General features: G+C 41.1%; 1 protein-coding gene across 3 annotated transcripts; it reads right to left on the reverse strand.

Annotated features, from left to right (window-relative positions):
• Positions 1 to 48,358: 48,358 nt before the first annotated feature.
• On the reverse strand, positions 48,359 to 121,272 carry FBLN7 (fibulin 7). 3 transcript variants are annotated; one of them, XM_072141211.1, is made up of 8 exons: positions 120,825 to 121,270; positions 69,473 to 69,632; positions 68,272 to 68,442; positions 54,715 to 54,840; positions 54,063 to 54,200; positions 53,047 to 53,184; positions 50,659 to 50,797; positions 48,359 to 48,851 (listed from the first exon to the last, which is right to left on the reverse strand). In XM_072141211.1, exons 1-8 carry the CDS (start codon positions 120,897 to 120,899, stop codon positions 48,479 to 48,481), a joined length of 1,320 nt encoding a protein of 439 aa, XP_071997312.1. In that variant the 5' UTR covers positions 120,900 to 121,270; the 3' UTR covers positions 48,359 to 48,478. The 3 variants fall into 3 exon arrangements, with proteins under 3 accessions (XP_071997312.1, XP_071997313.1, XP_071997315.1); XM_072141212.1 differs by lacking the exon at positions 120,825 to 121,270 and adding an exon at positions 80,173 to 80,251; XM_072141214.1 differs by lacking the exon at positions 54,715 to 54,840 and having other exon boundaries at positions 120,825 to 121,272.
• Positions 121,273 to 137,768: the final 16,496 nt, after the last annotated feature.

Below are 137,768 nucleotides of genomic sequence, written 5' to 3' on the forward strand. Positions count from 1 at the left end.
ACTGTTTAAATCATAACACAAAACCCACATATATATATAGTATCACCGAATCCAAAACAATCCGTAGAATAAAAGTAAATAATTATTGAACCCGCACGATGAACACCGCAAAAAAAATTGTTAAAAACCCACCAAAAATTATGATTTTTACCTATTGAATCCCACAAAAAATATAATAAAAAGTGTACAAAAAAACATATGTACTCCAGAGTAATACTGTTGCAAAGTACAACATGTTCCGCAAAAAACAAGCCATCAACCAGCTCCACAGCCAAAAAAGTAAAATTGTTATGCTACTTGGAAGACGGCGATGCAAAAATGATAGATTTTTCCTCACATTAGTGTTTTATTTGGCAAATTCAGTAAAACGTAAGAAAAAATATTCAAGTCTGGTATCCCTGTAATCGTATCAACCCATAGAATAAAGAAAACATGATTATCAGGCTATATGGTGAACACGAAAAAAAAGTAAAAATTCCAGTACACAATTGATGCTTTTCTATTCCTGCCCTCAAAAAAAGTTCCAAAATTTTCAACAATAGGGGATACCAACCCCAAAATGGTAACACTGGAAAAAGCATCTTATCGCGCAAAAAAAATGCCGTCACATGGCCCCAATACCCAAAAAAGCGAAAATTTTAGAGCCTACAAAAGGGGCCAATGAGGAAACTAATATCCTGGCAGCTGCAGGGCGCTCCTTCCCTCCTGCGCCTCGCTGTGCGCCCATAAAACAATTAACGGCCACATGTGGGGGTGGGGCTCTGTACTCGGGAGAAATTGCATAACAAATTTTATGGTGCGTTTTCTCTTTTTATGTTTTGGAAATGTGTAAATTTTAGGGCTAAATGAACGTATAACCCACAAAATTTGGATTCAATTACTATGAAGATCTCAAGGGGTTAACAATCTTCCTAAATGCTGTTTCTGATAGCTTGAGGGGGGCAGATATGAAAATGGATTGATTATATAGGGTTTTTGATGTTAAATATGTAAAATTTTATTCAAAACAGGATTTATCCCCAAAATAGTCAATTCTGAAAATCTGGAAAACCAATATTCGATTTGTAAGCCGCGTGACGTCAAAATAAATTATGTAATATCGCAAGGTGAATAATATAAAACTTAACATTTATTTCAAAAATACATAAAAACCACTATAATCGCAAATAACAATGCATCAGCACCAACTACAATAGGTCACTGTGCTATATTAGTCAAAAAGCACAGGGCCCACAGAAAAGTGCCATCTTGGCCGCTGATAACAAGGGGATCATATATACACAAGGTAGTACACGCTATGTATCATAACAGGCAGCATCAAAGGCAAGTAGTTGGCAATCAATCCTGCAGATGTGGCAGCCAACTTATATTCGGTGCAATGTAGGAGAGGAATAAAGGTGTATGCTACAACAATGATAGCAGTAATAACAGTATGTGGAAGGTAGAAAATGGAATATTCTTACCAATCCTGGGTATCAGATTCGGACCATCAGGTTCTCGCAGGTAATGAAGGACCTAGGTATCCCTTACATACTACAATAACACCTTAATATCGTCCATAGACTCCCGTCCTGACAAGGACGGTCCACAGCTGTCCCTGACGTGTAGCTTGACCTTGCTATTGACACTCCACGTTATCAGATGGTCTCAGAACCGAAAAGTTGTCCCGTTGTCCCAACGCGTTTCTTCCGCAATCCCGCGGATTCATCAGGGGATACAGATATCACAAATGTCGGTGATTCTTGAATTTCATAGTGGTGGAGACCAGGCAGTGGCTCCAGGCCGTCCAGCTTAGTGAAGCCCAGACAAGGCGACTGGCGTGTGCAGCAATTTACTGCGCTTAACCAGCTGTCTTTTAAAACAGCCGGCTACTGCACGTCGTTGCGCCGCCCACTTCCGGCTGGTGCCGATCACGTGACTGATCATGTGATCAGTCACATGGCACCGGGGAGGCGGCGCGAGATGCCGTGACATCAGATGGGGAGGGAAAAACACATCCCTCGATCTGATACATTGTTGCGCCAGATGGTCACGGCGATATGTAATACTGTACCGCTAAATGGTAATAGCTAAAGGCATGCAGTGGGCCTATCATGTTTGTACTTATGTAATGGCTCAAAAACTGCAAACTCGCTGAACGGTAAGTATAAACACACTGTACAGTTAAATGGTACTTGATATGATATTTCCGGCAGTGTTTAGATAAAAAGTATAAACATACAATATATACATACAGTGGCTTGAAGGAGAAAACAGGAAATTAAGGCCCTACCCAGGAAAAATTTTATACTATTAGGCAGATCATCTCGAGACACTGGTCGACTCTATTGATGGACACTGACATTGTCGATGTCCTGACGCCACTACCATCTATCACTTATCGGAAGGGTAGGTCCCTTGGGGATCGCTTAGTACACAGCCATTTTGCTATCAATCCAAAAAACACATGGCTGGATACTAGGAAACCAAAGGGCTCTTTTAAATGTGATGGATGTATAGCCTGCCCCTATATCTTGGTGACAAAGAAATTTGTGGCGAATGTGACTGGTGAAGAAATTCAGATCAACTCCTTTATTAACTGTAAAACAAAGGGAGTGATCTACAGGGTTGTGTGTATCTGTGGTATTGAATACATTGGAAAAACCTTTAGGCAATTCCGCAGACGAGTGGGCGAACACTTGGCCGACATTAGGAACTCGAGAGATACCCCGGTAGCAAAACATGTTCATGAATATCATGAGATTTCATGGCTTTATCCAGGTACCCCAAAATGTCAGAGGTGGTGACTGGAACCGAAAAATACTACAAATTGAGACCCGTTGGATTTTCAGGCTAGCCACTGTTACTCCTAACGGACTTCATGAAACCTTAAGTTTTGCATCGTTTATTGATGTGTAGTTCTAATCCATGTTACGATTTTTCTGGTAATAGTATCAAATTTTTCCTGGGTAGGGCCTTAATTTCCTGTTTTCTCCTTCAAGCCACTGTATGTATATATTGTATGTTTATACTTTTTATCTAAACACTGCCGGAAATATCATATCAAGTACCATTTAACTGTACAGTGTGTTTATACTTACCGTTCAGCGAATTTGCAGTTTTTGAGCCACTACATAAGTACAAACATGATAGGCCCACTGCATGCCTTTAGCTATTACCATTTAGCGGTACAGTATTACATATCGCCGTGACCATCTGGCGCAACAATGTATCAGATCGAGGGATGTGTTTTTCCCTCCCCATCTGATGTCACGGCATCTCGCGCCGCCTCCCCGGTGCCATGTGACTGATCACATGATCAGTCACGTGATCGGCACCAGCCGGAAGTGGGCGGCGCAACGGCGTGCAGTAGCCGGCTGTTTTAAAAGACAGCTGGTTAAGCGCAGTAAATTGCTGCACACGCCAGTCGCCTTGTCTGGGCTTCACTAAGCTGGACGGCCTGGAGACTAAAGGAGCCACTGCCTGGTCTCCACCACTATGAAATTCAAGAATCACCGACATTTGTGATATCTGTATCCCCTGATGAATCCGCGGGATTGCGGAAGAAACGCGTTGGGGCAACGGGACAACTTTTCGGTTCTGAGACCATCTGATAACGTGGAGTGTCAATAGCAAGGTCAAGCTACACGTCAGGGACAGCTGTGGACCGTCCTTGTCAGGACGGGAGTCTATGGACGATATTAAGGTGTTATTGTAGTATGTAAGGGATACCTAGGTCCTTCAGTACCTGCGAGAACCTGATGGTCCGAATCCGATACCCAGGATTGGTAAGAATATTCCATTTTCTACCTTCCGCATACTGTTATTACTGCTATCATTGTTGTAGCATACACCTTTATTCCTCTCCTACATTGCACCGAATATAAGTTGGCTGCCACATCTGCAGGATTGATTGCCAACTACTTGCCTTTGATGCTGCCTGTTATGATACATAGCGTGTACTACCTTGTGTATATATGATCCCCTTGTTATCAGCGGCCAAGATGGCACTTTTCTGTGGGCCCTGTGCTTTTTGACTAATATAGCACAGTGACCTATTGTAGTTGGTGCTGATGCATTGTTATTTGCGATTATAGTGGTTTTTATGTATTTTTGAAATAAATGTTAAGTTTTATATTATTCACCTTGCGATATTACATTTAACTAAGTAGGTGATTGGTACAGTCCCTCCTCTGTTGTGGATCTGTGAAGTAAGTATAGGGCCAGTCTAATAGCCGTCAAAATAAATTATCCAGACATTTCAAAAAATGATAAAAATGAATTTTCAAAAAAATTCTAAATTTTTTCTTTTTTTTAAAGAAACGCAAAACTTAGAAGCCAAAATTTACCAGTAAAATTAAGTACAACATGTGGGGAAAAAACATTGTCAGATTCGTTTTGATAAGTAACAGTGTTCAAAAGTTATAACCATATAAAGCGACGCAGGTCAGAATCCAAAAATGGGTCTGAGCTTCCTGGGAATTTTACCAGGGGCATTTTATGAGTTCACACACGTAATCCGTGCTAGCACTTCTAATGAAGTTCGGTATAAGGTCTGGGGAACTCAGACTAAATTAAACTAAATCATGAAGGAAGCTAATTTTACTTTTAACATGTTAGCTATAAGGGCACACTTCCCATCCACTGGTAAGAAAATTAGATTCACTACTATTTTCATCATGTAGGTTCTTTGCTGGTATTGGACAACATAGATCTAATAAGTCATTATTTTGCAAACATATTAAAAATTATGTGTCTGTCTTGAAATAAATGTTACTATTTGCTGGTCTCCAAAATATTTTGGAACATTTCATAACATTATTGTCCCTATGTAAATATTATTGTGCAACAGTTTCAGGATACAATTATGGTTTAGAAGAATGTAGTGACATAGTGGGACCTGTAATGATTTGAATATGTATAATGAGTCACTTTGGCTGAAATGGTCATTTTTTTTCTAACATTTTATCCCTGGGCCTAATTTATGATATATGTCATTGTTCAACAACCTTGCCTACAGATAGTTTATGGGTAATTGAAAGCATTATCATTAGGGCATCAATTCAGGAATAAGGATATAACCAGCAGAGGATGTGAAATGACAAAATCTTACTGTCACTTAAACACTTAAAATCAGTAAACAGAAATGATCTTAAAAGAAACAAAGCAGGTCAAGAAGTCTATAATCACTTAGAAACTCTGCACAAATAGAATCTCTGCCCCAAATTATAGGAACAGAGCTCTGGTGCACCTCCATTTATGCACCATTTTATCCAAACAATTATCCATATTACATGGATATACTGGTCTTCTGATACTTGTTGTACTACTTACTCTATTGACACTTGCCACATTCTTCATTATTCTTAGCTGCACAATTATGTACCTCTCTGCCATCTTGGAAATTTGAAAAAACACGATCCAGCTTGGATTTGCAATTTCATAAAATCTTCATGATTTATTTATACAGCATTAAAAAGGAGTAAATCCCACATTGGAAACATATATGGAAGACAAAAAAGGTCTGCAGGAAAATCATGAAGATTTTATGGAATTGCAAATCCATAAAAACAATTTATGGAATTGTTTTTTTCAAATTTCTAAGTGTTCCTTTGGGCAAAGGTCTGATCCGTGCTTTTGCAGCCGTTCATCTTCAACCCCGGTGTCCAGGTGAGCTGACTTTTCCTTTGTCTATATTCTCTGCCATCTTGGTTTTGACCTGGTTATCCTGACTATGCTTGTGTCTGTTTTTTCTATCTTTGTTTATCATCTGTTCTGAGCACATACTCAAAGTAGGGGATATAGTCTAGTTTTCATAAGCAGGCAAGGAGGTTATGGTCCTGCGTCTGCCTGCATCTCTTCCTTGTCTTCACAAAAGAGTTAATGCATTTTTATCATTATGTTATTTGTTAGAGATGAGCGAGCACTAAAATGCTCGGGTACTCGTTATTCGAGACAAACTTTTCCCGATGCTCGAGTGCTCGTCTCGAATAACGAGCCCCATTGAAGTCAATGGGAGACTCGAGCATTTTTCAAGGGGACCAAGGCTCTGCACAGGGAAGCTTGGCCAAACACCTGGGAACCTCAGAAAAGGATGGAAACACCGCGGAAATGGACAGGAAACAGCAGGGGCAGCATGCATGGATGCCTCTAAAGCTGCTTAAATGCACCATTATGCCAAAATTATGGGCAACAACATGGCCATGACAGAGTGACAGAATGAAGCTAGATAGCATCTAAAACATCCAATAATTGACCCTGACACTATAGGGGACGGCATGCAGAGGCAGCGGCAGCAGCGGCAGGCTAGAGAGTGGCATGGCGACATACCCTAAATGGACCCAGGCTTCAAACCAATGGGTGGCAGAGAGGAACCAAAGGAGGTGAGCAAGAAGCGCTCAAATAATATCGGTACATGATAAAAGTTTGCCAGTATATTTTGTGGATTACACAGCAGGGTGGCGACAAAGTTAACATGGAAGCCATGAAAACAACCCAAAATTCTGCCTGACACAGCTCGTTTGATAAGGGGACCATGTATGGAGGCAGTGAACTAGTAGTAGATTAAAGGTGCTGCAGTTAAAACTATGTTAGTTGGATCTTGGGATGGAGCTGGCGCTCCGCTTCCAGGCGAGCTTTCGCCAATCCAAGCCCCTGTCTCTAGGCTACTCCCCAAACAGCACTTCTAAGAACCTTTTGTATAAGATCAAGTGTAGTAGCGTTCTTATAAGTTTGGGATATGGCGGGTGAGGGGAATGTAAACAGATGCGCAAGAAGCGCTGAAATAATATCAGTAAATGATAAAAGTTTGCCAGTATATTTTGTGGATTACACAGCAGGGTGGCGACAAAGTTAACAAGTTTGATGTGGAATGCCCTGTAATAGCTCTTGGGCGGTGTGCCTTTTATCGCCTAGGCTCAGCAGTTTGAGCACCGCCTGCTGTCGCTTAGCGACGGCACTGCTGCTGTGCCTAGAGCTACCGACTGATGGCGCCATGGCCACGGATGGTAATTCGGAGGAGGAGGAGGTGGAGGAGGGGTGGGAGGAGGAGGAGGTATAGTAGGCCTTTGAGACCTGGACCGAGGTAGGCCTTGCAATCCTCTGCGTCGGCAGTATATGACCAGCCCCAGGGTCAGACTCGGTCCCAGCCTGCACCAAGTTAAGTGTAGTAGCGTTCTTATAAGTTTGGGATATGGCGGGTGAGGGGAATGTAAACAGATGCGCAAGAAGCGCTGAAATAATATCCGTAAATGGTAAAAGTTTGCCAGTATATTTTGTGGATAACACAGCAGGGTGGCGACAAAGTTAACAACTTTGATGTGGAATCCATGAAAACAACCCAAATTTCTGCCTGACACACCTCGTTTGATAAGGGGACGATGTATGGAGGCAGCTATATGGACGACTTTTGGAGGTAGCAATGGAGACAACGTGTGGAGGCTGCTATGGAGACAATTTAATTTGGATAGTGCCTGTATGTGGCAGTCCAAAAAAGTTTTCAAACCAGAGGAGCAGGTAGGTGGCCCTCCAGAAAAATGAAATAGATTGAGTGCCTGTATGTGGCAGTCCAAAAAAGTTTTCAAACCAGAGGAGCAGGTAGGTGGCCCTCCAGAAAAATGAAATAGATTGAGTGCCTGTATGTGGCAGTCCAAAAAAGTTTTCAAACCAGAGGAGCAGGTAGGTGGCCCTCCAGAAAAATGAAATAGATTGAGTGCCTGTATGTGGCAGTCCAAAAAAGTTTTCAAACCAGAGGAGCAGGTAGGTGGCCCTCCAGAAAAATTGAATAGATTGAGTGCCTGTATGTGGCAGTCCAAAAAAGTTTTCAAACCAGAGGAGCAGGTAGGTGGCCCTCCAGAAAAATTGAATAGATTGAGTGCCTGTATGTGGCACTCCCAAAAAAGTTTTCAAACCAGAGGAGCAGGTAGGTGGCCCTCCAGAAAAATTGAATAGATTGAGTGCCTGTATGTGGCACTCCCAAAAATTGTTTAAAACAGAGGACCGGGTAGGTGGCCCTCCAGAAAAATTAAATGCATAAAGTACTATAGCTAGAGCCAGTGGGCCCTGTCAAAAAATAGCCAGTTTCCTCTGCTTTAGTGTACAAAGAGGAGGAGAAGGAGGAAAATGAGGAGGAGGAGTGCATAAATTATTCAGGTTGAGCTTCCTTCACCTGGTGGAGATTGGAAATTATGAGAAATCCAGGCTTTATTCATCTTAATAAGCGTCAGCCTGTCAGCGCTGTCAGTCGACAGGCGTGTACGCTTATCGGTGATGATGCCACCAGCTGCACTGAAAACCCGCTCGGACAACACGCTAGCGGCAGGGCAGGCAAGAACCTCCAAGGCGTACAGCGCCATTTGGTGCCACATGTCCAGCTTTGAAACCCAGTAGTTGTAGGGAGCTGTGTGATCATTTAGGACGATGGTATGGTCAGCTACGTACTCCCTCACCATCTTTCTGTAAAGATCAGCCCTACTCTGCCGAGACTGGGGACAGGTGACAGTGTCTTGCTGGGGTGACATAAAGCTGGCAAAAGCCTTGTAAAGCGTACCCTTGCCAGTGCTGGACAAGCTGCCTGCTCGCCTACTCTCCCTCGCTACTTGTCCCGCAGAACTACGCACTCTGCCGCTAGCGCTGTCAGAAGGGAAATACTGTTTCAGCTTGTGCACCAGGGCCTGCTGGTATTCATGCATTCTCACACTCCTTTCCTCTCCAGGGATGAGAGTGGAAAGATTTTGCTTGTACCATGGGTCCAGGAGAGTGAACACCCAGTAATCGGTGCTGGAATAAATTCTTTGAACGCGAGGGTCACGGGATAGGCAGCCTAGCATGAAATCTGTCATATGCGCCAGAGTACCAACGCGTAAGAATTCACTCCCCTCACTGGCCTGACTGTCCATTTCCTCCTCCTCCAACTCCTCCAACTCCTCTTCTTCTGCCCATACACGCTGAACAGTGAAGGACTGAACAATGGTCCCCTCTTGTGTCTCGCCAACATTCTCCTCCTCTTCCTCCTCATCCTCCTCCACCTCCACCTCCTCCGATATGCGCTGAGAAACAGACCTAAGGGTGCTTTGGCTATCAACAAGGGAATCTTCTTCCCCCGTCTCTTGTGACGAGCGCAAAGCTTCCGACTGTATGCTGATCAGAGAGTTTTTCAACAGGCCAAGCAGCGGGATGGTGAGGCTGATGATGGCGGCATCGCCACTGACCATCTGTGTTGACTCCTCGAAGTTACTCAGCACCTGACAGATATCAGACATCCACGTCCACTCCTCATTGTAGACTTGAGGAAGCTGACTGACCTGACTACCAGTTCTGGTGGAAGTTGACATCTGGCAGTCTACAATCGCTCTGCGCTGCTTGTAAACTCTGGATAACATGGTTAATGTTGAATTCCACCTCGTGGGCACGTCACACAACAGTCGGTGAGTTGGCAGTTGGAGGCGGCGCTGCGCTGCCCTGAGAGTGGCAGCATCTGTGCTGGACTTCCTGAAATGCGCACAGATGCGGCGCACCTTCGTGAGCAAATCAGACAGATTGGGGTATGTCTTGAGGAAACGCTGAACTATGAGATTTAACACATGGGCCAGGCATGGCACATGTGTCAGTCTGCCGAGTTGCAGAGCCGCCACCAGGTTACGGCCGTTGTCACACACAACCATGCCTGGCTTCAGGTTCAGCAATGCCAGCCACAGATCAGTCTGCGCCGTGATGCCCTGTAATAGTTCTTGGGCGGTGTGCCTTTTATTGCCTAGGGTCAGCAGTTTGAGCACCGCCTGCTGTCGCTTAGCGACGGCACTGCTGCTGTGCCTAGAGCTAGCGACTGATGGCGCCATGCCCACGGATGGTAGTTCGGAGGAGGAGGTGGAGGAGGGGTGGGAGGAGGAGGAGGCATAGTAGGCCTGAAAGACCTGGACCGAGGTAGGCCCCGCAATCCTCGACGTCGGCAGTATATGACCAGCCGCAGGGTCAGACTCGGTCCCAGCCTCCACCAAGTTAACCCAATGTGCCGTCAGCGATATATAGTGGCCCTGCCCGGCAGCACTCGTCCACGTGTCCGTGGTCAGGTGGACCTTGTCAGAAACGGCGTTGGTCAGGGCACGGATGATGTTGTCTGACACGTGCTGGTGCAGGGCTGGGACGGCACATCGGGAAAAGTAGTGGCGGCTGGGGACCGAATACCGAGGGGCGGCCGCCGCCATGAGGTTGCGAAAGGCCTCGGTCTCTACTAGCCTATAGGGCAGCATCTCCAGGCTAAGCAATCTGGAGATGTGGACATTAAGGGCTTGGGCGTGCGGGTGGGTTGCACTATATTTGCGTTTCCGCTCCAGCGTCTGGGGTATGGAGAGCTGAACGCTGGTGGATGCTGTGGAGGATCGTGGAGGCGACGATGGGGTTTTTGTGCCAGGGTCCTGGGCAGGGGGCTGACTATCAGCTGACACAGGGGAAGGAGCAGTGGTGTGCACGGCCGGAGGTGAACGGGCTTGGTGCCACTGAGTGGGGTGTTTAGCATTCATATGCCTGCGCATACTGGTGGTAGTTAAGCTAGTAGTGGTGGAACCCCTGCTGATCCTGGTTTGGCAAAGGTTGCACACCACAGTCCGTCGGTCATCCGGTGTTTCTTTAAAGAACCTCCAGACTTCTGAAAATCTAGCCCTCGCCACGGGAGCTTGACTACGGGCAACATTTGGCGCTGATGCACCTGCTCTGGCCCTGCCTCTCCGTCTAGCCCCACCACTGCCTCTTCCAACCTGTTCTGGTCGAGGACTCTCCTCCGTCTCAGAAGCACTGTGTTCACCCGGCCTCTCAACCCAGCTTGGGTCTGTCACCTCATCATCCTCCGATCCCTCAGTCTGCTCCCCCCTCGGACTTCCTGCCCTGACAACAACTTCACCACTGTCTGACAACCGTGTCTCCTCATCGTCGGACACCTCTTTACACACTTCTTCCACTACGTCAAGAAGGTCATCATCACCCACAGACTGCGACTGGTGGAAAACCTGGGCATCGGAAAATTGCTCAGCAGCAACCGGACAAGTGGTTTGTGACTGTGGGAAGGGTCCAGAAAACAGTTCCTCAGAGTATGCCGGTTCAAATGCCAAATTTTCCTGGGAGGGGGCAGACTGGGGGGGAGGAGGCTGAGGTGCAGGAGCTGGAGGAGTGCCGATTTCGGTGACATGGGCGGACTGCGTGGAAGACTGACTGGTGGACAAATTGCTCGAAGCATTGTCGGCAATCCACGACATCACCTGTTCGCACTGTTCTGGCCTCAACAGGGCTCTACCACGAGTCCCAGTAACTTCAGACATGAACCTTGGGAGTGTAGCTCTGCGGCGTTCCCCTGCTCCCTCATCAGCAGGTGGTGTCTCACCACGCCCAGGACCACGGCCTCTGACCCCTGCAGTAGTTGGACGCCCACGTCCCCGCCCTCGTCCTCTACCCCTAGCCCTCGGGTTAAACATTTTGAAAATGAAAGTTATAACTTTCATTTTTTTTTAACTTTTTTTTGTGTTTTTTTGTGTTTTTTTTTTGTGTTTTTTAGTTTTTAAAACCAAACAATGCTATCCTATTGCTATGGCTATTTTCTAGCCAAGTATGAAAGCACACTGCTATGCCAGATGAGATGACGCTGAGTTATGAAAAAATAAACGTAAAATAAAAAGGAAATGGCAGACTGTGCCTAATTGAAATCAAACCCCTAATAAATTTTCCCACTTCGGTCTTTGCGATGGATATGTGCGTCACTAAGCGCTAAACACAAAGGTCGCAAGTCTCACTACAAATTCCTCACAATTTGGTAGTAGATGCACTGCAGCAAGGACAGCCACCAGCAGATCAACCAGAAATAAAATATATATAACGCTATTGTAGGCGTAAGTAAGCCGTTTGGATTCTCCTATGGCTATTTTCTAGCCAAGTATGAAAGCACACTGCTATGCCAGATGAGATGACGCTGAGTTATGAAAAAATAAACGTAAAATAAAAAGGAAATGGCAGACTGTGCCTAATTGAAATCAAACCCCTAATAAATTTTCCCACTTCGGTCTTTGCGATGGATATGTGCGTCACTAAGCGCTAAACACAAAGGTCGCAAGTCTCACTACAAATTCCTCACAATTTGGTAGTAGATGCACTGCAGCAAGGACAGCCACCAGCAGATCAACCAGAAATAAAATATATATAACGCTATTGTAGGCGTAAGTAAGCCGTTTGGATTCTCCTGTGGCTATTTTCTAGCCAAGTATGAAAGCACACTGCTATGCCAGATGAGATGACGCTGAGTTATGAAAAAATAAACGTAAAATAAAAAGGAAATGGCAGACTGTGCCTAATTGAAATCAAACCCCTAATAAATTTTCCCACTTCGGTCTTTGCGATGGATATGTGCGTCACTAAGCGCTAAACACAAAGGTCGCAAGTCTCACTACAAATTCCTCACAATTTGGTAGTAGATGCACTGCAGCAAGGACAGCCACCAGCAGATCAACCAGAAACAAAATATATATAACGCTATTGTAGGTGTAAGTAAGCCGTTTGGATTCTCCTATGGCTATTTTCTAGCCAAGTATGAAAGCACACTGCTATGCCAGATGAGATGACGCTGAGTTATTAAAAAAATAAACGTAAAATAAAAAGAAACTGGCAGACTGTGCCTAATTTCAATCAAACCCCTAATAAATTTTCCCACTTCGGTCTTTGCGATGGATATGTGCGTCACTAAGCGCTAAACACAAAGGTCGCAAGTCTCACTACAAATTCCACAATTTGGTAGTAGATGCACTGCAGCAAGGACAGCCACCAGCAGATCAACCAGAAATAAAATATATATAACGCTATTGTAGGCGTAAGTAAGCCGTTTGGATTCTCCTATGGCTATTTTCTAGCCAAGTATGAAAGCACACTGCTATGCCAGATGAGATGACGCTGAGTTATTAAAAAAATAAACGTAAAATAAAAAGAAACTGGCAGACTGTGCCTAATTGAAATCAAAACCCTAATAAATTTTCCCACTTCGGTCTTTGCGATGGATATGTGCGTCACTAAGCGCTAAACACAAAGGTCGCAAGTCTCACTACAAATTCCACAATTTGGTAGTAGATGCACTGCAGCAAGGACAGCCACCAGCAGATCAACCAGAAATAAAATATATATAACGCTATTGTAGGCGTAAGTAAGCCGTTTGGATTCTCCTATGGCTATTTTCTAGCCAAGTATGAAAGCACACTGCTATGCCAGATGAGATGACGCTGAGTTATTAAAAAAATAAACGTAAAATAAAAAGTAAATGGCAGACTGTGCCTAATTGAAATCAAACCCCTAATAAATTGTCCCACTTTGGTGTTTGAGGTGGATATGTGTGTCACTAAGAGCTAAACACAACGGTAGCAAGTCCCCCTGCAAATTCCTCACAATATGGTACTAGCTGCAAATAAAAATAAAAAAAAGTATAACGTTATTGTAGCCCTAAGAAGGGCTGTTGGGTTCTTGTTGAATCACTCCTGCCTAACACTATTCTAATAGAACACCCTAACGCTTTCCCTGACCAGCAGCAGCTCTCTCCCTAGCGGCATCCAGACACAGAATGATCCGAGCAACGCAGGCAGGGGCTAGTCTATTCCAGGGTCACCTGATCTGGCCAGCCAACCACTGCTATCGACGTGTAAGGGTACCACGTCATGCTGGGTGGAGTGCAGAGTCTCCTGGCTTGTGATTGGCTCTGTTTCTGGCCGCCAAAAAGCAAAAACGGCGGGAGCTGCCATTTTCTCGAGCTGGCGAAGTATTCGTCCGAGCAACGAGCAGTTTCGAGTACGCTAATGCTCGAACGAGCATCAAGCTCGGACGAGTATGTTCGCTCATCTCTATTATTTGTCCCTAAAAGTAAGCCATTGGGGAAAAAAAGCCCTCGATGCCTGTGTAAGGTGAAAAATAAAAAGTTATATCTTGATGAAGTTGAGGATGAAAAAACAAAAAAAGGCCCTGTCTGCATTAAACTTTCAAAATATTGCTGAATCTATGTAAGAAAAAAGTCACTTTCAGACTTTTGTGGGGAAGAGTATTAACACAGAAAATTCCCTATATTTTTTACTTGTGAAGAATCCCATTTTCATTTTCTACAAATACTTGTACCAAAAAAAAGCTTACTAAATATCAGTGAGACCTTATTAAGATTCCCTGTGTCTTGGATTCCACTTGCTGGGAATGTAATGACGTCAAGCAGGATTAAAGTAATATTCCCACAGTTCTGTTCAGGGGATTATTACTGTATTTGCACTTTTTTTTCTCAGATTATAATGAAGAAGTGAACAGAGATCACAGTTTAGTTGCATAATTGGTGCTTTGATCTATTGATTAGGGACAAGTAGAAAGCCTGGAACCTTTATTATAGACGTCATTAATTAAAAATAGTCAAAATGTTGTGTAACTACCATAATCAGAAAACCAGGGGCTTTTATAAAGCTACACTGTGAATTTCCTTATTGAAAGTGAATGAATTACCTTGCTAATAAAACACACATACTGTACATATTTGATTATTTCTTCTTTTGATATACATATTGATATTTGATATTTAGCGTGTTTTAGTGTAGGAGGAGCTGTGCAGGAAAAGAAGTCAAGTATAACTTTTACTTTATTGATCTATTTCTTCGCTCATTCTAGACTTTAGAGTCCAGTGCTTCCCTGTCATAGTTTATTTATTAACAAAACTGTCCTAAGACAGAATGGAGCCTTATTCGTCAGGCCTAAAACATAACTTTTATTTTTCTTATAAAAGATTAAATCATAGATTTGTGACACACTTTGTTAAAAGCCGCAAGTGTGAGGCTGTGAACTGTACTACTCTAATCAGTAATGCTGGGTGTGAACTCAGCCTATAAATATCTATCTCTGGGTCCCTGCAGCGACCCTTTGATTAGGCAGCCTCAGACTTAAGCCTCATAGTCCATCTTTCCTGTATCTATCCAATACAAAAAAAATGACTGTCCAACATATTTGCCCTTTAAGTGCTCACTATAATTTCTGTTGAAGTAGAACGTCCATAGATTAGACAAAGAGGAGCAGAGTTGCTGCATAATGATAATCAGTTGTATGATGACTTCTTAACACATCATGTGACGTTGCAGAGGATGTGTCCCCTTAATCAGACATGCCGATAGTAAGCCACCACTGGTGAATACACATTGCACCAAAACTAGATCATCTATAGTTACAGTTATATCAAAACACTTTTGTGCTTTGCTAAGAGAAAGAAGGGACATATCCAGAACAAGCATTAAATAGGTCAAGCAACCTATTAAATAATTATACTTAACTAAGTGTAACCTCTAAATAAAGTCACAAACACCTTCACAGGAACACATTATAATTGAAATTTTCATTTAAGTCTTTTGGGATCAATGACTGATCTGGCAAAACTCTGTGTAGCACTGCATAATACAGGCAGTCCCTGGGTTACATACAAGATAGGGTCTGTAGGTTTTTTTCTTAAGTTGAATTTGTATGTAAGTCGGAACTGTATATTTTATCATTGTAATCCCAGCCAGAACTTTTTTGGTGTCTGTGACAATTGGATTTTAAAAATGTTGGGTTGTCATAAGAATCAGGATTAACAATAAATCTTCATTGCAGACACCATTGATAACTGTTACAGTTGTTTATTGCAGCCTAGGACTAAAGTAGAATAAATTATCAAAATCCAGGGGTCCGATTGTAACTAGGGGTCGTATGTAAGTCGAGTGTTCTTAAGTAGGGGACCGCCTGTATGTGTGCTATATAAATAAAGGAATTATTATTATTAATGCTTCTAAAAGAAAAATCCAATAAGGCTGTCTTTGGAGGAGTCCCACAGAGGTTTACTCATTATCATTCCCTTCTACCTACCAAGCACAATTCTACAACTTGATGTTTTTGCTGAAAACGTGTCAAGCAACAGGTTTTTTTTCCAAATTTCTTTTACATTTGTTTGTCAAGCTGATCGAGTCATATATTAACCTTTGACGGACATAAACTTTGCCACAAAGGAACCTAAACAAGAGCCTATAAACAACAAGTAACAATCTTGAAAGCTCACATGTTCTTTGTAATAGACATATAAACAAGCATGTATTGTCTTAGATACTTCTCACTTCTTTTATATAAATAGCTATCTCACTCTTGAAGGTAAACCAACCCCTAATCAGAATCAATGGGTCAGGTTTTCTATTAGTGTAGCGGTCGACACATTCATGAAGATCGGATCTCGGTCTTCATGAAGGTGATACACGCTGTGCATGCCCAAAGTCCATGAACTGTGTGCAGACATTTCATAAAAGCATGTGCAACCCGTTTGTGCAGTATACGCCAGAATTCTGGCACAGATTGCATAGTAATCTGGGCCACTCTGTCCTGAATTGCATAGGTATGCTTGATCAGCGTTCCACTGAGTTTTATGGAACTTCTGGAACAGCTATGTTTCACAGTCCCTTAAAAGTGAAAAGTGCTTCATTACCATCAAGCTAATCTACACAAATGATTAAAGAGATCCTAATAAATGCACACTCCTACAGTATATACTAATAGTTCTAGACTTGTATTTAGCACTCTGCAGTTCCAGGTGATTGGTAGAAAAAATTGTTCACAACAAATAGCTGGTGGAGATCCTATGTGACTGACTGCTCAATGCATATAGTAAATTGACTCACTCAGAGAGTGAAGGGCTGTAACTATTCCTGACATGTAGTAATCTGTCCAGCTGTTTGCCAGGAAGCAGAGCCAGGTGTGAGCTGAATGTCTTGAGCGTACACTGGCCATAGATACACAGGGAAACTAATCTTGCCAAATAAAATACCTACTGCATCCAAAAGCGGAAAGAAGTGAAGGGAGAATAAATCACCAAGCACAAAACCATATTAATAAAGGAATGGCAAGGAATTGCTTCTATGTTTAGAAAGATTAATATTTATTTCAAAAACATCAATAAAGTCATTGGAAGTTGGAATAGGAGGGGTGGTAGCCTGTCTGAACAAGACATGGAAAGTGTAAATTATCTTTAGTCATTGTCTACCGTGTTCCTTGTAGACATTTGATGAATCTGCTTTGCAACATGCTGGTGTGTGGGTTTGTCTACTATGAAGAATATTCTGCCACTACAAAAATCCACTACAAGATTCTGATCATCTTAAAATCTGCCAAAATGGGGAACAAACTTCTAATGACATAAAGACCTTTGTGAGCTAAAATTGTCGATGCAAGCCAAATGGAGAGGTTTTCACTTCTTTGCCTTGGTAGAAATATTGTACTGGTTTAATTCTGTCTTGTATTTTCTTGAAATTAGATTGATCTTTAATAAGAGTTTTAACATGTTATACATAAACCCAAAAAGTATGAGCAGTGACCAGAGCATAGGAGCTATATCCACAGGGGAAACCCCACACCCCATCTGGTCAGGCCCCAATATAGTTACGAAATTTAGAAAGTATAATAGACTCTATGTAAAATATAAGTGACATATTCCGGATCGCCTCTAGCAAATTATTCCACTGCTCAACATTAATGGAACATATATTCTCTTTTCCACCTTTGCCGGGTCCTAAGAGACGATACAGCAAAGATATGTGGTAGCAATACATCGAAAAACCGCAGCAGTCTTGGTATCCAAAGTAGTCAGTCTTTTTTTGTGCCTCAAAATGCAGGTTTAAATTGCAAATATCTGTAGAAACAGCTATCCTCCTGCAGCTTCTGGAACGGTTTTATATTCTTCCAATTGTGAAGTTCGTACAGACCTATGCAGTTCCAGTACATGCTTCCTTCAAACTGCAGAATTCAGGTGAAGCTGTATCGTATGCCATAGGAGAGTAGACTCAGAAAACTCTGAGATATATCTAGCTGCTTATCTTTGATCTATAGCGTGTAAATTATATTTCATATTCGAAAGCCAACCAGTATCTTGTCTCCCCATCCAAGTCAGATAGCAGGCAGTTGCTATCACTGCTGACATACCTTCCACCGTGTTTGCGCCCTATCCGGGAAAATGCTGAGCCGGCATATCCAAATAGTATAGCCAAGGGTTGGAAAGGTCTAATCCCCCTTCCATCATGGTGTGTTGTGAGGAGTGTCCCCTTCCACAAATCAATACTTTATAAAGAGCAGTCATCCAGTGAAATCTATTGAGAGACAGCCACACCAAGGAATTGTGCATAGCATATAGTAAGAGGGGCATAAGTACCATATTTTAAAGATTCAGTCCAATCAAAGTAAGCTTACATCACACAGCTATCTTGGTTCTTATCCTGGCTAACAGTGGCATCAGATTAAGCTTTTCAAAGTCCAGCAAGTGAGAAGAGACCGCGATACCTAAATTAGCTACAACTGGTATGGAGCAGAGGTACTGTCTGTCTGATCCACAGCCATAAGGGCTGATTTATACCAGTTGATAGTTATTTCGGACAAGGCGTCAAACTGCTCCAGTAATTGCATTACAGTTTCCAAGGAGGGACCAGTAAGGTGTCATCTACACGTAATGCTATTTTATTGTGTACTTGGCCATATTGAAAGCCCTCAATATTAGGGGGTCTTCTAACCACAGCCGCAAGAGGTTCACAGGCAATGGAGAACAGCAAGGGTGAGAGCGGACACCCCTGCCTGGTAACCCTTTAAAGAGAAAACCTCCCTGACAGTTCTCCATTTACCTGGATCCTTAAAAAAGAAGCAGAGTATAGAACTTTGACCCATGAGATAAACTCCAGGCCAAAGCACATGATTAGCATGACCCTCCAGAGATAAGAACATTCAATACTATTGAACACCTGGACTGCATCAAGCGCCAAGACTGCTCATCTGCCTTATATATTTTAATGTTTGTTATTCATTAAATCTGGATCGTTATGCCAATTATTGTCACAATTCTTTTTCTAAAAATGTACTCTAAATCACTTAATGATTAGATCATTTAATTGGGATGGCATAAATGTTCTTTTGTGTATGGTCATGTAATAAAAATTATGGTTCCATACATAGAAATAACAAATGCTTGTAAAATGTAAGAATTGCAAAAGATGGTACTAAATTACTCCCCAAATTACTCTTCAAGTATTAAAACCTTATTTGAAACATCTAGCTGTACACAAATGGTTAAAAATTAAAATTTATTCTAGAGACAGAGTTTAAGGTGGCATCCATATATATTTAGGTGATGAAATGATCCAAGTAATTTCCTTAGAATGTTAAAATTTGGCTCCAGTTCCACCAACTTGAGATTTGAAAATGCTATAAACCAGCAGCTGTGAAAATAACTATTCTGTATATATCCGTCCACTGTTTAGAGTTGCAGGACTGGAAAGGATGTGAGGTTATATACAGTTTCACAATACATACCTTGTAGTGGCAATATAAACATATTAATAGTCTGTGAACTAGTACTTATGGGACTGTCACTAAGTTAAAGTGATTTTCTGTAGTAGTCAATTTATTAGCATTTAAAAAAAACCTCTAATATCTGTATTAGAAAAAAATGTTATATGATGTAAGTTCATCAAGGGAAACCTCATAAGATTCATGTAAAGTAGACCATACTTGGGAAAACAATTTCTAACAAATATGGCAGTCACAATGAATCTTTGGAACAGTTTCTCATCAGATCTAATTCCAATAACATGTGATATTTGTACTTGTATGAAAGGCATCTAGGTTCATTTTGAACAGTATCTAAACCTGTATCTCACCATCCTGTTGTAGCAATTCCAAAGTCTCAGTACACTTAGAGTAACGAATTCTTGCCCATGATGGTGTGGAAATCCTTGCCATGGTTATCTGGGTGCTCTTCATTCAAGTATTTGTAAATTGTAATTAGATTCCCCTGTATCTCTTTTTTCCTAACTGCATTGGTTAAAAATGTTCTAAATATGCCATGTGTGAAAAAAGTATATCCTTATCATGAACATCTAAGCCAATAGTGGATTATAATATGGGCGATTTGGGCAGTAGCCCAAGGCCCAAACCTTCTAAGGGGCCCAAGGCCACCCAAACCACCCACCAATTTTAATAATCACAAGGTTCTTTACTCTTGAAATCCTTGCACTTCTGTTCATGCTATCAATACACATGTACAAAAGAACAGCACATTCTCCATTCCCCAAGAAGTTTGATTCTAGGCCCATATGTAGAAAGTGAATTAATATTCACACAGCCCAAGGCCCATGGCAGTCTTAATCTGCCCCTGATCTAAGCCTTTCTTAATAAATTCCTCCCAAATAGATCTTAAACCCCCTCAGGCATGGTACTCCATCCACTTGTTCCAGATATCTGTAGGTTTTGTATTTTGTTCTTGCATTTGTTCACATATTAATGTGAACCCCTTACTGAATGTACTGCACCATGTAATTGATGGGTATCTAAAAAGAAGTAACAATAATTTCTTGACACATAATTGTACTTTTTGTTTCCTTGTTCAAAGAAACTAACGCTACATTAAATGAAACCTGTCACCAGCAAACCCCCAAAAACCACACACTATACCTTAAAGATGTATTCATGCATGTTTCATAAAGACATGAAACATGGGATTAGAGCCCCCATTGTTCTAAATAAAAGACTTTATAGGGTGTCCATGGCTACTTGAGATCCAACCATAGAGTCGGGGAGCTGCAGCATACAGTCAAGCTAACCCACCCTCCTCACTGACCCTGACACTTCTATCGTGGCCCCCTTTAGGAATGAGAGAGAAATGTGACCCGCTCAATAGAATTTCTACACATTCCACCATACAGTATGTCTTTCAAGTGATGTTGCAGAATGGAGTCAGCCATTGTATCTCTCAAACTCTTCACCCCCTCCCTTTGGAATTCTCTTGTGCTGGTTTAGCGGTGTCAGTGTCAGAGAGTAGGTGGGGTCTCTACATACCCGCCTCCTTGACTGGAACAGATGGAATCAATAAAAGTCTTTTTCAGAAGAATGGTGCCTCTAATCCCATATATAGGTTACAGGTTCTCTTTAAACCTCATTTGCTATTTCACATGTGATGATTTCACTCACATGACTAGCACAGAGAGCTACAATGAAAAGTGTGACTACAACAACATTTTTAGAGCTTTCTGTAAATCTCTTTTTTCTTTTTTTGAAGTCTGTAATCTGTCCTTATAAGACTTGCATTAACAATAAAATTGTATATATTTTGAGATACACTTTGGGTAGTGGTACATTTTGTTGCAACTCTCATTTTTGTTGGTTTTGGTTTGGTTGCCCTTGGCTATATGGGAAGCTCTATATAGAAATTATTGCATATTTTTGAGGTTATTTAGGATATAAAGGATCCGAGGAGCCATAAGATTCCTAAAATACGTCAAATTATACGTTTAAATTAAACAGTATAAATGCAAATGACCCTGATAACCTGGTAAGTGGTTACTTTCCTACTAGCATACACTGGGAGGTAGAGTTTTCTGTCTTAGAACATAGCAGATAAGTCTTTTAACCTAAGTGCATTTTGAAATTGAAAGTTGAGCTCTTGGTTATAATTTCTTACAAGAGCATCATCTCTTTACATTTCTTCTTAGATCACCATATTTATGTTACTGCTACTTAAAGCAAAGAATCAAGTAAAAGGCACATGCTGGTCATAAATTATTTCAGTAATAGTTTACCCAGGAGACACTTCTTTCCCACCTGGTGGTTGGAGATAATAAGCCCACTGTCACATCTGTTTGCACTCATTATAGTTTATGGAATTCATTTCAATCTTCTATGAACTGCAGTATGTGAGTTTCAGACTGTATTAATGTTATGACTTGAGACCAAAGTAATAGTTTAGATAAAGCTTTGTTGATTTATGGTCTTTAGTGATTATTGGTTCAGTGAACAGGCATGTTCCTTGACAAGATCATAGACAGAATCAAAGTAACAGTTCTGTAGAGTGAATGCTTTCTGAGCTCCTGTGTACAAAACATTTTACCATGAATTATCACAAAAGACTCAAAAAGACATTTTGTTTAATCACCCAGCAGGGCTGTATTTAGTGTTGACGCTGCCCTAGGCACTCTCAGTGTTTATGCCCCGTAATGGTACCATTAAGCTAACGCCTCTGCCCATAGCCCCCAGCTCGACCCAGGAGGTGCCTCTCCAATGATCCACTGCTAGCAATACATTCAAAGACTGCTTCAGGCTGCGTTCACACCAGACATTTGCCTTGTGTTTTGAAATGCATTGGGGAAAATGTTTCATCACATGTAACTACATTTTATTAGTAGCAGTGTGTAGTGTGTGACACTGATACTTTTAATGTTTTTATGTTGCTACTTACATAACACATATGCATTTTCGCAATACATTTGAATTACAAACACATCATCAGAAAGCGGCTTCCAGCTGTCTGTGCTTGAATTATATTTATTAACTCCTTCCCGCAATTGGACACAATAGTACTTTCAAGCGGGAAGATACTTCCCGCATGGGACATTCTATTACGTCCAGCTTCTGGCACCACCACTAGAAGCAGCTATATTACAGCTGACCCCGCGCTTTAGCACCCACGATCGGAGAAGACAAGAACCCCGTGGGCCCTGGAGCAAACTTAGAAACGTGGCCCCAATACACCTAAACCCTCGCTGCTGGCCCTATACCGCATGTTATTCATCAGAATAAACATATGTCATATATACTTTGCACAGACATAAGCACACTTACACTACATATGCATAACACACAGGGGCGTATCCAGCAGAGGCTGGGCCCCATAGCAGACCTTTGAATGGAGTCCTCTTCCCCTTACACATTAATACAATCACAATAATTTTTACACTCATAAATGTGTCTACACATTCATACATTTATATACACATACAGTACGTACACATCAAATTTACAACATATATAACATACACACACATATACAGCATATATACACACACATCCAGTATATAGAACATACACACATATACAGCATATATACACACACATCCAGTATATACAACAAACACACCGATATACAGCATACATACACATACATCCAGTATATACAACATACACACCGATATACAACATATATATACACATGTCCAGCATATACAACATATACACACATATACAGCATATATATATACACACATCCAGTATATAGAAAATACACAACAATATACAGCATATATACACCCACATCCAGTATATACAACATACAGACAGATATACAGCATATATACACATGCATCCAGTATATACAACATACACACTTATATACAACATATATACACATGCATCCAGTATATACAACATACACACTTATATACAACATATATACACACACATCCAGTATATACAACAAACACACCGATATACAGCATATATACACACCCATCCAGCTTATACAACATACACACATGCAGTATATACAGCATACACACATATACAGAATAAATAGGTAGAAGGAGCTGCACTTTGGATGACCGGATTAAATCCAATGTGGGTGCAGGCTTCAAGGAACTGACTCAGGATCCCATATGCACACAAACTCCAAGGAAGGAAGCAGCACTCCAAGATAAATAGTGAATGTTTATTCCACCAGTGGTAAGAGCTACGTTTCAGCTGACTCTATGCAGCTATACTCAAGCATACTCAAGAGGATTCCTGGGCTTATTGACAGGTGCAGCAAAACATGCTCCAGCAAAGGAAGGAGAGGTCCGGCCAGCAGCAAGCCATGTTTCAGCAACAGGAAGAGAGGTTCTGCCAGCAGCAAACCGTGCTTCAGCAACAGCAGGAAGATTTCCGAGCCATGTTCCAGCTGTTGATGGAAAAGTTTTCTGGCATTATGGCAGCACTGCAACTGATGACTACTGAGGGGCCCATACTGGCTTGCATGGGTACCCGATGGTCCAGCATTCCGCACGGGCTGCAGTGCAGAAGGCCTTACAAAAAATGAAGGCGACCGACGACGTGGATGAGCGAGAAGAGTTACCAGCTGACCAATGGGTTGCCGTTGTGGCACAGTTCCTGACAGGCGAATCGCAGAAGGCCTCCTATGACCGGAGGCCTTGAGTACCACCGGCTAAAGGAGGAGATTCTGGCTTGTCTTGGGGTCACCATACAAGCTCGTGCAAGCTGGGTCCACCATTGGGCATACTCACAAAAACTACCTCCATGCTCCCAAATGCATGACCTGATCCACCTTGTCTGGAAGTGGCTACAACCAGAGGAATGCACCCCAGCACAGATGGTCGAGGAAGTAGTTCACCCGCCCCCTACCCTTGTGGCTCCAGCAATGGGTTGGACAGGCCGGTCCCGCTGATGCTAAGGAACTTGTGTCCCTGGTGGAGAGAAATTGAACTACAGACTATCTTCTACTTACCTCTCCCACATGAAACAGTGCCAGTGACAGGGCCACCAAACCATCTGGTAAGACTGCTTCTGCAGAAAAGGGGAAACAGGTCAGGTTGGGAGGGGGTTCCGTGGGGGGGCTTGGATGCACAGACACCCAACAAGGCTCTTGACAAAGGTCACAGCCATACCTAGTGATGGCGATGCCATGAAATGGGCCATATCGCTGCCAACTGTCCACTGTCAGTGGAGCCAATGGACTGCAACCGTCCGGATCTGGCAGCCGAGTCGGTCACAGATTCAGACCTCCAAGTGTGTATGGTCACAATTGGTAGTCACACAGTGAAAGCCTTTCTAACTTTGTTTGATCCTGGACTATACAGTGGGCATAAAGTGGGAGTGTTATGTATACATGGGGACACTTGTGAATATCCCACTGCCGTCATCAACCTACATACACTTTGTGGTACTATCACCCATGAAATGGGTTTCATGAGGCTATTATCGGCCGAGACTTACCGGTGTTCTGGGACCTCTGCACACGAAAGGTCTAGCTCTGGTGCTATTACAGTTAATGGACATGGTATATGTCCGGCCTTGGCCCCCCCAAACTTATTGAGAACAAAGTACCCACGCCAGCAGTAGGGGTGACCCCAGGTGATGAATTCTCTCCGACGAGGTTCTAGCTGGAGAGGCCGAGGTGAGGCCAAGGGTCAAGAGGAGGAGGCCGACGTGCTAGACCTTGAGATTTACCTTGAAAATTTTGGGGCTGCGCAGCTCCAGGACCCTACCTTGTTTAAGGAAAAGGAGAATGTTAAAGTGATAAATGGGATACTCCAAATACCAGGGGCTGACAAAATATACCCCCGAATGTTGATTGTTGGGGATCTGTTGTACAGGGATGACCAGATACGGTGTAAGGAGCAACTTGTAGTACCCCAATCTCACTGTAGGGTGCTACTAGATTTGCCACATAAACATGTTCTAGGAGATCACTTAGGTGCTGAGAAGCCCCGGGAGAAGATCCTGCAGGGTGTGGGAGGAGGTAAACCGGTATTGTAGCTCCGGCACCGAGTGTCAACTAACTGCCCCGGTGTCCCACTTCAAGAGTCCTCTGGTCCTGTTACTAATCATAGAGGTACCGTTTGAACTGATTGCAATAGATTTGGTTGGTTCCATGGTAAAATCCACAAGGGGGCACCAGTACATCCTGGTTATTCTAGAAGACGCCACAAGGTAGCCAGAGGCGATTCTGTTAAAAAACACCTTCTCCAAAAACATTGCTAGGGAGCTGTTCCAGATATTCTTCCGCCCGGGCCACCCCAAGGAAATCATTACTGATCAGGGGACCCCATTCATGTCTAATATAATGAAGGAGATGTGTAAATTACTGCAGGTGTATTATCCCCAGACAGACGGCCTCATCGCGAGGTTCAATAAGACCTTGAAGGGGTTGTTAAAGAGGGTGGTCAGCAAAGATGGGAAGGACTGGGACTGTTTGTTGACCTATCTGATGTTTGCCATACTGAGGTACCCCAGTTTTCCACAGGTTTCTCACCCTTTGAGCTATTATATATCTATTCCTCACATGAGCTCCTGGACGTAGCTAAGGAGACCTGGGAACAAGAAAGGACCTCCCCACCGTAGTATGATCGATCACATCTCCCTAATGCTGGACCGCATAGCGACGGTGATGCCCCTTTTAAAGTAGCAAATGACAAGGGCAAAAGAGGCCCTCAGAGTGGCAGGGTTTATGGCGAACCCCCAGAATTGTGATCTTGATCTGGAAGATTTTTTATACAGTGGGTTTAGTGGCACTTATTGGTCTCTGTTCAACCGGTTTTGGGTGCAACCACAATGGGTCTTAACACCAAAAAGGCCCAATGAAAAAATTTGGCAAATGTTTTTTGTGTATGTGGGCACGCTCAAAAGTCGGTTTCGGAAGTGAATCGCAATTTTAATAACACTTTCTAGCAAACATAGATAAAATAGATAAAACAATAACAATAATCCTTAATATGATAGCAGGTGTACAATCTTAGTGGGTAAAAACACTGTAGATTTCTTACAGATGGGTATCTATCACACCATGTATACAAGGGCGATTTGATTTCTAGATGTGTACTGAAGGTGGAGTGTGTCTACACTTATATAGTGGGAGTATGTATCCGATTGTGTATTTTGACCTGTTTCTATTAGGCATAAAACAAAGTTACATACAGATGACCGAATAGAAAATGCATGTCCATTTTAAGCATGCATTTTCTATTCGGTCATCTGTATGTAACTTTGTTTTATGCCTAATAGAAACAGGTCAAAATACACAATCGGATACATACTCCCACTATATAAGTGTAGACACACTCCACCTTCAGTACACATCTAGAAATCAAATCGCCCTTGTATACAAGGTGTGATAGATACCCATCTGTAAGAAATCTACAGTGTTTTTACCCACTAAGATTGTACACCTGCTATCATATTAAGGATTATTGTTATTGTTTTATCTATTTTATCTATGTTTGCTAGAAAGTGTTATTAAAATTGCGATTCACTTCCGAAACCGACTTTTGAGCGTGCCCACATACACAAAAAACATTTGATCTGGAAGATGCCCGTTACCTGGGGTACCGTATTAGGCGAGGTGTCATCAAATCCCAATTAAATACCTGTGAGCAAGAAGCAGGTGAGGGCTTTCCTAGGCATAATGGGCTAGAGAAGGAGTGCTTAGTGATCAAATGGGCCCTGTAATCACTCTCTCCTCACCTGGATGAGTCAGGCTAAATAGAGAAACCAGAGGGTCATAAGGTGGTTCCTAATGTTGCAAAATTTCAAGTTCACAGTAGAACACAGAGCAGGGAAACTACATGGGAATGCTGATGCCCTGTCTCGTACCCACTGTCTGATGGCCAAAGGTGTTCTCCCCCACAGGGTCAAACAGAGGAAGAGGGTATGTGAGACACTGAAGGGGTTAACTGTGGATGGGCGATATATTTAATGCAGAGGTTGTGTTGTCCAGCACCTTGATCACAGGTGGTGGGAGCAGCCTAATCAGGTTGCAAAAAGCTGCTGAAAAGACCTGAGAGTGTTGGCTCTGAAAGGAGGCTGGAGAGCGCACAGCCCTGACCCCAGTGCCTGGAGCAGCGACATCCTTTATGTTTTAGTGGTGAGTTAGGGGAACTCTGTTTAGCTAGCACCCAGACGGGTAGGATTTTGTTTATGTTCTGATCACCTGTTTGGACTGAACTTTGGTGTCACTGTCTTGAACTGCATATATATATATATATACACTCACCGGCCACTTTATTAGGTACACCATGCTAGTAACGGGTTGGACCCCCTTTTGCCTTTAGAACTGCCTCAATTCTTCGTGGCATAGATTCAACAAGGTGCTGGAAGCATTCCTCAGAGATTTGGGTCCATATTGACATGATGGCATTACACAGTTGCCGCAGATTTGTCGGCTGCACATCCATGATGCGAATCTCCCGTTCCACCACATCCCAAAGATGCTCTATTGGATTGAGATCTGGTGACTGTGGAGGCCATTTGAGTACAGTGAACTCATTGTCATGTTCAAGAAACCAGTCTGAGATGATTCCAGCTTTATGACATGGCGCATTATCCTGCTGAAAGTAGCCATCAGATGTTGGGTATATTATGGTCATAAAGGTATGGACATGGTCAGCAACAATACTCAGGTAGGCTGTGGCGTTGCAACGATACTCAATTGGTACCAAGGGGCCCAAAGAGTGCCAAGAAAATATTCCCCACACCATGACACCACCACCACCAGCCTGAACCGTTGATACAAGGCAGGATGGATCAATGCTTTCATGTTGTTGATGCCAAATTCTGATCCTACCATCCGAATGTCGCAGCAGAAATCGAGACTCATCAGACCAGGCAACGTTTTTCCAATCTTCTACTGTCCAATTTCGATGAGCTTGTGCAAATTGTAGCCTCAGTTTCCTGTTCTTAGCTGAAAGGAGTGGCACCCGGTGTAGTCTTCTGCTGCTGTAGCCCATCTGCCTCAAAGTTCGACGTACTGTGCGTTCAGAGATGCTCTTCTGCCTACCTTGGTTGTAACGGGTGGCGATTTGAGTCACTGTTGCCTTTCTATCAGCTCGAACCAGTCTGCCCATTCTCCTCTGACCTCTGGTATCAACAAGGTATTTCCGCCCACAGAACTGCTACTCACTGGATGTTTTTTCTTTTTCGGACCATTCTCTGTAAACCCTAGAGATGGTTGTGCGTGAAAATCCCAGTAGATCAGCAGTTTCTGAAATACTCAGACCAGCCCTTCTGGCACCAACAACCATGCCACGTTCAAAGGCACTCAAATCACCTTTCTTCCCCATACTGATGCACGGTTTGAACTGCAGGAGATTGTCTTGACCATGTCTACATGCCTAAATGCACTGAGTTGGCGCCATGTGATAGGCTGATTAGAAATGAAGTGTTAACGAGCAGTTGGACAGGTGTACCTAAAAAAGTGGCCGGTGAGTGTATATGTGTATGTATATATACAGAAATGTATAAGTACATGGAAACCAAAATCAAGCTCAGTGTTGTGTATTGCCTGCAGAATCGTGAGATAATGGGTAATCCAGCAACTCACACATTACATATTTGGTTGAAGGAATTCCTTACTATGTTAAAAATTAGCTCTCTCCTTTAAATTTTACAAACCACTGGAGCCGTTGCTGAAGTGTGGACGGGTGCATAAGCCTGCAGCCAACATGGTGGTACACAGGTGCACCCGCGACCTGAGGCATGGGTAGCAGGAGCACCTGTGACAAGGCCAGGACATGTCATGTGACATATGACCAGCCCAGTGAACAACCATCTTTTATCCTTCTATCCTTCTACTGTAGGAGAAAGGAATAGAGCAAATTAAAGGATTATCATCATCATAATATATGTCCAGATAATTTTTCTGCCAAGGGGAGCAGAATTAAAAATTAATTGCATATTACATTATATTTTAATGTATAATATACTAATAATGCTTATTCCTGGAATAAACCTTTAGAGAAGGTGTTGTTTCATTCTACAGAAACAAAAGAAGCCTACCAAGCAGAAAAAGATGAACAAATTCTTATTCCTAGCCTCATGTTTGCGGCCACTGATTCGACAGTAGGGATTCGGAGCTGATAGAAGAGAAATTTAACTGGCATGTTGGCTTGCAAATTTTGAAACTAGGTGCTGCTGATACAATTCAGCCATGTTTTCAGGCACATTTTGCCACTATAAAGCAACTTGTTAAATACTGACTTGTTACCTGCTACAATGTGATAAATTAGCTCTGTCTTTGTCAGAATTGTCAGTTTACTGTAAATACAACAAAACTGTTTCAAAATTTATCAACAGCCGTACACCGTTTTGATAAATAAAAAAAGCAGACTACCCAAAACAAACACTCTAGAAAAGTTGCACAAAAAGGTCTCCAGATGAATAAATCACTGGATCAACATTCCATCCCAAGAATCCTACCATTACATGTGGTATTTTTAATTTCAAGGCATCCAGGACCCCTTCAACTTATCCAGTTGGTTGGGTGCTGCCGCCTAACCTGATAAGTAGCTGGCTTCTTCCTGTGACACCTGCCGGATCTTTCGGCCTCATATCCTTAGAGAAAGCGTTCCTGTTGCAATTCTTGAGTATTATCTGTTGTAACCTTCTGCTACGTTTGACCTTAATTCCTTGCCGCCTGTCTGGACCTTCTGCTACGTCCCCGACTCTGATCCTGTGCTGCCTGTCCACAACTCTGATTTTGCCTGGCGATTCTATACAATGCCTTGGCTACCACGGTGCCTGTGGAGCCAAGGCATTGTATAGTCCAACCAGCTTTGCGGCGGGCTCTGGTAAATACCGGGTGCCACTTAGACTCCACTCCCAGGTGTTAGCTTACGTCATCGCTTGCAGTGGTTCAGTGAGTACACCACCTCTGACCCTGAAAGCCATCTTCTCGTTGCTACTGGCCAAAGTGTGAAAAGATCATTTTAAAAATTATATACATGCTTATAAATGAGCACTTAATATTAATTAAGGTTCTCTGTTGGACACTTTCATACTCTTCAAATTAAAATGGAAGCATTTAAAACCTAAACAGAAGCCTTGTCATGTGTGTACATAAATTTCATGGAAATATTTTTAGCATTAAAACCACAAGTCACATGAATAAAAAAGGAACATACTTATTCTTATAGATTTATTCCAAAAATATTAAACAAAGAGTTCTAAATGTTTCATGTTTCAGAGGATTTTGAACCATATAAAGACATCATAAATTGATACACATGCCTATGGCTTGGCAATAAACTGTGGCATTCTGGTTCACACCACATGGTTTGTAGTACTATCCTTTCATATGTCCTTGGAAATACAGCTTTGAAGGAGGATAAATCCCCCTTTGCTTGGATTTTAAAGGGAAGCTTACACCTACATTTAACCCTCTAAACTAGCAGCACCCCATGATATGAAATATCTTTACTCTTTAGTCAAGCAAAAATTGCATCTTTTGCAGGAAAATATAGCAATTACAGAAAATGAGAGGCAGACCTGACAATATTTATTAGGATGGTCGGGACCTATGTTTAGAGGAATTTATTCATATTTCTTGCATCTCTGCAAGAAAAAAGGAGGTCCTTTGACCTAAATTTAAAACTTAACTTTTAATAATCTTAAGATTAGAACTGAATAGTATTTTTAATTTTTCAATTCAGGAATTGTGTGCTAGTAACGTGTGCAGGTAGAATTAAAAACTTAATGTGGTGGGAGTAGGTACTGTCTTCAGTAGGGTTCGGAATGGGGGAGTGGGTTTATGGTATTGACTGGAGTGGGTGGAGTGGGCAACTCACTAGGAGGGAGACTCTAGGGAATTTTGGCTGGCTGGGTGGCTAACTGAAGAGCGGCTACCTTACAACCGCACGACAACAGAGTAGTGAAAAATATACCCACTCCAGTCAATACCATAAACCCACTCCCCCATTCCGAACCCTACTGAAGACAGTACCTACTCCCACCACATTAAGTTTTTAATTCTACCTGCACACGTTACTAGCACACAATTCCTGAATTGAAAAATTAAAAATACTATTCAGTTCTAATCTTAAGATTATTAAAAGTTAAGTTTTAAATTTAGGTCAAAGGACCTCCTTTTTTCTTGCAGAGATGCAAGAAATATGAATAAATTCCTTTTGCAGGAAAATAGTCAGCCACAGAGGCTGGAAGGGGAGTGTCACTTTAGATGCCTATATCCATGTTTCTATAGCAGATAGCAACATGGTATCAGATTAAAGAAGATAATTTTCAAACCCATCAGGCTTTTAGTTCTAAAGGCTACAGAATCAGAGATAGAGGCAGGTAAGGCAAGCTGCAGATCAAGATCAAATTCCCTTCCCTTTTCTTTAGTTTCCAAAATATTTAATTAAAGAATGTGAACATGAAAGCTGTACAGGACACTACAGCCATAGGTTCCCCACGCAGGGGGCTACTTACAGAGTATTTTATGAGCATATTCCATCACAATTAGTAACAAAGTTATAGTAAAACAATAAATAAACACAGAAAAACCAACAATACAAATACAACAAGCAATGACAAAAGGACAAAGACCTGTGAGACAACAGGGAAGAGACAATGGGAAGAGGAGTACTACATACATTTAGCCCACAGATGGGCAGTCTCATACTACGTATACCAGTGTGTTTACTTTCTATTTGTTAGACAATGGTTTACAGTATTCCATGGAGATAGTTGCAGCACCCTGGTCAAAGTAGGGAAGGCTGAGAACTATATACATTGCTGCACTATATTGTGGAAATGCTCCAGTCTGTCTTTTCTAGTGGCCTCAATTTTCTCATTAATAAACAGAGTCAGGTAATAACTGCCTCTAGTGAAAGAGATTGCTATCTCAACCAGGCCCCAATACGAATTTTTGTGGCCATTGCCAAAAACTGGATAAAACAATATGTTTTGTTATTTACCCCAGGAGGTTTGCTGCCCAATAATAGGACATTAGGGCCAGTATTCAGGTCGGTGGAGAGAATGAAGGACAGCAGATTACGAACATCAGATCATAAATTAGCCACAACTGGGCATGTCCACCAAAAATGATGATGGTTGCTGACTTATGGGCAGCCCCTAAAGCATAAGTCAGAGACATGGGGATAACATTTATGTAATCAAGATGGTACTAGATATTCTGTATGTAGTAATTTTAAAGAGGTTTCAGTTAGAAAGTCCTGATGACTACCTAGATAGAGCATTGCAGCAATGATACTATCTTTGAAGGGAAAGAGTGCAACCCAAGTCTTCCCATTTCTCCATTATTGTGAATTTAACCTTGATGGAGGGGCATTTAATGTTGCGCATACATACATAGATAGTAGGACTGGGTAAAGAATTAGAATTTGGCAAGGTATTTAAGAAGTGTAATAGTTGGTTAATGCATAGACATTCAGAGGTAGGGGGATTATTCAACGCTTGGAGTAAGTAATCGGACCACTGGATAGGGTCTAACTTGCTGATCGTGGGGGGCTCACTGATGAGACCCCCACAGAGCATGAGAACGGGGTTGAATGCAGTCTAAGGTACCTCCAAGCACTGCACTCTGCAATCTCCATCAGCTCCTTAGAAATTAATGAGCAGAACAGACATGCACAGCCATCTACTCCATTCCCCTCGGGAAGCGACGAGGGTCGACGAGGTCGGACCCCCGTGTTCTTGGGATCTGTGGGGGTCTCATCAATAAGACACCGATCAGAAAGCTAGGTCCTATCTTATGGATAGGGCCTAACTTGTTAGTCCCGAGACACTAGCAAATTTCAAGAGTACAGTCATGGCCATAAGTTTTGAGAATGACACAAATATTATATTTTCACATGATCTGTTGCCCTCTGGTTTGTCTCCCTGGCATGCTCTCAATTAATTTCTGGACCAACTTCTGGATCAGTTGAAGAACGGGCCACGCCCCAAAACGTCACATGATGTTCTGGATGCCATCCTCCTTAATGGAGTAATTACATGATGTGCTCAGCCCGTCTCCCTGAAGTTCACACTTGATTATATGGACTTTCACACTTGGGTGATTATGTTTTTCCTAAAATGCTTGTAACAATTGATATATTTTTGATAAATAAAAACTGCTAAACAGCAAATAACAGCATGGTGAGCATTTAAGGATTACTCAGGGCGTGGAGACCCAAAGAAACGCTCAGGGACTATTCCGATAAGATATTTTTTATGCGACTAAGGGTTATTCTAATGTTATCAGGGGCTTTCCTTGTAGGGATAAATCCCACTTGCTCCTTGTGGTTCAGTGAAGGGAGGAACTGGTTTATCTTATGGGCCATTACAGAGGTATGAAATTTAAGATCAAAATTAAGTAGGGATATGGGGCAATAGTTTTTAGGGGTCTTTTTTAGATTTTAGGATAACTACCACATGCACCAGGTAAAACTGACGAGGGATTTGTACTCCCTTCAGGATAGCATTGCAATAGGAAAGAATATGTGGTAAAAGAATAGGGGAGAATTTTTCAAAATACAGTGCGGACATACCATCTGACCCCGGGGCCTTCACTATTTTAATATTTTTAATAGTCTGAGATAGCTGGTTCTGTAGGAAGTAGGGAGATGAACGGAGGAGAGAAAGCTGGATTTGACTAGCAGGCTGGATTTGAGTGTAGAGAGAACTATAAAAGTTATAAAATTCTTAATTTATTCCATTAGGATGGGAGGTGATGTTGCCTCGTGAATCTTGGATAGAGAAAACTGTATTAATGGATTCCCTCTGGCGTAATTTACATGCCAACATCATGTCCATTTTATTAGCAAAATGACAAAACGTGGCCTGAGACTGTTTGTAATTGCAGTTTAGTCTCATAGATTTGTCTATAAAATTACAATGAGATGGAGATTTGGTTAGCCTGTTCTAATCTCAGAAATCTCCTTTCTAGCTTGGACTGTAATTCTGTCTGTTCTTTTTTACAATGAGCCGCTAAGCTCACTAATATACCCTAAATATACTTTTTATGAATAACCCATATGTTACCAATGGGTGCATCATGATGATGGTTAGTCATCAAGGGGCATTCAAGGGGTCATGGCCTCATTCAAAAACCAATGGTATAATAAGGGTAGGAATATGAAGTTTAAATACTGGTAATACCACATCATGATCCAACCATGCACAATATAACAGAGACAGTAGCAATGGGGTATTAGTTAAAATCAAATCCACAGCTCATCCTATCGCCATGTTCAGCTGAGTCCCATTGATTCGGCGCCCAGGCACAGGCTGCCTGGACTGCAGCCATAAAACTAAATAGGAAAAATGGGTCCAGCTCCGCAGGTAAAAATGATAACTTCCTATTCAAACATCTTAAAATGCAAAGACATGACTATCTGTACCTAACAGCTGACACGTTTTGGGCAAAAGAAGTATTACATGCTCTTAATCATAGCTATGCTTGACCAAATTGTGCCTTATTGTTGTTGCTTCTCTCTCGTTTCCCTGTTTCTTTCTTAGCACCTGGACAAGCTAATAATATTGAGACTATTGTCAGGTGGAAAATAAAGGGGGGGGGGGTTATCCATATTTCTATCAACTGTACAAGTGCAAGTTTTTAATTATATCTGTATTTATGTAACAAAACTGTATGATTATAAGTATGATCAAAATATGATGTATGCATTAATATAATGCATGTGAAAATAATAAAGTTATCATACAAGAGCCAAGAGTTGGGACCAGAGTAATAAATTTGGCTAATTCCACAGCCCTGATCACAAGAGTAAGATCAAGATGAAGGGTTTTAAAAAGAGTATATGTACTAGTGAAGAACACTGTAATAAAAGCAAGAGTCTAAAACTTTACATATGAAATGTATGATATCTTCATAATACAGCGCCAATTATCATCTGGAGCCACCCGAGTTTTTGTTTGTTAGATTCCATGTGAATAACATGCTATAGACTCTGGACACCATTTCACGGAGCTATACTCCCATACAGAGCCAGATCATAGGGGCCCCCACCAAATTGGGGCGATTCGGGCCGTGGGCCAAATCCCGGCGTTGTGTCTGCCTTTGGTCTATGGCAGAGCGAGAGAAAAATAAGTTCCCTGCTCTGCCATAGACGATCGAAAGTAAATAAAGAGGGCACCACCATCTTTGTTTACATTCACCCTGACACCGCGAGGGAGGATGAGGACGGCGCACATCGGGGGAACGATGGAGGGTGAGTACAATTTTAGTATTTTATCTAGGTCTGCATATAGTTATTATTGGGGGATTATATAGGAATAATAGGAATCTGCATATAGTTATTATAGAGGGGGTGTATATAGTTGTTATAGGGGGACTGTATAAAGTTGTTATAGGGGAACTGTATATGGTTGTTATAGGGGGACTGTATATAGTTGTTATAGGGGGACTGTATATAGTTGTTATAGGGGGACTGTATATAGTTGTTATAGGGGGACTGTATATAGTTGTTATAGGGAGACTGTATATAGTTATTATAGCTGGACTGTATATAGTTGTTATAGGGGTAGAATAAACCCATAATATAGCACAAATAGAGCTAGTTTTAACATATTACTACAGTTACTGTTTGTGATTAAAATCCTGGCAGTGTGAGAATAGGCCATCCTAGGGATGACATACACAGTCTTCTCATTAAAATATTTAGAAACCACAAGTTGTGACACAAGTTTGTGTATAATATATGTGTTTTGTGTTGTCATCTGGATTCCCATAACGTAGGAAACTTTCCAATGTGGGAGGATATTGTGGTCTGTTGTCTAAATGTGGAATAAGTAAGGCAAATCTATGGTTTGAGTTGCATTTCTTCCTTACCCAATTCAGGAAACTCAATAACACTGGATATAAAAAATAATAAAAGAATGTTTTCAAATAAATGGACTTGTACTACTTATATTTGTGGATGGAGCAATGACATAAGTATATCACAGTAAAAGTGCAGCATCATCAAATACCATGTCTTTGTCACAATATAAAATGATTTGGTACTGCATGGCCATATCTGTAAGTGAACCGGAACTCTAGACACAATGTAGGCTGGATTCATGGATTTGTGATGTTTAAGCCAAATTTCAATCATAAAATCAACAGGATGTGCTGGCAACCAAACTGATTGTTCCCCTCCATATAAACATCATATGCTTAAATAATTATGATTGTCTGTCAATGTCTGTGACCTAATGGTGTCCATATACAGTGTCCTTCAGTGAAAAAAAATTATAGACTTTTCCCTCTATTTAACCCATTGCTGCTGCTTTTTCAAGTTTGTATTTGAGGCTTTTGCTTTTAAAAGCCATAACATTTTTATTTTTCCGTTTACAGGAATGAAGGATTTTGGGGGCCCACCTACTACTACAATATTCTGGGATAAGGGAATTTCTAAGCACTAGCGGGGGCAGTAAAATAGAGGATATGCTCATCCCTTTCTCCCTCCCTATCTGCTAGTGCTCGGCTCTTGGTTTGTGTAGAGGGGCTGCAGTGGTGAAGTTATCTCAGGGTATTAATGTTAGGGATAGCATAAGAGTTACCACTTGCTTTCCGGGCTTTCTGCTGGTGGCTGGGCTGTGGTTAGGGATGTAAGTGTTCGCACTGTGACCAACCTTCCAATAACGAAATGCTGAAAACCTTTATAAGAACTGATGACATTAACCCTACTATGGTGTCCATGCATCACATAAACAAGTCACACCTGGCTCTCTGACCCTATAGATCAGTGATGGCAAACCTTTTAGTGACCGAATGCCCAAACTGCAACCCCAAACCCTCATTTATCGCGAGGTGCCAACCAAAAATTAATTAGGCCCTGTCTTCACGTTCTTCCTCTTCCTACATTCCCAAGTAGCCAAGTAAGTCACTTTAAAATATCACTGAAAGCAGCATCTTTGCTTCCAAGTTGCTTGGAACTGCAGTAAAATTCTTTGAGTCCTGTCTGGTGTGCTGGGGCAATGGCCTGGGTGCTCACAGAAAGTGCTCGGAGTGCTGCTTCTGACACCTGTGCCATAGGTTCGCCACCACTGCTATAGATAAACCAGTACATTAGCTGGATCTCTTACCTCACAGGTGACATGTCTTCTCCTTCACATCCAGAATCATTGTAAAATCTGGTTGCAGAATTTTCTGGCAGATGTGTTCAGCTCTGAGAAGATCCCCCTCACTGCGCCCCTAAAAAAATACCACAGTTACTTACAGTATAATGTCACCTGGATAAAACAATGTCATACACACTGCCCCCCCATACACACTGCCACCCCCTCCATATTTTATTTAGGCTGCTTGCTCATTTTGCTTGTGCTTCTAAGTTGCTTGTGAGCATAAGTGGAGTTGAAAAAAGCTGATTTTTGTGTGTGCTAAAAGTGAATCTGTGGTTTGGGTGATTGTGGACTGAGTATATAAGTAATAGCAAGGCACTTTTTCTTAGTGTCACAATTTAAATAGCTTTTTTTTCCTTTCTTTGCCTGGTCTGCTAATTGGGAGGATGGAGGTGCTCTCACCTGATAAATTAAGTGGAAGTAACTCAGTTTTGAGCTTGCTCATTTTGCTTGTGCTTCTAAGTGGCTTGTGAGCATAAGTGGATTTTTGTGTGTGCTGCCACCCCCCTCCATATTTTATTGAAAAAAGTGGAGTTCGAAAAAGAGGAGGCCACAGAACTGTAAGTAATCTACATTTTATATTTCTTCATTATACACTCCTTACAGTTTTGTAACTAGGATATGGCTAGCAAGATTGGTGGTATGCTCCAGTGCACACTCTGCTGTATGTATACACTGCTGGAGCAGGAGTTCCAGGGTGTATACCACTGGATGTGTTCATATTTTTCTACTGGAAGCTGGTGTTAGAAATCTGGAGGAAGATATTGCACCTCTGCGAGCAATCGACAATCTTGATAGGAGTATGCTGCTCACTGAGCAAGCAATAAGCGGGGTAGAAGTTGAGGGTGGAGAGGCCAGATGAGTAGCTGGGTTATTGTAAATAGAGGGGGTAGAAAGGGGTCAAAGAAAAGGAAGGCCAATTCCGAGCAAAATTGTGCAATGATGTAATGACGTCAGTGTCAGAAATGGCAGCTCTAGCGGATCCTGCTCTCCCTAACAGCCGGGGGAGCAGACCAGCTAGTAGTAGGGTGGATGGGAGTGCAGGTAAGCCAAGGCAGCTAGTGGTTGTAGGGGACTCTATAATCAGGAAGACGGATAGAATAATTTGTCTCCAAGACCGCCTCAGCCGAATGGTTTGCTGTCTCTCTGGTGCCAGGGTTTGGCATGTGGTAGAAATGGTGGATAAATTACTGGGAGGGGCTGGGGATGACCCAGCTGTCGTGGTCCATGTCGGTACCAATGACAGAATAGATGGAAGGTGGAGGAGCCTGAAGAATAGTTTTAAGTAATTTGGTTCAAATCTTAAGGGAAGGACCTCCAAGGTAGTATTCTCCAGGATTCTACCTGTGCTATGCACTACACAGAGCAGACAGTGGGAGCTCAGGGAGTTAAATGCATGGCTCAGATCCTGATGTAGAGCAGAGGGATTTGGGTTCCTATAGAGCACTGGGCTGACTTTTCACTGCGGTACAAGCTGTTTTTTACCGCAGATAACTTGCACCGAAATGGAAGGGGGGCTGCTGTGCTGGGAGAGAAGATCCTAGCAGGGGTGGTGGAGTATTTAAACTAGGATCTGGGGGGGGGACACAAAAGGGGTAGACAGGTCACAGAGGGGGCAGGTTATGTTGGTGGGTGGTGAGGTGGGTGGTGTATGGGGGACTAAGGCAGTGGATAAGGAGGTCCACAAGTTACAAAACAATAGTGAGGATCTATTTGCCGGTAAAATTACTTTAAATCAGATAAATAACTGTGGAAAATTAACCCCTTATCACCGGCACTAGTTGTCAGCTCAATGACCAACTCGATTTTTCGAATCTGACATGTATCATGATAATTGGTTAGAACTTCGGAACTCTTTAACATATCCAGGTGATTTTGAGATTGTTTTCCCGTGACACATTGTACTTCATGTTAGTTGTAAAATTTAAATGATAAGTTTTGTGTTTCGTTCTGAAAAAAAATAAAAATTTGGCAAAAGTGTGTAAAATGTCTTCATTTTCAAAGTTTAAAATGTTCCGCTTTCCAGAGAGAAAATAAAACTACCCCAAAAGCTTGATAATTAACATAGAATTAATGTTTTCTTTATGTTGAAATGATATTTTATGCATCCTCTCCTTTTTCCAGAATGTTATGAGGCGCAGAACTTGGTGCGATTTTTCTAATTTTCATGAAAATTGCCAAAACTCATATTTTGAGGGACAACTCAGCTTCCAAGTGACTTTGAAAGGCCTAAATAATAATAAAACCCATAAATTACCCCACTATAGAAACTTCACCCCTTAATGTATGTATAACAACTTCTATTAAGTCCATTAACCCTTTAAGTGTTTCACATGGGTTTAAACAATATGAACCTGCGATTTAGAAACTTTAGAATTTTGGGGGAAAATAAATTAATTTAGACCAAAACTGACAGTTTCTTAATGAATAATGATGAAACGCTCTGCAAAGTTTAATGCCCAATTTCTCTCGAGTGTAGGGATACCCCATATGTGGTGGTAAACTCCTGTACTGGTGCAAGGCCGGGCATAGAATGGAAGCAGCGCCATTCACAGCAGATTTGTATTTGTCACAATGTACAGGCTATAAAATTTACATTTGTTTGGTAATGTGAACATATGAGGCTTATTATTTGCGGGGTGAGAAACATTTGTAAATATAATTCATTTTTGGGGTCTATAGCTTATTCATGAGATTTTATTAACTATTTAAAGGGGGACACAAACAAAATCATACATTTTTATTTGGGATTTTAGCACCCCCTGATGATCATAATGTAAAACTAATATTTTATATTTATTCTCTGGTGCACTATGATTATGGTGATACCTCATTTATATAGGTTTTCTTATCTTTGCTCAATTTTACTGAGCAAAACTAATATGCTGGAATATGCTGTCCAGTTTGGGGCACCGGTCTCAGTTATGAGGAAAGATTAAAACAACTAGATTTATTTGGTCTGGAAAAGAGACGACTACGTGGGGACATGATTAATTTATATAAATATATGAATGGTCCATACAAAAAATATGGTGGAAAGTTGTTCCAGATTAAATCAAATCAAAAGACAAGGGGGCACCGTCTCTGTCTGGAGAAATAAAGGTTTAATCAGAGGCGACAGGGCTTTTTTACTATGAGAACTGTCAATCTATGGAATAGCCTGCCTCAGGGACAGCAGAGAGCTTCAAGAAGGGCCTGGGTGCCTTTTTACACCTAAATAACATTGATGGTTATGTTATATAGCAGTGGTGGCGAACCTATGGCACGCGTGCCAGAGAGGACACACCAAGCCCTCTCTGTGGGCACGCGGACCATCTCCCCTGCTGTCTATATATAAATCATTACAACTCCCGGCAGGCAGGAAAAGCTGCCGATTGCCGAGAGCTCCAGTGATCTCTTTCACTGAAGGCTGCGTCTGACCTGCTCTGTGCTCATTAGTGCTGCCTAGAGACACAGCAGCAGGTCAGTGCCCGCCCCTCCACTCCCTCCCCCTTCAGCCCGGGAACAGGAGGAGAGTGAGACAGCAGCCAGTGCCCAGTGAGTACAGAGGAGTGCAGCAGGAGGGCAGCAGCTGCTCTGTGTGTATTAAACTGGCAGCAGGCAGGCAGGCAGCTTTGGGACACTGAACAACTGTAGGTGCTTATTGTTTAGTGTCCCAAACTGCCCTGTATGACATATGTCTGTGGCCACATGTATACTGCCCCTGGTCCAGTTCTCCTGTCACTGTGCCATGCTGCCAGTGACCCTGGGGTGCGCTATACTGCCCTCACTGACAGAATGGCACAGGTGCCCAGAGCTCCAGACCAAGGGCAGTATATATATGTATATACGTATGTGTGTGTGGCCACAGACATCTGTCATATGTGGTGATTTGATGGTAAATTCACCTGCCTGATTGCATGTAGATTTGCTGTTCAGTGCACCCACCCTCCACCCTACAACATACACATTACCCTACACACCCCCTGCCGAATTCAAAAATCCTTCATATTGCCACTGGATGGGGGTAGTGATCCTCACTGGATGGGGGTAGTGATCCTCACTGGATGGGGGTAGTGTTCCTCACTGGATGGGGGTAGTGTTCCTCACTGGATGGGGGTAGTGATCCTCACTGGATGGGGGTAGTGATCCTCACTGGATGGGGGTAGTGTCCCTCACTGGGTGGGGGTAGTGATCCTCACTGGATGGGGATAGTGTTCCTCACTGGATGGGGGTAGTGTTCCTCAGTGGATGGGGGTAGTGATCCTCACTAGATGGGGGTAGTGTTCCTCACTGGATGGGGGTAGTGATCCTCACTGGATGGGGGTAGTGTTCCTCACTGGATGGGGGTAGTGTTCCTCACTGGATGGGGGTAGTGTTCTCCGCTGTACATGTTGGACTTTCTTTAGTGGTCTGTTTATTATCAGTATGGTGGTATTTATCTTGTTGTACTGGTAATGGTCATCATGTAGCAGTGTTATATGTCCCTTATAGAGTGGTATGGTGTGATTTTAGGCTAAATAGACATGTTGGCACTTTGCGATGATTACATGGACTTTGGTTTGGAGTTTGGGCACTCGGTCTCTAAAAGGTTCGCCATCACTGTTATATAGAATTGTTTCCCCTAAATCCCTTCCTCATCCAATCCCTTCCTTTGCTTGGTTGAACTTGATTTACAAGTGTCTTTTTTCAACAGTATAAACTATGATACAATGATACACACTGCCACCCCTCCTGCATATTTTATTAAGGCCCCCCATGCACACTGCAATTCCCCCCTCCTTATTTTATTCAGGCCCCCCATGTCCACTGCCATGCCCCCCACCATATTTTATTAAGGTCCCCTATGCACACTGCCACCCCCCACCCCTCCATATTTTATTAAGGCCCCTGCCCCATACACATTGCCACCTCCCCCCCTCCATATTTTATTAAGGCCCCCCCTCCCTCCCCTCCATATTTTTTTAAAGCCCCCCTTCCTCCCCTCCATATTTTATAAAACCCCCTCCCTCCCCTCCATATTTTATTGAGGCCCCCCTCCCCTCCATATTTTATTAAGGTCCCCTTCCCTCCATATTTTATTAAGGCCCCCCCTCCCTCCCCTCCATATTTTATAAAACCCCCTCCCTCCCCTCCATATTTTATTGAGGCCCCCCTCCCCTCCATATTTTATTGAGGCCCCCCTCCCCTCCATATTTTATTAAGGTCCCCTTCCCTCCATATTTTATTAAGGTCCCTGCCCCTCCCTTTTGCCAACAGCAAAAAAAAAAAAACTTTACTCACCTCATCCTGTGTCCGACTCCTGACGCTGGTGTCGCTGGGAGAGATACACAGGCGCGCAATGACGCCTTGAAGCGGCCACGCATCTAGGGTCTGGGTGCGTCATGTGCCGGAAAGCACTGGACGGCATTGCACTCAGTATTTCAGCTGTGTTCAGTGATAGTACTCGAGCAGCTGTTTTTGGCCGCATCCAGTACTATTGCAGCCACTGGCAGGGGCCTCCCATGGAGGGGGCCCTGCCACAGATGGGGTATTCATCAGCCCCCTGAAGGGCCAGACTGACCCTGAACCAATTGTACTTCCGAGTGGCACCATTCAATATCCCATGCAATATGCCTCTGTTTTTATGGCGTTCATTGTGAGCTCCAAATGACTCCTTGACTTTACTTACTTTGGAGTGGTACAATCTCAGGGATACAAAATTGACATAGGTTTTTATTGTACATTAAAATGCTAAATTTTTTGGTTAATTCTTTTCACATATTCGCATATATACGACATATTTTGATGCTAATAACCTTGTCATACTTCAGTGGTATGAACCAGTGTGTAAACCTGTCATTTTTTTGCATGACAAGATGGCGTTTCCATTGTTAACTATTTGAGGACTGTACAATCTTTTATAACTTTTTATTAAAATTTTTATTTGTTGCAAAATGGCAAAATAGTGAGCAGTTTTATATTTATTTGTTTCTTTATTTTTTTATCAGTTCTAGGGAAAGGGGGTGATTTGAACTTTTAGGTTTTTATTAAATTGTTTTATGGTCCACCAAGGTACTTGAACCCTGCGGTCTGATTCCTTATATACTTCAATACAACTGTATTGTGGTATATGCTGATTTTTCCACTGATTTATGTAACAGTCTTCTGGAGACTCCAGGCTGTAATAGGAATGGATTGTCATCCCCCAATGACCTCATCTACATTTAAATGGCTAACTCCTGTGATCCACACCAGCAGCGTATGTATAAGGGTATGTATGAAGAGAGGACACCCCTCTGCATACAGTTGTAATGTACGATTGTAGTAATGTACTATTCTGTGATGTGTCGTTAAGGAGATAAAGAATAGCAAATACAGGTGTTGCCATGCAATTACAGGTAGCCCTGTTGTGGCAAGGGATGTCTAGAATGTTGCCTTCTTGACCACACTCACACCAACAGATGTTGATTATTAAAAAGAGGAATGTAGAAGAATACCTGCCTACAGTTCTACACTCATCAATACTGTGTGTCAACTAGTCTTGGCTGCCATGACACCTTTGGCGCAGTGGAAGATGCTACGGTTGCTAGTTCCGCACATGTGGATAGAACTTTGGACGAGTAGAGAGATTCTGACTCTTCAATACTATAAGTATTAAGTTTCAAATTCTGAATGCTCTGGTACTGGAGGAGGTTTATGTATTGTTGCCAAGGGTCATTTCCTTGTGTTAACCCCAGGGGCTAAAGTTTCTTCTTCTATCCTATTGTTGTTTTAGTCCTTTGTGGCTACAGTTACATTTTTTGCTTTTCTATTTCTACAGGAATTTATTCTTTAAATATCCCAAAAGAATAACAGATTCTATTCAAGGTTTATTTGCAAGTGATTTATACCGTGTCTTCATGTATACTACAGTTATATAAAGAGTCATTTATAACAACAACTGTTCAAACAGAGTCTTTATATTTTGTGGAATTATGCTTTTGGGGATTTGATACTTTTGGCAACTTTCAATGACAATTTTTTATCCAAGAATTATTTTGATCATATATTGGCTGGAGACACATTCTCATTTTACAGCCTTGACAAATAATAAAGATTTCTCAATCACAAGCGAAGAACAATAGTTGAGTGTCTCTCGGCTGCTCTATTTGTATGATACTGTATAGGATATATGCAGTATTATATATCATGTATGCATTGCACACCTTTCACATTCATTGCTAGACATTTTACCTGTTATGATGGATCTCCAGCCATAAGCCTAATTGTACCAATCAAGATGTATCTTTCTTTGTCTGAAAATATACACCCCCTTTGCACTGACTACACCCATTTGTCATACCAATTTTAAAAGTGTGAAAAATACTGTCTAAAGCCATTGATAAAAGTGGTTCTGGGAGTTTTATGATTAAAATTATGATTTATTTTGTACACAAATTAATAAACCTGAGCTAAATTGTGTGTTGTTTTAAATGAGTTTAACCCTTTCACAACCCGTGACGTAATAGCATGTGATGGGTCGGCTGCGGGTGCATGGACAGGGCTCACGGGCTGCATATAACAGCAAAGACTTACCGGTAACACCCGCGATCGATCACCATCTTACCGAGGATCGTCGCTCCCCGTGACGTCACCAGGGAGCGGCGATCCATCGTATCCATTCCATTGTAATGAATGAGGAGAAACATCCCATATACTGCCATACAGTAGTATATGGTAGGATCAGGTTAAAGTATCCTAGGGAGTCTGAAAATACTAAAAATAAAAAGTTTTAAAAAAAATTATAATAAAAAAACCTAAAAATTCAAATCACCCCCCCTTTCCTTAGAACTGATATAAATATAAATAAACAGTAAAAATCATAAACACATTAGGTATTGCCGCATCCGAAAATGGTCCTTCTGTCAAAATATAATAACAGTTTTTCAATTCATTTAACCCTGTTATGGAAAATAGCGCCCAAAGTCGAAAATGGCACTTTTTTCCTATTTTGAAAAATATTAAAAACTCAATGAAAAGTGATCAAAAGGTTGTACAGTCCTAAAAATGGTAGCATTGAAAACTTCATCAGAAGTCACCAAAAAAAATACCACCCACAGCTCTGTACACCGAAGGATTAAAAAAGTTATTAGCGCCAGAATATGGCAAAATAAAAAAAAAATTCTACAAGTATTTAATTTTTGTAAATGTATGAAAACATTATAAAACCTATACAAATTTGGTATCTCCATGATCGCACCGACCCAAAAAATAAGGCAGACATGTCATTTGTGGCCCACATTGAAAGACGTAAAATCCAAGCCCACGAGAAAATTCTGCAAATGCATTTTTTCACCAATCCCACTACATTTTGAATGCTTTTCCAGCTTCCCGGTACATGGCATGGAAGAATAAATACCAGCACTATGAAGTGCAATTTGTTATGCAGAAAACAAGCCACCACAGAGCTCTTTACGTGTAAAAAAAAAAAAAATTAAAGATTTTTGATTGTGGGGAGTGAAAAATAAAAATGAGAAAACAAAAAAGGGCCAGGTCCTTAAAGGGTTATACAGTTTGAATTAAAGTATTTATTGAAAGAAAGTAGGAAAACAGGAGTAATTTTATATTGTTATTTCTTAATATTTACATTACAAATACTAAAATATGTCAAGTATTATTTATTCATACTTGCAAAACATGTCGGATATCTTCAGGTTTGCAGCCATGCATTTGGCTGCACTTGTAACTTTATTGGCATGCTGTTAATAAAGGCATTTGTGTGAATACAAATGACAAGCTTATATTATAACATTTTATCATACAAATGATTGCTGATAATGTACTATATGTGTCTTATAAGTCTTTCCCCCATCGTGATAACCTAAGTCATAGGTAGAGGGAGGAATTGCCAATAAACTAGGTGATCTACTCTTATTGGCACACGATTTGGATTTGTGTGAATTTTATTTGAATTCACAAAATATAATGTTTTCATTTATCATTAAAAATAAATGCTTCAATATAAAGATTTTAACAGTAGGAGGGGCCCGGGTCATAGTGGGAGAGGGAGTCAAGAGTCTGAGTTATCAGAACTGTCTGAGAGCAGGACTGTTCTAGTTGCCTATGGCAACCAATCAGAGCTCAGCTTTCATTTTCCTGCAGCGATTTTATAAAATTCAAGCTGAGCTCTGATTGGTTTCCATGGGCAACTAGATCAGTCTTACCTCAGACACTTGTGATAAATCTCCCTTCTAGTGTTTGTTCTCCCCTCCATCCTAGGTCAATTACTAACCCACTTTCCTTTAACAATATAGTCCATCTGGAGAGAGGAATCCTGCACCCTCACATAGTATGTCTTTATTATATGTATGTCCTTGGGTGCAGAGCCCCCAAACCCCAAGAGAGTACAGTATACCACAAATATATTGATGTAATTTTATCACATCAGGGGGGATCCAGCCCTCTAAGCACATTACTAATCCCTTTTAGAGAATAAAATCTCCATATATAGCAGAATCAAAACATCATCACTAAGAAAAGCCTCTAGGAGATATTGCCTCCAAATAACAAAGCTAGACCTTTAATTCTTAATTTAAAATCTAGCAGAGAAGAATGGCTTTTAAAACTCATTATGAAAAATAATATCATGTGTCATGCTGTTATTTGCACTTACAAAGCAGTGCGTCTACAAAACTAAGATTGAAGAAACCTAGTCGTCTGGTGTTAGCACAAGAGCCCAATATCCCACTGTCTTCTGTGCTACTTTTACTATATTCCCACATTTCATATAAATTCATTGAAAGTCAAAGCACCAGTTTGTTATGAGTTAAAAAGTGCATAGCTCTGCCTGTATAAACTGTGTTCCTAATCCATTAATATTGCAAAGAAAATACATTTAGAAAGTTTTTTGTGGATGCCTTATAGGTAATCTTAAAAGACTTACATCTTTACACCATATTTAAAGAATTATTTCTAGATTATAGCTATTTCTATAGATGACCACTTAAAAATAATCCCTATGTGCTTCCCTCCTTGAACTCATATGTCTGTTGTGCGTAAAAATCTTCAGTTTAAAAACCTTTGGTGTGTAAAAACCTCCAGTTTATTCACTGCAGCGCCATACCTGCAGTTTATGAGATGTAGCTTCTCCCACCCTCCTGCAGTTAATTGACAGCTTTCTCCCTATCACAGCAATAGAGGGGGGGGGGGGCTATCAATCAGAGCTGGGTGGGCAGTACAACATCTCATGAATATGTTGGACTGCTGCTTTACAATGCTGGAATTACTCTGCATAGAAAACTTTGCAAGTCTAACTAATTGATGACATGAAGTCACAAAACTGAATAAATTCACTACATTATATTGCTCTCAGAGAGGTTAGCATGAACGGATTCACAGGTTCCCTTTAAAAATAATTGTTGTTATAAAGCTTTCATTTGCTTTGTCTGTCCTTTTAACAACAATCTCCATGTGATCTTATATCTCAAGGAAAACTGCTTCGCCATGGCACATTTTCAAGAGAATTGTAGAGGGAAAAATGGCTGCCCTGTTCCAGAAATATCACTATACCTGACAAACGCTTATGTAGTTATATTAAAAAGAACATCAACCTAATTCAATCGCACTGAGCTGCAAGACGGGTCAGGGAGTAAGACTTCTCCTTACAGAGAACTTGCCAATAAAGGCCACCTTGCACTGGCCATTGATTCTACACTAGGGAATTCTGGGAAATATGCAAATAAAGTCATACTTGAAGGTAAGGGGACTGCCTTAAAAGGTAGCAAATGGTTTTTCCTTGTCCTAACCTGGAAAACTTATATCCCAGAGTTAAAATTCCACGCACAACCTGCAGGCAGATGTGGCGCTATTTTTAGGAGTAGGCAGAGTAAGCAATAATGACTTTTTAATTTTGTGCAGGTTTTTTTTTTTTTTTTACAAACTGTGCGCTAGAAACAAATTTTAATTTTGATATAGAATTGGTGGAACTGCAATAAAACACAGTTGCAAACAGACATGGCAAACATTTTGGAAGAAAAACTTTTTGGAAATAAATCTATAACTTGACATATTGCTAATTCAGTTCCAATGTCCAATCTGGAAACAGTACCTCCTTTCACAAATGTTGTTGTGTCTCTCACCAATCCTAAAAGCTGTAAGGTGAAACAAAGACAGTGATTTTTGAGACATGCTTTGCTTGGAATGTGCGGTCTAAGTACTCAGACATGTCCACATCCACTTCTATTGTCTGCGGTCCTTGAAGGCTTTGGACAAGTATAAGTTCTCCTGTCTGTCGATCTGATCTTTGCATGACGAAATTCCCTCTGCTATTTCCTCCCACTATTCCAAATCTCAGGCTGTCTGGGCCAGGCCTCCCTGGGGCTGAAGCTGTTGCCATACGAAAAAGTGAAACCGGCGTAGGAATATTAGAGGGCAATGAGAGGTAATGGAAAGAGATAGTCTTTGGTGCATGATGACAGGACCGGCTGTCCATTGGACAAGGATTACGTTCACATTGACTACGGAGAAAAATAAACACCACTAAAATTACAGTAAAGGCAGAAAAAGCAAAAGTATAGAGCCAACACCAGCAATTTATCTTTTTAATTAAAATCATTTACTCAAAAGTGGAGTTCACCCATCACTTTGGTGAATATCCAGGTGACCAAACTGGAAATATGTCTTATATTTAAGGTTCTGCAAAGTTTCCTTTGATTACTGCTTTGCACACTCCTGGCATTCTCTTGATGAGCTTTAAGAGGTAGTCACCAGAAAAGGTTTTCACATCACAGGTGTGCCCTGTTAGGTTTTATAAGTGGGATTTCTTGCCTTATGAATGGGGTTGGGACCATCAGTTGTGTTGTGCAGAAGTCAGATGGAATTTGTATTATGGTAGAAAAAAAGCAGCTAAGTAAAGAAAAACAAGTGGCCATCATTATTTTAAGAAATGAAGGTCAATCAGTCCAAAAAATTGGGAAAACTTTAAAAGTGCAGTTGCAAAAACCATCAAGCACTACCAAGAAACTGGCTCACACGAGGACTGCCGCATGAAAGGAAAACCAAGAGTCACCTCTGCTGCAGAGGATAGGTTTATCTGAGTCACCAGCCTCAGAAATCGTAGGTTAGCAACTGAGATTAGAGACCAGGTCAATACCACACAGATGTCTAGCAGCAGACACATCTCTATAACAACTGGAAAGAGGAGACTGTGTGCAGCAGCCTTCATGGTATATTAGCTGCTAGGAAACCACTGCTAAGGACAGGCAACAAGTAGAAGTGACTTTTTTGGGCTAAAGAACACAAAGAATGGACATTAGAACAATGGAAATCTGTGCTTTAGTCTGATGAGTCCAAATTTGAGATCTTAGGTTTCAACCACCGTTTGCATTTAGTTGGACCATCATTTATTTTTTCACAGCACAATGACTCCAAACACACATCCAAGGGCTATTTGACCAAGAAGGAGAGAGATGGGGTGCTACGCAAGATGACCTGGCCTCCATAGTCATCAGGCCTAAACCCAATCAAGATGGTTTGGGGTGACCTTGACTGCAGAGTGAAGGCAAAAGGGCTAACAAGTACATCTCTGGAAACTCCTTGAAGACTGTTGGATGACCATTTCATGTGACTACCTCTTGAAGCTCATTAAGAGAATGCCAAGAGTGTGCAAAGCAGTAATTAAAGCAAAAGATGGTTACTTTGAAGAACCTAGAATATAAGACATATTTTCAGTTGTTTCACATTTTTTTTTAAGTATATAATTCTACATGTGTTAATTCATAGTTGTGATGCCTTCTGTGTGAATCTACAATTTTTATAGTCATGAAAATACAGAAAACTCTTTGAACAAGAAGGTGCATCCAAACTCTGTACTGTATATCCAAAGTGTGCGGGGAGACGCAATTTACATCATATGCATCAGCATGAGACACATGCCTAAAAATTCTAATTGTTCCACTTAAAAAATTATTATAAGGGAATTTATAAATAGATGTGCATCAAAGTTGTGCAGTGACTTTTTTAGGTATTTAAACTTTTTGATCTTTGACTTAGGATTTTAAATTCTGTGCGCTGATCATTCTAGTATGATGTTTCATATGTAGCAAAACAAAAGTTGCAAATGAACTATATCTCCACCCTGCTTTTGCAAACCAACAATTTCTCATCACCAGCTCATGCAACATTTTGTGAAACATTTTATGTAAATTATAGTATAAATTACATTGCTAGCAATATATAAAATAATATCTCATCTTTTTGGGGCAATTTATACGTTATATGAGTATATTATCTTTTACTTAAGTAAATGAAGGATTCTATACTTACATGGGTGATGTTTTCACATAGCTGATATTTCCAAATGGTTTTGGACACTCTGGGAAGACACATTGAAAACCACCTGCTGTGTTTATGCACATGGAGTGCTTTGTGCAATTGTGTAGTCTTAACGTGCACTCATCTAGATCTGAAAATGTAACAAAAAATTTCAAAGTTAAAGTGACCATCCATTCAGAAGCTAACAAAAACAATAAATAAGAAAGCCATACATTTCTTATAGGGTATGATTACAAAATGTATTTTCCTCAAATCTTTGTTCTGGGCATCTTATAAGGTCAGCGCTACTCAGGTGTGCTGTGATCTTTTGTAAAACACAATGGAGCTGATATAGTAATACAGATGCATCCAGTGCACGACAAGCCAGAATTACTAAGAGGTTCTGCGTAATTTTTTGTGCAGGTTGTATATACATTTGTGTGTTCAGGGCTTTCACTGGCAGCAGACCTTTATGGAGAGAGCTCAGTCATAAGAAATAATGATTTATGAATGCATAACAAGAAAAGCTCATTGCACAATACATGTACATCTTATATCGTATGTATGTTTATTGATGTTTTTGTACAAAGCTATCCATAGATTTTAAATCTCAGTAGAGGGGAGTCTAAGAGTAACATTAGATGAAAGGCGAACAGCATGCGGCTAATGGAGCATATGTGTTCTGCACCCTCTTTGTTGGTGCCATCATAATTAGAAACCAATGAGAACCTCCATCCGTGTTTAAAACATGGTCATTGGTGCAGGAGCCTTGGTATTATTTTTATTTTTATGGTGATATAATGGAAGATTGATACGTTAGTCACATCCAGAGCTGCAGTCATCTAATATTATATAATGGTAGATAGATTATTGCAGCTCTGGATGTGACTGGAGTGTCAGAGCCAATGTAGTGGTAAATATAAAACTGCTGTTCTGGATGTGACTGGAGTATCAGAGATGATCTAATGACTCTACAGCAATGTTGTCTAAGTGTGGCAATCAAAAATCATTTTATCTTGCACATAAGCTGTCCACTACTAATAATGTCCTTCATTGCATAAAATTTCAGACATACAAACACAGTTACACTCAGATTTATATATGAGACTAGCAAGTAAGGCCCAGAAAAATCAAACTAAACACAACTACATGTGAATAAAGTCTAATTATAAAGTACTAATAAAGAACAGATAGTGCCAACTTGCCAAGAGCAGTGATGAAATAATGAAAATAATGGCAATTTACACTAATCCTTTATGCCAGGGGCTCATTTGATTAACCCTCATAATTAAATAGAGGGTTAAGGTATTACTTTGCTTGGTTAATGAAGTAATCCACTGCAAGTAATCTGAAAACCTCTTATTTTAGTTTAATTATACAATTAAGATAATTGTTTACAGGACCGACAAGTTAAAACTAGAGAATGTAACATAATGAGTTTTGTTGACTTGTTCCAGATTTTACATTTCAGACAATTCTCAACATTGACTTTACGTTTAGGTTTGCCTAATATAGTCTTACTCTTGGAACAAATACTGAAGCCATGGCAGTAACCCAATAAAAGAAATTTCTAAGACTTCCCCAAAAGGCCACAGACACACATGCTGTGGATTTTCTGCAGCATATTATTTTTTTATCATTTTATAAAATAATAAAAAAACATGTTCAAAAAACATACATAAATATGATTGCTCTCCCAACACATTTATTCATTGTCAAATAAACAACTATATCATAAAGGAGAAACACATAATAGGTATTGCTGTGTATATAAGGACCTAGCATTGTATAGAAATATTTACATGACTTTACCTATATAATGATAGCAGTAAAAAAAAAAATTTTAAACTATGCCAAAATTACTGTTTTTATTTATCTCACCATCATAAAAAACACACAAAAAGTTGTATGTACTCAAAATGATATCAATGACATAACTCACAAATCGTAACATAAAGGCTAAAAAAAACAATCTGTAGTACAGCTATTATTGCGGAAAAATGTTTAAAAAATGTATGTGGCACGGCTGTTAAATTTAGCCTTTTAAACTTTAACTTTATACAGATTTATAATCATTTTTTTAATAGAATTAAAATTATTAAAAACGTGAAAAAATATTTCCCATTTTAAAACCCATAAATAAGCACAATTACTAGTGAACCACAAGTAATTGTGATTATTTTTCCCTTCCCATCATCCCAAGCCAAGAGGCCATTGGACAATTGCAGGTTTTTGTGAAAATCTACACCTTGCAGGGTTTAAGTTTCATGATATATATGTCATGGCAGTGGTAGTGGGACTTTCAACATACATCACTGCATAGAGGGCTGATGTATGAGAAATCCCCCCTTGTCTATGTCTCTTTATGCACAATTCACAAATTATTTAGAAATCTCTTACCTTCACAATTTTTGCCATCACCAAGAAGCTTATATCCCGCAGGGCAGGCACACCGGAAAGATCCAGGAGTGTTAATACAAGCATGTACACAAAGACGTGTTGTTCCTTCCGCCTTGTACACCTCACATTCATTAACATCTAAGTGAAAACAAACATTTTGAAATGATGCACATGTTGACAAATATTTACTGTCAGAATACCTTTTTTTTAGCTTGTAGTGCTGCAAATAATGATATTTCTTGTGTTTGAATGTCATATGTACGTTCATGAGTAGAGAAACAATTGCTTCTTCACCTTTCACCACCACCAACTCTTTGGCACTCTAAATACTCAGACACAATAGGAATATTTTTTTATAGTTTCCAGGGATACTTGGAAGCTGGAAAAATATTAAAAGTGTGTGATAATTGACAAAGAACAAAGGTCTATTTTCTTATGAGCTTTGTTTTAAAAGAAAGCACCCACCTAAAAAACCTATTAACAGTCACCTCCCCTCCTCTTTAACTTGATCTTTGATGAGCTGTCTAATGCTAGTCTTAACACATCAGGATCACCAGAAAAGAAAGTTCTAATTAGCAGCACAGAGTGAGAGGACAAGATGGCCGGCATTCTGCACTGCTAATTATGCACGCCCCAGCACCTCTCATGCTGGAAGAGGTAAGTGAGGTCACTTTGCTCACCCATGCTCCCATCATGGAAGAGGGAGATGGTGAGGGTGTGCATAATTAGCAGCCCGGAGCGCCGGACATCTTGTCCCCACACTCTGTGCTGCTAATTATAACTTTCTTTTCATATTAAGAGGACAGGCCCGACATGAAGTGGTGATTTGGACATTTGGAAGCTGTTTTCCGTTCCGTTCCGGTCATGACAACTGATTGGTGCTGTCCAATTAAGTCAATATGAGGGTGGCAATGAGCTGTTCCTTTATTGGAGCCACATTCAGTTTTGACTGTAGGACCACAAAGATTAAATTATATTTTCATCTATGGATAAGCTAACATTTTGACCGACCGTACCTTGACATATGCTAGCTTCTGGACTACCACTCATTTGGAAGCCAGGATCACAGCTACAATGCTGAGTGTGGTCTATCCTTGTACAACTGGCTTTGCGGCTTAATGCAGCATCATTCACTACTGGCCAGTCAGATGGAGCTGAAACGACAGATAGAAAGAAAATCAATGAAAAGCAATTGTTTGTTATTAGAAAGGTATGTCTGCTGTCTTCTTCAAGCAGCTCCATTCTTCTCTATGTATGATATTGGAGCTTATCCACAAAAATTATACTTCGTCAACTAGTGTTGGTACTGATGAACAGATATCATATATTGAGCATCTCAATTGTCTTAATAAAGACCATTGTGTTGCTTTATTAGCGGAAATCTGTCCAGAACAGAAACTTTGCAACCATCGCATTCCCACAAGTATTCCCAGACATCAGGTACTGCTTAACATTACTTTATTTTCAAATCGTTGCTCTGTTTGTCTCATTCAAGTGAATGGTACTTAGCTGCAATTCTTGTCTAAAAACAAAAGTAATGTTGTTTCTCAAAGAACGCAGCAATGTTTTTTTTATCATGTACACCACCGTAGCACAACAGCTGTATCACACTGTAAAATGCTTCATAGCGACAAAATCCCTTTTTATATATCTATAAATATTCTCTACCTGTTGGGGTTTTAATTTGACAATTGGTTCCCTTCCATTCTGGAGGACAGTTACATTTGTATTGATTGCTTCCGTCCACGCATGTCCCTCCATTAAGACATGGCTGGCTACTGCAAGGCCTGATATCTAAAAAATATATGAATCAGTGTCATGTTAGAGAATATATCATCATCACTGGGTAATGAAGAATATAAAAAGCATCAAGATAATTATGTTAACTTCTCAAAGTTTTGATAGTTTTGTGGTGTATGACAAAAATGTAAATATATATTGACCTGTTTCTGAACATTTATGCTTTAGAAACAGTGTTTAGAATGGCCTTCTAGACAACCCTAAGATTCTCAGTTGGAACTGGGATTTAACCCAAGAGGTCTAGCAGAACACAACCCAACTTGGAGGATGCTATTTCATTATTGATTCTTGTACCTCCCTGAAAATGCTATTTGCAAGTTGACGGCTGATAAAGACAACTATCTCTAGAGACGTAGCCTGGAGATTTCCTTTACAAACCCCCTACCCTCACTCTTGTCATATGAAGAGTACTGTAAAGTCTAAAGTGGATAATTCTTTAGACTTACGCCTTGTTTAGCCTCAAGCAAAATGTAGTATTCATGGTGCCACTTCATTTTTAATGCTTTCCAATAGCTAAAGTCTTCTTCATTGCTATTTTTTTTTGGTTTTATTTTGTTGTGAGGAAAATTCTATATAATTAAAATAAAAAACTGTTATGCAAATTACAGTGACATCTAAACAATTCAAAGAAGGAATTGTAGTCTATTAATTGACAATGTATTGATGACCAGTATTGATTAAAATTCAGCACTTGAGTAGTTTTTTCACCACTCAGTTCCTCCTACCCTTATACATGAAACTCTATGAAAGGTTAGTTAACATTTAAAAATTAATAGAATAGTGTAAAAGACTGGCAAGTATGGCAGCTACTATGGGGCCCATATTTACATAGATAGCAAGTGGACTTGCTAACCCAAAATATTTGGAAACCAAAATAATCATAAGGAATTAATGTGCTCAGTAGGTGACTGCTGAGAGAAAATATATAAGAGTGCACCATGTCAAAAAAATGCTCCAGGGCCCCTTTGGTTAATTACAAGGAAGTAATTAATACAAAGTTTTGATTGGATGTTTTATCCAGTGCTGTGGATATCAACTGTCCATGAAATATCCTAGCAGTGTTCCTGCCAATCTGATGAAATATCTAAAAATGTAATAGTATTTAGGGCTGTTGAAAGAAAACCAAAAAATAAAGAAAAGAATCATACATTTTACATTCTGAATTACAGTCACAGCTAAATTTGAATATCTCAATTACAACACAGGATTTTGGCTTTAATGAAAGTAAGGTCTAGTTAACTTGAAAGTGACTTTCAGGGATCATAATCACTGTGAGAGCCCAGACATTAGACAAAGCTTATAAATTCACTTTAAAACTAGAAAATAAAAAAAGCTTAAACTGAACAGCAACATAGTACAATAGAGAGTACAGACCACTTTAATAAAATGATATAGATATTTTTTAAAAATCTACTATCAAAATCAAGCATGGAAAAATAAGGGCCACTAACTCATGTTCCAAGCAAAATGATTGTGGTAATCTTTTTATATTTGATGCCCATGAATTCCTTCTAAAATCAAGCATACATTGGGAGGGGAAAGCACTAGTTGCTCACTGTTATACCCTGTAATTCATGTTTAACATAGCAGAGCAGCATTAAATGTACATATTCATGCTTTTCATAGAATTTTATGTGATTGTAAAAAAATGAAAGTACAAACTGCGAGCAACAGACTTCAAATAAAATTCAGCCAAGTTAATAAACTTTGTGATATGTAGAATTCTGCACATTCCTAATTTTCAGTGACATATCAAGTTATCTAAGAGAAAAGCAGCTTAGGGGTAAAAGAAATTGTATCTATCTTTATTGGGGGTTACAGTTTTATTATGCTTTATTTTCTGTTTTTTCTTATATAGTATGAATGCCATAATCCCAGTTTGTCTCATGAGCAAATTTCCCAGTCTCAGGCAAAAACATACAAACACACTCAGTCCATTAATACCTATTTGTGTGGTGAACAGATTTTATAGACTGAACACTGTGCCAGGGATAGGCATCCAAAAATCATAGTTATATATGAGTCGCTGCTTATCCGCTATCATCTCAGTTACGTTTAGGTTGGTTAGTAACCAAAGGAAACTTTAAATGTGCAAGGAAAATAAGAGGTCAACATTTGTATGCGTTTCCATTGCGGTAAAGTGGGTTTTCGTTGTTGTGGATGGTCCCTACTCTGGGTTTGTGCACAAACAAACAAGTGAGGCAACAGACTAACAGCAAGGTGAGGTAAACTGAGTCACAAGTGCAATGGTACAAAATTGTATAGCAGTAGAATAGTCAATAGGAATTAGCAAAGGTCAGAATCTCATCAAAATCACAATTTTGATAGACTATCACTAATAAGAAGGCTTGTTTTACACCAGTATGTGGGTGAATGAGGAATATATGCAGTAACTGGACACTTCCCCAGAAGCTGATCGAGGAAACAACCAGCCCGATGATAGGAGCATGTACACATCCATTCCAAACTTATAGCAGCTGACAGAACATTCAATCAAAGCTTACACCGGGGCATGGAACTACAAGCATGAAAATTCTCGATCCTGACAAATAGAGCTAGACAAGTAGGTTATCCTCTTTTGTGCAGTTTATATGAGAGACATGATAGAAGTTACGCTCCATCTTCTACCTCTGAGAAACCTGAAATCAAAGGTAGATCTTTCAAAGGGACGGAATTCTAAAGAATGCAGAATAAAAGTCATCTAAAACCCATACATGCCTTATTCTTCAAAATTGTGGAAAGGTTTGGTTCACTTCATGGGTAGCTTTGCATGTTTTAGATTTTGTATACTTTTATAAAAGTCAAATCCAGAAAATAATTAAGAAAAAGGTTCTTTATATATTTGCTCCATTTATTAATCACTATCTGTTTTCTTTCTGGATTACTGAATTTGGAAATACAACCTAAAGCTCACAACTTACTTCTTTTCATAGTTAAGTAATGAGATTTCTCTTTATAAACCTACTGTCTGTGGCTTAAATAAAGATCAGTTGGCAACAACCTGCATCCAATCATCTAAAGAGTATCAAATAAACATCTGTTAAACGTATTATTAGAATTATTATATCTATGTTTCTAATGCTTCAAATACTACATTTTACATTTAACAGAATATTATATTCCATTATTGTTACTTCTGAGGAATGACTATACAGAAAAAAATCAATAAATGCCACATGGCAACACATTCCCCAGGTCTTGCCAAGAAACTGATTCATCCTGCATCAATTGCATAGTCTAAATATCTAAGGAGAAATAGACCATGAAGTTACTCAAAAAGTCAGAAGCATTAACCTATGTGTCCTTCAAATTGCTTCTCCACAGACACAGATCTTTGTTTCTTTGTAGATGGAGCTGCATGCAGGTGGCCAGGCATCCGTTTCACTTGCCAAAGATGAAATTGGATAAAACTCACAAAATGAAACCATCTAGTAAAATATGTACAGGTGGAAAAACTGTACAATGCAAGCTTCTTAAGCAACAGTAGAACTTTGTGCTTTGACATTTTTTTATAGAAACAACTGACCAGGTTTTACTAATACTTGCTTTAGAAGACTTAAAGGAAACCTACCACTTGTAGTGGCAGGTTTCCGATGGCAATACCGGGCACCAGCTCAGGGTGAGCTCGTGCCGTAGCTTATTTTAGTTAGTGTTTTAAACCGCGGTATCGCGGTTTAAAACACTTTTTAAACTTTATAGCCGGCGCAGGCAGGTACGCGCTTGGCGCTTACCATGCGCGCGGCTCTCATTCACTTCCTATGTAGCCGCACGCACGGTAAGCGCCGAGCGCGTACCTGCCTGCGCCGGCTATAAAGTTTAAAAAGTGTTTTAAACCGCGATACCGCGGTTTAAAACACTAACTAAAATAAGCTCCGGCACCAGCTCACCCTGAGCTGGTGCTCGGTATTGCCATCGGAAACCTGCCACTACAAGTGGTAGGTTTCCTTTAAAAAGATTTGTATTCAATTTCGGAAAGAAGCCTTTGATAAAATTACCAAAGAGTGTACTATAGCCTTAAACCTTTCAAGGTCAAACTTTTGGGTACTGTACTACTTTAGCTTGCTGGCCACTAGTGTTGAGCAGACTCAACCTTTGAAGGTCGGACTGGGTTTGGATCAATCCCCCCTGCCACGCTGGCAGAAATTGTGGGCGTTAACTTTTTACATGCAGCTGCCAAAGTTGGTGGTAACATTTTAATTTCCTGCAGTTGCTCACACTAACATCAACCTGCCAATGAGGATCGTCACTCCCTGAGATCATGATCATGGCGTTTGGCAGGGTGCTGGTAGTTTAAATGTTGTTGGCGACTTTGCCAGCGACATTAAAATAGTTAACATCCACAATTGGTGCCAGTACTGATCGCATGTGTTACTGGTTTAACACACCTTTTTAAAATACTGGTTCAACAGAACCCACATTTCAAGGAGTCTGCTTAGCTCTACTGGCCACTTATTTGCTATGAATCATTTTAACCCCTTCCTGCTCCGACAGTTACTTAGCGCTCAGCGGCGCTCGGGATACATGGGGTGCCGGTTGTAACTAACAGCCGACACCCCAGTGTAACACCCACGATCGGAGTAAGCTCCCATCACGGGTGTTTAACCCATTAAATGCCGTTGTCAGCACGATCAGCCCCCTCCCACTGTTTTCAGGGGTGCCGATCATTGCTATGGCAGCCTAGGGGTCCAATTAGTGCCTGAAAGATGGCGTCGATGACATTATTTTAAAACCACATTTCAGCCTATGCACTTGCATCAGTATTGCAGGATATTATCATGAACAAGCAATCAGATGATTGCTTGTTAATGTCCCATGGTGGAAACAGTGAAAAAGTTTAAAAAAAAATCTTATTCAATAAAAAATAAAGCAATACATTAATAAAAATGCCCGTAAGCCCCATAACATATAAAGAGATCTATAACACAAAAAAAGTCTAAATCATAACACAAAACCCACATATATAGTATTACCGCATCCATAACAACCCTTAGAATAAAAGTAAATCATTATTGAACCTGTACAACGAACACCATTAAAAAAACTGCAAAAAAATAGCCCAAAATGATGATTTTTACCTATTGAATCCCACAAAAAATGCAATAAAAAGTGATTAAAAAAACATATGTACTCCAGAATGATACTGGTGCAAAGTATGTCCCGCAAAAAAAAAAAAAAAAAAAAAAACCCTCAACCGCTCCGTAGCTTAAAAAGTCAAATGTTATGCCACTTGGAATAAGGCAATGCAAAAATTATAGATTTGTCCCCACACTAGGGTTTTATTTGGCAAATTTAGTAAAACATAAGAAAAATATTCATGTATGGTATCCCTGTAATCGTATCAACCCATAGAATAAAGATAACATGATTATTAGGCTATACGGTGAACAAAAAAAGTAAAAAATCCAGTACAGAATTGATACTTTTCTACTCCTGCCCTCAAAAAAAAGTTCCTAAATTTTCAACAATAGGGGATACCAACCCCAAAATGGTAACACTGGAAAAAGCATCTCATCCCGCAAAAAAAAATGCCATCACATGGCCCCAATCACGAAAAAGCGAAAATTTTATAGCCTGCAAAAGGGGCCAATGAGAAAACTAAAATCCTGGCAGCTGCAAGTCCCTTCTTCTCTTCTGCGCCTCGCCCTGCGCCCATAAATAAGTATGGCCACATGTGGGGGGTCTCTGTACTCAGGAGAAATTGCATAACAAATTGTAAAGTGAGTTTTCTCTTTTTATCTTTTAAAAATGTGTAAATTTTAGAGCTAACTGAACGTATAACCGACAAAATTTGACCATTCTGAAGATCTCAACGGGTTAACTTCCTAAAAGCTGTTTCTGATAGTTTGAGGGGGGAAGATTTGAAATTGGGTTGATTATATAGGGGGGTTTGATGTTAAATATGTAAAATTTCATTCAAAACAGTATTTATCTCCAAAATAGTTCTGAGTTCAAATAATTCTGAAAATACGGAAAATCGATATTCGATTTGTACGCCGTGTGACATCAAAATAAATTATCCAGACATATCAAAATAATGAAAATGTAAAGTAGACATATGGGAAATGTTATTAAGCAACTTATTTAGGTGGTAAAACGCAATGATTTTGAATTTCTAAAATGGCAAACCTTCGTAAAATAATTCATCATTTTTTCTTTTTTTTGGTAAATAAACGCAAAATTTATCAGCCAGTATTTACCACTAAAATGGAGTACAACATGTGGGGAAAACACAATCTCAGAATCGTTTAGATAAGTAACAGTGTTCAAAAGTTATAACCATATAAAGCGATGCATGTCACAATCCAAAAAATGGGACTGAGCCTTAAGGGGATTAGGGATTAAGAGATCAGTTTACATGTCACAGCTTACAAGTAACTATAAGGTCAACTATGCAATTATATCCATCTTGAAGTGAAATATCTTGCACATAAATTATATTAATTTCTACTAATGATTTATACTGCTGTGCTAAATATCCAAAACACAAATTTTGACAAAAAAAAACTATAAAAAATACATTTGTACATGAACATGAAATGACAAACACAAAGCCTATGGGATCCCTTTAATTCTAATCAATAATCTAATATATAAATCTTAATGTATGTGTACGTGTGTATGTATATATGTGCGCTAAAGGAATCTGTACCGTTGCTTTTACAATCACCAAAATTAGCACATTCGATACCAGCGACTCAGGAAATTTCATAGACTAGGTTTTGAGCCAAAATTTTCACCCCACGCTTTCCAAAATACACTAATTATCCACCATATACAGAAGCCATTGTCTGCTGCTGCTGTGGTAGTTGGAAGCTGAGCCGTGATTGGTTGATATTCTGCCACAGGTCATTATTATGAGCTCTAAGCTTTGATTGGTTACTATAGGGAATGAGCGTAAGACACTTATGTGTCAGGTTATATGGATAGGGATACAGAGAAAGGGGGAGATTTGTCAGAAATGTCTGAGTAAAACTCTTCCAGTTGCTCATGGAAACCAATCAGAGATCAGCTGTAATTTTATAAACATCTGTAGGAAAATGAAACTTGAGCTTTGATTGGTTGCCATGGGCAACTAGAGCAGTTCTCTCAGACACTTCTGATAAATCTCCCCATCGACAAAGTGACAGTCGGAGACAGAGACAGTCACTGGAATGAGAGTGTCAGAGACAGACAGTCACTGGATTGAGAGTGTCAGGGATAGACTGTCGCTGGACAGAGCGTGTCATAGACAGACGGTCACTGGAATGAGACTGTCAGAGGCAGACAGTTGCTGGAATGAGAGTGTCAGAAATAGACAGTCACTGGAATAAGAGTGTCAGAGACAGCTGCTGGAATGAGTGTCAGAGACAGACAGGCACTGAAATTAGAGTGTCAGAGATTTACAGGCACTGGAATGAGAGTGTCAGAGACAGACAGGCACTGGAATGAGAGTGTCAGAGACAGACAGGTACTGGAATGAGAGTGTCAGAGACAGACAGGCACTGGAATTAGTGTTTCACAGATAGACAGGCACTGGAATTAGAGTGTCAGACAGACAGTAACTGGAATGAGAGTGTCTGAGACAGATACAGGGTACAAGTTTAAATACACTTTGATTTAGCTTCTGAACATTCTACTAGTATCTGACACATAGAAAGAGAGATGAGACAGATAAGAGATGAGAGATGATGAGATGTGTATTACACATGACATTCTCGCCTCTTCTATCAGACCCATTACATACTGTCTACTCTACTATATGCCTCCCTTCCACTCCCCTGGATAAAGATCTTATCTGCCTGTAGCTTTAATTTCCTCACAATTCTGCTGTTGTTTGCTGGCAGGAAGTCAGTGTGCGTGTGTGTGAGCTCATCCTGGAATGCAAGGGTGGAGGTCACTGCAGAGAGGAGCTCATCTCAGTGAAGCGTCAGACAGAAGAACAATGGGGCACATTTGCTTACCCAGTCCTGTCGCGATCCCCGATCCGGACGGTCCGACGAATATGAAGTCCGGCGCGATTCACCAACATTGTGATCCTGCATCTGTCGCTTCCCCCACTGAGGTCCGCCGGAGTTCACCTTCTTCCCGGTGCTTGTAAGTGCTTGTCTTGCGACACAATTTACGATGTTAAATCCTGTGCGTTGTCCGATCATCCGACAGCCCGCCCTGCGATTTGTATTGCGTGAAAGCCGGCGCTGATGTGCCAAAATCCGATCGCATGCGCCAAAAAATGTTAAATGCGGCACTAATCGGAAATCATCGGGAAACCTGACAAAAATGCGCTTTGCAGACCCTTAGTAAATGAGCCCCAATATGTCAAGTCCGGGGCAACCAAAATTGTGTACACCAGAACTGATAGAAACAGGTCTGAATTATATCTGTAAAATGTTGTATTTTTGTTAATAACAGTGAATTAGAGAATGTGTTATTTTGTTATCCTGAGTACATTTAAGAATCTTGCCTTTGTGGGAATACCCCTTTAAGCATAATACTGGATAATATTAGGGTATTTATTATATTTCTTGTATTGTTTCCCTAATTACATATTGCACTCTTTACTATACATTGTCAGAGATGAAATGGTTCCCTGACATGGAAATATGTGCTCTCTGTTTCCTGAGAAGCAAACCACTTGTTTATAATTATCAAGAGTTACCAGTATTTCATTGTTCGATGCTATGTTTGTTGCAACCGGAGGATATTAGACATTAGGCACAGTGGTTGAGTGAAAGCGATCCAACATTTGCTTCCAATTTAATCCATCATTTATTTCTTATTAAATGTTGTGCTGTTCCTAGTCTGTCACTATGATGTCAGCCTACTGCTCTTGTTTAAATTAATGTATGTTTCTCTTTTAGAATACTAAGATCAATAAATTGGTGACCAAGTGATAATAAGGAAACTTGAGAATGAGTAGATGGCAATTATTATACAAGGGAGTAACCAGAGAAAGTTGTTGTATGTAATTATTTACTGCATGTTTATGTTCGGTGCGTGTTCTGAGGATTTGCAATCTGGGAATTCTCTCATGTACACATTAAATTGCAACATACATGATCTAACATTGGGGTATTTACATGATAAATATTTAAGTTTGAAAACTGAATGTGACCAAATTCCCAATGTTAATCTAGAGCCTTGTTATAATTCTACATGTATTTCCTGTAAAGTGACATTGCTACGCACAATATATTTCTATTTATTATGTCACATTATATAACATAAATTTAAAAAATTCACATTCACATAAAATTCACATAGAATTATATAAAGTATATAACTAACATTAAAAGAAATTTTGCCAGACAAGATTTTTTAGGCAAAAACAGCCACCATCAAATAAATATATAAAGTGGAGATATGAAACATTAGATATACACTGGAGATGAAAATTAGAGAATAACACACAATTTCCTGTATACAAAGGTCATTGGGTAGTCCTATGTGACTATATCCTAATATGTGTAAAATAGCAGGATTTTAAGCTTATATAAGTGTACTGTATATATTTTACAGCAAAGAATAAAAATGTAAATGAGAGCATTGTAAAAGAACACTGATCAAAATTAGAGAGCCCTTTCAGATATCTGCAAGTTATTAGTGTTATACTCGTGTATAAGCCAAATTTTTCAGCACAAAAAATGTGCTGAAAAACTTCGTCTCGACTTATACATGAGTCAATAAAAAAAAAAAACAACTTACATACTCACCATCCGGCGCCCCGCTGCTATGTTATCTCTCCCCAAGGTCTACGCATGGACTCCAGCAAGATCTAAACAATTATTAACTGGCCTATTCCCAATAATATGAAAGAAGTTTAATGTTTTTTAGGATTTGCTCATTTCTAGAGTCGTTTTTTAAAGACTTTTCTGCCATAACTGCACTAATCACCCCACTAACAAAGAAAAAGATACCTTTTGTTTGGTCTGCTCAAGCACAGGATGCTTTTCCCAATCTAAAGAGTTCACCACCACTGCTCCTATCCTGATTCATCCTGATCCTTCACATACCTTTATTGTTAAAGTGGATGATTCTCAATGTGCGATAGCGGCATCCTGTCACAAATGAAAGGAGAAAAAGATTTGCTACATCCCTGTGCTTATTTCTCTTGTGGGCAGACCTCCTTAAAAAAGAACTATGTTGTTGCAAACAAAGAGCTCTTAGCCTTCAATTGCTGCGTTTCAAGAATGGCAACACTATTTAGAAGGGGCAGCAAAGTACCATCATAATTTAGAGTTCATCAGATCTGCCAAATGTTTGTCCCCCCAACAGGCTCGGTGGAGTTTGTTGATTAACCAATTCAATTTTGTGAACTCTTACAGGCCTGGGTCCAGAAATGTTAAGACCGATGCCTTGTTTAGACTTTATTCTTGAGACTCTTCTTCAGTTGCAGCACCTACAAACATTTTAACAGATTTGATGTTCTTAAAGGGCCTACTTTAAACAATTAGGGACGCCTACAAGGCTGATGCTGTTCTTCTAGATCCACCAGCTGATCTGTCCCATGCATTCCAAAATAAAGTATGACCGATGCATTTATGTACCTGAAAATGTGAAATTAAAAGTATTAAGGTTAACTCATGATTCCAAAATAGCAGGTCCCAAGGAAATACGGAAGACAAGTGAACTTTTGTAACATTTCCTTAGGTGGTCTAATTATCAAGAAGCAATATGTTTCTTCATGTCATACGTGTGCTATGAATAAAACTCCTCGCACTTCACCTGTGGGACTTTTGCAGCCTTTACCAATTCCATCTAGTCCTTTGGAGTCCGTCTCTATGGACTCTATTGTTGATATGCCAACTTCTCATCGGAAAAAACTGTATCCTTGTTGAGGTTGATTGGCTCACAAAAACAGCACATTTCATCCTACATTCTGGTCTTCTATTTGCTAAAGAGACTGCTGATCTTGTTATTCATAATGTTTTTCGCCTCCATGGAGTTCCAGATGAAGTTGTTTCTGATCGTGGTGTACAATTTGCTTCTAAATTCTGGAAAAACTTCTAATAAATCCCAACATGCCTCCACTAAACAGAGTCAGAGACTAATCAACTGGGTTGATTTTCTTTTTGCAAATTTTGTTCATCATCAAAAAAGTATCTTTCTTAATTTTGGTCATCATAAAAAAAAAAAAAGTTTCTTTCCTAACATCCATGCAGTCACTGATAGAATACAATCTCTTGAACAGAACTTGGAACTGCTGAAAGATACCTTGAAGGTTGCTCAAGAGAGATACAAGTAAGCAGCTAAGAAATCTAGCAGACCTTCTCCATCCTTCAAAGAATCAACAACTTCATTTACCTTCAACAAAATTGGGTCAAATATTTATTGGTCTTTTCAGGATTATTGAACAAGTGAACTGTGTAGCCCTCCATCTTAAACTCCCAAAAAAACTATGCTGCAATAGTATTGTGTATGCCGGCAGCCAGCACACACTCTGATGTCAGCAGCGGCCAGACATATCAAACAGAAGACCTGTGGGGGGCGCGGGAAAGGGGAGTTTTCCATTTGTTGTTTTTAATGAATTGGGCAAACTGGGCCAGCTAATATATACTGGGGGGGGGGTCTGGCTGTAAAATGGGGCAGGGGGCTGTTGGCTGCTATATACTGTGGAGCTGTCACTGGCTGTTATATACTGGGGGGGGCAGACACTGGCTGCTATAAACTGGGAGGCAGGCACTGGCTTCTATATACTGGGGGGCAGGCACTGGATGCTATATACTGGGAGGGCAGGCAATGGCTGCTATATACTGGGGGGGGCAGGCAATGGCTGCCAGATCCTGGGGGGCAGGCACTTTCTGCTATATACTGGTGGGTAGGCACTGGCTGCTATATACTGGGGAGGCAGGCACTGGCTGCTATATACTGGGGGGGCAGGCACTGGCTACTATATACTGGGCAGGCTGTGACCAATACATTTTCAACCCTAGGCTTAAACTCAAATCAGTTTTTCCAGTTTTTTTGTGGTAAAATTATCGGCCTCGGTTTATATTCGGGTCGGCTCATACTTGAATATATACGGCATGTCAGAATCTGATGTACTTTTATTATGGACCACTAGTGGCTGTTTCTCTGTCTTCTTGTGCTGATGTTTTGGTTGTAAAAACATTTATTACAAAAAAATAACAGTAAAAACAAGGCAAAGCAACAAAAAACTAAATCAAAATACCAGAAACATAAAACCGAAAACTCCCAGGGCAGACTGGCAAGATAGCTGTTGCTCCAGGAAAATATAAGAAAACCATGAGGCAATCCTAACATTGCTTGAATATTGTGACTATACTACCATCTTTCAGGCCGTCTTATGAATTCTCCCTCTGATGAAACTTGATGTGGAAACACGTCAGAGAGGTGTGATGATGTTTATTTAGGACAAGGGACAGTACTTTTGGGACTGCCCTTGTAAGGGCGGGAGTTTTTCGGGGACATAGGGTGAGCTTATGCAGGGTCTCACACCTTCCCCTATTAGCCTACTACAAAAAGAAGATAGGACTCCCTCCCGTCCCTGGCTTTTATGTCTATTGGCATCTACAATGTGTGGGTAACCAGGATCCCTAGGTGTCTTATACCGACACGACTTCCAGCGTAGGTAATCCATAGAAATATCCAGCTTACCTGTTGCCAATTCTTTTGCAACTGACTATCTCATATACTTATACTGTTAATGTCGGTTGTATGTGGTTTTTTGTACGTCTACACTAGGGTGCTGTATTGGGTGTCACTTTTAGCACTTTTTGTGAGCATTGATTATTGGTACATGTACTACTTTTTAGAGGATCAAAATAAAATAAAAATTTTATCTCTTAACTGTCTACCTTTCTGCTCCTACCTATTGATATATTTGGTGACAGAGTAACTTTCCTAAGATTATTTTCTTGCGTGTTGATTAAAAATAGAGTAATTCTAATTCAGGTGGTCAGTAAGGGAATCCACCATTTGTTTTCATGCATTATGAACTAAACATACATTAAGAATGCTGTGGCTACACTGATGCAGAATCATATCTTGTTTAATCCATGAAGTGAGCAGTTGTGCTATAAAATTATGACATTGAGGCCTAATTATGCACTGCCCCAACTTTGTCCTGTTGAGAAAATGTCATCACTGTGTTGTTCCTGACAAGCAGAAGCAACGATTTAGGAAGCTCTGTGTAATGTGTTTATGTATGGCAGCCAGCAGCACACAGCTTTCCCAAGGTCCTGAATTTTATCATTATTTTTTGAGCAAAACCACTCAGTTCATGGATTAAACAAGATATGTTTCTGCATCCGTGTAGCTACAGCATTTACAAGGTATGTTTGGTTTACAAGACATAAAAACAAATGGAAGACTTCCTTTTAAAGAGAATATCTTGAATTTCTGCTGCATTTTTTGCAAACCTTTGCCAAAAACATCTTCATTTTCCTGGCCCAGATTGAAGCATCTATAAAATCCCATGATAATGACCTTTGCAATGTGGAGCACTCTCTGTCCAGCTTCCGTTCTGCAAGCACAGTCTGCTGCTTGTACCAATGAGTTGGTATCCAAGATCACATGTATAATGGACCTCATGATCTGCAAGATATTTGGAACCAAATTTTCTGCCATTTTCAGGAGCTTCAAGTGGAGGGCAAGAGACTAAACGAAAACAAACAAAAACAGTGAGATGTCTGAAGTGTATATCAGTGATGCTGTTTTAGTGTTTATTCTGATTTTTTTTTAACTCTGCAGAATCTAGTGGTTGTAATTGGCTGCCATTTTCTATTAAGGATGTCATTAAGTCATTATGTGGTACTCAATGATGAGCACTTATCTAAGGCATTTATTCTCTACAAATAGGGTGTAATGAAGTTTTTAAGACCCCTGAATCCCTTTCTGTGTAATCAAAGTTGGAAATTTATTCCACAGGCATTCTACTGAACAGAAAACATAAAATGAGCGAAAAATACATTATTAGATTAATACAGCTTCAAGATTGTTCAAGCCTAAAATAGTATCTGTCCATTATTCCTAAAGTCCTGCACTCTGAGTATCATACCTTTCACAAAGGAAAAGGATAGTCTAAATACAAGAAAAGGGTCAAGATACCAGAATACAAATTAACAGGATACACAGCAAACCTACTACAAACTAATACTATAGCAGTCATCATATGTGAGTCCCAGTCCAGGAGATGAGTGGACCAGAACTCTGAAATTCAGACTAGACAGAACAGCAAGGAAGTAATGTAAGTGGAAGGAGACTCTGTCAGTAACAATGGGTTAACTATTGATGAACCACAGCAGAGCTCCATGAAACTGATGGGTGTGTAGTTGAATCAAGACTGTAAGGGTGCGTTTTTACCTGCGTTTTCATTGCATTTGAAACGCATTACAACAGCTGAGGAGAGGTGATTTGCCTAATTACATCACTGTTAACATTTCAGTTTACAAAACTCATCGTAAACGCGATGTTAATGAGTTAACATTGCGTCTACAAATGTAAACGGTAATGTAATTAGGCAAATTACCTTTCCTCAGCAGTTGTATATGCGTTTCAAACGCAATGAAAACGCAACCAAAACACAACGTGTGAATGCGCCCTCAGGAAAAGCAAAACACCAATGTTCACACAAACCAAAAAAAATTTAATAAAAATGGCACATAGGTGCATCCTCCGCTGCACTAACCTGGCTGTGGGTCAGGGCCACCTTTGATGACAGTGTTTTGCAAATTGTTAAGTCTGCTTTTCATAATACGGATTCCTTCTGCAAATCTTGTTTCTTGACCCTTTAAGAATTGTTGCATCTGCTTGATGACAGTCAGCATCTGTTGTTTGCCTGGACAGTTCTAGGATAAAATATAAAATATTAAGCAAGAAGCTATGTCACACACTTTAAGTGTATAATGTTGAATCTAGAAAAGATTATTGTATGAAATGAAAAAAATATTTTAAAGAGGACCTGTCACCCCACTTATCGGCACTAGGAGCTGCTTACAAAAGTAAGCAGCTCCTAGTGCTTGAACAAACGCTGCAGTGTTATAGTGATAGCGTTACCAGAAACCTCCGGTAACGCTATGTAACACTGCAGCAGGGTATAGTGTAATTGTCGGACAGCTCGCAAAGCTTTCCGACTTATTCATGAGGGGGCGGGGTTGGGGCGTAACTAGGGGCGGTGACTGCCGCCTAGCACGCGGCAGTCAATGCCGGCCTATGGAGCGAGCGGGGCGGTCCGGGGTAGAGGCAGCGCCTCGGACCGCCCCCTCATGAATACATCGGACAGCTTTGCAAGCTGTCCGATGATTACATTGTACTCCGCCGCAGTGTTTGATAGCGTTCGGTACTGTGCCCTAATAACACCAAATATGTCATGACTAGTGATAAGCAGAAATTTGGATCAGTAAAGTCCGGTCAAATCCCAATTTAAAAATTTGTTTGCGTCCTGTTCCAGGTACAGAACCCAAACCCCATTCCCCATTGGCAACCCCGTGTGATCAGGGCTGGCACTGGGAGTTAACTCTTTTGGGAAGTATCATCGCTCCTGATGACATCAAAATGGAAGTTACCTGCACCCCCAGCATGTCAGTGCCAACATGCTCACGTTGCATAGATTTAAATGCAGCTGGTGCCTTTGTAAGCACTCCCCGTCAGCAATTAAAGAGATTACTCCCTAACATGTAGCGATGGGGAGATAAACCATATAATTTTCAGTAATATTTACAAGTTTTTTAATGTACTTCTTTAACCCCTTAACGCTCTGCGCCGTAGCTCTACGGCGCAGAGGTATAAGGGATGTATGAAGAGGGCTCACGGGCTGAGTCCTCTTCATACAGAGGTGGGGGTTTTTGCATTTTGCACAAAACCCCCACCGCTAATAACCGCGGTCGGTGCTTGCACTGATCGCGGCTATTAACCCTCTAAACGCCGCCCGCAAAGTCGCGGGCGGCGTTTAAAAGACGGCGGCGCGCGGGCGCCGCCATCTTTTTTTCGATCGCCACGCCCCCGAACGTCATCGGGGGGCGGCGATCGGTTACCATGGTAGCCTCGGGTCTTCTCTTGACACGAGGCTACATGGTTTATGCAGGTTCGTTACAATGAGCCAGTGGCTCATTGTAATGTAAGACCTGCAAAAACGCCATATATTGCAATACTGTAGTATTGCAGTATATGGTAGGAGCGATCTGATCATCTAGGGTTAATGTACCCTAGATGGTCTAAAAAATAGTGAAAAAAAAAAGAAAAAAAAAGTTTAAAAAATAAAAAAAATTAATAAAATATTAAAAGTTCAAATCACCCCCCTTTCCCTAGAACGGATATAAAACATAACAAACAGTAAAAATCACAGACATATTAGGTATCGCCGCGTCCCAAAATGCCCGATCTATCAAAATATAAAAACGGTTACGGCCGGCGGTGACCTCCGAGGCGGGAAATGGCGCCCAAATGTCCGAAATGCGACTTTTACACCTTTTTACATAACATAAAAAATGAAATAAAAAATGATCAAAATGTCGCACAGACCTCAAAATGGTAGCAATGAAAACGTCTCCTCATTCTGCAAAAAATGACCCCTCACACATTTCCGTGCGCCAAAGTATGAAAAAGTTATTAGCGTCAGAAGATGGCAAAAAAATTTTTTTCTTTTTTGTACACATTCGTTTAATTTTTGAAAATGTATTAAAACACAATAAAACCTATATAAATTTGGTATCACCGCGATCGCACCGAACCAAAGAATAAAGTAGGCGTGTTATTTGGAGCGAAGAGTGAAAGTCGTAAAAACTGAGCCCACAAGAACGTGACGCACGTGCAGTTTTTTTACAATTTTTCCACATTTGGAATTTTTTTTCAGCTTCGCAGTACACGGCATGTTAAAATAAATAACATTACGGGAAAGTAAAATTTGTTACGCACAAAATAAGCCCTCACACAGGTCTGTACACGTAAAAATGAAAAAGTTATGGATTTTTGAAGTTGGAGAGCGAGAAATTAGCCGAAAAACCCTCCGTCCTTAAGGGGTTAATTGTGATTTTATTCTAAATATATTTACAGTGTGACCTAATAGCAACTTATTTGAAAGTAGCTCATGAGCAAATGAAGGTTTTTTTGTGCCTCAATACCTTATACTTTAGGATGAAAATAACCTTTGGTCTTTTTGACACACTAAATTATACTGAAGGAAGGTCTAGTACACACTATTTTTAAGAAGGAATTGTTTCTTTAGAACTGAAAACAGTACACACACAAGAGCATAATTTAATGTGTGGTTTACAGATCTGTGAAGTACCAATAGTGGTTCAATCTTTTTAAGAAAAGTTTCCATTTCCCAAGATCCTTATTTAACTTAAGTCTTAACTAAGGTCATAGACAAAGGATCGAATGTGTCCATTATAAAACTAAAAATAAAAAAATGTGTTAACAAATATTGGCAAGAAGTATGTATCTGTTTGTTAGGTATCACAAGGAAATGAAAGTAGACATCTTACAGTTATAACCGGAGCTCCTGATTCCCTTGCTTTCGTGTTTCTTTCTCTTCCAATATGTCACTCACAAAATAGAGCAGTTCACACTCCTCCAGCACAACTTCCTGAATCCTCCGATAATATACCGCTATTTAGACCAACACTCCATTCAGACCAACCATTGAAGAACGCCCCAGAAGAAGACAAAGCGGGAGAAACCCAGGGTCGGGCGAGAACGTGCAGCTGGTGTCCCATATTGGAGTTTTACAGTCACCGGCCACTTTATTAGGTACACCATGCTAGTAACGGGTTGGACACCCTTTTGAGATTTTGGTCCATATTGACATGATGGCATCACACAGTTGCCGCAAATTTGTCGGCTGCACATCCATGATACGAATCTCCCATTCCACCACATCCCAAAGATGCTCTATTGGATTGAGATCTGGTGACTGTGGAGGCCATTTGAGTACAGTGAACTCATTGTCATGTTCAATAAACCAGTCTGAGATGATTCCAGCTTTATGACATGGTGCATTATCCTGCTGAAAGTAGTATCAGATGTTGGGTACATTGTGGTCATAAAGGGATGGACATGGTCAGCAACAATACTCAGGTAGGCTGTGGCGTTGCAACGATGCTCAATTGGTACCAAGGGGCCCAAAGAGTGCCAAGAAAATATTCCCCACACCATGACACCACCACCACCACCAGCCTGAACTGTTGATACAAGGCAGGATGGATCCATGCTTTCATGTTGTTGACGCCAAATTCTGACCCTACCATCCGAATGTTGCAGCAGAAATCGAGACTCATCAGACCAGGCAACGTTTTTCCAATCTTCTACTGTCCAATTTCGATGAGCTTGTGCAAGTTGTAGCCTCAGTTTCCTGTTCTTAGCTGAAAGGAGTGGCACCCGGTGTGGTCTTCTGCTGCTGTAGCCCATCTGCCTCAAAGTTCGACGTACTGTGCGTTCAGAGATGCTCTTCTGCCTACCTTGGTTGTAACGGGTGGCAATTTGAGTCACTGTTGCTTTTCTATCAGCTCGAACCAGTCTGCCCATTCTCCTCTGACCTCTGGAATCAACAAGGCATTTCCGCCCACAGAACTGCCGCTCACTGGATGTTTTTTCTTTTTTGGACCATTCTCTGTAAACCCTAGAGATGGTTGTGCGTGAAAATCCCAGTAGATCAGCAGTTTCTGAAATACTCAGACCAGCCCTTCTGGCACCAACAACCATGCCACGTTCAAAGGCACTCAAATCACCTTTCTTCCCCATACTGATGCTCGGTTTGAACTGCAGGAGATTGTCTTGACCATGTCTACATGCCTAAATGCACTGAGTGGCCGCTATGTGATTGGCTGATTAGAAATTAAGTGTTAACGAGCAGTTGGACAGGTGTACCTAATAAAGTGGCCGGTGAGTGTATATGCGCATTTTTATCACTCTTTTGTGAGTATGTTTTTAACCTAAATAAATCATGAGTGTTAATCTGTACTACGCTATCTGCGGGTGAATTTCTTCCAGTGATCTACCGCAACATATGTTGCATACGGAGGAGGTCACAAGAAAAACGCAGGAGTGTTGGTCTGAATAGCGGTACATTCTTATCGGAGGATTCAGGAAGTTGTGCTGGAGGAGTGTGAACTGCTCTATTTTGTGAGTGACATATTGGAAGAGAAAGACACACGGAAGCAAGGGAATCGGGAGCTCCGGTCAGAACTTATTTTCTATGTTTTACAATTTGGGTTTACTGGATCAACCCTTGACTGTCTGTAGCTCCATGAGAGAGGTGTGCAGCACATAGCTGTTTTTGCTGTATTTTTTTCATCTTACAGTTATGGCTGGCACACATGAGAATTTTTCTTACAAATGTAAATAACCATCTCCATCTCACTGGCCCGCCTAACACTATATATTTCATTCTCTCTATCAAAGTTCTTAAAGGGAATCTGTCAGCAATCACACACCAATGCACCATAGTGCTCCACTAATAATCATGGAATAGAAATGCATTTTCACATGCTACTAACAACCCAAACATCTCGAGGGCTTGTACCTAACCCTGTCTGCAGCTTTGTATGTTCAAAACTGCTTACAGATCCCCAGAACACAATCAGAGTAATTACATTCTTACATTAGGAGCGCAGCTTAAAATTGTATACTTTCAACAATCTTAAGAGAGTCCTGTAGCTGCTACTGCTATTGAGGTGCTTTGGCAGGTATTGTTTTTAACCCCCTCAGGATGTAGCCTGTTTTTACGTTAAGGCTCAGTTCTTTTTTAAATTGAACCAGTGTCTCTTCCGGTGGTAATAACTTTTCAACACTATCATATCCCTGTGATTTTGAGACTGTTTTTTCTTGAGACAGTGCAGTTTATGTTGGCAGTATAATTTCACTCAGTTACTTTTGGGGGGAAGGGGGATTCAATAATTTAGGAGAAATTTGAAAACATTACAATTTTCGAAGTTCCAAATGTTTTACTCTTTAGACAAAAAGTCATATTTTTTTTGTAGAAACCTTTTGCCATTCGTCTTCTTTATATTTTGAATAGTAGAAACCCCTAAGAACTGACCCTAATTTGGAAACTACACCCCTTCAATTAATCTAGGGCATAAATAGCATTTTAACCCCACAGGTGGACCCCAAATAAAATGCCTAATGGATAGTGTATAGTAAAAAATATACATTATGTCATATTGTGCTCCTGCCAGGGCAGACAAACACCCCAAAATCATGATGTGTGTTCTCCCATGTACGGCAATACCCCAATTAGGGCTTCAGGCTGAGCACATAGCAGCGCTTAGAAGGGAAGGTGCCGCATGCGGCATGATGTGTACCCTAACTGTTCACAGTACATCAGGGTAAAATCTACATGTAAAGGACCAGGGATGTGTAATTAATACGGAAGCACTCTTCTTACATAGTCCTGGTTTTTCTTGGCATATTTCACTATGGTAAATGGTGTCCTTCCGAATGCCTTTTTTGGAGCACAACCTGCAACTTTTTTGTGTCCTTCTCTTCTTGGCAGTTTGGGGAACTTCTACTGGAAAGTGCTGCCCTGGTACAATAAGTGTTGTGGCCTCGCCTCCAGAAGTGCTGGCACTCCCCCCTCCTGGTTTCCAGAAGGAAAATACTTAAAAACCACCTTTTGCAATTCAAGGAAAGTTCCCGGCTGGCCTGCACATCGATATAACACATAAGAATTATATAGTGCTATCTGAATGGTGTGCACGACCAGCTTCTTGTACCAAACTCTCGATTTCCGCATGGCGTTATATGGCTGAAGCACCTCGACCAACAAGTCAACCCCTCCCATGTACTTGTTATAATCCAGTATGCAGTTAGGTTTGGGGGTTTCTGTACTGGAACCTTGCATCTGCCTTGCATCGGCAGGGGTGTTGCATACCCCCGGGGCAGTTGAAAGAGCCACCCTCGGCTCGACTACGGACTGGTTGTGGCGCAGAGGACCAACCGCTGGCCAGCAGCAGGGAACCTCCGGGGGTCCATGCAAGTGATGGCCGGTAGAGGTAGATACTTTAAGGGCACTTCTGTGAAGTGCAGGCTACATGATCTGTAGGGACAAACCGCCCATGGTCCTGGGGACGGGCACCTGGGTTGGTGTCGGACTAAGACAAGACATGTGTATGCGAAGTGTGACAGTTGGTCGCTGACGCCATTAAACCAAACTGTACAGTAGGAAAGGTGTGGTGTCATGTACTGTAATCCACTCCTTGCACCAATGTCTGTATATTTGTTATATAAACACTTCTTCCCTGGTGACAAATATATAGTGTAGATATGCATTACATTGGCATATGTGACACAATAAGACATTATACAATGTACAAGTACCTGCCGACTGACATTCTTACCCTTGTGTGAGTGGTATCCAGGTGCTACATCTTTAACCCCCCCGGTCCCCTAAGGACCTGCAGTTTACGAACTACCCCCACTTACTAAGCTTTGGTTTGAGGCATAAGATAGCGGTCAGGGTTTACATAGAGATGGTCTGACACAGCCACACTACAATCTGAAAAGCCTATAAAAAGGTTAGTGCAAACTACTGACATAAATTGACAGTTTGCAAACATTTTGGTAAACTCTCATTGGCTTAGGAGCCCAATGGGTACACATCTTAAACATAACGTTGCAAACATTACAGAAGTAAGCTACTCATGGTAGCAGGATAAAATGTCTCTTTACCTAAAAAGGAAAAGGCATAATAGTGCATGCAGAATGTCCATACCAAAAAGGAAGGCATTAAGTGCAATATAATAAGTCAATGAAGTAGCAACTTTTCCTTGTAGTATCTGGCAAAGTCTCTCAGAAGGTCTTTAATAGCAAAGTCCATCTTCTGGGTACAGCCCTTGATGTGGGGAAAAGTGCAATAAAGAAGAAAGGGTCTCCTCTATGTGTAGAGGGACAGAGTCCTTTGTAGGAATCTCTGCTGTGGCAGAGGAAGGAGTGCTATCATAGCACATGACAGTTGGCAGTTCAAGGTTTGTCTCTTGACTGAGATAAGTAAATAGGGGTAAGAGTCCCAGGACAGTTTTTGGCTCTATATGGGATAGGGGCGCTCAGCCCAACTGGGAGCAGCAGAAAATAAGCATATGTACAATATATTTACATATTACCTGTTAAGGCTTTCAGCCTATCAGGGGGTCATTCCTGCTGCTCAAGAACAATGGCTGCAGGCATGGGAGCAGGAACTGCAGCAGGGACATCATCAGCCTGGGTGAAGAAAGCAGTGTTGAGATCTGTCACCTGAAGACATCTGGTGGTAGAAACTGGAACTGCTGGCATGGAACACCCAGAAGCTGGAGCTGGAACAGCAGGGAGGTCATCTGCGGCGGCAGGCATCTCAGCAAAGGAAGGAGACAGGCACTTCTCTGGCTGACCTTCTGGAGCTGGGGGTGCTGTGGAGCGCATGATGATGACCGCAGGAGCTGTAACTTCTTCATTGCTGACAGCTGAAGGATTGTTGTTCCTGGACTGACCTGTATCTCTTGGGGGCGCTGTTGCGCTGACGGTGGTAACCTCTGTAGCTGGCAGGACGTTCTCACCGGACAGCCTGGGCCTCTTAGCAGGTGGTCCTGGATACTCCGCAGGACGGTCAGCAATGGCTAGAGGAGTGTTGGGCTCTTCTAGGATAGCTTCCAGGGCAAAGGGAGCCTAGGGGAATAGCAGCGGTTTTCCTGCCATTTGGGCTGGCTGCGGCAGATTCCCCAAACAAAAACGAAAACCCTCCGGTGCATACGGAACCCGGACACCGATAGTGGAGAGGGTCCTCTGCAGGGGTTGAACCGGAGTCCCAGCCGGGGAAGATGGCTGCTGAGGATGGTCTGCCATTGTGGACCTATTGCAGAGAAGTCCGGCAGCTAGCAAACTCGTTGCGTGTAGAGGGGCACTCTCCGTCCCAGACCGGAGGTAAGTGTCCGCAAAGGAGGCCCGAGTCGTACCGCGATGCAGCCGGTGCACAGCAAAGGGTCTCCGGACGGGATGCGCTGCCACAATAATTAGAGTCTCAAAGGCCTCAAGGAACTCCGGTTCCTCACTGGGAGGTGAAGGCCTCGGTCTTGCTAGGATGGTGGCTGCGTCTTCACTCCACGAGGCGGTCAGCGGCTCACTCCCTGCGCTAAGGTAGAGCGGGAAACTCTCGCGGGGCTTAAGTCCTTCCCACCCGGAGCTGTGGCGGGCTGAATTTTCTCCTGCGCCACACCGTTCTGAGGCAGGATTCGCGCCATAGACGCAGGGGGCAGAGCTTAGCGATGCCTCTGGGTTTCCCGCCAGTGAAGGTTTTGGCGGGCTGGAATTACTTGCTGCGCCACAGTTTCCTAAGGTAAACTCTTCAGGTGCTGCTGCACCAGATGTAGCAGAGCTGACAGAGTACGTTGCAGGAATTAACCTCTTGAGTGCTGGACCGGAGCTCGACAGCATGGGACAGCAGTAACACAGTTCAATGTAGAAATGCACACAATCACTTGGGCCGCAGCAGGGCAGCAGGGTTAGGAAACACAGTCTTTGTAATAAAAGACAGTCTATAGTGCCAGAATAAGGCATAGAAGTATAAATCCTGTTCGTGACAACACTTGCAACATCCCCCACCAGGGCCTAGCCTTTTCTTGGGGCCTGGAAACAGCCGGGGCCCGCAGTATCTGAGTGGCTGACGGTTGCGGCCTAGGCACGCTAGTGTCACGGTGCTAGAAATGGGGAACCGGAGGGCTGTCCTACAGCCTGGCAGGTCTCCAGCAGGGTGGTGTTGGCAAGAAATGATGAGGGAGAGGCTGCTATAGCGATTCTCCCTGGGGCAACCCTTTCTCTCACTGACTAACTCACTACACTCTTCAGGCAGGGAGCTGAGCTCTCCTGCTCTGGTCTGTTGTGCTGGCTGCACTGACTTCACTCTACTTTGATCTGAGAGAGTACTGACTTCTAGAAGTTTCCTGACCAGGGGTTTTGTTACTCCCACCGGTCAGGTGGTGGCTACTCCTCCAATTACATCTCAGCTCACAGAAACAAGATTTGAACACATGTGATTGGATGACACATATTACATCACATAAAGCAATTTAACTCCTGCCTTACCAGGCAGACTCTACCGCTGCAGTGCTCATCTGTGTTATGTAGTGACATGCTGTGGGGCTGATCAGACCCTACACAGGCTGCAAGCTACATGGTGGGACGTATTCGCAACAACCCCTCTGCCTTGCATCGGCAGGGGTGTTGCATTAATATATTATATTTAGAATGGAAAGAAATTCACATGAAATCTCTGTTTTATACATCACTGTGTAGTAGCACATTCTGACAATAGGAGTTTTATAAAAATACTTTTGCTGTACATACCCTGCTGAAAGGTAATATAAGGTCAATAGCTATGTATATTATACTGTTCACTGCTATTACAAAACGATGACCATTTAGTGATCAAACTGAGCATTTTAGATTGCTACATCCTCTTACTGTACCTTCAGTATATTTATCTATCCGTAACATTAGAAGGACATAGATTTGCTTTAAAGAAGCTAATAAAATAATTATAAATATAACCAATTTAATAATAGTGGATTACAAAGTAGATCTCTAAAAATATGATTTCATTTAGTTGCTTAGAGCATGAGTCATTAAATAAGTAGAAGATGTTATATTATAAAATCACTGTGATTCTTTTCTTTTCTCATTTCACAAACCAAATCTAAACAGCCAAAAAGATGTTTTAATCAGTTGCTGGACGAGTTACACTAAAAGTTGACAAAATCCACAGAACTTTAGCCAAAATAAGTTTATTAACTGCATATTGACTTTTTTTTTCTAGAAAGAAAACAAATCCATATTATCACAAAAATATTGGGGCTTTTTTACTAAGGGTCTGCGGACACACTTTCGTCGGATTTTCCAATGTTTTCGGGATTTGTGCCACTGTGACAGGTATTTAACAGGGGATTGTGTCACACACCATCGGATTGTGGCGCAGCTGCGCTGGCTTTCATGCGACAGAGATCGGGGGAGGGCTGTCGGACAATCCAACGGATTCCAACTGAGTGCGTGATTTAACTTTCAAATTGTGTTGCAAGATCAAGCACTTACATACACCGGGAAGAAGAAGGTGAACTCTGATGACCTGAGTGGGGAAGCGACACATCCACGATATCGCATAATCTTAGTAAATCGCGGCACAGTGCATTTCGGTCGCAATGCACTTTAGGGGAACGCATCTAGACAGGTAAGTAAATGTGCCCCATTGTCTACTTAATGTAGATGTTACAGCTCAATTTTATCACAATTTACTACCATATATTAAATGTATGACATTGACTGCCACATATAAAGGCACCATCACAGCATGCGCCTGTTCATGTCAAGTGACAGCTGCAGTGATCACCTCAAACCACACCAGTAACAAACTTGAGGTCACTGACTAACCTCAGCAGGAACTGTTTATGCTGAGGTCAACTATGAAGCCTGTGGTTGTCACTGAATGGGGTATCACTGCATGGTCCTGTGGACAGAAGAGAAGACAGCACCTAGTGATATTTACAAAAAGATTAATTAATTTTAAGATATTAAAATAATAAAATATAATGTAATAATATTGGAAAAATATTTCAATATTTAGTCATTGGTTACCAAGAAAACCCCATTACCCTTTTGTAGACTTTAAAAGATCCTATAAATGAGTCAAAAGTTCTGTATTGGCGCTAAACCCCTTACCGATGTGTGACATATTTGTATGTTATATGTCGGCTGCAGGTGTATGGAGAGGGGTCATGGGCTGAGCCCTCTCCATACAAGGTGTGTACCAGTAACCACCCTCCTATGCTAGCACCGATCTCAGGTGTTTACCCTGCCTACTATAACAGCCTCGAGTCTTTGTAAGACCCGAGGCTGTATAGTCTATTCATTTGATGATGAAATCCTGATATACTGACATACTGTGGTATGGCAGTATGTGAAAGGATCAATCAGAAAAACCTAGGGTTGAAGTAGTAAAAAATAAAATTATAAGTAATATATAAATAATAAGTTACAAATATATAAATTTAAAAAAAACCTACAAATTCTCTGGAACTGATATAAAAATAAATAAACAGTAAAAATAAAAAACATGTTAGGTATTGCCCAGTCCCAAAATTTCTGAGCTAACAAAATATTTAACAATTATTCCCCGGCTTTAACCCTGTAATGCAAAATAGCAGCCAAAAGGGCACTTTTTTCCATTTTGCAGCATATAAAAAATGTTATTAAAGGTGATCAAAAGGCTGTACAGTCCTCAAAATAGTAGCAATAAAAAACGTCATCTCATCTTACAAAAAATGACATGTCACATGGCTCCATACACTATGAAAAAGTTATTAGCACCAGAAAATGGCAAAATGAAGGGTTTTTTTTATGTACAGAAGGTTTTAATTTTTTTTAATGTATTAAAACACTTTAAAATGTGGTTTAGTATATTCTATCCTTTCATTTATTTAGTTTTTTTCCTGGTACCAGCACTCCACCCCATTCGACCCAGGTGTTTTTAAATTAGCAGGAGACTGCATATAGGGGCTGCCTACTTCCTCTCAGCTAGTGTCTGAGACCACATGGAACAGTGAGTATTTAACACCTGTTCACACATGGTGAGCCTTTTTTCCTGTTCACATGGTGCGGTATTGCATGGCGTCCGCCGCTTCTGTGGCGCGGTGCTGGTAGGAGCCCGGGGCCCGGAGCCATGGGGGCTATGCCTGCCAGTATGGGTGCTGGGGGGCAACCGGGTCTCGGTCCCTGCCGGCGCTGTGCTGCAGCGGTGGTGGAAGCCATGTAATGCCGCACATAATAGCGTAGGGACCCACCATAAAGAGGTCACCGTGAAGTGGTTGGTGGGCTTATATTTGATCAAAATGTAACTAAGAACCTCGAGTTTGTTATATAATGTAGCCTAGCGGCAGTAGATCATTGTGTGATGTGTGGATGTGCGGTCCAGTTCTTTTTCTCTCCCCATGTTGGACATGTCATTTAGTGCACACAGTGAAAGCCATAAAAACCCAAGCCTATAAGAAAATGGCACAAATGCGTTTTTCACCAATTTCACTGCATTTGGAAATTTTTTCCTGCCTCCCAGTGCACAGCATGGAATATTTAATACAGTCACTATGAAGTGCAATTTCTTACACAGAAACTAGCTCTCCCACAACTCTTTACATGGAAAAATAAAACAGTTATACATTTTTGAAGGTGGAGAGTGAAAAATGGAAACACAATAACAAAAAAGGGCATGGGATTAAATTGAATTCAATCTGGCCAATTCAAAACTGAAATTGGGTGGTCATTACCATATGGTCGATCATAAAGCTGCTAAAAAAGAAAACAGACCAGGATCATACATTTGTTCAGTATCAATTAGTTCATCTCTTTCAGGCTTATTACAGTAATTCCTTCGCCATATGCACATCTTTATCCTACAAAAATCCAAATGTTGGTCACACATGTTTCAATACCAGTATGGTGTAAGTGATTTAGTATTGAAATGTGTGTGGTCAAAAAACAACCCCCATTAAATATGTTTTCATTTCATATGTGAACTGGTTAAGTTTTTATGTAAATTATTATGAAAGGAAAATGATGTTAGTTGCTTCGTTAATATTGATAATTATGTGCAAAGTAATTTGTTCAGAGTGAAATATACTACAGGCAGTCCCCTACTTAAGAACACCTGACTTACAAACGGACATCTGGTAATTGGTAATTTACTGTACTTTAGTCCTAGGCTACAATAATCACCTTTAACGGTTATTAAACGTGTCTGCAATTAAGCTTTATTATTAATACTGATGACAATCCAACATTGTGACAATTGGATTTTAACAGAGACTAAAAAAAAATTTGGCTGGTGGTACAATTATAAAATATACAGTTCCAACTTACAAATTCCACTTAAAGGGGACCTACCACCACGATTCTACCTATAAAGGTAGAACGGGTGGTAGGTGGATAAATGGGACGTAAGGATAGCCCTTTTTGGGCTAATCCTTACGTCCCGGCTATCCTTTTGTAAACTTTAATCAGTTGATATGCTAATTTATTTAAGCGGCTACTGGGGCGTGGAGTAGCCGGACATGAGGCTACTAGTCGCGGCTACTCCACGCCCCAGTAGCCTTGTTCCTCCGCCTACCGGTTAATCTTCGCCGTGCAGCTCCTCGTAGCTGCGCGCCCTCGTGCGAAGATCCTGCGTTCTGCACATGCGCAGGACGCAGGCCTACGGGTGCGCGGCCGTAGCTCCGAGGCCGGCGCTACTGCGCATGCGCAGACGCCGGGTGCTCGGACGAGGGCGCGCAGCTACAAGGTGCTGTGCGCCGAAGATTACATGGTAGGCGGAGGAATAAGGCTACTGGGGCGGGGAGTAGCCGCGACTACTAGCCTCATGTCCGGCTACTCCACGCCCCAGTAGCCGCTTAATTAAATTAGCATATCAACTGATTAAAGTTTACAAAAGGATAGCCGGGACGTAAGGATTAGCCCAAAAAGGGCTATCCTTACGTCCCATTTATCCACCTACCACCCATTCTACCTTTAGAGGTAGAATCGTGGTGGTAGGTCCCCTTTAAGAACAAACCTACAGAACCTATCCTGTATGTAACCCAGGGACTGCCTGTGTATATATATATATATATATATATATATATATATATATATATTTAAATGGTTAGAATAAAATGTATTAACCCCTAATGGTCCAGGCTCCTAACCATTTTTGGGCTTCTGTTTCACTTCCTGCCTTCGAAAAGGTTTTTTTATTATACATTTTTTTTTAAAGCAGACTGCAATAAAAGATGTCAAATTATTGTCCTGGGAGCCTTTACGCTCATGCCCATTCCCTGAGGCTGTATAGATGCTGTGCCATTAGATAACACATGTGTTTTACAGCAGACACCTGACCTGTATGGATAGAATTGTCATACATCCTGTACGACAATGTAATATACAGTTATGGCAATGTTTGTTTTTATGATTATATAGTTTGTGTATCCACTAATTCACCATGTATCCAGTTTATTTTAACTTCTACTGGTTAAATGTCATATTGTGAGCTATTTAAATGATAAGTCATCAATATCCCTAGGCTGGACAAGGCCATTGAGCATTCACACAATTACCGTATTTTTTGGACTATAAGACGCACATTTTTTTCCCCAGAAGATGGGGAAAAAACAATGGTGCGTCTTATAGTCTGGGTCTCAGCCCTCCACTGCAGGAGGGAATGGAGGACGGCACATAGCAGTAAGCGCAGGGGCAGTGCTGTGCTCGGCTCCACACACAGCTGCCGCCTGCTAGTTTCTGTGAGCAGAGGAGCTCAGTGATCTCGTGCAGGGCACACAGAGTGTGACATCCACTTTCAGGTTAGCTGATGAAGGGAAGCACAAGCCACGCCCCCTCAGCACAGAGTACTCACTGTGACTGATGTCGGACAGGTCACTGTCTTCTCTCATTGTCCCAGCTGCAGGGGCATCAGATAACACTATAGAGGGGACAGGACAGGTGACCAGTACTGGAGTCTCTGCTCCTGTGCCTGCTGTGCTGTGCTCACAGGTGTGTGAAACTGAACAATTCCCAAACAGTGCTTGTACAAGGGCACAGGAGCTTACAGTCTATGTTGCCTCCTGTGTCCCCCTCCTCCTCATAGATTGTAAATTCCTGTGCCCATTGTACAATCACTGTCACCTCCTTTGTCTTCCTCCTCATAGACTGTAAGCTCTTGTGGCCATTGTACAAGTAGTGTCACCTCATGTGTCCTCCTCCTCATAGACTGTAAGCTCTTGTGGCCATTGTACAAGCACTGTCATCTCCTGTGTCCCCCTCCTCATAGACTGTAAGCTCTTGTGACCATTGTACAAGTTGTGTCACCTCATGTGTCCTCCTCCTCATAGACTGTAAGCTCTTGTGACCATTGTACAAGTTGTGTCACCTCATGTGTCCTCCTCCTCATAGACTGTAAGCTCTTGTGGCCATTGTACAAGCATTGTCACCTCTTGTGTCCCCTCCTCCTCATAGATTGTAAGCTCTTGTGACCATTATATAAGCACTGTCATCCTGTGTCTCCCCCTCCTTCTCATAAATTGTAAGCTCTCGTGACCATTGTACAAGTAATGTCACCTCATGTGTCCTCCTCCTCATAGATTGTAAGCTCTTGTGACCATTGTACAAGCACTGTCATCCTGTGTCTCCCCCTCCTTCTCATAGATTGTAAGCTCTTGTGACCATTGGACGAGCACTGTCACCTCCTGTGTCCCCTTCTACTCCTCATAGATTGTAAGCTCTTGTGGCAATTGTACAAACATTGTCACCCCCTGTCCTCCCCTCCTCATAGATTGTAAGCTCTTGTAACCATTGTCACATATACTCCCCCCGACCACCAAGTGTTATGTATAGAGCTGAATCTGACAGAACACTTGTAGTGTCGGCACGGGAGCCATTTTTCAGCATCAGGTAACAGTGTCCCATAAAATGTCCCCTAATAAAGTCTCCCTATTAATTCTCCCCAAACACAGTGCACTTCACCAAATGACACTTCACCAAATGTCACGCAATGACCCCTAATTAAAGTACCCCCTACACAGTCTCCTTAGGCTACATTCACATGAACGTGTGCCTGCCATACGTATCACGGCAGGCACACGTTGATGCCTGGGAGAGGAGGAGGGTGTGAGGGCTGCTCGCCCCTACCCTTCTCCAAAGAGAAACATGGCTGCACCGCCCCGTAAGGTGCCACTACTTTACTGTTACTTTATTAAATGTTTTAGCACACTATTTGGGGAAAAAAACATTTTTTCTTATTTTTCCACCTCTAAAACCAAGGTGCGTCTTATAGTCCGAAAAATACGGTAGACTTTTTTTCATTTTTCAAATGAACCTACTTGTAAAGCTGAATTTCTAGTACCAAAGGAATAGATTTCTCTGACAAAAAAATCTACTCCACCCACATGCAATATTACTGTCCACTGTTTACGTAACTTCATTGTAAATGGAAATGGTCTTATTTAGACAAACATACATCAGCTCTACATGGCAAACATCAATACAAAATAGAGCTGTAGGGACCTGATGAAGGGACCTTTGTACTCTAAAAGCTTTCAAAATATTTATTTTTTGTCTAACATTGTACTACCATATTTTCCCAGCACACTCAATATATTGAGAAATAATGGCTATACATTGCGGCCCCTCACAAAAAATGCAGGAGACTCTCTGCTGAGATTTGTCCGCAGTATCTGCTATGGATTATAGTAGGTTTAAATCTCTGTGATGTGAAAGCTAAAGCTACCATGCATGCTCTGGGGAGATATATCACAATCATAATCTATCCAAAGCAGAATCCAGATGAAAATATGTGGACCTGCATCTATTACAAGAGTGGTGCAGCAGATTTTACATGCAGGGGATTTACATTTCCAGCACACAGGTCACTTTCTGTTACAAAAATTTTCACAAGCTATAGATGAAATGTATAGAAGCATTACACTATATGTACATTTACTTTTACACATACACATTGCCTAATGCATTTACACTATGCACACACATTATATTATAATACTACTTTGCCTGTAATCGGCATGAGTTTCTTTCATTATCTACTTTTATCTGGCAACAAAGAATAGGCCTATTATAAATATGGAACACTGGCAGATGCAGGATGATATATTTAATGTATACTTAGGTGGTATGAGCTTAGTGTATACCATTTATGTGTAGGATTTTTGTGCATGTTGAAACTTCTAAATCTATACCTTTCCTTATTGGACAAAGCATAAAAGTATAGCATTTTGCCTATTTTTCCCAATTCGTTAGCATTAAGGGAAGACCATGCAAAACAGTATTATTTGATGAATAAAGGAGCCCTGAACCTGGAGCACCACCTATTAGAATGTAACTCCCGATAAATCCACTTTAAAAAGACCATTTGCCAACTCATACAATTTCTGTCCTCTGTAACACCTTCAATTGCGGTCTTCCAAAGAAATAGTACCCATGATGGCCAAAATGTTGGGGCATTTAAATGAGCCCTCTTGTTGCAAAGAAAGCAATATTTAATTTCTCCCATCAATTAAATGATTAAACCAAGGTGAATTTTGATACTATAAAGTATTATACAGTGTGGTACAATAAACCACTGTTATGTAAAAAAGGAAACAGAAGCTTCCTCTTTCCATGAATGATAAAGGCACAGGAAGAAGCAAAGAAGGTAATGGAATGACACCTGGTTAAACAAAAAATTGCAAGAAAAAAAAAACAGTCCTTTGTCAAATGCAGCTCACCCTTTAGTTCCATTCTTTGCTGTGGCAATAATCCCATGGAAGTCGGAGTGCTATGCGCGAAATCTGCCTGGTCTGCAGAGGCTTGAGTAATCCAGAAATAAATAGGTAATCGCGGCACATCCGTAAAAAGTAAATTCTTCTTTATTTCAACTTTGGCTAAAACATGAGAAATGGTAGGGGTATTACCTACGCGTTTCAGGCACTTACGTGCCCTTAGTCATGGCATATACTCCTACAAACAAATACAGCTTTTAAAATAAGTGACTACCAATACCAATCCTTAGAGTGCGTGATCCCTCGCGCCACGGTGACGTCACGTGAGAAACGGAAGTCCGGTACTCCATCAATCAGTAAGACATAGACTTAAAGTTATATAAATGGTGGAACATATATCGGATACATCAATGAATAAAACGGTCACATATATACGATGTTGGTTAGTAAAAAGGGACTATTGATGTTACGAGTCTGAACGATGTTCAAGAAAAGAAAGGGGAAAAAAGGGGGGGGGAGAAGGATGGGGAAGGGAAATGAATAGATCGGGAACAGACAAATTAAAATCAATAAAAGAGCCAGATCCGTTCTAAAATTTAGCCCTAATGGTGCTCTGGTCCCCAATTTAAAAATCCAAAAGGCTTCACGTTTCAGAAGAGCCCTGCGTCTGTCACCTCCTCTTTTTCCTTTCTTAACCAAAAAAAACGGAAGGAGGACACATCTCCTGTATGTATTGTTGCAAAATGTCTAGATGCCCCTGACATGTTTTTGTCGGCACCTTTTGTACAGTCTCGAAGGTGTTCCGCAATTCTGGTTTTAAGTTTCCTAGTGGTGCATCCTACATAGGAAATATCACATATTTCGCATTTAATCACATAAACTATGAAGGTTGAATCACAGTTTATGAATGTGTTAAAAGCATGTGGTTTGGTGTTTTTGTTGGTTTCAAAAGACACCATTTGTGTGGTATAGCAACATACATTACAGCGTGTAGACCCACATCGAAAAAATCCCTTTGTATTCAACCAGGTATTGGTGGTCGATTTACCCATATTATTTTTAAAGAAACTGGGGAAAAGTTTGGAACCCAAGGTCCGTCCTCTCTTAGAGACAAAATTACAACCATTTTTTAGAACGTAAATTTTACGTTCAATGTGGATAACAGTATCATCTCGTTTTTGGATCTTACCCTGAAAGGCTGTCCCATTGAAAAGAAAGTTAAAACCACCTTATTTAGGAAATACTATCTTAAATGCGAACAGTAGCCATCCTAACCACACATTGAAGACTATACCTGTGGGGGAATTCATCAGACTTGGAAGAGCTTGTTCGGATCTAGAGGAATTCCTACTACAAGCAGAAGCTCTCAGTTGTCGATTAGCACAGAGAGATTACCCTAAATGGTCCATTGAAAGAGCTTTCAAAATTGTGAGACATAAAGACAGGGAACTCCTACTTAGACCAAGAAATAGGGTAAAAATACAATGGTATCGAACAATACTAGAATTACCTTCTCAACACAGTATAGTTCTGATTACCATCATATTGTTGGAATTCTGAAAAAAAAATCTCCCCATACTCCACCAGGATGACAAACTAAATTCTATCCTAAAAAATGGTTGTAATTTTGTCTCCAAGAGAGGAAGAACTTTGGGTTCCAAACTTCCCCCAGTTTCTTTAAAAATAATATGGGTAAATCGACCACCAATACCTGGTTGAATACAAAGGGATTTTTTTGATGTGGGTCTACACGCTGTAATGTATGTTGCTATACCACACAAATGGTGTCTTTTGAAACCAACAAAAACACCAAACCACACACTTTTAACACATTTATAAACTGTGATTCAACCTTCATAGTTTATGTGATTAAATGCAAAATATGTGCTATTTCCTATGTAGGATGCACCACTAGGAAACTTAAAACCAGAATTGCGGAACACCTTCGAGACTGTACAAAAGGTGCCGACAAAAACATGTCAGGGGCATCTAGACATTTTGCAACAATACATACAGGAGATGTGTCCTCCTTACGTTTTTTTGGTATATAAAGGGTTAAGAAAGGAAAAAGAGGAGGTGACAGACGCAGGGCTCTTCTGAAAACTTTTGGATTTTTAAATTGGGGACCAGAGCACCATTAGGGCTAAATTTTAGAACGGATCTGGCTCTCTTTTATTGATTTAATTTGTCTGTTCCCGATCTATTCATTTCCCCTCTCCCCCCCCCCCTTTTTTTCCCCTTTCTTTTCTTGAACATCGTTCAGACTCGTAACATCAATAGTCCCTTTTTACTAACCAACATCGTATATATGTGACCGTTTTATTCATTGATGTATCCGATATATGTTCCACCACTTATATAACTTTAAGTCTATGTCTTACTGATTGATGTATTTTTCTATTTTTGTTCAACTTAAAGTCCTAATTAGGCTTACCTGGAGGATGCGTGCCCCGTTGCCATGGTGTACCGGACTTCTGTTTCTCACGTGACGTCACCGTGGCGCGAGGGATCATGCACTCCAAGGTTTGGGATTGGTAGTCACTTATTTTAAAAGCTGTATTTGTTTGTAGGAGTATATGCCATGACTAAGGGCACGTAACTGCCTGAAATGCGTAGGTAATACCCCTACCATTTCTCATGTTTTAATCAAGTTTAAATAAAGAAGAATTTACTTTTTACGGATGTGCACGATTACCTATTTATTAATGGAATGACACCTACCTATTTACCACATGTCTGTGGGATATGGAGATTGATGGCTGAAGGAGAAGGGGTTAAAGGTTAATTTCTTCTCTATTAATTTCTGTTTCTAAATTGTAAAACATGTTATCTGTGTGTGTGTGCGTGTGTGTAATATATATATATATATATATCTATGAAACAACCACCACCATCACTATTATGTGATTCCACCGCCATAATCAGCACATTTTTTAAATACTTCCCCCATAAAACGTTACACAAAGCAACTATTTTCCCAAGCAAGTTCTGCTATGAGACGAGTCATTGAATGATGTAAAGAAAACACGAATGGTATGGTGCGTACACTAGTCTTTGGCTTTGCCTCATTAGCATGTTTGTGACATGCTAGCTTAGCAGTAACTTAAAGGCTTACCACAGATTTGACCTGCAACCTCCAAATTCACAACTCCAGAAAACCTCACACACAGTCTTATTGAATGGCAAACACATAAACAGGCTTGGAGCGGCTGATTGTACATATCTTGTTACAAATAACTGCAATAACATGTTTTGCCCTGTGATATTTTGGGATTCCATGGAAATGATCAAACATGCATTATAGTGATTATTGTTTAGCTATGTGACTGGTCTAAACAAGTTTCTATATCCCAAACTATTTCATTATGTTAGAAGTTTTCTATGTCTGCCTTCCTAAAAAAAAACATACCACAACTAACAAAATAAATAAATTAGTTAATAGGATAAGGATCTAACGTAACAAAGAGAAGATTTGTTGCTATACATAGTCACTTCTAGACCTAGTCTCTTATGATTGCATATTAGAAAGGTCAGAACTCCCTGGAATATTGGCCAAACATGTTATAAAGGAGTTGTTCTACGAGTGATGTAAAACATACCTAAAAAGAAGTAAACGTGTGTTTCCAATGTACAAGTCTCCCATACCCAGGGTTGGCTCTATGAGTAGGCAAAGTGGCAATTGCCCAGTTAGAAGCTTTATGTTGGTCGTTTTCTTGATTATGTGTGTGTATGTAGGACAGAAGTAAACTAAGTTGTGCCAGATGCTTCTCGTGGTGGGGTATTTCCCCATGAACAACATGATGAGGCCTGAAAAAATCCAAAAGTTTCATTCTCATCTTCCTGGACATCTGCCATGCTGGATAGATTCATATACATGCCATAATCTTATAACACAAAATCATACTATTCAATCAACAGTAATCTTATGTGTATGACTAGCTGTTGTCAGTCTTCTGCCAAGAGAGATCTCACATGTAGATTATTATGTTGTCTTTGACTTGTAATTAAACATTTTAACAATGAGCTTCATGGTACCCAGGGGGTTCTTGATGCCTATGGTAAAAAGGTAGGTAGGCATAGATGCAGCATATACCTATTGCACACGTATATAATATATATACTCACATAGATGAAGCATATACCTATTACACACATATATAATATATACTCACATAGATGCAGAATATACCTCACACATACTCGCATACATACATTACATACAGCATATACCTATTACACACACATACCATATATATACTCGAGTATAAGCCAACTCGAGTAAAAGCCGAGACCCCTAATTTTAACACAAAAAAAATAGAAAAACCTATTGACGCGAGTATAAGCCGAGGGTGGGAAATGCATTGGTAACAGCCCCAGTATATAGCCTGCCAGCCCCCTGTAGTGTAGTAGCCTGCCCCCTGCAGCCGCTGCCAGCGCACTTTGTGATGTCAGCAGCGGCTGAAATCACAGTTGTGCACCGGGCCGCGTGCACGGAGCCGTCGTGGACCTGGCGCCGGCTTGAAAAAAGAAGAGGCGCTGCAGAGGTGCTGCCGCCAGGGGCGGACTGGCCATTGAACTCACCGGGAATTCTCCCGGTGGGCCGGTCGGTTTCTGGCTGGACAGGGCCGATCTCCTCTGTCTGGGGCCGGTCTCCTCTCCCCCTCCTCGGACTTCCTACAACTTTAATCAATAGTACCCACATCCTCCGGGAAAGGGGCGTGGCTGTATACACAGTCTCCTCACAGTGCAGGAAGTGGAGCTGTAATGGCTGCCTGCAAGAAGAACTGGTAGGGGGACTGTGTGCAAACATGTGTATGGAGGTGAGGGGGCTTCACAGGAGGGGATAGGATGGCTGTAGTAAGGTCAGGGAACACCTGTATCTTACATGGGACTGCATGGTGCTGAGGTGGCATGAGGTGTGTGTTACGTGGGGCTGCATGTCTGGCGGGTGCTGAGGTGGCATGAGGTGTGTGTTACGTGGGGCTGCATGTCTGGCGGGTGCTCAGGTGGCATGAGGTGTGTGTTATGTGGGGCTGCATGTCTGGCGGGTCCTGAGGTGGCATGAGGTGTGTGTTACGTGGGGCTGCATGTCTGGCGGGTGCTGAGGTGGCATGAGGTGTGTGTTACAGGGGGCTGCATGTCTGGCGGGTGCTGAGGTGGCATGAGGTGTGTGTTACGTGGGGCTGCATGTCTGGCGGGTGCTCAGGTGGCATGAGGTGTGTGTTACATGGGGCTGCATGTCTGGCGGGTGCTGAGGTGGCATGAGGTGTGTGTTACGTGGGGCTGCATGTCTGGTGGGTGCTGAGGTGTGTGTTACGTGGGGCTGCATGTCTGGCGGGTGCTGAGGTGGCATGAGGTGTGTGTTACGTGGGGCTGCATGTCTGGCGGGTGCTCAGGTGGCATGAGGTGTGTGTTACGTGGGGCTGCATGTCTGGCGGGTGCTGAGGTGGCATGAGGTGTGTGTTACGTGGGGCTGCATGTCTGGCGGGTGCTCAGGTGGCATGAGGTGTGTGTTACGTGGGGCTGCATGTCTGGCGGGTGCTCAGGTGGCATGAGGTGTGTGTTACGTGGGGCTGCATGTCTGGCGGGTGCTCAGGTGGCATGAGTTGTGTGTTAGGTGGGGCTGCATGTCTGGCGGGTGCTCAGGTGGCATGAGGTGTGTGTTACGTGGGGCTGCATGTCTGGCGGGTGCTCAGGTGGCATGAGGTGTGTGTTACGTGGGGCTGCATGTCTGGCGGGTGCTCAGGTGGCATGAGGTGTGTGTTACGTGGGGCTGCATGTCTGGCGGGTGCTCAGGTGGCATGAGGTGTGTGTTACGTGGGGCTGCATGTCTGGCGGGTGCTCAGGTGGCATGAGGTGTGTGTTACGTGGGGCTGCATGTCTGGCGGGTGCTCAGGTGGCATGAGGTGTGTGTTACGTGGGGCTGCATGTCTGGCGGGTGCTCAGGTGGCATGAGGTGTGTGTTACGAGGGGCTGCATGTCTGGCGGGTGCTGAGGTGGCATGAGGTGTGTGTTACGTGGGGCTGCATGTCTGGTGGGTGCTGAGGTGTGTGTTACGTGGGGCTGCATGTCTGGCGGGTGCTCAGGTGGCATGAGGTGTGTGTTACGTGGGGCTGCATGTCTGGCGGGTGCTCAGGTGGCATGAGGTGTGTGTTACGTGGGGCTGCATGTCTGGCGGGTGCTCAGGTGGCATGAGGTGTGTGTTACGTGGGGCTGCATGTCTGGCGGGTGCTCAGGTGGCATGAGGTGTGTGTTACGTGGGGCTGCATGTCTGGCGGGTGCTCAGGTGGCATGAGGTGTGTGTTACGTGGGGCTGCATGTCTGGCGGGTGCTCAGGTGGCATGAGGTGTGTGTTATGTGGGGCTGCATGTCTGGCGGGTGCTGAGGTGGCATGAGGTGTGTGTTACGTGGGGCTGCATGTCTGGCGGGTGCTCAGGTGGCATGAGGTGTGTGTTACGTGGGGCTGCATGTCTGGCGGGTGCTCAGGTGGCAAAAAATTACAAAGATGCAAATTCAATTAATAAAATAATGAAAAAACGCCCCCCCCCCCCACACACACACACACAAAAAAAAATGAAATAAAATTTCTTTAAAAAAAAAAAAAAAGAAGCTTTTTACAAAGCAACCATCATGGATGTGCAGTATCAGCTGCAGTCTGGCCACTGGGGTTCGGCGGCGTCGGCTGCAGTCTTGGTGTTTGGTGTCAGTGGCGTTTTCATACTCCTCCCCGGCCAAATATACTCCTCAAAAGTAGTAAGAGGAGTAATATTACCCTTCTAGAAATATCTTAGTGCGACCTCTGGGTGTACAGGACTGTGTAAAGATGTGAATTTTTGCGGGATGAGCTGATGTTTTCCTTGCTACCTTTTTGCTACCTGTGCGGCCTTTGATCACTTGCATTACTGGGTTCAACACCGAGAATAACAGTGTGTACAGTTGTGTGAGGGGTATATATGATATATGTGGGAGCACAGTGTGGTCAGTTGTGTTGTGAGGGGTATATATGATATTTGTGGGGCACAGTGTGTACAGTTGTGTGAGGGGTATATATGATATATGTGGGGGTACAGTGTGATCAGTTGTGGTGTGAGGGGTATATATGATATATGTGGGGGCACAGTGTGGTCAGTGTAGTGTGAGGGGTATATATGATATATGTGGGGTACAGTGTGGTCAGTTGTGGTGTGAGGGGTATATATGATACATGTGGGGGGCACAGTGTGATCAGTTGTGTGAGGGGTATATATGATATATGTGGGGGTACAGTGTGGTCAGTTGTGGTGTGAGGGGTATATATGATATTTGTGGGGCACAGTGTGTACAGTTGTGTGAGGGGTATATATGATATATGTGGGGGTACAGTGTGATCAGTTGTGGTGTGAGGGGTATATATGATATATGTGGGGGCACAGTGTGTACAGTTGTGGTGTGAGGGGTATATATGATACATGTGGGGTACAGTGTGGTCAGTTGTGGTGTGAGGGGTATATATTATATTACTTAGGAGCACAGTGTTATTCAGGTGACACTATGGTGTAAGTGACTGTAGTGTCTTTAGGCTCACAGAGGAGCTGCAAGGAAGCGGCTAAACGTGAGCGTGAATTCTTTATCGACAAGTGAAGGCCTGGAGAATCAGTGCACTTTTATACCTGATGGAGATGATCATCACCTGTGAGTAGCTAAATGTCACTTCTGACAATCCTGTACAAAGTGACACTTTCTGCTTTACACGAGGTAGAAACAGAAGTCCTGTGGAAGGAAAGATAGGGAGGCCTGGCGCAGCATTCCTGCATATAATATGCTGCCATGGGGTGCAGCAGCCATGTGGATAAATTACACAGGTCTGCTGCACCCCATAGGTCCATACTTTACGATGGCCTGCTGCAGCCTGACCACCTTTGTTTTCTTACACAGGACTGCTGCCATCCCCTCTATGTAACGTGCTCATGTACATAGGAGGCAGTTTTTTTGCAATTATATTCCTGTACATAGGGGGCAGTATTATAGTAGTTCTATTCTTGTACATAGGGGGCAGTATTATAGTAGTTATATTCTTGTACATAGGGGGCAGTATTATAGTAGTTATATTCTTGTACAGAGGGGGCAGTATTATAGTAGTTATATTCCTGTACATAGGGGGCAGTATTATAGTAGTTATATTCTTGTACATAGGGGGCAGTATTATAGTAGTTATATTCCTGTACATAGGGGGCAGTATTATAGTAGTTATATTCTTGTACATAGGAGCAGTATTATAGTAGTTGTATTCTTGTACATAGGGAGCAGTATTATAGTAGTTATATTCTTGTACATAGAGGGCAGTATTATAGTATTTATATTCTTGTACATAGGGGGGCAGTATTATAGTAGTTCTATTCTTGTACATAGGGGGGCAGTATTATAGTAGTTCTATTCTTGTACATAGGGGGGCAGTATTATAGTAGTTCTATTATTGTACATGGGGGTCAGTATTATAGTAGTTCTATTCCTGTACATAGGGGGCAGTATTATAGTAGCTATATTCCTGTACATAGGGGGCAGTATTATAGTAGTTATATTCCTGTACATAGGGAGCAGTATTATAGTAGTTATATTCTTGTACATAGGGGAAGTATTAAAGTAATTATATTCTTGTACATAGGGGGCAGTATTATAGTAGTTATATTCTTGTGCATAGGGGGCAGTATTATAGTAGTTATATTCTTGTACATAGGGGGCAGTATTATAGTAGTTCTATTCTTGTACATAGGGGGCAGAATTATAGTAGTTCTATTCTTTTACATAGGGTCAGTATTATAGTAGTTCTATTCCTGTACATAGTGGGCAGTATTATAGTACGGTAGTTCTATTTATGTACATAGGGGGCAGTATTATAGTAGTTATATTCCTGTACATAGGGGCAGTATTATAGTAGTTATATTCCTGTACATAGGGGGCAGTATTATAGTAGTTCTATTCTTGTACATAGGGGGCAGTATTATAGTAGTTATATTCTTGTACATAGGGGGCAGTATTATAGTAGTTATATTCCTGTACATAGGGGGCAGTATTATAGTAGTTATATTCTTGTACATAGGGGGCAGTATTATAGTAGTTATATTCCTGTACATAGGGGGCAGTATTATAGTAGTTATATTCTTGTACATAGGAGCAGTATTATAGTAGTTGTATTCTTGTACATAGGGAGCAGTATTATAGTAGTTATATTCTTGTACATAGAGGGCAGTATTATAGTATTTATATTCTTGTACATAGGGGGGCAGTATTATAGTAGTTCTATTCTTGTACATAGGGGGGCAGTATTATAGTAGTTCTATTCTTGTACATGGGGGTCAGTATTATAGTAGTTCTATTCCTGTACATAGGGGACAGTATTATAGTAGCTATATTCCTGTACATAGGGGGCAGTATTATAGTAGTTATATTCCTGTACATAGGGAGCAGTATTATAGTAGTTATATTCTTGTACATAGGGGAAGTATTAAAGTAATTATATTCTTGTACATAGGGGGCAGTATTATAGTAGTTATATTCTTGTGCATAGGGGGCAGTATTATAGTAGTTATATTCTTGTACATAGGGGGCAGTATTATAGTAGTTCTATTCTTGTACATAGGGGGCAGAATTATAGTAGTTCTATTCTTTTACATAGGGTCAGTATTATAGTAGTTCTATTCCTGTACATAGTGGGCAGTATTATAGTACGGTAGTTCTATTTATGTACATAGGGGGCAGTATTATAGTAGTTATATTCCTGTACATAGGGGCAGTATTATAGTAGTTATATTCCTGTACATAGGGGGCAGTATTATAGTAGTTCTATTCTTGTACATAGGGGGCAGTATTATAGTAGTTATATTCTTGTACATAGGGGGCAGTATTATAGTAGTTATATTCCTGTACATAGGGGGCAGTATTATAGTAGTTATATTCCTGTACATAGGGGGCAGTATTATAGTAGTTATATTCTTGTACATAGGGGGCAGTATTATAGTAGTTATATTCTTGTACAGAGGGGGCAGTATTATAGTAGTTATATTCCTGTACATAGGGGGCAGTATTATAGTAGTTATATTCTTGTACATAGGGGGCAGTATTATAGTAGTTATATTCCTGTACATAGGGGGCAGTATTATAGTAGTTATATTCTTGTACATAGGAGCAGTATTATAGTAGTTGTATTCTTGTACATAGGGAGCAGTATTATAGTAGTTATATTCTTGTACATAGAGGGCAGTATTATAGTATTTATATTCTTGTACATAGGGGGGCAGTATTATAGTAGTTCTATTCTTGTACATAGGGGGGCAGTATTATAGTAGTTCTATTCTTGTACATAGGGGGGCAGTATTATAGTAGTTCTATTCTTGTACATAGGGGGGCAGTATTATAGTAGTTCTATTCCTGTACATAGGGGGCAGTATTATAGTAGCTATATTCCTGTACATAGGGGGCAGTATTATAGTAGTTATATTCTTGTACATAGGGAGCAGTATTATAGTAGTTATATTCTTGTACATAGGGGAAGTATTATAGTAATTATATTCTTGTACATAGGGGGCAGTATTATAGTAGTTATATTCTTGTGCATAGGGGGCAGTATTATAGTAGTTATATTCTTGTACATAGGGGGCAGTATTATAGTAGTTCTATTCTTGTACATAGGGGGCAGAATTATAGTAGTTCTATTCTTTTACATAGGGTCAGTATTATAGTAGTTCTATTCCTGTACATAGTGGGCAGTATTATAGTACGGTAGTTCTATTTATGTACATAGGGGGCAGTATTATAGTAGTTATATTCCTGTACATAGGGGCAGTATTATAGTAGTTATATTCCTGTACATAGGGGGCAGTATTATAGTAGTTATATTCTTGTACATAGGGGTCAGTATTATAGTAGTTATATTCTTGTACATAGGGGGCAGTATTATAGTAGTTCTATTCTTGTACATAGGGGGCAGAATTATAGTAGTTCTATTCTTTTACATAGGGTCAGTATTATAGTAGTTCTATTCCTGTACATAGTGGGCAGTATTATAGTACGGTAGTTCTATTTATGTACATAGGGGGCAGTATTATAGTAGTTATATTCCTGTACATAGGGGGCAGTATTATAGTAGTTATATTCTTGTACATAGGGGTCAGTATTATAGTAGTTATATTCTTGTACATAGGGGGCAGTATTATAGTAGTTCTATTCTTGTACATAGGGGGCAGAATTATAGTAGTTCTATTCTTTTACATAGGGTCAGTATTATAGTAGTTCTATTCCTGTACATAGTGGGCAGTATTATAGTACGGTAGTTCTATTTATGTACATAGGGGGCAGTATTATAGTAGTTATATTCTTGTACATAGGGGGGCAGTATTATAGTAGTTATATTCCTGTACATAGGGGGCAGTATTATAGTAGTTATATTCCTGTACATAGGGGCAGTATTATAGTAGTTATATTCCTGTACATAGGGGGCAGTATTATAGTAGTTATATTCTTGTACATAGGGGTCAGTATTATAGTAGTTATATTCTTGTACATAGGGGCAGTATTATAGTAGTTATATTCCTGTACATAGTGGGCAGTATTATAGTACGGTAGTTCTATATTTGTACATAGGGGGCAGGATTATAGATAGTTAGCTTGTATATGGGAAAACGTATTTTAGTAGGCAGGATTAAATGTGTTATTCTATGTATACCAACAATTTGTCGGTTATGACCCCACCCATATTATCTGACCACACCCACTTGTCTTGACTCCGCCCATAAAATGGGGCCGCTTTTACAGTTTTTTCCAGGGCCATTTTAAATTCCCAGTCCGCCCCTGGCTGCCGCAGACCTGCCGCTGCCCAGGCCATCAGAATGGTGAGTACCGGTTTTTGGTTTTTTTTAAATATATACCCGAGTAAAAGCCGAGTGGGTAATTTTCAGCACAAAAGTTGTGCTCAAAAACTCGGCTTATACTCGGGTATATATTTAAAAAAAAAACAAAAGCCGGTACTCACCATTCTGATGGCCTGGGCAGCGGCAGGCCTCAGCATACAGATATAATGTACACAGTCACACATATGTACATTTGCTCACATCACACACATGTAAACATACATACAAGTACAGTCACATACTTACCTTTCCTGTTGATAAGCTGTAGGTGGACCTGTGTCTTCCCAGGAGGAAAGAAGAGCAGATACACAGCTACTAGTGCTGTACATGTCACAGGGGGGCACAGCTCCAGACCCTGAGTCACTGCACTGCTGCTTCCTCACCTCCAGACAGCCGGCTCCTGCTGTCACATTGCAGACACAGGGCCTGTAACATGTGCTCCAGGCTTGTGCTGCCAGGCGGAGCAGAGTACAGGCCACTTTCTGGCAGCTGCACAGATGGCCTGCGCTGGTGGGTGGGCGGGCCTCCATCATGAATGGAGGAAGCAGCTAAAAGAAGGTAATACCAGCATGTGGAACATTCCAACGCTGGAGCACAGGCACTGCTCTCTGCAGAATGATTACATTTAACTCCCCTGCCTCGATTGGGCCCTCCCAGGAGCTGTGGGCGCTGGCACGGTATGTGATCGGGGGACAGAAGCTGCTACCTGTCAGTGTCCCATACCAACAGCTGCTTCAGGGGAAGGAGTATTTTATGTGTCCCTACTATTTATTTCCGTGGCCTCCTTAACACACAGCTCCCCACTGCCTCCCTATGACCCCATAGCACCTTTCTACCAGTGCCTCACCTACAGCCCACTAAGTTCCTCCCAGAGCTTCAGTTACCCCATGTAACTTCAAGACTGGTAGCAGTTAGTACACTAGTCTTAGGACTGACTGGCAGTAATTACACTAGACACAGGACTGTCTTGTGGTAGTTAAACTGCAGTGAGGACTGACAGTAAAAAGCGATTATACTAGACTGTAGACAAACCTTGAATTTAAACTGGACTGGATTCCAAAATAGTTGAAGCACTTGGCAGATCTGGGAGCTATGTTCCTTTTGCTCCATCATTGTCTGATGTGTAAGCCACCAGCTGCTTTAGAGCTTTTATCTCAAAGGGAATCTTTCATCACATTTTTCACAAATAAAGCTAGTGGCAGATTTCTATAGAGCCCTAGTATCTGACACCATTATTTTAGCTAAATATTGTTTCCTTCACATCCACATAAAATCAGAGTTATAATCTTTGCACACTTGGCATTCTCTTGATGAGCTTCAAGAGGTAGTCACCAGAAAAGGTTTTCACATGACAGGTGTGCCCTGTCAGGTTTAATATGTGGGATTTCTTGCCTTTTAAATGGGGATGGGTCCAGCAGTTGTGTTGGGGTTGGGACAAGTCGTTTGGATACACAGGCTGTGTAATTTGACCAAGAAGGATATTGGTGGGGTGCTGCGCCAGATGACCTGGCCTTCACAGTCACCAGACCAATCGAGATGGTTTGGGGTGAGCTGGACCACAGAGTGAAGGCAAAAGGGCCAACAAATGCTTCGCTTCTATGAGAACTCCTTCAAGACTATTGGAAGACCATTTCATGTGACTACCTCTTGAAGCTCATCAAGAGAATTCCAAGAGTGTGCAAAGCGGTTATTAAAGCAAAAGATGACTACTTTTTAGAACCTGGAACATAAGACATATTTTCAGTTGTTTCAAATGTTTTTGTTAAGTATATAATTCCACATGTGTTTAATGTCTGAAATACTTGGTTAATCTAATCATTCTGCTTGCAAACAGTGTATCAGAAACTGTGATGGTCGTGCACACAGGTGTAAGTCTACAAGTTAGGCCCATCAGAGACTTCCATTATTCTATTCCACTTTAATAGAGCATAACAGAAGCTAAATACTTAATGTGAATCAAAGGTGTTTCTTTTACCTTCCAGGGCCATAAGGTTACATGCACTGAAGTATAGCTTCTTATAGCTATAGCTAATTAATGCAAAGGGCATGACATAAAAACCCCTCAATGTAGATGTGAACTTACTTTATGATAACTCTAGAGTTGTTAAAACTAGAAAATCCTGGTAAATACAGAGATATCACAGATATAAATGGAGGAATTTAAATTACAGGCAGTCCCCTACTAAAAGACACCCGACTTACAGACAATGCCCAGTTAAAGAAGGACCTCTCAGCCCACTGTGACCTCTGGTGAAGCTCTGAATACTTTACTATACTCCCTGACTGCAATGATCAGCTGTAAAGTGCCTGTAATGAATCTTTGTTGATAATCTTTATTGATAATCCCCCATTCCTGCTAAAATTTTAGAAACTCCAATTGTCAGTGGGGCAAAAAATAATTTTGTCTGGAGCTACAATTATAAAATTTACAGTTTTCATTTACAAATTCAACTTAAGAACAAATCTATGGAACCTATCTTGTACATAACTAGGGGATTGCCTGTACATGTGTCCTTTCCCATCTTTCCTCTTGGGCTAACTTTTTTTTTCTGAATATGATTTAGCAATATACAATGGGGCAGATTTACTTACCCGGCCCTGTCGTGATTCCCGCTGTGTGTTGTCTGACAAGGATTCAGGTCCGCCGTGATTCACTGAGGTCATGCGTCCAATTTCCTTCATGTGTCGCTTCCCCGCTGCGGTCCGCCGGAGTTCACCTTCTTCTTCCTGGTGCATGTAAGTGCTTGATCCTGCGACACATTTTCGTTTTTAAATTCCGCGGTTTGTCCGACGGCCCCCATGCAAGCCCGGCACTGAAGCGCCACAATCCGATCGCATGTGCCAAAATCTCTGGGCAATTCGGCGCAAAAAGGAAATATTTGGGAAACCCGACAGAATCACGGTCTGCGGACCCTTAGTAATTGTGCCCCAATATGTCTTGCGATGTCTATCCAGTATCTGTGATTGAATGTGTGTTAACATGTCACAATATTGCATTAAACAGATTTTATGAAAAATTGTAACCCTTAACCAAATTCAAGATAAGTATGGCTTAATTTTGTATACTAAAGTTTTCCTTGCTAAATTTCTTTCTTTGCTCAGAATAATAGCCAGATTTTTAAAGTATATTAAATTATTGGATTACAAGATACTTCCACTTATAAATCAGCAACAACACTTTTCTTTAATGGATGTTACATGAGATGACACTGACAGTAAATGTCAGGAAGTATTTTCAACATTTCAGCAAATAACCATTTTCAAGTAGCAAAAAGTCCAAGTTTCTGTCAGCGTTTCTGAAGAGGAAGAAAAAGCTATTGAATGTAACAATTCTATTGTACCATACTCAGGTAGGATTACATAATTATTAACTATGTAAAGGAAACAAGTAGAAACGAAGAATAAAGTTTAATGCACAGTATTATACAAGGAGCCTGTCATCAGTGGTGTAACTAGAAGCTGATGGGTCCCAGTGCAAAGACTGTGCCAGGCCCCCCGACTATAATATATGGTATATAGTAATAGTCTTCTCTTATGGTAAAGTGACACCATAAGGGCCCCCTAAACCTCTTGGGCCCGGGAGAGACAGCAAACTTTGCACCCCCTCAAGTTACGCCCCTGCCTGTCATTAGAATTTAAGCCTACAAGCTGCCACCGACCTGTAACATTAGTAAATGATCATACCAGCTGCCAGCCAGCCAGGAGGAGACATATCCCTGGTAACTCCTAACAGTTCATTTGAAACAGAAAAAGATCTTTTAATTCAAAGAAAACTCTTTTTCTGTGTAAAGAGATCTATCAGAATTTGCAGCTAAGTTCTCCTGAGCATCACACTCGGGTATAACGTTCTCAGGATCGACAGTATAGCAGCCTTCTGGAGGACTTCTCACTCTATATATACTTGCTGCATCGTATAATTTTTTTCCTACTATTGACTTGGTCTTTCTAGAATAGCTGTATTTTTGCTGTGATTCTAACCATTTGCCCAGGGGCTGAACGATTGGAGGTGTGACCACGACCAGGCCCGTTGTAAAACAGATCTGACCCAGATCTGACCAGTGTGCTGCACTGATAATTTGGCGCAGCACAGCGGGCAGATATTCTACATTTTGAATAGTCTCCTGATTCAGCGCATGGACTGTTCTGCATCTGGTCTGTGCGCTGGATCACGGGGACCCTCTGCTGTCACTATTCAGAAGACAAACTCTTGTCTATCCGAGCCCCCACTCCACCCAACCTCAGTCCCCTATTAGATTATTGGTGGGACGCCTGTCTTCACCACGCAGGGGTGTGGAACTTGCAGTCCACCTATGACGCGGCAGAGACGTCCTCAGATGTCGCCTGCGCCGGATCACCAGAGAAAAGAGAGCGTGAAGAGGAGGTAATATGGTAAGTTTATTATTTTTTAAAATTCATGAGTGCCCTGTTACAATTGGGGAGCGATGTAACATAAATAGCAGGGAGAAACCATAGGAGGCTGACTTTATACATGAGGAGGCTTTCTTGGGTCTTTACTATTGAGGAAGTGATGAATTTCAGGTGTGTTCATGCACTGGAACTGAAGTTACATTATGTAGTGGCCTAAAGCACAATACTCCACACTGTATAGAGGCCATTTCTTATTGCTACAACTTATACCATATCGGAGTCTACCACCACATCTGAGCTTATGAAACTAATGCCATATTATTGTTAACTACATAGGTGGCATCAGACATACCTCTGTATTATTTACTGACTTTGCTGACCCTTCAAAAAACATTTTTTATGTAAATGAGCACCGTTGTGCACACAGGGCATTGTTCTAGCCTCCATAGCACAAATCTGCTTCCCTCCCTTCAACTTATAGCACTCTCCATGCCATGTAAGTTCCCTAAGCATACTCTTCCTCCATATAAGATGCAATTGCAACTGGCCCAGAGGAAATAAATAGGATAAAACTTGTTTTTCTGAGAATTAGCAAAAGTAGAAATGAAAAGAGTGACGTTTCATTTTGAGTCTTTTCATTTTGCTAATACAGGCGGTCCCCTACTTAAGGACACCCGACTTACAGACAACCCATAGCTACAGACGGACCCCTCTGCCCACTGTGACCTCTGGTGAAGCTCTCTGGATGCTTTACTATAGTCCCAGACTGCAATGATCAGCTGTAAGGTGTCTGTAATGAAGCTTTATTGATAATCCTTGGTCCAATTACACCAAAAATTTCGAAACTCCAATTGTCACTGGGGCAAAAGAAAAAAAATTGTCTAGAACTTCCATTATAAAATATACAGTTTCGACTTACATACAAATTCAACTTAAGAACAAACCTCCAGACCCTATCTTGTATGTAACCCGGGGACTGCCTGTATATGATTGTAGATTTCCGTTAAGGAAATGAAAGGTACACAATATATTGGGCAGATTGGGCGGATGATTTGAATTTTTGTGTGTTTTTTACTCATTTATTTTACAAATATTTTAAAACCCTTAAAGTGAGATAATCCGGGATAAGATTGCGGTGCTCATGTACAAACGCCATTTAAAGGAAATCTACCATCAAAACCAAGCATGATAAACCAGAGAAATTTGCTCATAGATCCAGGCTCAGTACCTGTGGTAATCGTCTTGTATTTGTGATCCATGGCCTTCTTTTTTTCCAAATGAACTTAAAAAATTATGTTTATGAATCTGATTGGCTACCCTAACCTCCTCCCTCTGGAGATCTGACTTTATTGGCTGTTACACTTTCCCTGTCCCCTGCTTGTGCAGTCACAGTGCCTGCATCTATGAGTCTATGAATAAGTGTCCCAGGTTTAGCATGCTAGATTTTTTTGGCTATTTCCCATAAGTGCAGTGGTTAACACCCATAAGCTCAAGTCAATATAAAACAGCAGAGACCCACCCTTTATGGAAAGTATGTCAACCCTGTATGTCTATATCATTATGGGAGCCCTCTGTTGACAGGGTTAACTTTGTTAAATGGTCAATTTACATTACAGGCAGTCCCCTACTTAAGAACATTCGACTTACAGACGACCCCTAGTTACAAACGGACCTCTGGATGTTGGTAATTTACTGTACTTTAGCCCTAGGTTACAATAATCAGCTGTAGGAGTTATAACAGGTGTCTGCAATGAAGCTTTATTGTTATTCCTGGCTCTTATGACAAACGAACATTTTCAAAATCCAATTGACCAAAACAAATTCAAACTTGGGCTACAATTATAAAATATACAGTTCTGACTTACATACAAATTCAACTGAAGAACAAACCTACAGAACCTATCTTGTACATAATCCAGGGACTGCCTGTACTTGTTGTTTTTCTGATAATTTTCTTATTAATTTGGTAGCTAACTGTGTACTTCAATGGGAACTCTGGACCAGAGGCATGCTTTTAGCAAATTATATACACAATGTTAAAATAGCAATCTAGTAACCTCATAAATTTCAATGCCTTATTTTGCCAAAATATTTATGTTGCGCAAAAAGGTAATTGTAGTACACAGCAAGGTTTTTTTCTCGTAAAGGATAGTGCTGCGTCGTTCAGTACAAAAAAATTCATATTTGGTCAAGGTTGACTGTTTTATTGATTAGTACACAACGTGTTTCGGCTCTGGACAGGAGCCTTTGTCAGGTGATAGATATTCACTCGTTGTGTACTAATCAATAAATCAGTCAACCATGACCAAATCTGAATTTGTTGTACTGAATGATGCAGCACCATCTTATGCGAGACAAAAACCTTGCCATGTGCTTCAATCACTTGCAATTCCGCCATTCTGGGTGAATGGACCCGTGTCTCTTGGCAGGCAGCATCCTAATCCATTATCTGCTAAAGGACCTCAAACAGGACCTCTACACGATCCAATACGATCAAAATCCAATTCAACCAGGTGAGTCAATTCTTTATCTCTTACACCAGTAGTTGAAAAAATACACTTTAGTCTTTTTGCACTTTTTCTTTTGTCTCCTCTTTGATCTTCCTGCCATCAAACCGAACTCAACTCCAGGTTTTAGAGATACTAAAAAGGTAATTGTGAAATGTTTCCTTGCAACTATATGACTAATATAAGGTGACCGTCCCAACAAATAATTTGGCATAAGGTACTACTACAGGATATCATTTCATATTAGAGGATGTGGCAAATACTTGTGAGAACACTGAGAAAATTGGACAGTGTATGAGGCAGGAAAAAAGTAGCTAGTCGTGAAGTTTAATCTCTGATCCAGCGATATGATAAATTTTAGTTTTGGGCTTCAGTTAGGTCAGTAATAATCAAATTCAGCCAAAATGTGTAGAGTTCTGGCAGCTGATGTTAAAGCTGAGAACAGTCTCATTCAGAAAGCAGAGGGCTTCAAGTAATCCCATTAGGGGCTGTATGTTAAAATAATTTTTTTTAGTCTGGTCTTATATCTTGCACTTCAACTTGAGATGTATTGCATGGAAGGCAAGCAATAATAGCAGTGTGCCATCAATGCAGTAGTATAACGCTTCCTTACAAAAAGCATAATGGACTTGTATATAGTTATGTTCTAAAGAGATAGATCTATACATGCCAGTTTGTTGTATTAAAAGTTTATATATTTTTGTTAATTCTACTAAAATGTAACAATGCTAAAGTGGTGTGACTAGCTACTTTGCCCACATGCCTTCACATTTGTTAACTGTACTTATTGATATGAGCTTTTCAGGAGTAGTTACTTATTTATTTTGGAAATTACAGTAGGGATTAATATAGCCATGCTTTTTATTGCTAGTTTAAAGCGATCCTCCTTTGGCATGTATTCTAGGAAACATAAAAAGTGAGTTTCTGAAATTGTTGTATTTTGTTTTATAAAAAATAAGACCTCTTCCCAGTACTGGAAAATCACCACCTCAAGTGTGGTAACTTTGAGCCTTGCTTATGCAACAGCCACGCCAATGCATAGGATAGGTAGATGCAGGGCCGGCGCTATGGGTAGGCAAAGTGGGCAATTGCCCAGGGGAGAATCTCTTCTTTCAAATGAATATTGAATTTTGTTTCTAGGTGCCATGGATCCAGAGATATTCAGGTTTAAAGGGAACCTGCCACCAGGAGACCCATTTTTAGCACTCCCTCAGTCCCCACAGAGCATAGTACATACACTGCCAAAGTGTTTTTGTATAAAAAAAATAGGTTTTACAGAAAAAAAGATATGTTATATTGTACCTTTCATTAGCATCTGCTGTGTGACTAGGCAGTTGCCAAAAGGGAGGGTCTGGAAAGGAGCAGACAGTTTGTTTTACCATACTAAAGGGAGCCTCTTACTGACTGTGACTAGTCATAAAATAGTTTTATTTTTGGGCCCCACTTTTAGTTTTGCCCAGGGCCCCACTTTGTCTAGAATCGGCCCTGTCAATAGCTGTCAGGTGAGATTGACCTGTTTAATGTAGTCTTTTATGTAAACCAGTTGTGACAATAAATGCTCATTTATTATACAAATTTACTTGTATCACTGTTAAGCAATCAGACCTACCTCTGCCATTAGCAGCGCAACCGATTACTGGTTACTCCTTCCAGAAAATTATCTGTTACTTTCAGGGTTTCCTCCCTGTTAACCAGAGGACACAGCAGCTCTTGTCAAACTACACCTCTGAGATTCTCATCCACACAATCCAGAAAGGCCCTCATTCAAAAACATCACCTTACCACACCCATGGAGCGCGATGTTACCCGCTAAAAACTAGGTGAGACTGATGACCTCACTAGTAGGTCTCTAACATGAGAAACTTGGTAATTGCGGCTGTAAGATTCTGCCTGGGAGATCATGAAATAAAATAAAATTAAATATACACTCACCGGCCACTTTATTAGGTACACCTGTCCAACTGCTCGTTAACACTTAATTTCTAATCAGCCAATCACATGGTGGCAACTCAGTGCATTTAGGCATGTAGACATGGTCAAGACAATCTCCTGCAGTTCAAACCGAGCATCAGTATGTGGAAGAAAGGTGATTTGAGGCCTTTGAACGTGGCATGGTTGTTGGTGCCAGAAGGGCTGGTCTGAGTATTTCAGAAACTGCTGATCTACTGGGATTTTCACGCACAACCATCTCTAGGGTTTACAGAGAATGGTCCGAAAAAGAAAAAACATCCAGTGAGCGGCAGTTCTGTGGGCGGAAATGCCTTGTTGATGCCAGAGGAGAATGGGCAGACTGGTTCGAGCTGATAGAGAGGCAACAGTGACTCAAATCGCCACCCGTTACAACCAAGATAGGCAGAAGAGCAACTCTGAACGCACAGTACGTCGAACTTTGAGGCAGATGGGCTACAGCAGCAGAAGACCACACCGGGTGCCACTCCTTTCAGCTAAGAACAGAAAACTGAGGCTACAATTTGCAAAAGCTCATCGAAATTGGACAGTAGAAGATTGGAAAAACGTTGCCTGGTCTGATGAGTCTCAATTTCTGCTGCGACATTCGGATGGTAGGGTCAGAATTTGGCGTCAACAACATGAAAGCATGGATCCATCCTGCCTTGTATCAACGGTTCAGGCTGGTGGTGGTGGTGTCATTTCTTGGCACTCTTTGGGCCCCTTGGTACCAATTGAGCATTGTTGCAACGCCACAGCCTACCTGAGTATTGTTGCTGACCATGTCCATCCCTTTATGACCACAATGTACCCAACATCTGATGGCTACTTTCAGCAGGATAATGCGCCATGTCATGAAGCTGAAATCATCTCAGACTGGTTTCTTGAACATGACAATGAGTTCACTGTACTCAAATGGCCTCCACAGTCACCAGATCTCAATCCAATAGAGCATCTTTGGGATGTGGTGGAACGGGAGATTCGCATCATGGATGTGCAGCCGACAAATCTGCGGCAACTGTGTGATGCCATCATGTCAATATGGACCAAAATCTCTGAGGAATGCTTCTAGCACCTTGTTGAATCTATGCCATGAAGAATTGAGGCAGTTCTGAAGGCAAAAGGGGGTCCAACCCGTTACTAGCATAGTGTACCTAATAAAGTGGCCGGTGAGTGTAATATCCAATGATATGCTTTGTACTTGCTGTAAGGAGGGAAAAAGCTGACTGGACAAGTGAAAAATTGATATGCCTATTTGACTCTATAGCCATATAGGATAAAACCTGGATAGGAGCAGATACGGTTTCTACCTAAACAGTTTGTTGTACTTGTAGAAATATATAAGTGATTGCAATGTATAACACATTCTGAATGGTGTTGGAAAAACCTTTAAATCCTGGACTTTAATAATTATGTTGGTTGTCCAATTCATAGTTCCTGTTGCCAGGATGGATGCCAAATGTGTTCATAATGAGTAAGAGCCTTCAAATTTCAACATTCTAGAAGCAAAACCTCCAGACACCAAGTTCCAATTTTACAAAAGCTACACTTCTGGGTCTATACATCTTCTCCCCTCTAGCCATAAGCCAATGCTAATCTAACATGTATCATTTACTTTATGTAATGCATAGAAGACCTCTTTAAGAAACATTTTCAATCGATTTAGAAAAACACAAGTTCCTGAGCCAAGCTTTTATATGGTTTAAACTGTTAGAAAATATCAGCTATGTGCAGATTGGCCCAAAAATAACATAATATGGAATGCAAAAATAGTGCCATATATAACAAAAAGTGTTATGTGCAATGTAATTTTTTTACACATGTTATCTGATTCTCTCCACTGGCAGGTCAGAACTATCCCAAGACAACTTGGAAGTGGATAAATTGGCTATGATCTTTTTTTCTTTCCAATAATTTGTACACTGCTTTATAAAATTAATTTTATTCTGTTTAATGATAGTAGGCGGATATTATTTATTATTCTTACCCTCACTTTGTTATTAAGCATTCAATGCGTCAAAAAGTGGTTTAGCTTAGGGCCTGCCAAGTAAGCAGGGACAGAGGTTCCGAGTAAGCTCAGAGCCGTAACTTTTTTTTCTCTGTCTTGACATTTTAATTATGTGAAATGTTTTACAGAGGCCTCATAGGACAAAAAAAGTAAAAAAGAAAGAAGTGCTGTAACCTCAGTGGACACAAGCCGATATGAAAAAACTTAAAATTCTCTGCTCAACTCTTGGATTTTTATGTCTTGAAACTAAGCCAATCTTCAGCGTGTAAGGGACTTAAAAAGGATTCTCTCACTTATGTCCCAAAGTGATGTCTATGGAAGCGTATTCTACTCATGTTCTGTGACGTAGAGTAGATTTGTTGTGATTTTAGATGAAATTATGTGTCAGTGGTGTTTTGGACAGAGATGTTATCTTCTGTTGTAACCCTGTTTGTCTGTGATGTAAATGAGGCAAAGGAAATGCCTATAGAATAGGCAAATCTATCAGTCTATTATTAAGCCTAATGATCAAGGTAAAATAGCAGAATTTCAGAACGTATTGTTTAAAATAGATTATTACAAATCAATGTAAAACCTTAAAATATATAATTGCAACAGGTGCATGGGATATGTGTATATATACTTATGATAATCAATATAGGTTAGCCACACTGAAATGGTCAAACTCACCGTGTGATTGTATCTCCATCCTATGGCCTGGTTTTCATGTTTCTGTTTTGTCATGTTATTTGGAGAAAAATGCCATCATCAAAAATGTTGTCAAAGCTGCTGTGTTAAAAGCTGATCCTACCTATGTTAGGTTCCCCCTCTCTGTTATGGAGCATACATCGATTCCAGTGAAAGTGTTAAATTAATCAATAAGTGTGATCTCTGCACTATAATAATGATGGCATATCCTTATAAAAGGCCTTAGATGATATACAACCTCCAGTATCCCTGTATAAGATACTGTACAGAATTCATACTGTGGTTATAATACATGAAACTTCTCCAATTCCATATGTATTCGTACACAGTAGTTTATTATTTTCTTCCTGTATGGTCATTCTATACATGGATACATTGGAAAATTGTGTTATTATATAAAAATAACACTAGAGTGATGGACTACTGAAATGTTATTGTACCATAGATTTGTATGTGTACATAGAGAAAATCATTGATGATCTCCGGAATAACTCTCTCTTTCTAAGCACTAGCTTTGTGGGATTTGCTTGGAGCTCACAACTTCATTAATAATCTTTGATTCTTGCTAAGAAATTACAGTAAGTCTTCTGGTTTAGCAGAAACTTGAGCATATTGAATTAAGGTGATGTGAAAAGAGGAGGTCAGCTGAGTTGTTTGCTATGCTGTAATGTACCTTCATAATAAGCCCTCTGTTGAGGAGCTATGTTTAACTTGTTCGCTATGTCGTTTGCCAGAAGGCCACGAAGCCATAATAAACACCAACATGTAAAAAGGCACTACAGTTTACTACAGTCCTGACACAGGACAAGAGCTGCCTGCCAGCCCTCCCAATGCAGTCATCATTCACTGCTGTGAAAAGCCACCCTTTCTGTGCTGCAATGATGGAGTGACAGAATACAGATCTGCAGTATGTCCTATAATAAATCATATTGCATCAGTATGTCATTATTATTACTACAGATAAATAATATTTTTGGGCTGGTTCTGTATTTAATGCAGCCTCTTTGAAATTACATTATGATAATTTGAGGGTAATAACATAGTACATACATATATATCTCTGAGTGTATGTATGTATGTATGTCCGTGAAAGGAATCTGCACTTACCATTTACAATCGGAAATTTTCACTCTGCGCTTTCCAAAATCCACTTATTAACCATCATGTACAGGAGCCATCGGCTGCTGTTGCTGTGGCAGTTAGAAGCTGAGTCTTGACCTGCCACAGGTCGTTATTATGAGCTCAGAGCTTCGATTGGTTACAATAGGCCAGTGGTGGCAAACTTATGGCAAGGGTGCCAAGGTGGCACTCAGAGCCCTACTGTGGACACCCAGGCCTTCACTCCAACAAAGAATTTGCCAGAAAGCACTTCCTCCTGCGGTCCAATGCAGCTCAGGACATGCCATGCTCAGCGCCATTTTAAAGCAACCTCCTTGGCTGCCAGGACTACAGGAGAAACAAGAAAGTGTGAACAGAGAAATTATTTTTGAAGATCCTGGTCTGGGAACCCGGATTCTTCCTTTTTAGGGGACTCTGCAAGGAAGCTACAATCCAAATTTCTCCATCATATTTCTATTATATTGGTGAACTCAGGACTCCAATAAGAATGAAACCTGTGATATAGCCGGGGTCAATAAGTTGCTGCTTAAATTGTCAAGTTGGCACTTTGCAGCATATTTGTGGGTTTTGGTTGAAGTTTGGGCACTCAATCTCCAAAAGGTTTGCCATCACTGTAATAGGCAATGAGTATAAGACACTTATGTGTGAGGTAACATGGATAGAGATCGAGACACACACAGAGACAGTCAGAGAGAGAGACACCGGGACAGTCAGAGAGAGATCAAGACACACAGAGACAGTCGGAGAGAGAGACACACAGAGACAGTCGGAGAGAGAGACACACAGAGACAGTCGGAGAGAGAGACACACAGAGACAGTCGGAGAGAGAGACACAAAGAGACAGTCGGAGAGAGAGACACACAGAGACAGTCGGAGAGAGAGACACACAGAGACAGTCGGAGAGAGAGACACACAGGGACAGTCGGAGAGAGAGACACACAGGGACAGTCGGAGAGAGAGACACACAGGGACAGTCGGAGAGAGAGACACACAGGGACAGTCGGGGAGAGAGAGACACACAGGGACAGTAGGAGAGAGAGACACACACGGACAGTAGGAGCGAGAGAGAGAGACGCACACAGAGACAGAGAGAGAGCGAGACAGTCGGTGAGGGAGAAACTGTAAGAGAGAGAGATACATACAAAATATTTTTATAAACCCATTCTATTTATTTACTATTATTTACAGTTGCACTTGGATCATCACGCTAGTTACGTATAAAAACTAAGGGCCAGTTCACATCCATTAAAATTTCCAGAGACTTCAATGGAATTTTGTAAGTCTCCAGCTCAACAGCCTTTTGTTACAAATCTGTTAAAAATGCTGTCTTTATTCCGGGATACTTGGCTTATAAACCTACTTGTATAAAGGTTTGTCACTATAAAACTGTCAATGTCCAGCATAACAGGTTGTTGGCAGTTTGTAGGCCTAAAACTTCTTGATAGGTCCCCTTTAAAAACACATGCTTGACAATCATTTGGATGCAATATCTAAAATGAAGCACACAGAGAGGCTTACGGCTATCACGACAACCAATCACCAACTATATAAAGGGGAAGACAATTACTTGTATGGTGTGCTTCATTAAAAGGTCAAATAAGGTAAAAAAAAATAAAAAATAAAGAGAAAAAAAAACAGTAACACTAGCTTCAGTTTGTGAAATTATATAATTTTTAACAGATTTATTGTATATATTATTATATTTGTAGGATATTATACTTGAACAGATTTGTGCACATCTTTGTGTGCATTGTAACTTTAAGGGAGCGTATTTAAAAATATAATTGCCCTTAGTCACAAAGATTTACATTGTCGGAAATATCCATCAAAAAAGTAGAGTACCACAACTACTGCTAAATACTTACATCTGTATGTACTTGCCAAGAAAAACATATGTATGCATTCTTCAAATGTTGCTTCATACATATAGGCAGAGGTTAACCTCACTTACACCTGGTATTTACTTCAAAGAATCTGTCAGCAGAGCGCAATCTGTTCTCAAGAGAACTTGTGATATTTTCCATCATAACGGTGATCTGTCCTCACCAGGTATCCTTCGTCTCTGACTGAATTGAAAACCTGCAAGGACTATATTAACCCCCATTTTTGTTTTTTGTCTTCCATTTTTGAAAGAAGCCAACAAAAAATTCAGGATCCTTTAAAAACTTTTGTTGCTTCTACTGATAGAAGTGTAAATCAACACATTGGAAATGCTGTCACTGTTTGATTTTCCTGTGTGTCAATATGGGACCAAGAAGTAGAGGCCAGCAGGGAAAAGACAGGGGGTTTATGAAGTTAGAATGGATTATTTTATGTGTTTACTTTTGGGGTACATAGAATTTAATGATGAACTTTTATTAACCTTTAATTTTGATAAAAGGAAATTCAGACAACATTTTTTTGCTCTCTGTAATTTACGGTGTTCACCATGAGGAATAAATAACATCATATTTTATCCTCCAGGTTATTACATTTGACACACCATCAGTAGTATGGCTGAAGACACCAAATTTGTATGATTTTTTTTTTTCAAGTGCATGTTGAAAAAGCTTTACAAATAGAAATGGTTTTCTTGTGACAACATTTCAATTTTTGTTTTATCGTGCTATGTTTGAGCTTGTTTTTTTTTACAGGAAAAGTTAATTTTATTGGGATCATTTTATAGTTCATTTGTTTTAGATCATATTTTTTTTAAGTTCTTTTGATTGATAATTAAATAAGAATCAGCAATTTTTAATTCTTTTAAATGACTATAACTAGGGGGGACCAAATATTGTGTTACATATATAATATATTTTATCATTTTTTTTACTTAATGTAATGATTTTTCCACATGGGTACTTGCGATAAATCGATCACTTGTATAATACACTGCAATACTCATGTAGAACAATGTATTATGCTCTGTCAATGTAACTGACAAAAGCCCATTAGTCCCTGCCTATGGCAAGGTCTAGTTGGCAAATGATGAGGACAGTCCTGACTACACTGGGGTTACTAGCAGACATAAACAAAGTACTTCTCTCTGCATTTTAACTCATTAAAATTTTTCCATTAATAAGACAGCAGGATCTAAAGAATTAAGCACAGGCTTGGCTCTCGTACTTTGCTATCCGTACGCCGCTAAATGTAGTATTAACTGCAGGTTAGGAGCCAGGGAGACAGGAACCTTTTGAGGCAATATGAATAGCTGATGATGTCACGGGGGGCGACAATTGGAGTCAAGCTGGTGGTGCCCACGCGTCGCCGGCTCATTAGTGCCGTCGGCAGCACCTATCACCGGGAGTTAGCGACGGGTGTTTTTGCTTCCTTTTGAAGCAAACACCTGGTGAGTATGAAGAGCCTGTGAGCCCGCTTCATACTCCCCCCTGCGCTAGACAGGTACATCTTTTTGCACTATGGGGTTAAGTTAACTAGTGTTAAGTGGGTAATTCCCCATTTCAAGAACACCTGAACAGCCTGTCCCAGCCCGGCCTGCCCACCTAATATGCATCCCGCCCAACCTCTTCTCTGTTTTGTCCTTCCCCTGGTCAGTAGGTCCTGTCCCAACCCCACATCCCAGGCCTGACATGACCAGGATGACGAGTGGAGCTGCTCCTGTATGTTGCTAAGTGCAGTTTTCGTAGAGGTAAGTAAAATTAATACATACGTAAAAGCATGCATCTTTGTCTGTGTTTGTCTATATAATGTATGCACATTATATATATATCACTGCTCAAAAAAGTAGCAAGGAGGAACAGGAGGTACACTACCAGAGCCCTGGTAGCAAAAGTGCATGTGTCTGCACAAACAATTAGAAACCTACTCCATGAAGATGGAATATGGGCCCAACGTCCACAGATGGGGGTGTGCTCACAGTCCAACACCATGCAGGATAATTTGCATTTGCCAAAGAAAACCAGCATTGGCTAATTCGCCACTGGCACCCTGTGCTCTTCACAGATGAAAGCAGGTTCACACTGAGCACATGTGACATGAGTCTGGAGACTCCTTCGAGAGCGATCTGCTGCCTGCAACATCCTTCAACATGACCGTTTTGGCAGTGGGTCAGTAATGGTGTATGGTAGCACTTCTTTGGAGGGCCGTACAGCCCTCCATGTGCTTGCCAGAGGTAGCCATTAGGAACTGAGATAAGACCCATAGACTCCTTATGAGATTATAGGCTGGTGCGGTTGACCCTGGGTTCCTCCTAATCTAGGACAATGCTAGACCTCATGTGGAGTGTGTTAGCAGTTCCTGCATGATCCGTCTCGCCCCATCCACCAACGACACATTGCACACAATGCTTTAGTCCAGGTCTGGGAGGAGATCCGTTAGGAGACCAACCTCCACCTCATCAGAAGCATTCTGAGACATTGTAGGGAGATCATTTAGGCACATGACTCCAAATCCACGGCTCTTTGGTTAACAAATCCAATTTCGATTCGATTTTTGCTGTCAGCACATTCAACTTTATACAGAACAAAGTATTCAAGGAGAATATTTAATTCATTCAGATCTAGGATGTGTCATTTGAGTGTTCCCTTTATTTTGTTGAGCAGTATATATATATTGTATATATGCTCTATATAAGTGTATATATGCTATTAATTTGTGTGTATATGCTGTATGTGTGCATATATGTTTAATATACTGTAGGTGTGTATATGTGTATATAATGCCTGTGTATTGTATGTATGTGTGTATAAGCAGTATGTATGCATATGTTGTGTGTATATATTGTGCAGGGGAATTTATTAAGACTGGCATTTCGAACCAGTCTTAAAATTTCCTCCGCCAGTGGTCCAGCGCCAATATTCACTCCGTCCTTATTGAATATTGGCCCAAACTCCAACCTAGGATACAGGTCTTTTCACCTAGTCTGTTCCATTTTTCCTTTACTAAAAATGTTACTAAAAGTGGGGGGCAAGGTGTTCAGGCCCTTACCCTCTGCCTCCCACCCAGTCTATGACCCGACGTGCCCATAGTGGCATGCAGGTTGCCGAAACCCGAAAAGTGTTGGGAGAGTGTGATTTATATTTACTGGCAGAGAAGACATAGTAAATCTGGGCCTGTATATCTAAGTATACAGTATGATGTGTATATACTGCATTTGTGTATATGATGGGTATATACTGTATGACTCTTTATACACATGTGTGTATGAGTGTATAAATAATTGTGATTGTATATATATGTGTGTTGGACATATGTACATATTTTTTAAGGGGAAGGGCGCCCCTATTCAATGTTCTGCTATAGGGCCCATACTCTGATAGGTCTACAGTCATTTTATGTAATCCCTTTCAACACCCTGTACTTATTGCTCCATACAAAAAAAATTCAATTAGATTCAATCTTGACAAAGAAAAATGAATGATGTTATTATATACTGCTTATGGAATCTTTGTAACCGGTCAGATATGATTGGAATGAATGAAATTTTAATAAAAGTATTCACAGGAAGGAATGTGGGATATCCACAACTTGATCATGAAAGTATTTCAGCATTTTGCTGAAAAGGGAAATTTTCTCTGAACTTTGTATTTTATATACTCTATAGTAATAAATGGGTTTTATGATTTAATCTTTATAAAGCTAAATAATTCTGTGAGAGTTGATCATTGGTGGGAATTAGTCGCCATTTGTGACAGCGATGTGAAAGCCATGTTTTTCAACCTCTGGAAAACCTCTCTCATGAAACGGTGACATACTATTCTGTCACATGTAGTTGAGGAGTTAATAAATGTGGGGAAAAACATTTCAGACGCTAATATGGTGCAGATTACAACAGAATTCTGTCAGTCTATATGACAGTTGGCATGCAAATGGCAGCAGCATAACAACCTCTGTGACCACCACTCTGACAGGTGAAGATAAGACATTTTATACATGTAAAACACACAGACAATGGATTATCAGAGTGCATGTGCACTAACCAATGTATGGTGGTTTGTGGGAAGAGGTTAAGATTGGCAGGGGTTTTTCCAGGAATCATAGAAAAAAAAATAAGATTATGCAGTGTTCACATGCTGCTATTGAATTGAGTCTTGTGGGGAATTGCTCTGGTAGTTGACTGGTAGCAGTGCAGGAAGCAGTGACACACGCAGGTTTAAATTTAAGTGTTTATTCACACTTGTAAAACAGAACACAAATTCAGCCTTGGTTTAGGCACATGCAAAAAAACATTATAAAAGTAATTCCTGCCCGGCTAGGCGCTGTCTAATACATTTGACGGACCCTAGCTATCCGGGTACCAGGCTGCCTGGCACCTGCTCTTGGCCAGCAGCAAGACAGGAGGTCCTCAGTTACCTTTGCTGTGAGAATGCAATCTCACTTTCAGCTCTCCAGGTAGGGCCTCTCCTACTGCTTCTGGCCTGCAGACTAAATCAGGCCCTAACGAGGCCTGTGACCTGCACCTGTGGGCAATTCACAAACCCAGGACCGAAGCCCGGGTGGAGTAGGAGTCCCACTACCAGCCTACCCCTACTCCATAATAAGCAGGCCCAGTACGGACATTACAAATGTGTCTGTGTTAGCTAGGCCAACACAGACAAAACAGATTATTCCTGCTTATCATGTCTGCATTAACCCTTGGGTTACTGCAGACAAACCCAGGGCTTTTACCACATGTATTTCATCTGCCTGTAGGACAGATAGCGGTTTTCCCACACAATACCTCTTACTTTCTCACAGTCTTGAAATGCAATGCAAAGGCAGTAGGGAGGAGTTACTCCCAATCATAGATGAGTTTATGATTATGATTCATAACAGTAGCAAAATGACAGTTAAAAAGAAGACAGTTTGCCAACGAAAATAATTTTATGATTGAGGGTCACCACAACATGAGGAATTGTATAAAGGGTTGCAGCATTAGGAAGGTGGAGAACCACTGTCATAGAACCTCATATATCAGGCATTTTGCACCTTAAAAAAAAATTAAAAATTGCCCAAAAGTCATAAATTCTACTGAAACCCCTTGTGTCATAAAACACAAAAATATTTATTTATATACAACAAAATGGAGTACATCGTCACCTGTAAGAAACTAGATCCAACTAATATCTGTCACTGATTGGGTGGTGCTGTGTAGGGATATTCCCAATAGTTATGTTGTCAGTATTTTCTGATTAGGTTGTAGATGCTTTTTATAGAGTTGGCTGCATTTTTGGTGGGCTGTCTCATTTCAATTTTCACCTCAGGCAGCAAAAAGTCTAGAATCAGCCCTGCAGCCAAGGTGTGGCAGAGAAAAGAGTTGTTAGCACATAAATGGAGGCATGAATGATACACCTGTTAAAGTTATTTTTTTATGTAAGGAGCAAACGGGGGAAGAGAGATGGAGAGGCAGGCTAACAAGAGCCCCACACGTGTCATAAGTGTGGCTTCCTCAGGGCAGCTTTAAATGCCCCCTCTTATGGACAGTAATCTCAACATGTCATCAGGTTTTAAGGTTTTAGGGCAGTGTGATAAAGGCCGGAGAATGTTACTGTGATCCTTACTTTGACGTAGAAGAACAGAAGGAGTATTTCAAGCACAAAAGTCTGGAGTGTGAGGGGCTGATCTACTGAGATGATGGATTGTATGGAGAGTTTTAATGGAGAATTACCTCCGATTGTATCTGCTGAAAATATTGCCAGGGCACAGAAAGATGTGCAGCAGTAAAAGCAAGACTAGAAATGTTTGATTCCTTGGTAGATGACTATACTTTTTAGACCACTAAAACTCAACCACAGGATAAGGAAGACAGAAGCATGTGTCCTTGACCCTTGATCACTGAAGGGAATCTTAGGTCTTAGGCTAGTAATGGCTAAACTTTTGTGTTCAGTACGTCAAAATTCAGAAAAACGCTAGCATTACGCGGGCTGTGTCACTTCCAGAAAAATCCATAAATTTGTGATATTTGTAGCTTTAATAACAAAATGGATTAGCAAGAAAGAATGGCAGACCATGCCCAAATCCAGGTGTGAAAAACTTGTTGCATCATTCCCAAAAAGACTCAAAAGGTGCTTCTACACAATACTGTGCAAAGGCTCTGATTACTTATAACCATGTGATATTTGATCTTTTCTTGTTTAATAAATTAGCAAAATTATCTTCATTTCAGTTTTTGTTTCTTTGAAGATGGGTAGTAGTGTCAGTAGTAGTGTAGCTAATGTGTTACAGTTAACTACATAGGGGTCTAGCGCCCCTTTTTACTCCATTGCATGTCTGTGGTTAAGGGTGAATGGTTATGAAACTAGGAAGAGGACAGCTGATGCCTCTGTAACCAGATGCATGCTCCACTGACACTTCATTCAAACATCACTTCACTGTGGTCATGCACCTTGAAGAAACAGTGCTTTGGACCTCCATTGTGGGCATCCTGACAGAGATGCTCTGGCATTCTGCATCACAAAGTCCATTGTAGGAAATACCCTGGAACCAAGCAGCAGTTGACAAGACAGAGAGCAAACATTTTTTGCTTTACAGCTGTCACTTTATTACACTGTAAAAATATGATCATTTTGATCTGACATTCTGTATATCTGCACCAACATAACTGTATCCTCAAGTGAAATTATTACACAATCATCTCAATATTTTCACCTTCTTTGGTGTAACTGCTATAAGTGTCCTATAGCCTATAGAGCCCTATAACTCCTGTCCATATACCCAGAAGGACATGCAGGCATCATAGAGCATGCTATAAAAACTACATAACAAGCAGAAGATGTTCAGAAGTGATAAAATCCGCTCATTGCTGATGAGCTCAGGAGTTTTCTGTGACCAGACAGACCTTTCGTGTATAACATACTTTTCAAGACAGTCAGTAGCTCACAGCAATCAATGGACATGAGTAGATTGTGATGGAATGTCCTCTGATATACGACTGGCTGCTTAGATCTCAGCCAAGAATACCTAAATACATTCTTTCAGTTCAGTTTCTGCAATGATGGATTGTCACCTCACTTTCAGGGTAGCATGTCATAGCAGACTTTTCTACGATAACAATTACTGCAATATATATTGTAAAAATATGTCCAGACATTAGTAAACATTAAAAAAGGTAATCCAATCCATCTTATTACAATTTGCTGTGCCAGTCGATTGCTTTCTGTTATCAGACTAGGGAAAGGTTAAATATCATGTGCATGAAAGAATATTGACGGGGATGTGCAGAGAAATATCTGCCCTTATGATCACTATTTATCTACACTCCTGAAACATCTACGTGCAGTCTCAGTGGTTGCACTTCTATAATCTGAGGATGATATTTCTCTAAATCTCTGAAGATTTACAAGGAATGTCTTACCTGAACTGCCTGTGACTCCCGAAAGCCTGCAACACAAAGGAAGAAAAGTAGACTGTAGCGTAATCCAGAGGTCATACTGACAAGTCCTTAGTGCAAGATGCAAGGAGAGTAATGAAAACCACAGAGAGCTTCGCTTCTGTCCTTTCTCCTCCTTGAATTTTCCTCTAGCAGATGTCTTCCTCGCACAGCCAGATATATAAATGAGGGAGCATGACCACTGGTGTTGCAAGATCAAAACTGCATGTTAATGAATCTGGAAGAGCAGCAATCCAAGCAGAGAGGTCTAGCTTCTGACTGTCAGCGTACGTAGCTTCTACCAGCTCCTGACACCTAGGTCGCTGCTTGTACCTTACCAAGTCTTATTCCAGCCCTCCCACATTTTTCTCAGCAAAATTGAAAGGTGGAGAAAGGACACTGTATAGGAAAAGTGTCTGGGATCTGACAATGCCAGAGCAAGTCCTTACTTTTGATTCAGCCCAACAAAACTTGGAATTCTTGCGTGTGAAGAGATGTGATGTGTTAATTCATAGGATCAGACTCTCTGCTGAGCGGTCTATTTCATCTGAATGCCAAAAGCACAAAGAATAGTTTTGATGGGAAGTCATTTTATACTTAGGTCCCACACTCTGTACAGTTAAAAAGTATGGGGCGTTCATAGAAAATAATTATCCAAAATTAAAACCTCCTGTACAAAAAAAATTCTTCATTTTGCCATGTTCTGGCACTATTAACTTTTTCAAACTTTGGTGTACGGAGCTGTGTGTGGCGTCATATTTGTGACTTTAGATGATGTTTTCAATGCTACCATTTTAAGGACTATATGGCCTTTTGATCACTTTTTCTAGAATTTTTTATACTTTTCAAAAGGGGTTTTTGGCGCACGCGATTAGATTTTGGCGCCGGCTTTCATGCAACACAAATTGGGGGGGGGAGCGTCGGACAACCTGGCTGATTCGGACAAACCGCAGAATTTAAAATTCAAGAAGATGGTGAACTCCGGCGGACCTGAGCGGGAAAGTGACACATTCAAGAAATTGGGCGCACACTGTTAGTGAATCGCAGCAGCTTGGAATCCTCACCAGACATTCCGGATCGGCAGACGCAATGGGACAGGTAAGTAAATGTGCCCCGTAGTGTAACAACAGACAGCCTAGGGTCTTTGTGTGACCTGAGGCTGTCATAGCAACAGATTGATGCTCCCAGATGATGTCACGGGGAAAAACCTTGCGAACCAAGATTCCACGTACCACCGCAGTCGGCTAGCACCAATCACGGGTGTTACCAGGAAGCGTTTGCTTCAATATGGCCGTTGGCCCTCACCAATCACCCGCAGATGACGTAAGACGTATTAGTAAGGGGTTAAAGAAACAATTAAAAAGCCCTGCAATTATTCAGATGCAGGAGCCTTTTTGAAAACACCATGCCGGAGGCTTTTGGAACCTGTCACCATGTAAAAATGCCCTTCTTGATGACAGGTTTCTTTTAAGTTCACACTTGCATTTGGCAGCTTCTATTATGCCCTTGAGTTATTTATGCCTGTATCATTTGTCCGCTATACATAACAGAAGAGTTACCGAAGCTATACTTCTGTATTTTGAAGTCTATGGGGAATGGGTTAGAAAAGCACTTTACGTTACACTCTTCTAAAAAGGAGAACCTAACAGAAACTCCAGACACAACTGTGAACTGGGCATTGGAACGATTGTACATGAGTAAGTTTTTGCAAGCAGCTAGTCTACTGGATCTACTGGCATAAATGTACTTCTATGCTGAACTTTTGCCAGCATTTGAGATTATATCAGCTGTTCTATATTTGGGCCAGTAAATCCTACAGACAAAGCTAGTTATCCGAACAAACTCCCTTGTACAATAGCTCAATGCATATTTGTGTAGGCTGAAAAATAATGGGACTGGGACAAAGTATTATAGTTGTTACTTTACACACAAGAGTTGGGTCCCCATTCCTTTTTTTATTGACTGGTCTAAACAAATAACATAAACCAATTGTAGAACCGCCTATATGGTACAGAAATTGTTCCACAGACAGAAGAAAAATGACGTTAATACACCAAACATAAATTTCCTAAATGCTCTAGTTTTAAGACATCCTGAAAAAAATTGTGAAAAGCATTCCCTATAACCCAATATTTTAGTACCCCCTTCTGGCCAAATTGATAAATCTATGCAGTGATTATTAAATAGCATACAGTACTTGGATCGTCTTGTCCATTTCTAGGTCATAAAAAAACAAAGAATTAATCTTGCTAGTAAATCACTTTCCATAAGTCCACCATGACAAGTCCACCATAAGTCCCCTGGAGGTTGCCCATGTCCTCCTTTAGGGACAGGAAATTGAGAGAGGTTAAATGGGTCCCTCCGGCAACCTTCCTCTGTGGTCAAGGTCGGACTGAACCTCCGGTGTGCCGATGAAAACTCAACAACTTTTAACCCCGCCACCTGCTGGGAGCTGACAGCCGTGTTGGGACTTCAACTCTATCTGTGTCCGGATAGGGTATAGATAGAGTTGATGGTGTATAGAGCTATTATCTCTCTGTCATCCACTGACTGCATCACAGCACAATGGAAGATGCGAACAGGCACAGGTGAGTATGTGGTGTTTGTTTCAAATAAATTTAAAAAAAATAAGAAAAAGAAGATGAGTGGGGGCACAATTTGAGGGGGGGGGGAGATATGAGAGGGGGCCACAATATGGGAGTATGAGAGGGTGTCCGTAATATAGGGGGTATGAGAGGGGACCTACAAAATAGGGGGATATGAGAGGGGGCCCACAATATGGGGGAAATAGGGGGGGGCACAATATAAGGGAGAGATGAGAGGGGATACAATATGAGGGGGAATGAGGGGCAACAATATGAGGAGGACATGTGAGTTCACAATATCAGTTGAAGATGAGGGGCCACAATATGAGGGGGAGATGAGAGGCCACAATATAAAGAGGAGATGTGAGTCCACAATATGAGTGGGAAATGAGGGGCCAGAATGAGGGGGAGAAATGAGGCCACAATGTGAGGGGGAAATGTGATGCCACAATATGAGGGGGGAGATTAGAGGGGGGCACAATATGAGGGGAGAGAATAGAGGGGGCCACAATAAGAGGGGGGAGATTAGAGGAGGCCACAATAAGAGGGGGGAGATTATAGAGGGCCACAATATGAGGGGAGATGAGAATATACAGGAAATATTTCCATGTAGAAGGTGAGCCCCTCAGAAAAGTGTGGTGAGTGATAATAGTGGACACAAGAAAACAACGCAAATGTGTTTTTTCAACAATTTCAAGTTATTTGGAATATTTTTCCAGCTTTCCAGTACAAAACAGAGAATATCAAATAGAGCTTCATCCCCAATACAGGAAAGGAGGAAGCGTAATAAATTGCTTCCTTTCTGGTGTGGTGAGCACTCCACTACGAAAGTTCCTTGAAGGGTTAATATGATGCCGATGAGGACAAGCTTAAATATCTTAGTTGCAGTATCCAAAGGTATTAAAATAATGGCAAAGCTCTTCATCCTGCTTCTTGTTTTCCCAGGTCTGTAAAACCTCTGAGCTGGAAATTTTTAGTAAATCACTGACACACTTTTCATGTTGCTCCATCATTAGTAAAACATATTTGGCCCTTGAATAGTGGTCATCCTACATTGAGATCTTATCAAATTTATACTGAATATAATCCATCAAGGAAAACAGGCAAAGACTTAACACAACATTTTCATGGAAACTGTAATGAATGTGACTCCCTTAATCTCCAGGAGGGAAGCATAGTCATTTGTGACCAACGCTGAGCCATCAATGTCACATGGGAACTAGTGCATTCTCTCTTTATAGCGCAAATGTAGTAGGGTGGCCACTTGTGGCTATTGGAAAAATCTGGCCATTCCTCTTTCTTCCTCTCACTGCCATAAATGACAGAATGGTAATCACCAGGCCCTACCACTCACTCTAAAAGACACAGTGGGTATCCTTCATGAAGTTTAAGTGTTTCTGATTTTTTTTTTTTATAATGTTGCGCACGATTGAAGTAAACACAGGAACGCCCATTTCAGAAGAGTATAGTGCAGCTGCGACATGTGTCCCGTGCACAAATGTGTCTTGGACACTTCTCAAATACATGTGCTAGCAGTTTACGCGGAAAAGAAAGTGCAAACAGAAAGTCCAACAGAAAACTGACGCAGGGCGCAGATAAAAAATTTTGAGGGAGGGGAAGAAAGGACTAGGAATCTCTCATCTCTAGCTTGGATACAAAGACCTCCAGGCAAAGGGTTGTCCCATGCAAAAGTCTGCTATGGGGACCAGTCTTTCCTAGTAATACCCCTGTCAATGGAACTTGAGGCACTCTTTGCAAATTTAATTGTCCAATGCCTTAAAGGGGACCTACCACCACGGATCTACCTATAAAGGTAGATCGGGTGGTAGGTGGATCAATAGGACGGGAGGATAGCCCTTTTAAGGGCTAATCCTCACGTCCCCGGCCTGTTTTGTGAACTTATATTAAAGGTTTATGCTAATTTTGTTATGCGGCTACTGGGGCCCCTTCTACCCACAATCTTCGGCGCGCAGCTCCTTGCAGCTGCGCGCCCTCGTCCGGCGATCCTGCCGTCTGCGCAGGCGCAGAACAGCAGGCCCGCGCCTGTGCGGTCACTGCTCCGAAACAAGCGCGGGCCTGCTGTTCTGCGCCTGCGCAGACGGCAGGATCGCCGGACGAGGGCGCGCAGCTGCAAGAAGCTGCGCGCCGAAGATTGTGGGTAGGAGGGGTAAAGTGGCTACTGGGGCGTGGAGTAGCCGCGCCGTGTAGCCACAGCTGCGGCTACTCCACGCCCCAGTAGCCGCATAACAGAATTAGCATAAACCTTTAATATAAGTTCACAAAAAAGTGCGGGGACGTGAGGATTAGCCCTTAAAAGGGCTATCCTCACGTCCTATTGATCCACCTACCACCCGATCTACCTTTATAGGTAGATTCGTGGTGGTAGGTCCCCTTTAAGGGAACCTGTCACCAGGAGACCCATTTTTAGCACACCCCCAGTCCCCACAGAGCATAGTTCATACACTGCCCAAGAGTTTTTGTATAAAATAAATTTACAGTAAAAAAAGATGTGTTACATAGTACCTTTCAATGCCGTGTTCTCTGTGACTAGGCACTTGTCCCCTGGGAAGCCAGTCCTCCATGTGTCCTTTTCAAATATATGACTACTCGTCTATAGCCACTTCCAGGGGGTGAGTGCCTAGTCACAGAGCACATGGCATTGAAAGGTACCATAAAACATAGGTTTTAGAGGAAAAAAAAATACTTTTTATACAAAAACTCTTTGGCAGCTTATGTACTATGCTCTATAGGGGCTGGGGGAGTGCTAAAGTGGGTCTCCTGGTGACAGGTTCCCTTTAACTTCACCTGCCCTCACTGTTCCGGGAATACACATGCAGTACTTGACACTGCCTTGAAAATGCCAATTATTTGAAATTTCTAGCAGCCCCTCACTGTTATTTTAGCTGCCTCTTCTCCCACGGACAGTTCTGGACAGGTCTACTCATCACTACCTATACAGTCTACATGCACAGTGACATTAATATTTTTGCTTTTTATTATTATTATTTCTTTGGTTATTTTTTTAATGTTATGTTATTATTTCAAAAATACAAGACACTAGCTTACCAGCTGATTATTTCTATCTTACTACGCAGGTGCCTCATCCATCTAGAGAGCAGTGTTGCACTTGTTATCTTGGTTAAGCTAGTTAGCCTAACTGCATATTATAAATAGATTTCTTGCTACCAATTTCATTATTTTAACCATTACCTACTTTCTAAGCCTCAGCTTGAATAAGACTTCTCACCTCAGAGACTCTCATATCATCAGGTCAAGCATGACAGGTCATTGAATATCTATCCTCTGTACAATACTGCCATCTGCTGCCATTTTTATAGACTATACGTGTTACTACAGATAAATTATTATTTACCAATTACTTATCAAATAATTCTGTTATAATACTGTTTTTATATTTTTATATCTTTATATTTCTATATTTTAATGTGCCAGCCACTTTGATCCTCAAAATCCTTTTTATTTATAAAATATTAAGAGCATTGGATATATTTTTTTATATTTCTCATACATATTGACTAACATGTTTATGTAATATAACTGTACGTATACATGCATCTTTATTTAAATTATAATATCAAACATCTTACATCAAGTTTTTAAAAACATGGTACTTTTAGCCTTTTAAACCTGATGAAGGAAGGTGCGTTCCCAACACGGTATGTCCACTGAAACATTCCAGTAAATGCAAATGCAAAGTACACAGTACAAAGATGATTCCCGGGATATATATATATCTAGATATATTTATATCTATATATCTATATAGAAATAGAAGATCCATGCAGCACACGACAAACTGAGTCAAAGGTGGGTGCAAGCTATTAGGACTGGGTGAGGGTCCTCCATAGGTAAAAAAATCTAAATAAGCAGCAACCCAAGGTCCAATTATGGTTGAAAAGTTGTTTCATTTTATTCCATGTGCAGCAACGTTTCGGCTCGAAGGGAGCCTTTTTCAAGCTTGAAAAAGCCTCCCTTCGAGCTGAAACGTTGCTGCACATGGAAAAAGGCTCCCTTTGAGCCGAAACTGTTGGATTGTCATAAGTACCAGGATTAACAATAAAGCTTCATTGCAGACACCTTTGATAACTCCTACAGCTGATCATTATAGCCTAGGGATAAATTACAGTGAATTACCAACATCCAGAGGTTGTAACTAGGGGTCATCCGTAAGTCGGGTGTTCTTTAGTAGGGGAATTCTTTAGCTTCCCATCAGCTTCTAGTTACGCCACTGGCAGTTTGTTAACACTTCTCCTTTCTCTGCTCCTCCGTGCATCGCGATGAATAAGCAAGATGCATAGAGGAGCTGAGCCGGCGCGGCCACTGGCTCCCTAGACTCGGTGGTCATGTGACCACCGGGTCTAAAGCGGTTAATCAGAGCTGCTGGGTCTAATTAGACCCAGTACAGCTCTGATCTGAATCCGCAGTGACAGGTGGGCTCTTATAGATACAGGGGAAAACTTGTAAAAGTAAAAAAAAAAAAGTGAAAATGTCCCCCAGGGGTCTTTTATGACCTCATGGGGGACATATAAAGTAAAAGAGCACACACACAAAATATTAACTTGTTCACACTCCACATCCGATATATTGGACGCTGAGCGCAGTGACATAACGCTCAGCATCCGATTTATCCAGATCTTACTAGCCCAATGCTCTCCAACATCGCCATTTTGTGATTAGTAGTGTGGAGGAGGTGTAGGAGTAGCGTGGAGGAGCAGGAGGAGATGCAGTAGCGTAGAGGAGTAGGCGTTTTGTAAAGGAGAAGGCGTTGTGTGGAGGAGTAGGCGTTGTTCTGTGTAGGTTGTGTACTATCCCCCATCATGTCCCAGAAGACAAATACTGACTTGGAGTTATATAATTAAATGGCCTCCGATATGGAATCTGCTAGTGGGGACGAGTGTGGGGACGTTTTATTTTCCACCTCATCCTCACAAAGCCACTGAGGAACCCCAGAGAAGGCGCTTTCATTGTAGTGCTGAAGTGCTTGGGACTTCTGAAATGCCTAGGTACAAGGACAAGAGAGAGCTCCTTGTACTTAAAACAATACATGGGCACAACCCCCCTGCCCCTGTGGGAGGTACCAGTACAGAAGCCGCTAAGCCGGACCGTATTTTGGATTACAATAGGTACATGGGAGGGGTGGATTTGTTAGACCAGGTACTTTAGCGATACAACGCCAAGCGGAAGTCGAGGGTGTGGTACAAGAAGCTGGCTGTGCATATCATGCAGATGGTGCAAGCTATAGGGGAACTTTACTGGAATTTCAAGAGGCGGTAATCAAGTAGCTGATTTTTAGAGACCAGGAAGGGGGACTGCTAGTATGCCTGGAAGTGAGGCCACAACTGGTACTGTACCAGGGCAGCACTTTCCAGGAGAATTTCCCCAAACTGCCAACAAGGGAAGGACACAGAAGAGGTGCAGGGTGTGCTCCAAAAGGGGCATAAAAAAACAAACGATATACCAGTGCACATGTGCCCCGAGAAACCAGGGTTATGAATGAAGGATTGTTTCCGCATATTCCACACATCCCTGGATATATAATTGTACCCTGATGCACACAGCTCACACATCATGCCGCATGCCGCACCTTCCCCACTGTGCTCTGCCATGTACCCAGTCTGTAGATTTTTGTCACATATGGGGTATTGACGTACCCAGGAGAACCTGTACCATGATTTTTGGGGTGTTTGTCGCCCGAGGCAGGAGCTGGGCACAAGATGACATAATGGATATTTTGTACTTTGCACTATCCATTATGCATCATCCTTGGGGTCCACCTGTGGGGTTAAAATGCTCACTCCATCACGTGTCTCCATCTTGTAGATTATTGCCAGTGGCATGAATTGGACAAAACACTTTTCACACTACAATGACAATTTTTGAGAAATTGCTAAGCAAATCTTACTCAACACAATTCAATTTGTGTTATATTTGAGCCAGGATCTTATGGGTTAAAATGCTCATACAACTCTAAATAAATTCTTTGAGGGTTTCCCTTTCCTAAAATGGTGTCACTACTTGGGGGCTTCTATTGTACTGGTACCTCGGGGGCACCCCAACACCAGTCTAGTAAAAAGGGTGCTCCAAAAGCTAGATTTTGCTTGTGCCTTCTCAGGCCTGCCGTGTCCCCAGCCTGTAGACTATTGCCACACATGGGAAATTGCCATAACCGTAATAACCCACAGAATGATTTTTGGGGTGTTTATCCACAGTGGGATGAGTTTGACTGAATACATTTCTTCCTACTCCTGCACATTTGAGAAAACAATGCCATTTTTACACTGCCCCCTTCACTTTGCATTACATTTGGCCCAGCATCTCAGGGGTTAAAAATGTTCATACAATCCTAGGTAAATTCTTTGAGCTGTGCCTTTTCCTAAAATGGGGTCACTACTTGGGGGGTTTCTATTGTACTGGTGACTCAGGGGCACCCCAACACCAGTCTAGTGACAAGGGTGCACCAAAAGAAAAATTTCTCTCCATCCCTTCTCAGCCCTGCTGTGTGCCCAGCCTGTCAATTATTGGAACATGTGTGGTATTGCCTTAGTCGGGACAACCCGCATAAAGATTTTTGGGGTGTTTGTCTAAAGTGGCATGGGTGGGACAATATATTAGGCACTAAAATGAAATTTTTGAGATAAAAACACAATTTTTACTCTGCACCATTTACTTTGCATTTTGACCAGCATGTTGGGGGTTAAAAAGCTCAACATAGTTTCCTAAATGGTGACATCACTAGAGGTTTTCTATTGTACTGTTACTTCAGGGGCTCTTCAAGTGTGGCACCACAACACATTTGTAGCCAAATAGGCTGGCAAAAACCCAATACCACGAACTCTGTTCTGGACATCAATTTGTGACGAAACAGCAGTTGACATCCACATGTCTGGTATAGCCGTAGTCGGAAGAAGCAGGGCAAACATTTTGGGATGTACATTTACCTCAGATTCCTTCTGAATGTGTCCATTTTAGGGCAAAATGAGAATAATCTTATTCAAAAATTGAAATTTCTAAATTTTCATTCCATTTTTGTTCACTTCCAGAGAAAAAATTAAAGGGTTAACAGACTTCTCAAATGCTGATTTGAATAGTTTGAGATGTTAGGTTCATAAAATGGTGTTATTTGTGAGGATATATAGTACATAAACCTTTATAGGGCACTTCCAAACTGAATTGGTCACCAAATATTTTGCATTTTTAAAATCTCTTGAAAATCTGAGAAGTTGCTGGTAAAACTTGAAACCTTCTCAGATCCGTAAAAAAAATGGAAACGTAAAACAAATTATGGAAATAAAAAGAAGACCAATGGCAAAAGGTTTCTACAAAAAAAAAATTTGTGGTATGATTTGAAACTTTGAAAATTGTAATTTAAAAAAAAAAAAAAAGAAACTGATCAGTGAATTGATACTACAAACAAACTACAATGTCTCAGTAGAAAACAATCTCAAAATCACAAGGATATCTTATAGTATTGAAAAGTTATTACCACGGGAAGAGACAAAAAAAGGACTGAGCCTTAACTTACAAACAGGCTGCGTCATTAAGGAGTTAAGTTTGTGATTTTGAGATTGTTTTCTCGCACGGGTTGTCTTGAGTACGGCACATATATATTTTGTGTGCATGTGTGTTTTTACACTATAAGTCCCCCATGAGGTCATAAATTTTCATTTTTTTTTTTTTTTACATTTTCCTTTTTTTTTTTTTTAATTCTTTTACAAGTTTTCCCCTGTAACCGAGGCATCTATAAGAGCCTCAGTTACAGGGGAAATGACCACCTGTTACAGGGGCATGTGATTAGGGCTGTACTGAGTCTAATTAGACTGAGTAGCTGTTTAAACCCTTTAGACCCAGCAGTCACGTGACCGCCGAGTCTATGGAGCCGGCGGCTCAGCGCTATGCACGGAGGAGCGGAGAAGCGGTAACGAACCTCCCTCGGATCTCCCTTCTCCCTAGTGTCTCCGGTAGCTTCTGACACCCGGAGACTGGGTCCTGCTCCCGCGATTAGTGCGGGAGCAGCAGAAAACTGGACAGACTCCGGACCTGCACTCGCTGACGTCTACAGTCAGCGGGAGGTCCGAAAGGAGTTAAAGCCAGATTTGGATACAAAGATTTTACAAATGTAGACATCCCAAGGAACACTGTGCTAGCGGTCATATTGAAATAGACCACTGCAAAATTACCAAGACCCGGCCGTCCCCCTAAACTTTCATCTCTGATCAGTCTCCTTGTTAGAGATGCAACCAAGAGGGCCATAGTCACTCTGGATGTACTGCAGAGATCTACATGTGAGGAGGGAGTCTGTCCATAGGACAACAATCAGTGGCAAGAAGAAGCCATTTCTAACAGATATCCATAAAAAGTCTTGTTTAAAGTTTGCCACAAGCCACCTGGGAGACACCAAACATGTGGAAGAAGAAATTAAGAAACGGTACCCAGAACAGCAAAATCTAAAAAGTAGCAAAGATGATCCAGCACTGCTACAAGCTCAGTAAAAAGTGGTAAATCTTATTTCATTACATAAAAAGTTATTTGTCAGTAAAACCGTATCTGTCAGTGTAAGTAGGATGTAATGATGTTTTTAATAGAAATCTATACTAGTGGATCATTTATTTAATCCTTTTGGTGTGTGTCTAATTTTAGGATCCAATGTATCTCTCCATTTCGAAGTTTGTGTATCCTATCACCTCCTCTTTTTGGAGCGGCAACCTTTTCCATCGCTCTGATCTGTTAGCCTGTTATGTCTCCTTGGTGAGTGATCAATAAAAGCAGGTCATATCTGTCTAAACATTTTTATGACAAAGTGTCTACTTTACATACATCACGAATGTGTTCAGCTATTCTTGTTTTTAGCTCTTATAGTACTCCGAATGTATTGGATGCAGCAGTTGCATGTTGCTAGATATACGACATAATAACTATTGCAGTTAATCATGTTAGAAATGGTAAATGTTTCCTTGTTATGTGGGGAGAAAACGGTTTTCGAACAAAAAAAATTACATCCGTTTTGTTGTATGTTAAATAATTTCTCATCTCCTATAAGTACAGGTAAATATTTTATTATTTTAGTGATTTCATAGTAGTCTCCACTATATTGTGCCAACTTTGTTTTCCGCTATATCCAATGTATTATTTTTGTAACCTCTATGACACCCCGAGGTTTGAGAATTAGGCAGTATCCAACCAGTATGACGATAATTTTAAAAAGAGCTGGTATGATATCCTAACACAATACTCCCTAAAGTTAATGCGTTTAATAGCAGACCAAGAACAAAAACGCCTAAACGAACTCGAAGAAAATATCAAACAAACTTGGGGTGTCATATCCACATCCAAATAGTTAAAAAGAGTGTAGTGTGATCCCACCATATTCTGAGTAAAAGCAGGAGTCCCTAAAAACATACACGGACACTGCGGATTTTAAACATTTAGATGCTAACCATAAAACAAAATATATAAAAATCATGGAAAGAAAGCAAAGCAAATGTATCCGTTCTGGCAAACAAAAAGAAGACATTACAAAACGCATTTCATTTTAAATAATAGATCTAAGATGCCACAAGTATCTTTCATATCTACAGACCAGGATTCCACAGATCTGAACACAGATTTTTCAGATGGAGAAAATGGAAATAGTAATCAACAAAGTAAAACGATTTATGGACAAAACTATATGAACGAGTGTTCCGTTACAATAAAAAACAGCAACCTAAAAAAAACACATATACGACAATATACATATGAAAATTAATATAAAAATCTGAATTTTCAAGAAAAATCTGCTGTATTAAATTTATAACAACTTGTGGAAAATGGCAAAAAAATTTATAAAATCAACACTGAAGATCTGCTCCACTTCCAAACCAAAAATCCAAATTTTTATCCCATTGCTTCAAGAACATCTGAAATGGATGATTTTTAATATTTGGTGGAAAGAGATTTAAAAATGTTAAACGATAAAAATGTAAAAAGGGCAATACAATCTTAGCAAAAATCACATGAAAGCCCTTGTGGAATTACAATCCAATGATAATATTGCAGACAATGGCGGTGCTATCATTGTGTTAGACAGCTGTCTATACGAAAGAGAAATAAATAAGATGCTGGCAGATACAACAGTATATAAGAAAGTGTCTAATAATCCTACAGAACAGGTTAAATACCTACTGCAAAAACATATAGGTTGGGAGTATCATTGGGCATCCTACCTATTAGAGAAGCAGAATATTTGGTGCCCCAATATCCTAAGATACCAGTGTTCCATGCCACCCCTAAAACACATTTAAACACATTTCTGCCTCCTTTATGCCCCATCCCATCTGGGGTAGATACGGTATCAGAAAGATTGAGAACATGGTTAGATCGTCTGTTGCAACCTATTGTACATAGAACCCCTGGGTTTCTCCAAGATTCTAAATCAGTCTTGTAAATTATGTCCACATTAGGCTGATCAGAACAACAAACATGGTTTGCATGCGAAATATCAGCCTTATACACATGCATTCCACATGCCGGGGCATAACATGCCTTAGAATTTGCCATGAACAAATATAATTTTTTAGGTCTCCTCAATATTCTGTATATCTTAATGCATAACTGTAAAGCTATAGTGATTTTAACAAATTATGTGATTCTCCTTTGAAAACAAAATGATGCCTACTTTGTGCTGCTCGTCCTTTTCTTTCCAAAGTTCTGGCATTTTCTGTTCTGAAAGGGTTTGACCAAAAGCTTTCTTACCAGAGGTGAAGTGGGCCGAGACTAATGTCTGTCAGTCTATGTCCTCAGGCTGAGGCCAGCTAGCTTTCCCACAGATCCCATGATGCCTTGTGCTCTCTCTCAAAGTAATTTAGCATTAAATCGATTTAGTTTCCCACAAATTGACTGATCACTGCACAGTGCACATAAAGGATGTATATGGTGACCAGTCTGGCAGCTTCCATCACATGGAGGAGCAGGGGACAAGCACAGTACATACAGGATGTATATGGTGACAGCCTGGCAGCTTCCATCACATGGAGGAGCAGGGGACAAGCACAGTACATACAGGATGTATATGGTGACCAGCCTGGCAGCTTCCATCACATGGAGGAGCAGGGGACATGCACAGTACATACAGGATGTATATGGTGACAGTCTGGCAGCTGCCATCACATGGAGGAGCAGGGGACATGCACAGTACACATACTGGATGTATATGGTGACAAGCCTGTAGCTCCCATCACATGGAGGAGCAGGGGACATGCACAGTACATACAGGATGTATATGGTGACAGTCTGGCAGCTGCCATCACATGGAGGAGCAGGGGACATGCACAGTGCACATACAGGATGTATATGGTGACAGCCTGGCAGCTGCCATCACATGGAGGAGCAGGGGACAAGCACAGTACATACAGGATGTACACTCACCGGCCACTTTATTAGGTACACCTGTCCAACTGCTCGTTAACACTTAATTTCTAATCAGCCAATCACATGGCGGCAACTCAGTGCATTTAGGCATGTAGACATGGTCAAGACAATCTCCTGCAGTTCAAACCGAGCATCAGTATGTGGAAGAAAGGTGATTTGAGTGCCTTTGAACGTGGTATGGTTGTTGGTGCCAGAAGGGCTGGTCTGAGTATTTCAAAAACTGCTGATCTACTGGGATTTTCACACACAACCATCTCTAGGGTTTACAGAGAATGGTCCGAAAAAGAAAAAACATCCAGTGAGCGGCAGTTCTGTGGGCGGAAATGCCTTGTTGATGCCAGAGGTCAGAGGAGAATGGGCAGACTGGTTCGAGCTGATAGAAAGGCAACAGTGACTCAAATCGCCACCCGTTACAACCAAGGTAGGCAGAAGAGCAACTCTGAACGCACAGTACGTCGAACTTTGAGGCAGATGGGCTACAGCAGCAGAAGACCACACCAGGTGCCACTCCTTTCAGCTAAGAACAGGAAACTGAGGCTACAATTTGCACAAACTCATCGAAGTTGGACAGTAGAAGATTGGAAAAACGTTGCCTGGTCTGATGAGTCTCGATTTCTCCTGCGACATTCGGATGGTAGGGTCAGAATTTGGCGTCAACAACATGAAAGCATGGATCCATCCTGCCTTGTATCAACAGTTCAGGCTGGTGGTGGTGGTGTCATGGTGTGGGGAATATTTTCTTGGCACTCTTTGGGCCCCTTGGTACCAATTGAGCATCGTTGCAACACCACAGCCTACCTGAGTATTGTTGCTGACCATGTCCATCCCTTTATGACCACAATGTACCCAACATCTGATGGCTACTTTCAGCAGGATAATGCGCCATGTCATAAAGCTGGAATCATCTCAGACTGGTTTCTTGAACATGACAATGAGTTCACTGTACTCAAATGGCCTCCACAGTCACCAGATCTCAATCCAATAGAGCATCTTTGGGATGTGGTGGAACGGGAGATTGGCATCATGGATGTGCAGCCGACAAATCTGCAGCAACTGTGTGATGCCATCATGTGAATATGGACCAAAATCTCTGAGGAATGCTTCCAGCACCTTGTTGAATCTATGCCATGAAGAATTGAGGCAGTTCTGAAGGCAAAGGGGGGTCCAACCCGTTACTAGCATGGTGTACCTAATAAAGTGGCCGGTGAGTGTATATGTGACAGCCTGGCAGCTTCCATCACATGGAGGAGAAGGGGACATGCACAGTGCATACAGGATGTATATGGTGACCAGCTTTGCAGCTTCCATCACATGGAGGAGCAGGGGACGAATACAGTACATACAGGATGTATATGGCGACAGCCTGGCAGCTTCCATCACATGGAGGAGCAGGGGACATGCACAGTACATACAGGATGTATATGGTGACCAGCTTTGCAGCTTCCATCACATGGAGGAGCAGGGGACGTGTACAGTACATACAGGATGTATATGGTGACAGCCTGGCAGCTTCCATCACATGGAGGAGCAGGAGACGACTACAGTACATACAGGATGTATATGGTGACAGCCTGGCAGCTTCCATCACATGGAGGAGCAGGGGACATGCACAGTACATACAGGATGTATATGGTGACAGCCTGGCAGCTTCCATCACATGGAGGAGCAGGGGACATGCACAGGACATGCAGGACGTATATGGTGACCAGCCTGGCAGCTTCTATCACATGGAGAAGCAGGGAACATGTAATAAGTGGTAGAAATCATTTGTACAAGTTACATGCAGTCTATAGCCTGTGCTGTGTGAGCAGTAAGGCTTAATAGCTTATATGGACAGAGCATGACAAGGTGGGGGAGGGGAGCAGCGAGAAGAGCAGAGACAGACAGAGAAACTTCTGTAGAATCACAGACTGGGATGGAGGGACTGATAGAGAACAGGAAGATCTTGTACCTCACTATTCTGTGCAAGTGACATCTGCATTCACATCCAGCACTGCTGCATGCACTGACCTATGACCTCCTCCTCTGTTAGTAGGGAGCAGCAGCTCCTCCCCTCTCAGAAAACCAACCAGAAACAAAGTGCAAACAATATACAGATTCCAGGGCTTATCAGCACATGGAGAGGAAGCAGCTATTGCAGCAATGCGGTAATCTGAGGTCTATAGCAAAGAAACTACTGCATATAGGTAACAAGGATAATAGGAAAAGCTGTTTTACATCCCAAGAGCTATTGATTTGTGAAAAATTAAAAATCTTTACAGTTACTCTTTAACAGTTGCAGATTTTCTGTTACTCAATTTAGTTACTCAACTCAATTACCAAATTCAGGGGTGCCCAATGGGCTCTTATTTCTCCCCATCTCTGGCTAAGATATATGTCTCCATGTGGGAGGAATGTTCCATGTACAGTGTGGACAACCCCTTCCAGAGCCACACTTTGTGGTACGGAAGATATGTAGATGATATACTTATTATTTGGCAGGGGTCCACATTGTACATGGAACCTTTTCATCAACTATATGAATACAATACATTTAACCTTCACTTTACTCACACAAGTGAAAACACAAAGATAACTTTTTTAGACATTATATAGAAAATTGACCAGCGGTAATTCAATATTACACACTACTAGCAACAATCCAGAATATATTATACAAAATTTACCAATTTGACATACTTGTGCAGCGCTGCGTAACCTGTGTGCGCTATATAAATAAAGAATTATTATTACTACCACTGGGTGAATTTATTTGTGCTAAACAAAGTTGAAGTGATGACAATCTATATAAAAAAGAATGTCATATTTTGAGAAAAAAAACATACATTGGATATAGCGGAAAACAAAGTTAGCACTTTAGACAGAAAAACTTACTACAACATCAAACTAACAGTATTCTCTACACAATATAGTAGAG

Source organism: Engystomops pustulosus, chromosome 3, assembly GCF_040894005.1.
Source record: "Engystomops pustulosus chromosome 3, aEngPut4.maternal, whole genome shotgun sequence".
Taxonomy (NCBI): domain Eukaryota; kingdom Metazoa; phylum Chordata; class Amphibia; order Anura; family Leptodactylidae; genus Engystomops; species Engystomops pustulosus.

Bases quoted from the DNA above. Each gene is read 5' to 3' on its own strand.
- FBLN7 (XM_072141211.1), bottom strand. From the start codon at position 120,899: ATGACCTCTGGATTACGCTACAGTCTACTTTTCTTCCTTTGTGTTGCA. The intron at 54,841-68,271 runs GTCATTATCATG...TATATTTTTTAG, and splicing joins GAGTGCTCCACATTGCAAAG to ATATCAGGCCTTGCAGTAGC. The intron at 50,798-53,046 runs GTAAGAGATTTC...TTACATTTTCAG, and splicing joins TGATGGCAAAAATTGTGAAG to ATCTAGATGAGTGCACGTTA.